Below are 144,179 nucleotides of genomic sequence, written 5' to 3'. Positions count from 1 at the left end.
GTCTACAACGCCTGTGTTGTGAGCACTCTCCTTTATGGCAGTGAAAGCTGGTCAACATACATGTACCAAGAGCACAGATTGAATAGTTTCCACTTGCGCTGCCTGAGACGCATAATGGGCATCTCTTGGAGGGACCATGTCTCCAATCAGGAAGTTTTAAGATTGGCCAATATGAACAGCATGTATGCTCTCCTGACACAAAGAAGATTACGCTGGCTCGGACATGTCACCCGCATGCCAGATGGTAGAATCCCGAAAGATATCTTATATGCTGAGCTTGTGGAAGGAGTCAGACCCAAGGGCCGCCCAAGACTAACATATAGAGATGTCTGCAAGCGAGACATGAGAGCCTCAGGCATCAGCGAAAGTATGTGGGAAAACATAGCCAAAGACCGGAGTGCATGGAGACAGACTGTGCGTGCTGGGACAACCCTTGCTGAGAACAAAAGAACTGAAGCGGCTTTAATCAAGAGGGATAAAAAGAAAGCTGCCCTGTCTGCTAGCCCTAAATCAGAGGCATACACATGTACGAATTGTGGCAAAGTCTGCCGTTCTAGAATTGGCTTGATTAGCCACACCAGATTCTGCCCCGTCTCAAGATTAAGCCAAAACCAGTGACTCATTTGGGCATCCATTGCCTTTCCAGACAAAAGGAGCCATATATATATATATATATATATATATATATATATATATATATATATATATATATATATATATATATATATATATATATATATATATATATATATTTATTTATTTATTTATTTATTTATATATATATATATATATATATAGACTAATGATTACATTTTTAAAAGATCTATTTTGTAATTTTTTATTACAATATAAATGAAATAAAGTTGAGATCTAAATTGCCCTACTATAAGTCTTATCTTATATCTGAACCTATTGATTGTTGTGCCAGTAACTGTTGGAGAAAAACGAAACACGAAGACAGACCCATAACATTTTATTAAGACATATCCCTTTTAATTCTTAAGAGTGAAGTACTAAAGACAAAAAAAAATCATTACAAAAAAAAGTTAGATCTAGAAATAATCTACATTTGCTCTATAATTTACACTAGAACATCACTAGATCTAGTAAATGTATGGATTTTTGAAATCAAAGAGATCTACATTTTCAAACGCAATCGAACTTTTTCAGAACTATATTTTATAGTTGGCAACAAAAGAAAACTCATTTTAATTTATTTTTTGGTTTCAGTGGTATATATCTAATTTATCAGTAACCAACCAAGCCAATCTGGCAACAGTTGCAGTTTGTAAATATTGACGCGCGGAAATCGCCCTCATTAAAGCCATCAACATGGCTGCCGGGTAAGCACCCTGGATGTGATGGTATCCCCCCAGATCTTCTGAAGCAGTGCAAAACTACACTAAGCCAACCTCTACATAAACTGCTCTGGAAATGTTGGCAAGAAGGTGTTGTACCACATGATCCGTGGAATGCTAAGAACATCACCTTGTTCAAGAACAAAGGTGACAGAAGCGGCTGCAACAATTACAGTGGAATCTCCATCCTAAGTATTGTAGTCTTTGCTCGAGTGATACTTCTTAGGCTACACAAACGTGCTGATCGGGTCTATCCAGAATGACAGTGCAGCTTTTGCTCAGAGAAATCCACAATTGACATGATTTTCTCCATCCGTTAACTTCAGGAAAAGTGCAGAGAGAAAAGAATGCCTTTGTACATTGCTTTCTTTGACCTGACAAAGGCCTTTGATCTAGTCAGAAGAGAAGTGCTTTTTAAAATCCTACAGATAATATGTTTTTGCACCCAAGCTCTAAATGTTTTTTCACCACAATATGATGGATATATATCTTGTTTGGTATTTTCTTTTGAGCACCATAAGGTTTTATTAGTTCTGTTCCTAAGGATGCGCTATATTAGTGTCATTGTTCTCTTGTTGTGCCTTGAAATGAGTCTCTTGGTATGTCTCTTGGTGTGCCTTGAGAATCAGTTATCTGTGTGGTGTATTGGGTAAGTTAGTTTATTTTACTATCTTCTACATGTCGTAGATCTAAAATCGTTTCTTTTATAATCGTGAGAATGGCGGTATCAAAGTAGTGTGCATTTTTCTTATCTAGGGACGCAGGCTTGGGACTCTGCTGGGAGTCGAGTATGAGTTGTAGGCTTGGTATTTGACTATTGCCCGTGGCGTTGGGTTGGGCGTTGGAAGCCCTGATTGACTATGGCACTGAGATTAAGGTGTGCTATAGTTCCTTTGAATGTAATTTCTAATTGCTTTGTAAATGCTATAGATATTCATTCGTAATGTATGCCTCATCATATCATTAACCCATTAAATCTTTGTTGTTATATGCAATATTGTTATTCACTAGTATACGTTAATATTTGGTTTATTCGTTCCTGGATATTTATTGCATAAATTGATTGCTAGACTGTTAGGGGTGCCCAGGCAGACGAGCCAAGCCTAAATTACAACCCCGGCATAAAGTTAATAAACCCTGTTCACGTGGGGAGCCCGGCGAAGTACATCATACCCTAGATGAGCCCGGGGAAGTACATCATACCATAGATGAGCCCGGGGACAAAACTCACCTGACACTGTGCAGTTCAACGGGGCCTGCTCCAAAGTTTCAGTATAAACAGCAGAGTCAAACAAGGATATATCCTGGCCCAAACACTTTTTAAAATATATTTTTTTAATGTTAATCCACCACGTGTTTTTTTAAATTTTATTTATAAAGCGATGTTAACAAACAAAATGTAGGCTCATGGCGCTGTAATAACATTACAAACACAAACACGAGAACTAAAATGACAAACTAATCTAAAAATGTTTTAAACAGGTAGGTCTTAATGTTCTTCTTAAAAGTAGTGTAGCATGCTGTCCATCTGAGATCAATGGGGAGTGAGTTCCCAACCTTTGGTCCGTGCACTGAAAAATCTCGCAGACCGTAGCTTTGAGGGAGAAACGTGGCACCACTAGAAGTGTTGAGTCCATTGAGCGAAGCGCTCTCTGGTGGACATATGGAGAGATCATTTAGCTAAGTTTTAAAGGCATCTCATTGTTATATATACACTGTTGACAAAGCGTGGCCAACTTGTAATCAACTCTCGCTTTAAACCAGGGGTTCTCAACCTGTGGGTCGCGACCCCCCTTTGGGGTCGATTGACGATTTTCCAGGGGTCGCCAAAGACCATCGAAAAAATGGATTGTTTTTGTCTATTCTTCTATTCCTGTGCGTATGTGCGGGGGGTGGGGTGGCGGCAGAGTGGGTGGTTGTAAGACGGGGTCGCCAAGCTTAAAAGGTTGAGAACCGCTGCTTTCAACGGAAACCAATGGAGCATGCGCAAGAGCGTAGTAACAGAATCTCGTCTTGTTTTTCTAAGGACTATTCGAACGATATCAATTACGCATAACTGCCTCTCCGAGTGGTAATATACAATGGACTGTTTTTCGAATGTCTAAATAGTCCTGGATTTATACCCTGTTTGCTGGAATAATGGTCGTCCTACTGCGGTTAAGTACAGTTAAAATACTTTCTTTGGATAGTTTCCTTTTAAAAGAGCTGAACTTCAAACTATTCAGCATGACTCCGCCTCCCCCTCCCCACCAAAAAGAAAAGATGAATAAAGTATAAACATATAGATACATTACCTTTTAGGTCAATGACAAGTGTTTTTTTAATTTCAATAGTTCTATTCATTTCATTGACGAATTCTAACATACAAATGAAATGATAGTTATTATGTTCTGGCATTGCTGTTGTTTTCAGAAATATGCCAAAAGAATGCTGATCCTCTTTCGAATCTTTGCCAAAAAATATACTGTTTCTCAAAGGGGACGTAAGATTCTGTCGAAAGAAATATAAAACATTCACATTATCATTTGTTAATTATTTAATATTAAGATCTCTTTTTATCCCTACGATCTTTTTTTCTAGATGTCTTTCATTAAGTTTTCCTATCTAGTTTTCTCTTTTTAATTTCCTAAATTACTCTCTATAATCTATCTCTCTTTCTCTCACTCCTCCCTCTTTACTAAATGCTTTTCTGGTTTTCTCGGTATCAGATCTTGTCAGTTTCTACAATCTAAATTTTTAATTTTTCATCTCTTTCCTGTCTTTTAAAGAATCTTTCTCGAATGCTTCTCTCTAGTTTATCTCTCTCATTGAATTCTCTCCTGCATATCTCTTTTGATAATATTCCATTATGGTTTATATCTATATCTAATATTTCTCCTTGCATCTCACAGATACATACACACACATAATTAATCTTTATTACATTCTTTTTTTTGGAAGACGTTAATTGTTCCCTAGAGATAAGGTTCTTCCTGGAATTAGTGTACAGGCTGTAGACATCCTGCCCTAGCCGGACAGGGTTCTTGGAAGCGCAAAGCTTTTTTTCCGGTATTTAAAACAAACAAAAAAATGCATACTTGGAGGTATCTACAGTGCATTATTCTGCTATTTTAAAAAATTAATTCAAAAACCAAATCTGCTATTTATCTGCATTTTAATACTGAGTGTGGCAAATATGTAGGTCACAGCTGGGGCTGCGCAGCCAGGGGAAATATTGCCTTCCTCATTAATCTTCGGACTCTAAGACATGTCTTATTATTAATACTGGTAGAAATGTGTAACCCATCTTGGAGGGTTTTATAAACTTTAAACCACCTTAGCTACGCTCATAGAATTTGGTGACTATTGTTTGCTTTAGAAAAATATTGAAAAACTCTCTGTAAAAGGGATTAAACTCAAAACCATTTAGAGGGGGTTCTAAACTTTAATCCAGAAACTCAAACTCATGAAACTACATGGTTAAAAGAACTGGGACATCACACATCAAAAGATATATGTTTGTATTGTCTTCCCTTGGCAATGTAACTTGTATAGACCCAGACAGTAGGAAAGTCTGAACTGAAAAAAACTTACTGACATTTTTTTTTAATAATGGGGGGGGGGGGGGGGAAATATGTTATAGGTTTAGAACGCGATTAGTTTCATCGGGAAATTTTTTTTAAGCGACGAGACTTTAAATTGCACTTTATTTGGACGGAAGTAGTTCTGGGATAGTAACGACAGTTGGAGACGCACTCTTTTAGCTTAGGCAAGACGTTGTTTTTACTAGGGACTGTTGACAGAGGACTGAGTCTCTTCTTTATGACTTAAAGGTATATTTAAAAATGAACAAACTTTATCAAGTTATTTTCTAAATATAGTATATGTTAGGTGAGTGTTAGCGAACCTCAAGGCCTGAGTGTGAGCTAATACTAGTTTCTACCTTTACAACATCTAATATTTCCACCACAAACAATACATTAACACTTTGATTTAAATCTACAGATACTTGAGCATCATCTATATTATAAAGTAGAATGTGTGGCGTATGTATATATGTATGTTACTTATAGACATCAAAACCGCTTGACCAATCTTGATAAAACTAGGCAGGAATGTTCCTTGGGTACCAACTTAGACCGTAGTGTATGTATTGTAGCCCTAAAACAAACTTAAGACCCTCAAAAAAAATAAAGTTGTCCGACTCTATTACAGCTATAGCATTTTATGGATCTAGGCCATGTCTACAATGTTGACATGAGAAAAGATAGAAAGGATTTAGACCTAGATCTAATTTTAAGAAATACACTTTGCGCAGATAGTTTTTTACTTTGACACATGAAAAGACAAAAGAAGATCCATTGATTTCATTATATAATAAAATTAACCTTCAATTTTGTGTTTCAAAAGCATTTTTTACATTAATTAGTTCCTTATATCTGTGATTACAGATTTCCTGACGAACATTCTTTCATTAGACAATTCCGTAATGAATCGCGTACTAAATATTAATTCGTTTAATTGTTTACTTTATAATCCCATCCCTAGATCTAAAACTCTAATTCAACTCTAAGATGATAAAACTTCTCTTCGCATAGATAGTTTTATACTTTAACACATAAACATATTAATTAAAGTCCATTCATTTCATATTTTGATCAAATAAACATTCAAATTTGGTTTTCTAAAGCTACACCCGCTCATGAAAGCTGCGAAGCCGAGTTGAGATAGGCCTAGATCTATATTCATTCATGAATCGCGTACTAAATATAATTTCATTTAATTGTTCACTTTATAATCCCATTCATTTAACAAAGCTATCGCTCTTTTCGTTTTTAATAGATAAGAATGTATCGACTTCGGGTAAACCCATTTTCGCAAACCTAATTTTATTTTCGTAGCGAAAGAGAAATAACGTGAAAGGATCATTAGCTAAGTTTAACATACATATAAATCCAATCCACTAGATTATTCAAAAGCATTTTTTACATAAATTAGTTCCTGATATCTACAGATTTCCTGGCGAACATTCTTTCATTAGACATTACCAAATGGTTACACATTAACACATCTCTCTTCTGAGGTCTGAGTCTATTCCTAGGCTAGGCCTAGGTCTAAAACTCTTACTGAACTCTAAGATGATAAAACTTCTTTTCGCAAAGATAGTTTTATGCTTTAACACATAAACATACTAATTATTGTCCATTCATTTGATATTTTAATCAAATTAACATTCAAATTTGTTTTTCTAAAGCATTTTTAATACATTCGTTCGCTGTTCGCTAAAGCTGCGTAGCCGTGTTGAAATAGGCCTATATTCATTCATGAAAAAAAGTTCACGCATGCGCAGCACAGAACTCTAGATTAGTGTAGATTTAGATCTACGTCTACCTCAAGATCTACTTTATACTTTATACACATGAACATACAAAATTTAGTCTATTCATCTCAAATTTTAATCAAATATATGTAGGCCTACAGCAAATGTTTTAATTTGAAAAAAAAAATGGATTTAATTAAGCCTATTAGCTATTTTGATTTGATAGCTTCATTCACACCATTTTTACATTGACACATTCGCTTTACTTATTACATTATTATTTCGTTTAATTGTTTACAAAACACTCTCAGTGACTATATCGAAAGTAATGCGCAAATAAAGACCCGCGGGTCGCGGGTAACATATGTCTAGTATATACATATAAGATAATTAGAATTAGTTTTAGATAAATAGGGCTAGATCAATGCGCTTAAAATGACATTGAATAATCGATATAAACCATTTTGATATAGAAATTTAGATCTACTTGGGAACTTTTCCAAATGACTTAATCTAAACTAAAAATTAAAAAAAAAAAAAGAAATGTTTAAAAAATGCAAGTAGACTACAAATAATATTATTTTTTAAATTTTCAAATTATAATAATACAAATAAAAAGTAATCATTCTTATTTTGTTACTGAAAAAATTAATAGACAAAAACAATGGTCAGTTTGGGGATGGTTGTTAAAGCTATGCAGCTATAAAGCCATACAAAAAGCAAAATTTTAACTCATTTAAAATTATTTTTGTTTACATCAATTTTTTTTTATCAACTTTTGACTATGAATGAAGTGTCACATAATAGAAGAAGAACAGTTTTTTTTTAAGGAATTGATGTAATTACTATAAGTATACATTTAAAAATCTCTTCGTAATTTGCTATTGCTGACTAGATAAAGAAAACTGTCAAAAAAATATAAAAAGATTTGGTTATACCATATGTTATCTCTTTTTTACCCTCTTCCTACCTGCCATATATTTATGTGGCATAGTTTTATTTCATGTGATGCCCTAGCTAAACTATTGTTATCATTGTACTTACCACTTGCATTTCTAGTTCATTGCTGACTCTGGCTAATATGTATAATTCAACGGTCTCTATCTGATAAAGCGTCAGTTGTAGCGGTTTGTTTCCAACATTCACCTCGGGAAACAGTGCCAGAGTACAATTTATTACATCACTTGTACACAAACTTTGAGTCACAACTAAAATATTTATAAAAAAAAAATAGATTTAAGTAACGAGGTTGTTTTTAAAATGCAGTTATTTTTAAAAGTATGCTAAAATGCATATATATGTTACTTTTTATTATGGACATATTTTTTTCTAGGCCTAATATTGTATTGTTATGTTTGAAACACCCGCTTTTTTTTTAGCGGCCCCCTAAAGGGGATAAGACGCTATTAGTTTGTGTGGACTGTCTGTCCGTATGTTCGTCTGTCCCGTTTAGATCTCAGAAACTAGAAGAGAAAATGAAAATAGGACATCACGATATTTTAGATCATTCAAAGTTCTGATGCAACGGCTACATGTTTTCTTTTCCGAAAGCGAACCAACTAATTTTTAAAATTACATATGCAAGCAGACTTTTCCAAAACTTACACCACTTTTAGGCTAAATGAAAAACTTAAGGGGCAATAAGTCTTATTAAAAAAGTTCAACGTTTTTTCATAAAAAAAAAATCAAGCTTCATTCATATATTCGCGCATTGGTACAAAAAAATTGCATCTAAGGTCAAGATGGAAAAAGTATCAATGCATCATTATAAAATATATTTTCCATTTATTAACTAACTCATGGAATAGAATAATGATTCAAATGTTGTTTTAAAAATAATTTTTATACGCTTCGTTTCAATTGAAACTTTAAAGAAAAAACAAACTACTTTTATAGCTCGCAGTTTCGCATATCGTCATTAGGCTATACACTTGACAACATTCTAAATTACAATAGATAGATCTAGAGTTAAATTTAATTGTAGTATATAATCCATTAAGGAAATAGTTAATCTTCTAATAGCTTAGGGGTGCAGATTTATTTATTATGTAAGCAGAAGTATCACATCAACAAGTGAAAATGATGCGAACAGCACCACTATAACTGCTATAACTAGTATAACCCAGTAGTTGGCCTCCTAATCCTGATCATAATATTGACCTAGATCTAGCTCTAATAGTTCTACATTCTATTTCTACAATTTCTAGATCAAGTCTAGATTTTAGTCTAGATAAGGCTTTAGATTTTGTTCTGGATCTTGATCTAGGGTCTATTTAGTCTAAATCTGCACCAAGTCAAACTTTAGACCTAGATTCTAAATCGACATCTAAATTTAGATCAAGAGTCGAGATCCAGATTTCATTTTTTCTACTTGCCCGTTCCCTTTAGAATTATATGCATTGGTTCTGCTTGTTGCTTTGCCTTTACCTCTGAGGAAAGATCGTAGCTCTTCAGACATGAAGGCTGATACCCGGTCAGAATGTAAATACGAGGGCGTGCCGAAAATGCTGAATAAGTTTGTGAAGCATCTAATTACTGTTTGAGTAGACATGTCAAGACATATGCAAAAGGAAACCTTGAGTACTCAACAATAATTGTCGATAAATATTTATTTTTAGTGGTAGAAGGGAGTGGTCCCTTAAAGTCAACATAAATCTCTCGATGGTGATGTAGCTTTTACCAAGCTGCCGTCAGATGGTGGATAGATGGGAGACTTCATAACCTAGTCATCTTATTCTGGTAATTCTAAATGAATTCACGGGGCAGCCATCTTTGTTACTATTTTGTTATTGTTTATGTTCCAAAGAAATCCCAAGATAAAGTCTTGAATAATACCAGGAATTGACATTACTTCCTTGATTTCCAAGCAATCCTATTTTGTTTTAATTTTTACTTGGTGTCAATACAATACCTTTTTTTGTTGTTGTTCTGTCTTCATTTTAATTGTTAAATATTGTGTATTCTGAGTTTTTTAACCACTATTTTCTTTTTTGTTTAAAAAAAATACGATTGATGTGTTATTTCTTTGCCTTTTCATCTTCCTTTATCTATGTCTTTTGAAATGATCCATTATATCTAAATATATAGATGTATAAATTTAGATCCATATAATTATTATGTATCATACTTGTAATCGTTCATTTAACCCTTTGAAATGTATAAATTTAAATGTTGTTAGCTTTGTTATTTTAAACAAATGTTTGTATTTTTAAATATTCATTTTTCTATGAAACTTGTTTTAAATGTTAAATCTAGGCCTATTGGAATTTTGCCTTGTGCTAATAAGATTGTAGGCCTACACCATAAATAAATAAATTACAAACTCCACAAATAAGAAAATCATTTTATTTTAAAAACATATTACGCAACAATGGTGAAATGAGCTGAAACACTTGTAAACTAACACATTAATAGACAGATACTTTAATTTAAGTAAGTGTTACTCTAATATTAAACTTGAATGCTTACAATAATGACGATGAAAACAAATTTTTTTTTTGATCCACTGTGAAAAAAGTTTATATATCTATGTACATTGCACAAATATAGTGATAATAAATTTTACTTTTTGTTTCAGGTATTCCTTAAGAAAGGACTAGTACTATTAAGGTACCTAAAATATTTTTACATTTCAATGTAAAAAATGAAATTAAAATAAAATTTGTATAGTGCCTGCAAAAAAATGTACTCAGTCAGAATTGCAAACATGTTTATTACCAGTATAGCTTTTTTTAAGGAGATGTGTTAAGCACACTTACAATCACTGGCGGATCCAGGAGGGGGGGCGGTAGGGGCGATCGCCCCCCCCCACTCGGCGAACCCGCCTCCGAAGGGGGCGGCGGACGATTTTTAGTATAGAATTCACACAATTTGTATACGAATGTATTACTTATGTTAAAAATATTTAATTATTATTAATATTTCAACCTATTTTTAGATTATTTCGCCCCCCCCTCTACTATGTTGGCCGATTTGGTTTGGTCGGGAGGGAGCGATGGCATAAATCCCGTCCCTCCCATAAACTTTAGAGTGGAGTGGGGCGGTCCAATTTTTTTTTGTAGAAATCACAGCTTGCTAACAGAATAAATTAAATATCAATATGATTGAAACTTGTTATTGATGTTTTGACCGATCTTTATATTATGTCGCTCCCCTTCTAGCATCTTGGCCGATTCGGTGGGGTAAGGGGGGGGGGAGGGCAATTGCATCTACTGCACTCCCAACTCTAGCCCTCTGAATGGGGGGGGGTGGTCCTATTTTTATAGAGAAATCGTAGTTTGTGAACAAAATTAGTTAAATATCTATATAATATGAGCTACGTATTGATATCTGAACCCATTTGTATATTATGTCGCACCACACAAAGGTGTACCAGGTTGGAGGCTTCGCCCCGAACATCACTGATAAATAATGAGATGTAGATGTCAGGATAATGCGTTTCTGCAGTGAAAAATGCAAGAAAACGCTTATATATATATATATATATATATATATATATATATATATATATATATATATATATATATATGTGCTGTACGCACGTTTATGCATAGGGTTAGGGTTTACTGGGCGTTAGGGTTAGGGTTTGGAAAAAAATCGCACCTCACCCCAAAGTTCTGGATCCGCTATCGCTTACAATTTTCCTATATCTAGTCATATAAACATTGAATACATATTATGCTGACAAATAATCTATATTATAAAGTAGAATGTGAGGGGTATGGATGTATGTTACTTATAGACATCAAAACCGCTTGACCAATCTTGATAAAACTAGGCAGGAATATTCCTTGGGTACCAACTTAGACCGTAGTGTATGTATTGTAGCCCTAAAACAAACTTAAGACCCTCAAAAAAAATAAAGTTGTCCGACTCTATTACAGCTATAGTATTTTATGGATCTAGGCCATGTCTACAATGTTGACATGAGAAAAGATAGAAAGGATTTAGACCTAGATCTTATTTTAAGAAATACACTTTGCGCAGATAGTTTTTTACTTTGACACATGAAAATACAAAAGAAGATCCATTGATTTCATTATATAATAAATTTAATCTTCAATTTTGTGTTTCAAAAGCATTTTTTACATTAATTAGTTCCTTATATCTGTGATTACAGATTTCCTGACGAACATTCTTTCATTAGACAATACCGTAATGAATCGCGTACTAAAAATTAATTCGTTTAATTGTTTACTTTATAATCCCATCCCTAGATCTAAAACTCTAATTCAACTCTAAGATGATAAAACTTCTCTTCGCACAGATAGTTTTTTACTTTAACACATAAACATATTAATTAAAGTCCATTCATTTCATATTTTGATCAAATAAACATTCAAATTTGGTTTTCTAAAGCTACATTCGTTTACGAAAGCTGCGAAGACGAGTTGAGATAGGCCTAGATCTATATTTATTCATGAATCGCGTACTAAAAATTATTTCGTTTAATTGTTCACTTTATTATCCCATTTATTTAACAAAGCTATCGCTCTTTTCGTTTTTAAAAGATAAGAATGTATCGACTTTGGGTAAACCATTTTCGCAAAACTAATTTTATTTTCGTAGCGAAACTGAAATAACGTGAAAGGATCATTAGCTACGTTTAACATACATCTAAATCCAATCCACTAGATTATTCAAAAGCAAATGTTTTAATAAAAAAAAATGGATTTAAGCCTATTAGCTATTTTGATTTGATAGCTTCATTCACACTATTTTTACATTGACACATTCGCTTTACTTATTACATTATTATTTCGTTTAATTGTTTACAAAACACTCTCAGTGACTATATCGACAGTAATGCGCAAATAAAGACCCGCGGGTCGCGGGTAACATATGTCTAGTGCTTTATAAATTGTAAATGCGGCTAATTTCATCGAGAAATAGTAAATACGCCAGAAATAGAACAATATAGACTACATCTTTCCCACAATTTGATGTTTGAATGATCGCATGATATGCACGCTGGATTGTCATTCCGTCATCTCGATGGCCAAAAGGTAATTACCTGCCTTCCGCTATCCCCCGAGGCCCTGCAGGGAATTTGGACTCCATGACTGTATAAAAATGTTAAGAACTGTGTTTTGTCCTTTAATAAAGAGAAAAAATCCATTAAAGTTTTGCAACATTTAGAACAAGATTCCGTGGGAAACTGTGTCGTCATGATTAAGAATTGACACCTTTTTTTACAAGTACCGAAATACAATAAATATTAAATATTGTATATTTCAAAACACTATTTCAAATTATTCTGATTGAGAACACAAAGCAAAGCCATGGCAAAGAGTATTTCTATATATGTGGGTACATTGTCACCTGATGAACATACCTTGTCGTGGTGTGACAGCTTGAGTGCCTTAATGACCCTCAGAGATATACCGGCGGGAGCTCATCACTCCTGGCAGGTACTACCAAGCCGGACAGGTCTGTTTGGAAAGAGGCAGACAAAAGGTGCATCCCCCTCACCGGGACACAGGGGTTGTGCGATAGGCTAACAAATTGTGTTATAGAAACCAGAGCAAAAACACAAACACTAAACATTGTCAAAGGCGAGAGCTCCACAAAGAAGACTTATGAAGCTGTGCAGGGGAAAATCGAACGAATCCTGTGAGGCCGTCCACTCTACTTAAACCAATGAAAAAGAAACACTTCTTTATCCAGTAGGCAGCATTTAACTTGGGAACATGGAATGTCCGTACTTTACTAAAACCAGGTAGATGTGCACAAGTTGACAAGGAAATGGCCAACTACAAACTACAGATCCTGGGAATGAGTGAAGTTCGATGGAACACATTCGGGGAAACAAGAGTGCAATCAGGGGAAACCCTTCTCTTCTCTGTAAAAAGGAAAAGGAAGATGACTTACATGAAAATGGTGTAGCACTACTACTAAACAAGGAAGCTTTCAAAAGTCTTTTAGAATGGGAACCAGTTTCAGAACGAATAATTAGAGCCAAATTTTTGTCTAAGTTCAAAAATGTTCACATCATTATGTGCTATACTCCCACCATTTTTGCAAATCCTTACTGACAAAAATACATTTTATGACCAACTGTAAAGTATAGTTGACAAAATATCTACAAGAGATGTTTTGATCGTCATGGGAAACAAATGCAAAAGTGAGAAGTGACAACAGAGAGAGAGAGAGAGAGAAAGGTATGGGCACCCATGGACTTGGCACCATAAATGAAAATGAAGAAATGTTTGCAGACTTCTGCACATATTAATGAATTGGTGATAGAAGGCAGCATTTTCTCCCACAAAAGGCCACAAGTTACATGGGTGTCACCAGACAATAAGACAGAGAATCAGATCGACCATATTACCATACGGCGGAACTGGAGATGCACAATACTTGATGTACGAAATAGAAGAGGAGCAGATATTGGCTGAGACCACCACTTAGTTGTTGCCAAACTAAAAATGAAGCTGGCCAGCAATAAAACAGAAAGAAAGAAAAGGAAAAGATTTGACCTAGACAAGCTCCCCAACACCCAGTTTAAAAAGGAGTTCCAACTATCCCTTCAAAATAGATTTGCTGTGCTTCAACTAGATGAGGCCGAACAAAGCGTTGATAAATCTTGGAAAAACTAAAAAATAAATTTATTACAATAACAAAGATGGCTGCCCCGTAAACTACCTCATAATTATCCTTATTCTTGAGGAAGCGTATGCACACTTTTTTTCATTAAGAGTTAGTCCATATTTTTTTATAGCCCCAAGAAATTTAAGCAAATTGTTATCATGCTCTTCTCTGTCCTTACCACAAATGGTGATGTTATCAGTATAAGCAGTGACTTTTGTTCTATGATCTTGTCGATTGTCCGTTGAAAACAGGCTACCCCGTTAGTTACTCCAAAGGGTATCCTACAGAATTGGTATAATTTTTCTCCAGCTTCAAAGGCAGTATAAGGGCGATGAGTCTGCCTTACAGGGATCTGATGGTAGGCACTGCGAAGATCAAGGGTACTAAATATTTCGTATTTAGCTATATGAGAGACCATATCATCAATTCGGGGTAAGGGATAAGCATCCCGAAGTGTGAACCGATTAACAGTTTGGCTGTAGTCCACTACCATTCTTCGTTTGTGTCGTTCGTTAGTTGTTATTAAGACTTGAGCCCGCCATGGAGATGACGAAGGCTCAATAATGCCATCTTTCACGAGTCTGTCAAGCTCTGAATTGATGAATAGAGTATCATTTGCAGAAAAACGTCTGGATTTTGTAGCGATATGTTGAAACTCTTTAAGCATATTTTGGAAAAGAAGAGCGGGCTTGACATTATCAGCTTTCATTCCATTTAAGACCATAGCTAGTTTAGAGTGATCTGTACACTCTCATGTTGTTCAAGGAAGTCGTGGCCTAAAATAACATCCTCACAGAGGTTGTCAAGTATGTGTAGCTTGAAGTATTTATTAGTGGAGCCTTTACTCTTAATGTCAGCATTAACATGGTGTAGACCATAGATATAGGTTTTGACGATGTGACGATACAAAACTTGCATGCAAAAGTTCATTTGAGTTTTTTCCCAGCAAATCGTGGGAAACTTTTATTTTCACTTAAAACAATTATTTTCTTGTCCACCCATAACTAAATTCTTATAGAATTTATCTCCCCTCGCACTGCTTCTCACGGGACGAATCTTGACGTAAAACATTAACTAGCTTCTCTAGGGCTAACTTTAATTTCTGACCGCTGTACAGGTGACCAGCACACAATGGTCGCGGCACCAGCGCTACACGCAGCGGCCTAATATCTTTTCACACCTACTCCCCCCCCCCCCGCAGGATACGCACCGCTCTAAGAGTAGCGTTGCACTCGGGCTGGACATACATATTTGTCTAATTTTCTTGCTCTCACGGTAGGCAACGAATATTGACTATAAATCTGACCTGACGTTTGACATCTCCAGTACATGGATACATGTGAGGAAATCACCTAGCTTTCTTCCTCACCCGTTAAACGAAAAGCCCCATCTATATATATAGAGAGATCAAAGCATTCTAAGTTAGGCCCGTTAGGATTCATAGTTTCCTTTTTAGGAAGTTTATTTGTGAGGTTTTATTAGGGACAAACGGGTGAGTGTAAATGTTTTACTATACTTATTATATCTTATAGGAATGTGTGAGTACACATTAGTACACAACCACGTTCCCCGTCATTACATTTTGACTTTATTATGTATGTACATTGTACTATGTTATGTTGATGCTATATCTCCATATAGCATTATTAATGCCGCTATGGTTGTCTACCTTTGAAACAATAGTTATTCTATATGATTTGTTATGTTTCATCCATTTATGTATTTTAGTGATTGATGTAAACAATAACCTTTCGCGAATCTAAGTACTGTCTAAGAACTTAGATCACAGTGCTCTAAACTTACAGAGCGCTTGGGAAACACATTGCTACTATATATCCCTCACACATATTATTATGTCTTATACCCTCGTGAACTCATTGTTCCTTGGATGAATATGATTTTGATTAATCTTATCCACCATTATTTCTGTAGCCACATCCCTAGTATTTTAATTTCATCTTATCCTTTAGAATATACTATGCTCATTCCCCATTTTGCTATAACTGATTACTTCTCGACGTAATCAAATTTAATGGATGAATCTTGACTAGTATCATCCCACATTGTATGATAACACATTTATTGTGGTTATTTTACTTTGTATCTTTTTGTTATTGAGTTGTATGTGTGCTTTAAGATTTTATACATGATTGATACCAGTGCCTGTATCTGAATGATTGCATGGCATATGGGAATCCCTACCCAATGCCTTTAGGAGGTTCCTAATTGTCTGTCTTATCCCCAGCCTGGTTGCTACCTCCGATTGCTACACACGATTGCTACACCCGATTGCTATAACTACCAGATCTCCACCCAAAGCTGTAACCGGAGCAGAGCACACCAGATACACCCCCCAATTATATACCTGTTAGCAAGAAGGCATTGCCTACTGTCCTTGGCATTAACATATTGCCCAGTGTCCACAGTGCCTTATACTGCCCAGTATCATCTGCCCAGTACCCGGCCCAAACTGTCCACTGCCCAATAGCTATTGCCTAATGCCGACAGATTAGAGCAACCTTCGCTGCAGAAAATAAACTGGAGTTAGCATGGCTCTCTACGAGTTAGAGATCACAGTTGAGAGATCGTCCCACTACAACTTAGTCTGCAGCACCAACCCTCTCTACTGCTAAAAAGGCAGCGGCCTCACCCTAGAGCCAGCTTGCCTACAGCATAGAGAATATCCCGAGCCGACGTCCAAAGACAGAGCCGGAGGACTCATCCTTCTGAGTGCCAGTCCTACGACCACCAGAAGACGACCCACGGGATAGCAGCTAAGAAAATAAGTAGCCAGACATAGGAACATTCTTCTCCTCCAATCACTCACCAATCAGCAATCTATGATGAGCAGTTATATTAGATATTAGCACCTTCATTTAATTTCTTAATTATAATTTTATTTTATCATTCATCTTTTGTAAACTTTCATTTTTTAAATTATATTCATCTATAAACTTATATTAATGGTCTGTTCTTGCTGTTAGTTGCGGTGTGCCTGTACAAAATCTTATATGTGAGCGGGATAAATTAATAAAATTTCCCCTAGACTTAAATAAACACGCCAATTATTATCTAATAAACATCTCGTCACAGACGAGTGAAAAGTTTTGAATCTATACTTTCTGATTGCCGATGCAGAAATGTAACTGTCCGAACTACCTGTATCGATGAGGGCATCAAAGGTAATGTTGTTATCTTGTATTTTTATTATAGCACGAGATAGAGAAAACGAAGAGTCAGCTGATATTGTATATGCTGCTGAATCATAGTTAGGTCTGTAAACTGCAGAAAGTTTTGCTTTGCATACCTTTTTGTAGTGGCCCTTTTACCGCATTTTATACAGATTGCATCTTTGGCGGGACATTTGCTACGACAGTTTATAGCACCTCCACAAATGTAGCACTTGACTTGGGCTGCAGCTATGGTAACTGGTGCCTAATTAATCTTGTCCTCTACAGCAGAGCAAAGCAGCATTGTTGTGCGTGTGGTGTTGGAAAATTAGTGGCTTGTTGCGAGTTATATGTCACAGACTGTGTCTGTGCCATCTCCAGAGATCTAGCTACCTCAAATGACTTTGCGAGGTCCAGAGAGGAGTACTCTAAAAGTCTCTGCCTAATTTCATGCCACTAATAAATGCGTCTCTGATGGCCTCGTTCTGATTTTCGAGAGCAGAGACTGCTCTGAAATGGCAGTCTTTAGCCAACAATTTCAATCTTTGAATATACCTGTCAACATTCTGTTCTGTTTCCTGTTGACTATTGGATAGGACATAGCTATCATAAACCTCATTGGTTTGTTTGACATAGAGTCCGTTTAGTGTAGTTACAGCAGTTTCAAAATAGATACAGACAGATATCATTCCATATGCTCCATGTGAGGTAAAGTTACTTAGTAGATCGAACTTCTCACCTTCTGGTACATCTAGTTTTAATGCGAATTTTTCAAATATGTGAAGCCAGTGCTTCCAGATCCTTTGAGCGTCCGGATCATTAGAATCCACCACCAATCTTTCAGGTTTTAGAAAACGATATATACTTGAAGTTTGATGCACAATATATCCACAAGATTCTTGTTTAATAAAGTGCAGTAACCTAATGAAACACAACTAGAAGGCATTTCTGGATCCTAGGCTTTATTGAACAAGAATGACAAAACAGTTAACAATGACACAGTACACACACAAGCTGACCTGGACACCATGACATTTTGATACACTAGTACAGATCAGTTCACAACACACAACAAGAAACATAAATGCACAACTTCAATGTCTACCATATTATTTTTACATTGCTCAATGGACCTCATTCACCAATCGTAAACAACATTAAGTCACATGATCATATAGATAAAACAATGAAAAAAACTGTCAGATGACAGCCATCTGAATTAAAAATTAGATCCTAAATTATATAGAAGAGATAGAGCACAACATGGCTAAGTGTTGTTTGTTTACGATTGGTGAATGAGGTCCATTGATCATTAACGAAACATTATATGTATCTGTACATTCTACATCGCTTCTCTTATCTCGACTGATCACCATGATTATCCTTCTAACGCGCTTAAGAGAGATTAGTAAATGATATCCTTGAACGGGCGCTCTCTAGATTCCATTGTTTATTGTTCTTGATTATGTTTACCTCCCCCCTTCCCGTATTATAATCATTCTGATCTGATATCATTGACCTGTATTGTTTGTGTTAGCTGAACAAAGTGATTCTCTGATTGACGGCTTAGGCCTGAGGAGAACACGATGCACTTTTATATATCTATATCTATATACATAAATCTCTTCATCCTCTAAGTTACAATATCTGAATTCCCAATTGCATCCTGGCTCAACACAACGACTACAGCAACTCCCGTTCCTCGCTTTTCATGTTGAATCCACCCTTAACTCCGTGGCTGGAGGAAATAATCTTACATCAGCGAACTTTGAATACAAAGTTCTACATTTGAAGTAAATACTCTGCACCCGCAGACAGCCTAACGATCGTTGATTTTGCCGCACCCCCCGATGTGTCACTCCCTTTTTAAGGACACATAACAGCGGCCGGGCAAGTCTTAATTCTACTACAGTATTTCACTTGAAGCTGGCACGTCCCAAGTTGGTGTTCATGTTATCAGGCTAAAACGATCTACATCTCCAAGGCAGAGGGATACGCTTCTGGGACAACGACCAAATCCAGGAACTTAAGAGCTAAGTCATACAAACAATAGGGCATTTACACATTTATACATTCAGCAGTCAATATGATGATTTAATTATCTCGTGTATCTTTACTTGTATATAAGTACTTTAGGATGTATATTTATACTCTTCATCTTTTGCAATCCCTCACCCCTTTCATTTTTAATTGCACTAAACATTTTTATCTTGTTAACAAAAAGGATTTTTCGCTCTATTGTATGCTGCCTGTGTGTTCTATTTCCGATCTGTAACTCATGCTGGTCTATGGTGGAGAAACCTCTAGACCTAACGTCACCAAAACTAAATCATTTCAATATTTAATAGATTTTAATTAAACACACCTCACAGAGTCGCATGACCATGGAAGTCTTTTCCCAGCTGCCTTCGACATAGAGTATAGAATATTTCTTAATATGATTTATCTTATCTTATATAATACAGACGTTACTTCAAAAAAGAAGATGATTACGTCCTACACTCCAGACTTAAATCTTAAATATAGACCTCTATACAATAGGCCTACATAGGCGAAGTAAGAAACGGCTAGACATTGTATTGATTCCTGCATTTTGCGCTTTGCCAGTAACAATATATATCTATATTAGACATATGTTACCCGCGACCCGCGGGTCTTTATTTGCGCATTAATGTCGATATAGTCACTGAGAGTGTTTTGTAAACAATTAAACGAAATAATAATGTAATAAGTAAAGCGAATGTGTCAATGTAAAAATAGTGTGAATGAAGCTATCAAATCAGAATAGCTAATTGGCTTAAATCCATTTTAAAAAAAATTAAAACATTTGCTTGTAGGCCTACATATATTTGATTAAAATTTGAGATGAATAGACTAAATTTTGTATGTTCATGTGTATAAAGTATAAAGTAGATCTTGAGGTAGACATAGATCTAAATCTACACTAATCTAGAGCTTTAATAGACTATTGAGTTCATTCTGTGCTGCGCATGCGTGAACTTTTTTTCATGAATGAATACAGGCCTATCTCAACACGGCTACGCAGCTTTAGCGAACAGCGAACGAATATATATAAAAGCTTTAGAAAAACAAATTTGAATGTTAATTTGATTAAAATATCAAATGAATGGACAATAATTAGTATGTTTATGTGTTAAAGCATAAAACTATCTTTGCGAAAAGAAGTTTTATCATCTTAGAGTTCGGTAAGAGTTTTAGACCTAGGCCTAGGAATAGACTCAGACCTCAGAAGAGAGATGTGTTAATGTGTAACCATTAGGTAATGTTTAATGAAATAATGTTCGCCAGGAAATCTGTAGTCACAGATATCAGGAACTAATTTATGTAAAAATGCTTTTGGGTTTAGATGTATGTTAAACGTAGCTAATGATCCTTTCACGTTATTTCTCTTTCGCTACGAAAATAAAATTAGTTTTGCGAAAATGGGTTTACCCGAAGTCGATACATTCTTATCTATTAAAAACGAAAAGAGCGATAGCTTTGTTAAATGAATGGGATTATAAAGTGAACAATTAAACGAAATAATTTTTAGTACGCGATTCATAAATGAATATAGATCTAGGCCTATCTCAACTCGGCTTCGCAGCTTTCGTAAACGAATGTAGCTTTAGAAAAACAAATTTGAATGTTAATTTGATCAAAATATGAAATGAATGGACTTTAATTAATATGTTTATGTGTTAAAGTATAAAACTATCTGTTCGAAGAGAAGTTTTATCATCTTAGAGTTGAATTAGAGTTTTAGATCTAGGGATGGGATTATAAAGTAAACAATTAAACGAATTAATATTTAGTACGCGATTCATTACGGAATTGTCTATTGAAAGAATGTTCGTCAGGAAATCTGTAATCACAGATATAAGGAACTAATTAATGTAAAAAATGCTTTTGAAACACAAAATTGAAGGTTAATTTTATTATATAATGAAATCAATGGATTTTCTTTTGTATTTTCATGTGTCAAAGTAAAAAACTATCTGCGCAAAGTGTATTTCTTAAAATTAGATCTAGGTCTAAATCCTTTCTATCTTTTCTCATGTCAACATTGTAGACATGGCCTAGATCCATAAAATACTATAGCTTTGATAGAGTCGGACAACTTTATTTTTTTTGAGGGTCTTAAGTTTGTTTTAGGGCTACAATACATACACTACGGTCTAAGTTGGTACCCAAGGAACATTCCTGCCTAGTTTTATCAAGATTGGTCAAGCGGTTTTGATGTCTATAAGTAACATACATCCCTACATACATACCCCTCACATTCTACTTTATAATCTACTAGACATATGTTACCCGCGACCCGCGGGTCTTTATTTGCGCATTACTGTCGATATAGTCACTGAGAGTGTTTTGTAAACAATTAAACGAAATAATAATGTAATAAGTAAAGCGAATGTGTCAATGTAAAAATGGTGTGAATGAAGCTATCAAATCAAAATAGCTAATAGGCTTAATTAAATCCATTTTTTTTTCAAATTAAAACATTTGCTTGTAGGCCTACATATATTTGAGATGAATAGACTAAATTTTGTATGTTCATGTGTATAAAGTATAAAGTAAATCTTGAGGTAGACGTAGATCTAAATCTACACTAATCTAGAGTTCTGTGCTGCGCATGCGTGAACTTTTTTTCATGAATGAATATAGGCCTATCTCAACACGGCTACGCAGCTTTAGCGAACAGCGAACGAATGTATTAAAAATGCTTTAGAAAAACAAATTTGAATGTTAATTTGATTAAAATATCAAATGAATGGACAATAATTAGTATGTTTATGTGTTAAAGCATAAAACTATCTTTGCGAAAAGAAGTTTTATCATCTTAGAGTTCGGTAAGAGTTTTAGACCTAGGCCTAGGAATAGACTCAGACCTCAGAAGAGAGATGTGTTAATGTGTAACCATTTGGTAATGTCTAATGAAAGAATGTTCGCCAGGAAATCTGTAGATATCAGGAACTAATTTATGTAAAAAATGCTTTTGAATAATCTAGTGGATTGGATTTAGATGTATGATAAACTTAGCTAATGATCCTTTCACGTTATTTCTCTTTCGCTACGAAAATAAAATTAGTTTTGCGAAAATGGGTTTACCCGAAGTCGATACATTCTTATCTATTAAAAACGAAAAGAGCGATAGCTTTGTCCAATGAATGGGATTATAAAGGGAACAATTAAACGAAATAATGTTTAGTACGCGATTCATGAATGAATATAGATCTAGGCCTATCTCAACTCGGCTTCGCAGCTTTCGTAAACGAATGTAGCTTTAAAAACCAAATTTGAATGTTTATTTGATCAAAATATGAAATGAATGGACTTTAATTAATATGTTTATGTGTTAAAGTATAAAACTATCTGTTCGAAGAGAAGTTTTATCATCTTAGAGTTGAATTAGAGTTTTAGATCTAGGGATGGGATTATAAAGTAAACAATTAAACGAATTAATATTTAGTACGCGATTCATTACGGAATTGTCTATTGAAAGAATGTTCGTCAGGAAATCTGTAATCACAGATATAAGGAACTAATTAATGTAAAAAATGCTTTTGAAACACAAAATTGAAGGTTAATTTTATTATATAATGAAATCAATGGATTTTCTTTTGTATTTTCATGTGTCAAAGTAAAAAACTATCTGCGCAAAGTGTATTTCTTAAAATTAGATCTAGGTCTAAATCCTTTCTATCTTTTCTCATGTCAACATTGTAGACATGGCCTAGATCCATAAAATACTATAGCTTTGATAGAGTCGGACAACTTTATTTTTTTTGAGGGTCTTAAGTTTGTTTTAGGGCTACAATACATTCACTAAGGTCTAAGTTGGTACCCAAGGAACATTCCTGCCTAGTTTTATCAAGATTGGTCAAGCGGTTTTGATGTCTATAAGTAACATACATACATACATACATACATACATACATACCCCTCACATTCTACTTTATAATATAGATATTATATTATCTCTTCGCACAGATAGTTTTATACTTTAACACATAAACATATTAATTAAAGTCCATTCATTTCATATTTTGATCAAATAAACATTCAAATTTAATTTTTTAAATCTACATTCGTTTACAAAAGCTGCGAAGCCGAGTTGAGATAGGCCTAGATCTATATTCATTCATGAATCGCGTACTAAAAATTATTTCGTTTAATTGTTCACTTTATAATCCCATTTATTTAACAAAGCTATAGCTCTTTTTGTTTTTAATAGATAAGAATGTATCGACTTCGGGTAAACCATTTTCGCAAAACTAATTTTATTTTCGTAGCGAAAGAGAAATAACGTGAAAGGATCATTAGTTACGTTTAACATACATCTAAATCCAATCCACTAGATTATTCAAAAGCAAATGTTTTAATTTAAAAAAAAAAGGATTTTCCCCTATTAGCTATTTTGATTTGATAGCTTCATTCACACTATTTTTACATTGACACATTCGCTTTACTTATTACATTATTATTTCGTTTAATTGTTTACAAAACACTCTCAGTGACTATATCAACAGTAATGCGCAAATAAAGACCCGCGGGTCGCGGGTAACATATGTCTAGTATATATATATATATATATATCATACTTACGTGAATAAAATAAATATAGTCCTAAAGAAATGAAATTGTTCAAATTCATTTTGTTTTTCAGATAATAATATTTCATAAAAGACAATGCTGCTAAGCTAAAATGATTATTGACTGAGAAGGCTTGAACAAAATGACTTATCCGTTTAGTTGATAATTATTTTGTTTTAGAGCGTTCATTTGTGTGTACGATCATGACAAATGTTTATACATTCCAATGTCACTCGTTGAAAAAAAAGTTTGATGGGCAAGCTTTGACATGAGTAATGTAACTATAGTTCAGTGGTTCACAAACGTGTAGATTTGAAGAATTTATTTTCAAATAGTAAATTCATTAGAGATGGATTAAATTAATGGTTTGAAAATATTTTGATCTTTGTGAATCTGAACCACGAAAGTCTCAAAATTGCAGTATTTTAATGAATAAGGAAATGTGTACAGATGGTTTAGACGTGCAGACTGAAATGGTTCTTATGACATAATAAAGTGGTTTGTCGTAGCTCAACTAATAAAAATAAAATATAAAAACACTTTTTTAAAGATATTTCCTTCTTTATAAATTGTATACACCTATTTATTTTCTTTTAATATTTAATGACTATTAGATTTTAAAAGAGAAACTTTTTTTTTTATCCCGCCCATTCCACTTGCCACTCTAAAGAAATAATCCAAGTGAAACAAATGTATAAATCTTATATAATTTATAATAGTTTGATAATATGCCTGTAGATCTAGACTTAGAAGGCTGTGGGAACAATGTTCTTGAAAATTAATTTATTAACATCTCAAATGAATAGGGCCTTCATGTGGGAAAACCTTATTAAGTAGTCTGTTTTAGATACAGATTTTCTAGCCAAATTTAAAGCAATGTCATTTTAGACTTTGAAAATACTATAGTTATTCCAATGTAGCCAGATGGCTAATAATTCTTTCCACAAAGATATATATTATTGATTTAATTTCAAAGCTGCTTTCGATATCAAATCCAGGTTTCGCTTATGAATGTGTAACATATAAAAATGAAATTGCAAAAAGGTTTGTGTTAGAGACAAAAGCTACAACAAACGAAAAACGTGAGACAGAAAAGATGTGTAGTTTTTACAGTTTTATTTTTCAGCTTTCTAATTCACCGGGTCCAAAAAAAATAACATAACAAGGGTCGAACGTGAACCTGGATCTCGAAAATGTCTCTAACGATTTGCGTAAAAATTTGACAGTTGATGAATATCTTTGAGAAAAAAAATACTATATAATTGACCACATGGGAGAAAACTCTACTTTGACCGTAATTATTTTTAAAGTATACTAAAATTCATTTAAAGTTTGCTTGATGTAAACACAAACTATATCGTTGGTAGTCATACATCAGCGGGTTTTCTTTCATATAAGCTCTATTCGTTAAATATTTAATTTAATTTAAAAAAAACAACAACGTTCAGGAACATTTTTCGAACTGTCGTCTAAATTTCAATATAAAGACCTATCATAAAAAATTATCTATAATATGAGAAAACTATTGTGAGCTTGCACTCCCTGAGATATTTTATATATTTTTTTTATTTTTCTACTTTTATAGGTCGGAGCTTTTTTTTTTAGATATTCTATTTTTATAGGCTAGTGCCAAAATGTGTCATTATGATTCCGCTTATTTTTATATGGGTTATGGTGGGGTAGTATAAATAGTTAAATCCATGCTTAAATCCTATACAGATGATTAGTGTACACTCGGAACAGTATCTCTGACTGTGTGACAGGTGATGATCTTTATGATCTGGAGTGTATTTATTTTATATATTTCTGTACCTGAGACTGCCTGTAAGTTTAGAAATATTTTTTTTATACTTATTGTGTGTAAATATATTTTATACTTAAATGTAGTTATTTACTTTTCTATTGGGAATAAATGTCAAATAGTTGACAGTTGTTTTTTTTTTCAACGTTGTATTACATTAATACACTGCTTACACAGGGGTTCTCAACCTGTGGATCGCGACCCCCTTGGGGGTCCAATGACAATTTGTCAGGGGTCGCTTACGTCAATCGAAATAATGTTTTTGTTTTCATTTAGCATGTAAAACTTGTCACATTTTAAGTTTTTCCATTGAAATTTATTAAATATATTGTTATTCAAGGATAGATATTGCAGATTGAAACTAAAGAACCGCTTTGAGGCTCTTGCAGATATACTGACCCTTGAAAAGACCTAATTTGCTATTCTTATTAACTTAGATCCTCCCGCGCCGTTCGGCTCATTTTGCGGAAAGCTGTTTCCACAAAAATCTGTCACTGGCAATGTCTGAAGACTCTTCCCACCTGCTCTGAGGACCTCCATGAAAGTTTGGCGTGAAGTTGTACTAGAATATCCCTGTTTGCGCTTTCCTTGTATTGGCCTCCATGTCATACTCTTTGTATGTGTAACTCATTTTGTCAGAAAACATGTCCCGCAACCCTCATTTCTACTCTCTGACACAACCTTACTAAGGAGACAACTCCCAGTTTGGCATAGGATTTCCTTGAGACCCGATCTCTATAACTGACTCCTAAAATTCGTCTTAGCAATCTTTGTTGAGCCACATTTAGTCTTTTTCAATTTTTTCGGAATATTCATTGTACTTTATTAGTGGAGCCCAGCCACTGTAACCTCTCTTGGCTACGCTCTTGGAATTAGGTAACTGTAGTTTGCTTTACATTTAATATCAAAAAGGAAAGTTTTACCGTCAAAATCCTCTGTTGAAGGGTTTTAAACTACAAATCTCTGAAGTGTTTTTTAACAAATTTAAAGCCCCATTTAGATATGCTCATAGAATTTGGTGAGTTTGGGTAGTTTGCTTTAGAATAATATTGAAGAGGGGGTTTTCAACCTCAAAACCCTCTGTAGTTTTTAAACTTTAAAAGAAAGCCATCTGGAGGATGGTGTAAAACTCAAAAATCCCATTAACTTAGCTACATCCAAAGAATTTTAGTGTAAAATTTACTTTATTTTTATATTGAAGAGGTATATTTTAGCTTCAAACTTCGCTGAAAGTGGGTTTAAACTCTAAACCCCTTTGGCGTCGCTCATAGCAATTTGAGTGCGTAATTTGCTTTTTTATATTAAAGAGGTATTTTATAGCTTCAAACCCCTCTGAAGGGGGGATTAAACTCAAAACCCCTTTGGCTACTCTCATTTTTGAGTGTGTAGGCCTACTTTACTTTTTTAATACTGAAGAGGGTGGGGGTATCGTCAATTTCAGAGGGATTTTAAAATAAAAATCAGTCTTAGCTATGCTCTTGGAATTTGGGGATTTTGTTTTATAGAAGAGGGGGTTTAACTTCAAAACCCCATGGTAGGGGGTTTTAAACTTATTACCCCCTTGGCTGCGCTGAGACAAGTGACGGTTTAGTATTAAAATAAACAAAATCAAATAAAACAAGGTTATAAAAGACAGTTTGTGTGGAAAATCGGCCCCCGAAGTGGTCCACCCAGGCAGGCTTCAATATTTTCAGAAAGAACGTCCAAATGAAATTATACCAAAGACAAATGAGAGATAAGAATGGAGAAAGAAGGTTAACAGATCTTGTGTAGTGCCCCAACGGTCCCGCAGCTCAAAGAATAGGTGAAAGTGAATGTAAAGTTAGATGTGAACCTGGCCTAACTAGTTCCCCTTATAGACCTTGTGGTCTATAGGGCAGATAATGTAAATTTCATCTGTTTTTGTGGCATACGGTTAACGAGGGTGTCATGTAGACAGCAAAACGACCAACCGCCTTTACTTTTCCAGAAGTAATGTCAGGTACCCATTAGAGTAGACTCCGAGGCGCCCAATGATTCCAAAGTTGAAAATCCCAGTCTTCACCAGGATTCGAACCCGGGACCCCCGGTTCGGAAGCCAAGCGTTTTCCGCTCAGCTACCGCGCCTCCCCTGGCCTTACTGATGTCTTATAATTGATCTAATTGTTTCGAAAAAGGCTCAATTTCCTGTTCGAATCCTCCAAAAAAATAAATTCCGCATAAAAAAAAGTTCAGAAAAATGAAGTTTACAAGATTACTATTCATTTAAAATTAGATCTAACTTATAATGCATACTAATTAGCTTTTTCTCTTTAAAAAAACTGCTTGCATAACTGATTTTAAAAATTAGATTTTTCGCTTTCAGAAAAAAAAAGTAGCCGTTGCATCAGAACTTTGAATGGTCTAAAATATTGTGATGTCGGATTTTCAATATCTTTTCTAGTTTACGAGATCGAAACGGGACGGACGGACAGACGGACAGACATTTCGCACAACACTAATAGCGTCTTTTCCCCTTTCGGGGGCCGCTAAAAATCAGTTAATTCATTCCGACTCCTTCCCTCGAGAAGGGATTTCATTTTGGAGCGGGGTTTGAACCCCAAGCCACCCCTCCTGGCTACGCCCATGGTCTCAGAAAAACGAATGACCTATAAATGTCACCGGACTTTGTAATGTAACAAAACAATTCAAAACAAAAATACAAGGCACTCTAGCCGTACGAGTGGAGAAAAAAAAACACAGTTGGGATAAAACAAAAGACACTTGTCTAAACTACGCGACAGTCAGCATTCTCTGGTGATGATTCACAAGGGCAGGCTTCGCTCGTCACGACTTTAAGCTTCCTGAACATATGTTGTCTCATACTGTTGTGTCCTGTTCTGAGTCAAAAAATTATGCGTTAATCGTGTCGAAATAGTTAATAATAGGCGTCTTTTTCTAGCAATTATTTTCATCATTTCTTCTGGGTAGAGAGGGATTTTAATTTGTTTGTTCATTCTTCCCACTTTGGCCAATATATCTGCTTTTTCATTGACTTCAAGCTCAATGTGTGCTGAGATCCATTGAAGAACAGTTGCTGTAGATGTTAAGGTTTACAAGGTGTCACGTACACTGTATCTATATTTAGCCAAGGTCTGCCGGCAAGGTCAACTAGTTCGGGGAAAACCAGGCATGTATTTACTTTCAGTTTCAGAATGAATGGGATTGGTTCTGAGGTGTTGTTCGTTGTACATTGTGCTGCATTTATTGGTTGGTCTTGCAGGGTAAAGTTGTTGATCACGTGATTACGCTCTAGAGCCCGGCAAGATGCTAGTTTGACGTCAGTCTTGTATGGTTCGTGTTAGGATTCAGATGTATATTTTATATTATTGTGTAGATCAGTTATTCTGTTCAAGTACATTTAACCATTGTAATTATTTGTGAATAGCTTTTTCAAGTTATGAATTAAAGTAATTGTTTTAGACGAAGAGAAGTTTCTTTATTGAATTTAGAAAGTACTTAGATCGTATTGTTATAAACCTGGTGGTAGCACAGATGGGGTAGTGGTGTGAGTGTAGTCAGCCGACGCAAATCGCCGACGAGCGGTCAACCGTGACGAGTTACGACGGTCAGCCGAGACAAGTGTCAACACGGCGGTTCAGGAAGGATCGACGGCGGTCCGGGAAGGATCGACGTCGTGAACAGAGCTCAGGAGCGTCACGAGAGTTGTAGTCATCTGACCACCTAGAAACGTCGAGCGGCATTCTGTCCGGTTCGAGAAGGCCAGTAGGGACCCTATATAAGAGCGGATGTGTCGCAGTCAAGACGGTTCAGAAAGCGGGTTCACGACAGGAGTTCAGAACACGGTCGACTACAGCACAGTTCAACGGTGTGGTTCTGTGCGGAGCATTACGACGGTTCAGTGCGGAGTACTGTCAAGTACAGTTGAGACGAACGGCGTCTTGATCTTGGTCTGTGATCGAGTCCGACACAACGAGCCCAAGTGTGTGAAGTCAGTCCCGAACCGTTGAACCCAGTTCAAGCCCGGAACGAGACGGAGAGGCCAGTGCAAGACTTGATACGGCGGAACGGTGTTATCGGAGAGATATTTGTTATCGCAAAGCTATTTGTACTGTTCTACGTGCTGCCAATTGTACAGTATTGGCTGTTATTTATGGACATTAAACCTTTACGTTATTTTGGAGCCCTGGTGGTGTATGGTGCAGTTTGCAAAGAGCCTGGATAGTAAGATTCGTAACAGTATTGTCAAATAGTAACTCCTAGATCTAGATGATCCTCTTATCAATTGGCGACATTCTGAATGATCGTATTATCAACATAGATCTAGCTATTTCTATACGATCATCTTATTGAAAGATTATTTCAAGATCCTCGGCAATCACGATCATTGATGGTGTGATACAGATCAAGATAATCTACAACGTGACATTCATCATAGCATTTTCATAGATCTTGACATCTGACGTCCACAATCAAGATTGAACGTGATATCTGACACCATCTTAGATTGTGACATCAGACACCATTGATGATTGTGACACAAGGGCTGTCCTGATTTGCTGTATATTGGAAGAATCCGAGTTTTCAGGCTTTGAAGGACTGTTTTGGCATCGATCAGTAAGACAATCTGCTCTTTGGTGTACATGGGTAGTTTATTATTGTGGTAGCTGCTATTTCAAGTGCCTTGCTGTTTTTTGTTTGCTGTATGGCTGTCTAAGAGATCGCCAGTTGCAATTGACTGCTAGTCTTTCTCCTTTGGACCATTCAATTAGTATGTCGGCTCCTCCATTTGTATTGAATTTTCGGAAGGATCTATCTGTGTAGAATCTGACACATTCGTTGTTGGGGTTAGGGGTTTTTAGAAAAGAGTACACTAATCCCTTGAGGTCTGTTTGGTTGTCATTTGGATATTTTGGTTATGCTTTTTATGCTGTCTCTTATAGTAGATAGATAACTCTATTTCCAGGGAAGAAAGGCATTATGCTGCTTATTCCTAAATGGTTTTTCTTTTTAGGTACTTTTCATGCCCGGGCCGATTTTGACACCCAGTCCGTCCCTTAACATACACATAATCATATACTAAATTTATAGGCCTGCGTGGATACATGTAGGACGTAATTATCATGTTAAAAAAGAACGTTTTTAATTTATAAGCACTTTTTTGGGGTTAGAAAATTAGAAGGATATTGCGCTGTCGACAAAAAAATAATAATACAGGTAGCAAGACATGCCTACCATTAAGACCCAGAATGATAAAAACTCATTTTGAAAATGAGGTATTTCAAAAGGTAATATAAGTATCATAATGTCCCATAAATGCTTGAAATCTAAATGATGAATTTTCAGTTTAACTGCCTTTATTAATAGTTTCAAAAAATCTTTTAAGTACACATCTATATCTGGATCTAACCATGGGTGCAAGCAGAATGTTTTGCAGGGGGGTGCAAGCTACCACCCATTTCTCAAAGTCGTTGTTAAAATATTAAAGAAAAGAACTGCCCCCCCTCCAATTCGAGCCATCATACCTACAAACATAAGCTACCTTGTTTCTTCACTATGTATGTATTCTTTGATAGTAACGTTAATGTTGACAGTGACAAATGTTGATAATCATTTTTCTGTTAAAGATGTAAGTGTTTACCACGGACGCACATTGTGGATATATGAGTATCTGGAATGATTCCTCTCGACCAAGGGAGTGAATGTTGGAATGTTATGTTTCGTGTGTGTTAACAAATACAGTGGGGTAACCTACTGCTGACAATACTCTGTAATCTGATCAATTATAGAGGGGTAACAAACTTTTGACACTTTTTTAAATGACAAAATGTAGTGGGTTAACAAAGTTTGTATCTTTGGAGGAAAAAATAACTGCAAACCATCTGCTCTGTTGCAGTGCTGTTCTTATATTTTTTGCCCATATTTTAAACTAAGAATGAATCAATGGTAACACAAGACAAAAAGTAGTACCATTTGTTAAAGAAAAGAAAAAAGTAGTTCCATTTGTTAAAGAAAAGAAAAAGTAGTACCATTTGTTAAAGAAAAGAAAAAAGTAGTTCCATTTGTTAAAGAAAAGAAAAAAGTAGTACCATTTGTTAAAGAAAAGAAAAAAGTAGTACCATTTGTTAAAGAAAAGAAAAAAGTAGTTCCATTTGTTAAAGAAAAGAAAAAGTAGTACCATTTGTTAAAGAAAAGAAAAAAGTAGTACCATTTGTTAAAGAAAAGAAAAAAGTAGTACAATTTGTTAAAGAAAAGAAAAAAGTAGTTTCATTTGTTAAAGAAAAGAAAAAAGTAGTACCATTTGTTAAAGAAAATAAAAAAAGTATTAACATTTGTTAAAGAAAATAAAAAAGTAGTACCATTTGTTACAAAAAAGAAAAAAGTAGTTCCATTTGTTAAAAAAAGAAAAAAGTAGTTCCATTTGTTAAAGAAAAGAAAAAAGTAGTTCCATTTGTTAAAAAAAAACAACGTTTCTATAAACTTGTGACTAGATCCAATGGATTCAAAGTGTTTCCTGCTGGTCACTAGATCAAAGAAAAACAACAACAAAAAACACATAGTAAAAAAAAAGGGTAAAGTTTTCAAAACAGTTCACTTCAATTTCAGTTTATCTTCAATCACAGGAACTCAAAAAGGTCTTTATACACACAGACAGCAAAGAGGTCAGTTAATAGTATTCTTTGTAACTCTCTCCTTGAGCGCGAAGAAGTAGTTTCCAAACCATAGTAGCGTCTCTACACATTTCACTTTAATTATCTTCCCTTTTTAAGTCCAGTTGTACCACCAGACCCCATCTTATTTCTGCTCCATCACATTTGCGACCACGTTATCATGCTTCTTAACTTTTCTCCCTTAACGCAGGTAAAAATAAACACTGTACTGCTTATTGCGCTGTAGACTACTCCGAATCAGAAACCCCATTGCTAGCGAACCATGCTGAGAATTACTCCCTTAGAGCACGTGAAAGGAAGCGAGCAGTGAGTTTTAATATCACATTGTTCCCGTACAAGGACAGCCCGCATATGTACCAGTTCTCTCTCTATCAAATCATTGTCCCTATCGTCTTTAATGCAGAACTTGGCATTCATACAGAGTGTGTTCTATTGTCTCTATTCCAAATCTAAAGTGACATAAGTGACATTGTTGGGAGGTACGTATCTGGGAGGCTTACGTGCTGTTTTAAGGACATCAGTTAACGCAGATCTGCTTTCAAAGGAGCTCTTATTCAAATCCTTTTGCTAGAAGAGTTAGAGAAGTCTTATTATTGATGATGCAATGTCCTATTTGCTTTTAAGTAAAAACAATAACACCAAACTATATTTTTTTACTTGAATGATAAAAATAAGCTTGAATATTCGTTGCACATTTGTGAATTTGATTGCGCTTCAGACATCAGTTAACGCAGATCTGCTTTCAAAGGAGCTCTTATTCAAATCCTTTTGCTAGAAGAGTTAGAGAAGTCTTATTATTGATGATGCAATGTCCTATTTGCTTTTAAGTAAAAACAATAACACCAAACTATATTTTTTTACTTGAATGATAAAAATAAGCTTGAATATTCGTTGCACATTTGTGAATTTGATTGCGCTTCAGAGTTTGTGTGATAACACAAAATAAAACTCTTTGTAATATTTAAGAATTTTAGAAAATTAGTTTGTTTGAAACATATCTCTAAAAAAAAACATGTTTTAAACATTTTTTTGGGAGACAGTATGCCGTAATATGGGTCAGAGAATAACTTTATTTTTAACAATGCTGTTTTTTTTTTAACTTGCCTAATTGCCTATGACGAGAATTCTTCTTACCTACTGAAGTTTTTCATTTCTTTTTCTTTTTTTTTTTTTTGTTTTTTCTCTCTTATTATTTAGGATCTGATTTTGTTCCTATAAAAGTGCTAAGTATTATTTACTGGTAACATGAAGTTATATTTGAAGATATGTTCTAGGTCCATCAAGTAAAGAAAACATTGATTTAAAATTATTAAATGGAGAGTGCTGATAAAAACATTTAAAGATCTAGGTTCCAGGTCAACATTTGCCGCTCCTGAAGTTGTTGAAGTCCCTGCTGTGGTAATGACGTTACTCAACTTGTCTTTAACTTCCTTACATGCTGTCGTTTTTTCCTTTCTACTTTTAGGCGTTAAACCTTAAGGAAAAAAAAACAAAGAAATAATTATGTTGAGACTTCTATGAATTTTGTGTTTTTGAGAATACTCATGGGTGCTTCATTTTACGGTAGGCGATGCTTGCCAGAAAAGACATACTATAATGAAAGGGTTTTTACATAATGGAAATCAAAGAAATACCCTATAAGACTTGTGTTGTTGTTTTTTTTGCATTTTAGCCAAGGATAAGACTTAATGGAGGCCTCAAAAGCCATTGCAATTGATAATAACGTAACGTTGAAAGGAAAATTTACATATTTAGCCAGGTCAAATATAGATTTCCACTCTTGAAGTCTTAGTCAAATGTTGAACTTATTTCTTATAAGTAGCCATAGCTTTAGAAGATGAAGGGAACTTTGTATGCACGCTCACTTGTTTTGTGCAAAAGCTAAAATATTCTACATCAATCAAGAAAGTTTCTTTTATAGTTTCCCGCTCACTTCATCCCCGGTCACTTCATCCCCGGTCACATCATCCCCTGTCACTTCAAACCCTTTTCACTTCATGCCCTAGTCATTTCATCCCCAGGTCATTTCATCCTCTAATCCATCAAATAATAATTTTTAAAAGCATAAAATGAACAATATTTCATATATTTATTTTTATCTAAAGGACAAAAAGAACAATAATAATTAAGAATAGAAAAAAAAATTATAAAAAATTAACATCTATAGATATAGAGCTAATGTAAAAATTGTTTTTGCTAGTTATCTACATTAATAAGATAATCTATTGATAGTAGGTACAGAAGAGGATTCTTTGATTCGTATTGCTGTACATCATGTGTTATTTCTTGGTTAGTTTTGCGTTTTCTAGAGCTTAGCGTTTATTAAAATAAATAAAATGTTATATCAGGGTTTGAAATGGCACACTCATATTTAAGAAAGAATGATTGACAAAGAAAGGGAAAGATGGCCTACAGGACATTTTTTTTCAGCGGCAAGATCGTTCTCATCTCTCAAAAGATTTCCACTACTTCTACCAGACATTGGTCTTTGATTATTACATCATGCAATATGCGCAAGAAAAATATTGACATCCCTACAACAAACTAATATATTGTTATAACCCTATTCGCGACGCAAAAGGGTTAGCTGTGTGTGATCAGCTGACATGTGACACAGGCCAGTAATACAGTTTAGCGTGCTATATTGAAAGGCAAGGGACAGTACTGGCATGAACTTTGCACGTGAATAGCGCCCGTGTTATGGTCATCTGATCATAAGCCTGCGCAGACCAGACACAGTGTGTAGGAAAGCGGAGTTCAAGACCGGAGAGCGTTGAGACCGGGACTTTTAGTCAGCCATGAAGTCGGTCCTGGTGCAGTCCTCCAGTGAAACGTATGAGTCCAGGAAGAGACGGTAGAGTTGATGAGTTTAGTACATTGATATACGGTCTAACGTTGTAGTAGTTGATTGTGTTGCCAATTGTGTCGTATTGGCTGTTTGATTTGACCATTATTAAAGGGAAACTCCGATGGTTTTGACAATTTTTGATGTGTTTTGATTTATAGATAATGAATATATTATTCTTTTTTTTTTATTTGCAAGAATAACTTAGTAATTGATGTTTTTGTGACATAATTTTTCTGCGCATCCAAAACAGTCAGATTTTCACTAAATTTCTGTGTGACGTCACGAGTGTGCACTCAAATCCTATTGATAGGGAGGCGAAAAAAAAAATTATCTTTGATAAAAAAAATGTTCGTTAGTACATCATTAAAATACTTTAAAAGAAATTTCTAATGGTGTATAAATTATGACTGTATGTTTGACAGTAAGAAAATTATGATTTTTTTTGTGCCGTTTTGACCTAACATTGGTTGACATGGAAAAAGTGATGAGAGAGCTTGACGCTGGCTCAGCCGGCGAGACACACCGCCAAGGTCAAAAGTTAAAAAGTTGGATTTGAGTTTCGTAGACGATAGATCTTTTATTAAATAAGAAATTTAATAGTAGATCTAGTATTCGTTGTAAATTTCTAGCTCACAAATCTGATTCATTTAAATTTATGAACTTCAGTTGTTTAAAATGTCTCAGTAGTATCATTAATTGAATTCTTTGGCCTGGAAATCCAATGTATTGTTGGTACTGCACCTGGTATTAACTTCAATTTTTTTCAAATCCTATTTCCACAGCAATGAAGTTGCTGAAACAGCTTCTCTCAAAATGGTTTGAGCATAAACAGCTTAGCTAATGCCTTTGTAAAATATTTGCTCTTCAGGCGAATAAATTTTCCCTTTAAAACTTCATCTCTTGGAAACAAATGAAAAGAGACACTAATTTTTGTATCAGCATACTTGCTGATTTTATCTTTGTGATTGGAACTACTGCAACAAGCTGAAGAACAATATTTAATTTTCTTCAAGTAGAAATAGAGGTTTAGATCTAGAATATTATTTATAAACAATGACCCATTATAAATCAACGTGGAGACTAGATCTAGCTGTGAAGCGTAACAATAAATGCGATCCGATAGGTCTAGATCTAGACTAGAGAGTTTATCGGTTATATAGGTCTAGATCTAAATTTAGCCAGCACCCTTGTGACGTCACGTTTTTAAAAACTAAAAATATCTCGCAGAACCCCGTTTTTTTGGGGGGGCGTGAAGAATTTTCTGTCTAATTTATTAAGTATAAATTTTTCCGAGCATTTAAATAAAAAATGATATAATGTTTACTATTACAACTTTATACGCAGAATTTAAATATGTCAATAACTAAAATTTGAATCGGAATTTCCCTTTAAAGTACCAGATTATTTGGAGCCTTGTTGTCAAGTTCTTGATGTGTTGATGTGTTGTGTTGTGTTTACAGAAGGCCTGAGTAGGAGAGAGAATTGTAACAATATTATTATTATTATTATAGCTTTTATATAGCGCTACTTTCATGCTTATAGCATGCTAAGAGCGCTTTTGGTCCAATCTCATTTGTGAGGGGGAGGGGGTATCTGTGCTGCCTTTAGGTGCTCAGTAAACACAACTCTGCCCGAGTCGGGTGTCGAACCTCGAGCCCTCTTCTAGGTAGCCAAGCCAAGTTCAAGCGCACTTTGCCTCTCGACCACGCTTCCCACCAATATAACTAAATACAAACTTCGTATATATTGTTGTGACTGAACTGTGATGCTGGTCAGTGTAGCCCTATGGGGAATCAACTGACACATACTACACAGGACTGTGTACTTAAAATGACTGATGTAAACATTTTCCGTCTGGGTCAACGCTGTTTTGGTTATCTGACAATGAACTATGTTTTGTTTATAAAATGGTTGGATCAAGTCTGTCAGACTCAGAGAGGAACAAGAATGTTAAGGAAAGAACGACATTCATTTTGACAAGTTGTGTATAGCTGTTCTATTCAGACATTGACTTCTGCCCATTTGTAAAGTATTTGTTTTCTCTTCATTATTTATTACACTCATTAAAGTGTCTCGTTATATCAGAACGAAAGTTGTCTGGTTCTTGACTTAGCCACATTGTTTTGTCAAAGGTTTATAGAGAATCGTAACAATGTCTACTTATTGAGATCTATTCTTTTATTTCTCAACAAGTATGAAGTCGGAAAGAAGGTAGGGGGAACACTCTATACACTATAATAACATGTCAAAAATTTCAAAAAGTATTTTAAATAAACATATTGATATATTAGACGAAATGATGGCTTAAAGGCAAAGCCTTAACAACACAATTACACAAGTAAAAAAAAAATTGTGAATGAAATGACCGGGAATAAAATGACCAGTCAGCGTCCAGCCAACTCTGATGGGTATTTGACTTTAGTTGAGGAAAGTAAAAGCGGTTGGATGAAATGGCAGGTCGCCCTTTTTATCTAACATTTGTACCAACATGTTTGGTGATATATAAAATCCTCACAGAAGTACAACTGAACATCCATAAAAACAAAATAATGTTAGTACTAGAAATATATACTGTAATAGAAAAAGAAATGTTGTAGGCAATTTTAAAATGGAGGCGCGGTGACTATGCGGTAAAGCGCTATGCTTCCGAATTGGGGTTCGAATCCTGTTGAAGATTGGGATTTTTTATTCAGGCATCTTGTGGCGCCTCTGAGACTAATAGGTACCTGACATTAGATGAGGAAAAGTAAAGTTAGTTGGTCCTTGTGCTGGCCCCAGAAAACCGTCGTTAACCATAGGCCACAAAAAAAAAAACAACAGATTACCTTTACATCAGCTCTAAGACTGAAAGGAAACTTTTTTATCAAGCCAAGCCACGTTCAAGCGTGCTTAGCCTCTTGAACACGCTTCCCACATGATACAAAATTAATTATCATCATCATCAAACACCATTTGAGAAAATAAACAGTCACATCAAAAATATTGTGCGACAATAAGACATAAGTCTTTAAACACGGCAGGATAATCGTGACGGTAATATTTCATTACAATGTAAGAATGAAGTTTCTAACAGTTGAAAACTTCAAGTAAACTATACTCGAAGAAATGTGTAACTTACGTACCTTTTAAGTCACTATTCTCTTCGTCTGGTGATATTACGTCGAATTCAACAGATGTCGTCATTTTCTTTTTGGCTTCACTCGTTAGAGCTTTAAAAAACACAAAAATAATTTCTGATTTGTAATTTTTTTTTGTCAAGGTTACTTTTTTTTTGTTCAAAAGATTAAGGCCCATTTCTTAATCTATATGCCGAAACGAATGTGTACAAATACTTCTTTATCCATAAAGCCATTTTAGCATGGAATGGTTTGCCTAAAACAATCAGGATAACATATGACTTAATAGGATTTAAGTCATTAATTAACGTGTATGACTAGAATGACCTAGGGACACGCGTAGGACGTAATCATCTTTTTTTTTTAAAGTAGCGTCTGTATTTGATAATATAAGATAACACTTGGGGAAAAAATGTGGAAAAGAAGAAATGGCAGAAATAATTCAATGGTAGCGTCATAACGGATGCCATGTTGATAAATAAAGTTATGTTTAGGTCTTTAGATTTATAGTTTTAATTTTACGAATGATCTGGTTAATAAAAATAAAAAAAAAACACTACCAATCACTACACTGTTTGTGTTAATTGATTTAAGTGATTCTCTGATTGACGTCTTATGCCCAAGGAGAATACGATGCCTATTTATGTATTGAATATATTTAGCTCGGTGTTTTATTTCAGCCTGATTGCGACTGGGGACACCGACTTTCTCCTGCTTACTGGAATCCACACTTACTGCTTAGTGGAATTTCTGCTTGTTACAGATTCCACACTTCCAATTACATGGAATTACAGCTTTCTACTTGATCAGAATCCTTAATCTTCCAGAACTTCTATTAATGTTGAACCCACGCTTAACTCCGTGGCTGGAGGAAGGAACCGTGGCATCAGCGAAAACTCAATACTAAGCTCTACATATGAAGTGAATTCTCAGCACCTGCAGTCTGCCTGATCATCATTGATTTTGCCCCACCCCGCCGTGTCACTCCCACTTTGAGGACACCGAACAACGGCCGGGCTACTCTCAATCCGATTACAGCATTCCAGCTGGAGCTGGCACCTCCCATGCTAGCAGACTGAAACGGTCTACAGCATCAAGGCAGAGGGATAAGCTCCTGAGACCAAGACCGAACCAAGGAACCTAACAGCTAAGATAATTAAGGCGTTCACACTTTTATCAAGTCAGCAGTCATTATGATGAATTAACCTTTTCATTTATCTATACTTACTTTGTATTTTACTTTAGGTTGTATGATTATACTCCTTACTATTTGCAATCCCCCCCCCTTTCATTTTAATTATTTTAAACTATTTTATCTTGTTGATAAAAAGGGATACTTTTATCAAGTGTATGCTACCTGTGTGTTTTGTTTCCATCTGTAACGCACGATGGTCTATGGTGGCGTTAGAAACATCGAGACCTAACATCTCCAAAACTATTTCAATAATTTATTGTTTTTAATTAAACACACCTCTCAGAGCCCCATGGCGATGAAAGCCTTTCCCAGCTGCGTGTGACAGTACTACAGATACTAGTAGTCTTATGTATCTGTACATATATTTGTACTACTGGCATTTCTATTGCATTGATTGCTATTTTAATCCTAGGCATGGTGAATAGTTGATGCTTGTTTATGTTTGTGTAATGTCGTAGAAATGTGTGTAAAGCATTGACTGAATGTGTTATTGTCAGAGTATCTTTTGTCAGTTCATGTGTCGTGCTACCTTAATGAAGCCTTGTTTTAGATTTTTTAACAGTTTATATTTAAGTCTTAAAAAAATAAATTAACTAGTAAAATATCATGTCGATGTCATCATTTTTCTATAAAATGAATTTAAAAATTTGTAAAAATGTATTTGTCAATGAATTAACTTTTTTCGTTAGTTAAATACAGAATTAAATGTATTTAAAATGAAAATTTAATTATTATATAACTATTTATTTTGTCTTGTTTGTGAATGTGAAGTGTATTACAATTTCAATTATTGAAAAAAAAATATGACAAAATTATTTCTTAAAAGAAAATATTTCAAAATGATTTCAAACATAGATACATTTAAAGACCTTTCAATTTCAAACAAATTGATATATAGCACAAAAAATACTGTAATTTATACCCTTAGTATCTGACAAATTTCTAGAAAAAAACAACTGCAGTCTGTTAAGAGTACGATCGTAAAATCATGAGATTAGAGTGATAATAGACGAACAGACTACGTAAAACTAATGTTGAGTTTGTCTCCTATAATTCTATACCAAAAGTAACATTTTCTGATTACAGAGAAAAAAAGTTATTGAAATTTAATTATAACAGGGTAGAATGTACAACTGTGAAAATTGAACAATTCTGTCAGAACATTGAAAACAAATACGGAGATAATCAGCTAAATGTTTTTTAACAATTTTTGTTTCTACTCACGCTTTCCAGTAATGTCTTTAGTAGCACATTGAGGGTCACTAGAATTACCTTTAAAAAACATTAATAAAAGATAAATTTCAAAAATACATTAAAAAAAACACAGCAACAACAAAGTTTATTTTTACGTGCAATTGTATCATTAGTTTTGATAAGTCATGTCGTTAAATTGCAATAAATCTAGACTAACATTCATACATCTGTGCGAAATAGAACTATTTTACCAAATTTTTAGTGTTATTTCAAGCTTTTAACTTTCTCAATGCTTTAGTAACATATCCCTTGTCTGGACCAATAAGGAAAGTGGCTGGGAAAAAAAAAGGGGGGCATCTTGAGAAGATAACTCTGATAGCTTTATAAATGCACTTTAAAAAAAAGAGTTCTACGACTTGAATTCCAACTCTAGGGAATACAATTACCACTGTGATTGTTAAAACATTAAGTTTCATTGAGATCTGTTGTTAGTTTCAAATGACCTAATTCTCTTAACACAAAAACAGCAAACATGCCACCTGTTGCCAATTAAAATAGAGGTTAAAATATTTACAATCATAATTCTTTTTTTGTGTGTAAAATATTAACTCACCACCCACTCCATAGTGGTAAAGATAAGAGGGTTGGCGTTATATATATACTTTCTACCCACTTAACCAAAGACCAAAATACCTATAAAAAAATTGGTACAAAAAAAATCAGCATATGTTATTAAGATAAGTAAATACCACCACCCCCTTTTGAATCTTCAAGTGATAGACAATAATAAATAATATTAGGATCGAAGTTTTAGTTCAGCCTCAACGTTTAAATGTTTAACCGCAACTGATCAAGAACATGGTCATCTAAAGACTCTGAATTCTTTCCAAGTTTCTCTGCACACACTGTTGTCAGCGACATGGATCTAATCGACAACACATTTCACGGAAATAAATGAAGGTAATCGACAAGACATTTCACGGAAATAAATGAAGGTAATCGACAAGACATTTCACGGAAATAAATGAAGGTAATCGACAACACATTTCACGGAAATAAATAAAGGTAATCGACAACACATTTCACGGAAATAAATGAAGGTAATCGACAACGATCTTGACGATTTGAACTTTTGAAAGCTCATGAGAGAATAATTCGAAAAATGATTTTAAACAGCATTAATATCATTTCGACTTCTAAAATGACTAACGGCGAGAGGAATCTTCACTAATAAAAGCCTTTTTAATTTTAAATACCTCTCAAAATGGCGTGGGTTAAAGGGATTTAGTTTATAATATGGCACATCACAAAGAAGTGGGTTGGAATCTTTTCTTATAACTATGGTTTTGATTTAATGATACATTATTAGGTATTATTTTCACAAAAAATATATGAAGTTAAATCTTTAAAAAAAATGCTACTTACGTTTTACTACGAGATTTGTTGAAACATTCTGGTCTTCTCTAGACTGGAGTTTCAAATTACATAAATACATCCCACCGTCTTCAAGCCTGACTTTTGCAATTTTGACGGTAATTTTAGCATCTATTATGCCAGGTGTATTACAAAGGTTAATGTCATAGCCTCCTGGCATTCCATACATTTTAATATCCCAGTCATTATCAACATCCTCAAAAAATAAAGTAAAAAAGAACAATTGATATTGTTATAAACCTGGTGGTGGCACAGATGGGGGTAGTGGTGTGAGTGTAGTCAGCCGACGCAAATCGCCCCAGGCCAGCGCTAGACGAGCGGTCAACCGTGACGAGTTACGATGGTCAGCCGAGTCGAGTGTCAACACGGCGGTTCGGGAAGGATCGACGGCGGTTCGTGAACAGAGCTCAGGAGCGTCACGAGAGTTTTAGTCATCTGACCACCTGGAAACGTCGAGCGGCGTTCTGTCCGGTTCGAGAAGGCCAGTAGGGACCCTATATAAGAGCGGAGGTATCGCAGTCAAGACGGAGCCAGAAAAGGGGCTCAATACAGCAAGGTTCACGAGAGACGGTTCACGGCAGGGGTTCAGAGCCCGGTTCACTACAGTCCGGTCGACTACAGCACAGTTCATCGGTGGGGTTCTGTACGGAGCATTACGACGGTTCAGTGCGGAGTACTGTCAAGTACAGTTGAGACGAACGGCGTCTTGATCTTGGTCTGTGATCGAGTCCGACACTACGAGCCCAAGTGTGTGAAGTCAGTCCCGAACCGTTAAACCCAGTGCAAGCCCGGAACGAGACGGAGAGGCCAGTGCAAGAGTTGATACGGCGGAACGGTGTTATCGGAGAGATATTTGTTATCGCAGAGCTATTTGTACAGTGTACGTGTTGCCAATTGTACAGTATTGGCTGTTATTTATTCAACTATTAAAGTGTTACGTTGCTTTGGAGCCATGAGTTGTCAAGTTCTTTAAGTTGGTGGTGTATGGTGCAGTTTGCAGAGAGCCTGGATAGTGAGATTCGTAACAATATATATAATTTGCATATAATTGATATAGTTACTTATATGGTGTATTAAAAACAATAAAAATAAAACAATATTGCAAAGAACGCACGTGTCGGATCCGCATATTCGCAAGGAATATTTAAGACCTTTTTTTTTTTGATTATCAAAAATTAATAAGGTTTTAAAGATTTATTTGGCGTCTTAATAAAAATAATTCTGTAAAATGTTGTATATGTTTCGGATGTACTTTTTAGGTTAAATATAATTTGCTTCCTTTACCTAACCTCACGACGGACTACTGGAGGTGGAAGCAAGTAGGGTATGAGCCCGGGACCGTCGAGATAATTAGTCAAGCACGCTAACCTTACGACCAGGCTTTGCTGTTATTTTAATAGTTAACAATCTATTATTGTTAAAGAGATATATTACACATTACGGCATGAAAACTACCGGAGCTTCTGGAATTTTCATTTAAAAGGAACTAGAATGAGGATGTAGATCTACCTAAACTAAATTTCTGATTTAATACTCTTCAGATCTATAGCTACTAGATCTACATAAACTAAATTTCTGATTTAATACTCTTCAGATCTATAGCTACTAGATCTACATAAACTAAATTTCTGATTTAATATACTTCAGATCTATAGCTACTAGATCTACATAAACTAAATTTCTGATTTAATACTCTTCAGATCTATAGCTACTAGATCTACATAAACTAAATTTCTGATTTAATACTCTTCAGATCTATAGCTACTAGATCTACATAAACTAAATTTCTGATTTAATACTCTTCAGATCTATAGCTACTAGATCTACATCTAAAATATAAATTCGGAAAAACGTAATGTAGATTAGATTTATGTAAAAAAAATAAAGCCTAGATAATCTATCAATAGACTTAATGCAAAGCAAATTAAAAATTTATGTAAAAAAAAGTCTAGATAATCTATCAATAGACTGAATGCAAATTAAAAATTTATGTAAAAAAAAAAGTCTAGATAATCTATCAATAGACTGAAAGCAAATTAAAAATTTATGTAAAAAAAAGTCTAGATAATCTATCAATAGACTAAAAGCAAATTAAAAATTTATGTAAAAAAAAGTCTAGATAATCTATCAATAGACTGAAAGCAAATTAAAAATTTATGTAAAAAAAAAAGGCTAGATAATCTATCAATAGACTAAAAGCAAATTAAAAATTTATGTTAAAAAAAAAGGCTAGATAATCTATCAATAGACTGAATGCAAATTAAAAATAGATTAGATTTAGTATTTTATAAAAATGCAATATTTATCTAGACATTTGTAAATAAAAATCTACACTTTAAGTGTAGAGATTGAAATTATAGATCTTAATCTAGTCAACACTTGTCTGCAGTATATTTTTAATGTCCATGTTTTGTCTCAATATCATATCCAGCTGGTGCTAGTGGCCAGACCTAGGATGCTCCCATGCGACATAATGCTGTGGTTTTGTTCTTAAGTATGTATTGGTAATGCAGAGCGTATGGTGTGTGCAGAATTCAAGCAGCCTTTGTCCGTTCTCATTCATCTTTCCGATTCCAAAAGACCCAAGGCAGTCTGGTCAGTTAGTGTGATCTTTGCACCGAATTTGAGAACAAATTACAGGAAACTTTTAAAAACTTCTCAATGAGTGAGGTAGGAAAAGCTGGACGTTTATGCGTGACACTATCTACTAAACATCATCTCTGATATTTGGAAACAAAACCAAGAAAGCGAGGACTGGTTTGAAGGTAGTCGACCAGAAATGAAAACTGCCACTATGATCAATGTGGTAACATAAGAAGACATGAAAAGTCTTTGGACCTCACACCAGTAAGTGTGCTCCACTTAAGTCAAACGATTGCTCAATCATCAGTAATCGTGCGATGCAAATGGAGCGATGGGTAGATCACTATGAAGAACTCTCCCAGATTGAAAACGCTTTCTCACCAAATGCTGTTTCCAACTTCCCATCACTTCCAGTTTTGAGGAAATTAGACTAAACGCCCTCAGTAAAGGAGCATAGCGTAGCTATTGACATACTTGCACACGGGAAAGAACCCGGAAGAGTAGTATTCCTGCTAAAGTCAATCAGGCTGGAAAACATGTCCTAATTAAACCACTCCGCAAACTTCTAAGCTTGTGATGGGAACAAGGAATGGGTGCCCAGTAAATAAAGACTTTAACATAGTTACAATTTCAAAAAATAAAGGCGACCTCTCGAGATTGTAACAATTATAGAGATATCTCACTACTTAGCATAGTTGGTTTTTGCTATAGTTATACTAAAGAGATTACAGATCTTAGTAGAACGTTTTTATCCAGAGTCGCAGTGTGGCTTTATGGCAGGGAGACAGCTACAGGAGAATAAAAGCAGCCCCTCTTCATAGCATTTATTGATTTAACCAAAGCTTTTGAACTTGTTATCAGAAGCGGTTTGTTTTCTGTACTAGAAAGAATCGACCGTGCAAATACGTAAAGGAAATTATTCACGGAAACATGCGGGGCACTGTACAGTTTGAAAGTTCCTCCTCCAGATCATTCTTCTTCAAGAGCAGTGTAAAACAAGAATGTGTACTGGTTTCAACACTGTATGGCTTCTTCTTCTCAGTCGTACTAACCAGCGCTTTTAAATCCATGAAAAACGGAATATATATCCTCATTAGTTCCATTGGAAGGCCTTATAACCTGCCACGTCTGTCTTCAAGCAAAAAAGAAAAGACGTCGTATCTTGAAAAAGAAGCTGCTGTTCGCTGAAGATCACTCGTAACTCATTCACATGTAGGTCTACAGAAGCTATTGAATGCCTTGGCAGCAACTTGTCCAGAGTTTAGCCTTACAATAGTCTCTCCAAGATTGAAATCCTTGCAGAAAGACGTCGCAGAAATATCTGTGATACATGTTGGGAACCACACCCTTACGGTGGTGCAGAAATTTACATAATTGTTCTCAACAATTGCTAGTAACCTAGATCTAGACATCGAGCTGACAAAAAGATTAGGAAAAGCTACTACGGCATTTGCAAAACTCTCCAAGCGCGTCTGGAAAAATGCCAAATTGACCACAGCAACCAAAATCCTAGTCTACAATGCCTGTTTTGTGAGCACTCTTCTTTATGGCAGTGAAAGGTGGTCGACACATGCATGTACTAAAAGCACAGATAGAATAGTTTCCACTTGAGTTGCCTGAGACGCATAATGCGCATTTTTGTAGGGACAATTAATCCAATTATAAAGTTTTGAGATTGGCCAATATGAACAGCATGTATGCTCTCCTGACACAAAGAAGGCTACGCTGACTTGGACATGTCACCCACATGTTAGAAGCTAAAATACCGAAAGATATACGATGAGCTTGTGGAGGGAGTCAGACCCAAGGGCTGCCAAAGACTAACAAGCGAGACATGAGAACTACAGACATTAACGAAAGTATGTGGGAAGAAATAGTCAAAGACAGGAGTGCATGGAGACAGACTGTGCGTGCTGAAACGATCCTCGCTGAGAGCAAAAGAAACAAAGCGGCCTTAATCAAGAGAGAAAAAAAAGAAAGCTACCCTGTCAGATAGCCCTAAATCAGATGTATACACACGCACGAATTGTGGCAACTTCTGCCGCTTTAGAATTGGTTAGATTAGCCCCGCCAGATTCTGCCCCGTTTCAAGACTAAAACAAAACCATTTACGCATCTTGGTTCATCAATTGCCTTTTGAGATAAAAAGGAGCCATATTATCCTGATCATAATATGGACCTAGCTCTAGATCTAGTAATTTTACAATGAAACTTGTAAAGTCATACGAAATCTAGTATGGTTAAATATATTTGTATATATTTAACTATTTTAGTTCTTGAGATATAAGTATAAAAGACAGACAGATTGACAGAAGATTGCATCTTTTTTGTTTACTGCAAATAATAAATATATATATTTATCGTTAAGTAACAGTTTTGGTTTATTTTTTTAAATTTAAGTTTATTAAACAAAACAAAATTATTTACATTAATTGTAAACCCAATGTTTTTATAATATTTTTTTTCAATAGTTTAGTTCTAGTAAGTAATTTGAATTTTCTTGTTTTTACGCAGTTCTAATGGGCTTGTTTGAAATTTCTGTTTCGTTTCTTTGATTGAAAGCTAGAAAAATAAATTTGTCTGGAAGTGACCTTTTTCCTAATATATCTTTTGCATTTTTCAGTTCTCTTTTTAAATTGAACTAACATTATTATGCTATAATTTTAAGTGTGCCTGATAGAGAAAAAAATTCTGCACAAAAGTACGGGTAGTTGGCATAAAACCCGATAGAGGTTATAAAAATAAAAGACGAGAAACTAGCTTTGGAAACTAAACATTTACAGTACCTTATTTGATGAGTCTTTTACCCAAGATCTGTGTATTTTTTTTGGATTAGCTTATTTCAAGTATCAGGCATTTTCCGATACACAGTTACACACAAAAAATATTGTAGAAATGAAAATTGTGATTTTAAAACTTGTAATAATTTTTTAAAAGGTGTTACTGTAATCAATTTTGAATATTCGTTTCTTATGAATCTCAATGTCTATTTTATTAATGTTTTTATTTCTTAATGTTTTCTTGAGTTAAGGTTTTTTTTTCCTCCTGACGTTTATAACTGATTTCTCTTATCAGTCGTTGTGAGACATTGGTCCAAAATAATACTAAGCTTAAACATATAAAAAAATCGCATGTGAATATATGAATAAACTTGTTTTAGATCAAGTCCATTAATTATAGTTACTTTGAAAAAGTGTCATAATAGTCATAGATCTATCAAATTTACGTGGAATTCCAATGGGCTATGTTGGACTAGTCCATTTCCTTTCTTTGATTAAAATGTTGAATCAGAAATAGGGCCGGAAGTGGGTTTTTTCCTTATATATCTTTGCATTTTTCAGTTCTCTTTTTAAATTAAACTGACATTATTATGCTATAATTTTAAGTGTGCCTGATAGAGAAAAAAATTCTGCACAAAAATACGGGTAGTTGGGATCAAACCGATAGAGGCTATAAAAAGAAAAGACCTGAAACTAGCGCGTGAAACTGCACATTTACAGTACTTTATTTGATGAGTATTTTACCCAAGATCCGTGTTGTTTTTTAGGACTAGCTTATTTCAAGTTCCCGGAAATTTTCCGATACATAATTTCATACACAAAATAATTGTGGAAAAAAATTGTAGTGATTTTAAACTTCAAATGATTAGTTAAAAAGGTGTTACTCTAATCAATTTTGAATTTTGTTATGAATGTCACTGTCTATTTTGTGTCTGTTCTAGTTACTTAAATTTTTCTTGAGTATAGGGGTCGTTTTCTCCTAATGGGTATACCTGATTTCTACAAGCAGCCTTTGTAAAATATTGGTCCTAAATAATGCTATGTTCATAAACGAAAAATCGCATGGCTGCATTATGATAAATGTACATGTTAGTTCAATATATTTTATATTACTAGGTAACTAAAAATATCTGTATAAAAAGACGTAAGTTTCATTTTTTTCTGTTACACAAAGTTATATGGCAAATTTTTGTTTATATCCTTATTCTAAAAAGGAATAATAATAGAATTATACAGTAAAAGTAATCACTTATTTTTAAAAAATAGTTTTGAAAGTCTAACTGATAAGATTACAAAAAGAGTTTGTGTTTTTTAAATGTACACAAGGTACACTATGTGTCATTCCATCTCTTCTAATTGTTTAGAAATAAGTGTAAAAATGTAGGCTTTGATATTTTTAGCTTGAATTTAAGAAGTTACAAAATTCAAACAACTAATATACTGCCTCTTCCATAAAACTTTGTATTTAAAAAATAAATTTATCCAATGCTCGAGATCATGCTTGTATACTTAGGCGATCCGGTATCAATGTATTAAGTAGCAATAACCCCGCAAAATAAAATTAAATGAAAGAAGATTGAGATATACATATATTTTTGTGACGGTACGAACCGGTACGGGGTACCGGCACCTTTTTTCAATGTCGTGAAAAATTATTACTTTTCTTGTATTTCAACGTTAATTGTTAATTTATTAGTAGTTGAAAGTTAGGCAATCTATCACTGAGTACCGGCACCTAATTTTTTTTTTTTAAATCACTTTATATATGTATACTTTGTATACAGCTTACTTTCAGCCGACATGCCGTATTATTAGTAACACCTATATGTGAAAGTATCAATCATCTAGAGTCTTAGACAGTCATTATTTTAGACTAGATTTAAGATCTAGTAGGCCTATTACTATAAAAATAAATACAACTAATCAGTCATTAGACATCATTAGCAATTTTATTATTAGGTCTAGGCATTGAAAAGTAAATCTATTAATAAACTATAATAGATCCAAGTCTAAGTACTAACTTATTAAATAAGTAGAAGTATTAGAATGAATATTGTATAGATCTAGATTGACTAGATTATAGATAGATCTATAGATACATCTCTGGTCTAGTAGATTAAGTATAGAGTATGGTAAATGTATTAAAATATTATTAGATCTACCTCCTATGTCTATATCTAATAATATGATAATTAATAAACTTGATACTTAAGTAATATCTAGACTTTGTTCTAATAAAAACTGACTATAGGCATAGCATAGGCTAGACTCGGCAATCTGGTCTCAAGATAGAATCTATACTATTACTAGATCTATTCGATTTTTATATAAAGACCTAGACTAGAATTTGATTATAGATTTAAATATACTAATGGAGAGATGATATGCAGTGTTAGATAATAGCGTTGCGCAAGAAACTAACCTGGGTTTTTGTAAACTCTAATACTTGGTATGAAGTAATAAAACAGCATTAACCTAGATAAATCGTAACTAGAAATCAAAAACCTATATTTGTTGTAGTATTTATAGGTCTGTAGTTGTATATTATATAGCCTTCGTAATTTCTTCTATAGAGAAATGACTTTTGTAAAATCTTGTACTGAAAAATTGGGCTATTCGCGTCTGACACATATATAATTTTTATGTGCAGCAACAAAGCTCATTAATATTACAGCAACTCCGACAAGGATGATTTTGCCCATATTGCGTAAATTAACTATTTTTATACATTTCTTTATTTACAACTTTGTTAGTCAAAACTTACTTAGACTTAGGTCCTCCCGCGCCATTCGGCGCATTGGGCGGCAAGCTGTCTCCATAAAGATCTGTCACTGGCAATGTCTGAAGCTTCCTCCCACCTGGTGTCCACTGTTCTGAGGTCCTCCATGAAGGTGTGTTGCCAAGTAATACGAGGACGTCCCTGTTTGCGCTTTCCTCGTTTTGGCTTCCATGTTATCGCAACACTTGGTGTGCGTAATTCATTTTGACGTAGAACATGTCCCGCAAACCTCATGCAACGCTCAGTCACAACCTCACTAAGTGTTCGACTCCCAGTTCGGCATAGGATTTCCTTGTTTGAGATCCGGTCTGTGTAACTGACTCCCAAAATCCGTCTCAGCCATCTCTGTTCAGCCACATTTAGTCTTTTCTCAATTTTGACAGATGACTTCCACGTCTCACATGCATATGTAGCAGTTGGAATGACGATTTTGTTGAGAAGGTGTATTTTTGTCTCGAGTCCAATGGCTTGGCTAGTCCAAATAGGCTGCAGCCTTTGGAAAATGCTCCCTACCTTTCCTATTCGGCACGCTAGATCATGGTAAGCATCTCCATCATTTGTTATGATGCTGCCAAGGTACGTGAACTTGTCCAGCTCTTCAAGCTTTGACTCGCTAAGTCTGACGGGAACACCCTTTGCCTTATATCCCACTCGCATAATTTTAGTCTTATCAAGGTTATGCGGAGGCCAATTTTGGGTGCCTCTCTGTCTAGGCTCTCCGTCATTTCTTGAATGCATTTATTTGTAGCCCCGAGTAGTGCAATATCATCAGCAAAGTCCAAGCCCGTCAGTTTATTTTTCAATAAAAGTTTAAAACAATAAACATTTGTTTATCTATCCAATATAACTTGTAGGGTCTAGTGGTCTCTGTATTTCTAGATGTTGAGGATTATTGATATTTTGGGTATTTTGGCACTTTGGCACAGTTTAGGTTATGTTGTGCCTAAAAAGCACAAAGGGGTACTTCCCTTTTATAGCTCAAGATCTAAATGTTATACAGCTAAAATGAATAGTAGCCTTTAGAAGTATATGCTACTGCAAAAATTTTGGCTATCGGTTATCAGGAAAAGAAGATAAATGAGTTTGTACTGTAAGAAGTTAACCCTCTGGCTGGCAAAAGGAGGAACTCCCCAATACTGTGAAAAGACAAAAGCTAAGCTGGTTTCCCATTTTGGAAGTCATGAACTACTGTCATCCTCAAGGTCCAGTGGAAGGAGCACCAAGAAATGTGTAGTCTGAAGAAAAGTTGCATGGACAATGTAGACGAATTGAACGGCTTATGTTTTGATATTCTTCTCAGAAAAGCTGCTGACAGGGGAAAAAAGAGGGCTTTAGTTACACAAACTGTCACAGCACCCCTAATACTAAATTCAAGGGACAAAGGGTAAACTCTATATAAAATGTATTGAAAAATAAATAAAAACAACTTAAGAACATCTATTAATAAATAAATAAACTATTTAAAAAATAGATCATTATGTATAGGTTCTAAATACTTTTAATACCTTTAGTATAAGCGGTTTCGTAAAGAGTTTAGTTGTCCCAGACGCACAGTCGCCAAGGCAAGTGAACGAATTCGTGACAAGTCAGTCAATCAATGTAAATATAATATAGATTTTTTAAAATTCTTTAACATTTCTCAATATACTTACAACAAATTTTTCAAAAGTTTTTTCATTTCTATATTCCATCAGGAAGATGAATTGTCCTGATTTTTTATCAAACTTATTAAGTGAAATAACTCTGGGGCATAATAGGGTGGCAGTCGAATTCTCAAAGTGTCTTGTACCACAAATGATTGTAACTGGGTCTCCTTCACAGGCGACTGATTTGGAAAGGAATAACTCCCTTGTGTTTTGAGCTTTAAAAATGTATAACATGTAATAAGTAATAATAGTTTTAGTCAGATATTTGCCATAAATAGAAAAAATATTTTAAAAATTCCCTTTCTTATAGTGCCAGGAACTACTTACACATGATTCGGTCGCTTTAGTTCTAAAGCTACAGAGACCAGAGCAAGGAAGAATTAGAAGCACTACAGAAATGGGAATCAAATGGAAGCATGTCTTTCCACCCAGAAATTAGCCAGTTATTAACTCTTTCTCTCCGTAATTGTTTTACTAGTTCAAATAGAATTAATTGTTTGGCTTATTTCTTTTTCACTATACTTTCGTGATTAAACTTCAATAACATTTTTGTTTTTATATCAGAAAATGTTGTAGTGGTATTGAATTATCGGAGAATGCATGTTTTTTGTTACAGAACACAAATTAAAGTTTCTAAATAAAAAATCAATTTAGTTTTATGTGATAACAAATCAACGTTAACATTGTCGATCAGGATAGAAAGAGTTAATAGCAACGCAAAAATTGAAACAAATGAAAACTACATATTTTATTCATGTTGAACTAGTCATGCAAACTCAAAATAACTAGGTGTAATAGAAGATGAAAAGTAATCATGGAATCATTTATTTAATAATATTTTTGAAAAATGAAGCAAAAAATTATGGTTTATTACGAAATGTCTGCAAATCAAACTAGAACCTAAAACTAAAATGCTATTTAAATTCAATCGAGCCAATATTAGAATTAGCATTCTTTGTTTTCTATCCCTCAAGAAAACATCAATAAAATATTTCAAATACAAAATAGAGCGGTGAGGTGTATCACAAAGGGATTTTCCAAGTTGATTAGAGTAACATCCTAAATAAAATCACTAAACTTAGAGACACTTAAGGACCAATAAAAAGAAAGTAAAGTAGCAATATTATATCAAACACTGAACCGTATTTTACAAATAGAAAAACAAAACCTAATGAAATACTTAAAAAGACACTAAGAGTTACATTTCTTAATAGATACGCTAGAAAAATTGTGCAAGTGTTCCTTCTTCCCTAGTAGCAGTTTCATACTGTACTAAAGAGACTTTTACAGTTTATTTTAGGACATCAATGACGATTTAAGAAAGTTTAAATATATTTTACAGCTTAGTAAATATTGTGACGTTTTTGATTATGCTGCATTGTTTTTGTGTTATTTGTAAAGGTTAGGTTGCTAGCGCGCCATAATAAGTTGTTAGTCGTTTACAGAGAACAATTTTACCGATAAACTTTAAAACAGACATCTAGATTCTACAAGGGAGGGCAACCTTTTTGTATTGAGGGCCACATTAAAAAAGGATTTTGAATGGCGGGCAGTTGAACAGTTACAACAAGAGTTAGCAATTTTTGAGAACAATTTTACGATTTTTTTAAAATTGCTATTGTCTTTTTATTTCACAATATTTCCACAAATATACAGTTGTACTTAATGTGCATTATTTTACTTTTTACACTCGTACATAATGTTCCGGAACTGTGAAACTATCTTACTAGTTGTTATCCCTATGAATGCTGTCAATTTACAGTGTCAACATTGACCAGTGATTATACTTGTTTAGTTTCCACCAAAAGAAAAAGCTTGCTCACTAAATGAGACAATATATGTTCCGGAAGATAAATGTCGAGACGATTAAAACCTGCCCTTGTGGAGCATCACCAGAGAATGCTGACCATGTTGTTTAATGGTACATACTAAATCAAGAGAGCCGATCAAGACTCTCCAAAGACTATTCGGAAAACTGCCTGATCTGGAAACCACTGCGCGGTTAATCTCAGATATAGGATTACTGATCTGAAACCTGCGACGTGTAAAATGATAGCGAAGAAGAAGAAGAACAAATGAATGTGTACCCAAATGTGTGAATAGCATTACATTTTCTTAAATTATGGAAATGCATCTTCTGGCACCCATAAGACTACCGTGGTAATACTGACTGGAATTTCTTTTGGCTTGGAACTATGTCCTCTGGAGCTGAATCAGTTTCAGCGATAAATGGTGAACCGATGGTATTGAAAACTGATTCTTGTCTTAAAATTTTCTTTTATAAATGGAACAAATAAGGAATCTTAATAAGTGTTGTACTTTTAATCATTTCAATAAAATTAGTTTCACCTTTCAGCAAATGAAAATGACAAAAATTATTTTCTTTTGCTTCCATGTAGAATTGGGAAAGCATTGTTTGAAAAGATCTAACTTGCATTTACGTTGCAAATGTAAGCAACCAATTGCAAACGCAACAATGAAAATAAAATGAAATCTGTCATCCACTCTTCATTAGAAATATTGGTAACAAGTCGCAGTCAATGTCTTTTAAGTAACATAACATTTTCTTCCATGAGATTATACGTTCTTCACATTTGCTTTGCCCATGCTGGGCTAGTGGATAAATCGGAACTACCCGAGGTTAACACCCCTAATTCTAATAGGTTTAATATGAGTGCGCGTTGTCCCATGCAGACATTTCATGCAGCTTTGTGCAAACTTTCCTGTTTAGAGTTTATGGTTGGGATATTTTTTATTAAAACAAAATAGTTTTCTCAGTCAAAGATCGAGCTCCTTTAGTTGTTACACTTGTTATCTTGTTCCAAGCCTACCCAACACTCAGAGATTGTGTTTTTAATTGAGTTTATAGCCTATAAGCATAATCTTCGTTTACTTAAAACTACTTATAATGAGACAGTTTTAATAATTTATAAGGATGTTATTTTTATATTTGCATTTTTATACGTATATACTGTGGGTACGCCTGATTTCTGAAGGTGTCGGCGGGCCCCATAAAACACTTCGGCGGGTCGCATGTGGCCTGCGGTCCGTAATTTGCCCACCCCTGATCTAGTTGATATATCAATTCACATGGAAACCATCATAATAAGAATTCAAAATAAGCAAAGGAGATGAGTTTGAGACTCAATGAAAATACGTGTCATCAACATGATAAGATTTGTTTATCAATACCAAGAAGTCATTCAAGATGCGATTATTTTCTTCAAAAATGTAATCTTAATAAAAATATTATAATAATTATTAGGCTAGCACTAACAAATGGAGGAGAATAATGCTGTAATAAATCGAAAGGTAGGAGGTAATAAAACACGATGTATTTATTGTATTTATTTACAGATATAAAAATATACTGAGACATGGACTTTAGCTATCAAGCCTCATGGAGTAATGTCTTAAGATCTACAAGTGCTACTTAACATTAGAACAGACCACCGACACACTCCCCAGTGTTGCTCCATGTCCTGCCAACAGTTCACTATTATCAAGCAGGACGGCACTTAGCCTCAGACAGTTCAGATTCTCATAGGTGCACATCCATTCAGCCGGATCTACAACAGTCATTCCTGTAGAGTCAACAAGTCTTCTACTGTTAGTTAGTCCCCTTTTTTTCTTGATATAAGTCCCTGTTAACTGTGTACAATTGCCACTTCCTCTTGAGTCTTTGAGCTGACCACTGTACATTATTGTGAACTAAATCTCCATAATGTTTATATAATAGTTTTGTTGTTCTGCTCTGACTGTGTTAATCAAGAGGAGTGTGTCAATTTATGGGAATGTATCTTCCACTAACGAGCTAAGTAGACTTTATTTATTTGTTGTTAATAAGTTGGTTGATGTGAATATTATGTCTACTTAGTCTCTTATCCTTTCCTGTATGTGTTTTTTTTATAAAGACCAGATTTGGGTCGTATAGTATGTAAAAGACAAACTTTTGTCTTGATAAGAGACAGCTATGTGTATCCTGGATGACGGTCATTTGACTGTTAGGACCTGTATTATATTATTTATTGTAATTCATTGTTTGTTTTGAACTGAGACACTATTGTGCCTCTGTAATGGCAGTTCTTTGATTATGTTGAACTGAACCGGCCCTACTATTTTGATTTTTTTTTATTATTTGACTTGCTTTTGTTGAAATTTATGCCCGTTTTCTTTTAATGATCTTTTTCTTTTGTTCCTTAATAAACTCTTTATTAGTTGTACTGAAGTTATTACTTGTATGTCTTAGTAAGTTATAGATCTAGAGGTTATAATTAATAGCCTGGGTAGTATAATTTGGGATCACAAAATATCCCTAGACTAACTTGCCAGTACAGCAGAAGTCACTGGTCTTATGACCTATCTTAATTCTAGGTCGCACCTACACTTGTTGAACTGTGCTCTGATGTGCACCATCATACAATAATGGAGCGGATAGATACCATCATTCAGTTGGTGAGCGGAAAAATACCATCATACGGTAAGGGAGAGGATAGATACCATCAATCAGTGGCGTAGCGGATAGATCACGTACACTTAAACTGTTTAATCATACGAAAGTCGGAGACTTTCAGAGTAACTCGCTTGGTTATGTTGCTTCAGGACTTTCAATTCGACGTGTAGCATAGCTAAGACTGGTTCAAGTCGACGTGTAGCATAGCTAAGACTGGTTCAAGTCGACGTGTAGCATAGCTAAGACTGGTTCAAGTCGACGTGTAGCATAGCTTAGACTGGTTCTATTCGACGTGTAGCATAGCTTAGACTGGTTCTATTCGACGTGTAGCATAGCTAAGACTGGTTCTATTCGACGTGTAGCATAGCTAAGACTGGTTCAAGTCGACGTGTAGCATAGCTAAGACTGGTTCTATTCGACGTGTAGCATAGCTAAGACTGGTTCAAGTCGACGTGTAGCATAGCTAAGACTGGTTCAAGTCGACGTGTAGCATAGCTTAGACTGGTTCTATTCGACGTGTAGCATAGCTTAGACTGGTTCTATTCGACGTGTAGCATAGCTAAGACTGGTTCTAGTCGACGTGTAGCATAGCTTAGACTGGTTCTATTCGACGTGTAGCATAGCTTAGACTGGTTCTATTCGACGTGTAGCATAGCTAAGACTGGTTCAAGTCGACGTGTAGCATAGCTAAGACTGGTTCAAGTCGACGTGTAGCATAGCTTAGACTGGTTCTATTCGACGTGTAGCATAGCTTAGACTGGTTCTATTCGACGTGTAGCATAGCTAAGACTGGTTCTATTCGACGTGTAGCATAGCTAAGACTGGTTCTATTCGACGTGTAGCATAGCTTAGACTGGTTCTATTTGACGTGTACCATAGCTAAGACTGGTTCTATTCGACGTGTAGCATAGCTTAGACTGGTTCTATTCGACGTGTAGCATAGCTTAGACTGGTTCTATTCGACGTGTAGCATAGCTAAGACTGGTTCAAGTCGACGTGTAGCATAGCTAAGACTGGTTCAAGTCGACGTGTAGAATAGCTAAGACTGGTTCAATTCGACGTGTAGCATAGCTAAGACTGGTTCAATTCGACGTGTAGCATAGCTAAGACTGGTTCAAGTCGACGTGTAGCATAGCTAAGACTGGTTCAAGTCGACGTATAGCATAGCTAAGACTGGTTCAAGTCGACGTGTAGCATAGCTAAGACTGGTTCAAGTCGACGTGTAGCATAGCTTAGACTGGTTCAAGTCGACGTATAGCATAGCTAAGACTGGTTCAAGTCGACGTGTAGCATAGCTAAGACTGGTTCAATTCGACGTGTAGCATAGCTAAGACTGGTTCAAGTCGACGTATAGCATAGCTAAGACTGGTTCAATTCGACGTGTAGCATAGCTAAGACTGGTTCAAGTCGACGTGTAGCATAGCTAAGACTGGTTCAAGTCGACGTGTAGCATAGCTAAGACTGGTTCAATTCGACGTGTAGCATAGCTAAGACTGGTTCAAGTCGACGTGTAGCATAGCTAAGACTGGTTCAAGTCGACGTATAGCATAGCTAAGACTGGTTCAATTCGACGTGTAGCATAGCTAAGACTGGTTCAATTCGACGTGTAGCATAGCTTAGACTGGTTCAATTCGACGTATAGCATAGCTAAGACTGGTTCAATTTGACGTGTAGCATAGCTAAGACTGGTTCAATTCGACGTGTAGCATAGCTAAGACTGGTTCAATTCGACGTGTAGCATAGCTAAGACTGGTTCAATTCGACGTGTAGCATAGCTAAGACTGGTTCAATTCGACGTATAGCATAGCTAAGACTGGTTCAAGTCGACGTGTAGCATAGCTTAGACTGGTTCAAGTCGACGTGTAGCATAGCTAAGACTGGTTCAATTCGACGTGTAGCATAGCTAAGACTGGTTCAAGTCGACGTGTAGCATAGCTAAGACTGGTTCAAGTCGACGTGTAGCATAGCTTAGACTGGGCTGTGCTTAGTCTTCCCTATGAAAGAAAATTCATCTTCCTCGTTAGATTTGGCGACTAGTGTTGCGTTTTTTTTTAAACTAACATAAAAATAATAATTTACAAAATTCTGTGAACAAAGCTTAAGGGGTTTAAGTTTAAATCGCCCACCTTAAAACCCCCTTCTAACCTTAAAATCTCCCATTGAATAAGACTAAAGCAAAACTGGGTGGACGGTGCCTAAGGATTCCGAAACAAAAATCCCAGTCTTCACTAAGGATCGAACCCGGGGCACTCGGTTTTGTAGCCAAGCGCTTTTCCGCTCAGTTTGGTAATGGCGGGCCGCATATATATATATATATCTTAGAAAGATAAGCTTGCTGTGTTGAATGTCTTTTAATTCATATTGTTATGACTCTACAATGCACGTTGTCATTAGGTGTGAGACTGCGCACCAGGAGACACGGGACAGAGACAGGAAATAAGTGTGGAAGTCAAAAAGATGGCTGATGTAAACAAGTGTTGTTATTATTCGAATGTGTAATTATTATCCGACTATTAGTCTATTATTAAATTGCTGTTTTTTTCTATCACTTTCGTTGAGGTTATTTAGGCTCGCTGTAGGCAAAGTTACAGCAATATATACACTGTATTAGGATATTTGATAAATTGCTGTTGTCTTTTTCTATCCCAATATCCCCACAACTCTACAGTTGTACTTAATGTGCAGTATTTTACTTCTTACACTCGTGCATAATGTTTCTTAACTGTGAAACTAGCTTTCTAGTTATTACCCATGTGTGTGAATGCTGTCAAATTACAGTCATTCAACATTGACCAGTGATTATACTTGTTTAGTTTCCACAAAAAATGCTTGCTCACTGAATGAGAAAATTTATGTTCCGAAAGTTAAACGTCGGGACGAGCTAAGCCTTCCCTTGTGGAGCATCACCAAAGAATGCTTACCATCTCCTTCAATGGTACATACCAAATCAAGGAACCCAAACAAGACTCTCCAAAGACTATTTGGAGAACTGCCTGATCTGGAAAACACTACGCGGTTCCTCTAAGATATAGGATTACGGATCTGAACCCTCGAACATGTAAAATGAGACCGAAGAAGAAGAACTGGTGTATGTGTACCCAAATAGTGTGAACAGCAGCAACATTTTTTAAAGTGTGGAAATACAGCCATAAGACGTGGTAGTTCTGACTGGAACTTCTCTTTGCTTAATCATTTCACTAAATATTGTTTTACCTTTCAGCAAAGAAAACTGACAAAAAACTATTTTTTTATTGCTTGCCTGTATAGATGGGTGGAGCTCGTATGAAAAGATTTAACATGCATTTACATTTCATATGTAAACAATCAATTGCAGTATAAGTTATTGAAAACATGAAATTTTGTCTTCCACTCTTCATTAGAAATATTGGTAACAAAGTCACAGTCAATGTCATTCAAGCAACATAACAATTTGATCCTTGAGATATTATATTCTTCTTCTTTGCCTTGCCCATCCTAGGGTAGCAGATACATTGCATTATTTATTCATAAATTCATGTCTCTCATGCATCTTATCGATGCCCTTGACTGAGGTGCATTCGTCAGATCGGTAAAATGCTTTTGAGCACAATGGGAAGATGATGACAAATGGGATTTGGAAAATAGATGGCTGATAGTAGCAATATTAAATGTACATAAAAGGGGAAATAATAATCTCAAATAAACAACACAAGTGGAAAGAGGAAAAAAGGCGGGGCGGACGCTGGTCAGCGACCATGACGCTATTGTTTACACATTGCCGTCGGCCATAAACAAAGGAGCGAGCTTGAATGGGGAGAGCGTCCGTTCAAGGGGCGCAACTCTCGTCAAATTAGAAGACTACAGGGGAGATAATTCATATATCTTTTCTAAGCGCAGTATTAGTGCTCTAGTAAAATTATCAAGGTGGTCAGCCGAGATAAAGGAAATAAAATAAGATGTACAAATATATATATGGTTGCATCAATAATCAATTAAGCAACGTAGCATTAATAAATTAATGCAATACATAAATATATACATATGCCATGTTTATGTTTTCTACTTACGACAGTGAGAAATACACAATGCACTAATAAAATATAAATGAAATAATAAAATACACATGATAATATCCAGTGAGAAATATGCACAAAGTAATTAAGTGGAACTGTGATTAAGTTTGGCTTACCACCAGGTATTCCTCTAAGAGTAACAGTAAATGAAATAGTCCAGACTCGATTGCCAGCGAGAGAGAAATGAGTGAGTGTATGTCCGCCTTATCCTACCTTATAAAGGTCTGGAAGAGATGGGCAGACACAGGAAATGTCTTAGGCTAAGGATTATCTCTCACGTGGGTGAATTTGACTCGAGATGGGAGTCGCACCTTGGAGTGTCGAGGTGCGTGTTGATCCGAGTGATTTCTTTGATCAAAGAGAGACATGGGAGAGGGGGGGGAGAAAGAGTGATTTCTATCCGTCAGACATCCGGCGGGTAAGACCAAAGAGACTGTTTATCTTTCCCCGGTCAAGGGAGATAAGTGAAAGCCTTGGCCTAGTTGTCGCCAAGGTGGTGGACTCAGTCTAGTGAGAAGAGGAAAAGGTGGGCCGGGGGATAAAATTGGGGATAGAACGCGGAAATAATTAAAATAAAATAAATATATTGTTATAAACTTGGTGGTGGCACAGAGAGGGGTAGTGGTGTGTGTGTAGTCAGCCGACGCAAATCGCCCCAGGCCAGCGTTAGACGAGCGGTCAATCGTGACGAGTTACGACGGTCAGCCGAGACGGGTATTCACATGAAGGTTCGAGTAGGATCGTCGTCGTGAACAGAGCTCAGGAGCGTCACGAGAGTTGTAGTCATCTGACCACCTAGAAACGTCGAGCGGCGTTCTGTCCGGTTCTAGAAGGCCTGTAGGGACCCTATATAAGGAGCGGAGGTGTCGCAGTCAAGACGGTTCAGAAAGCGGGTTCACAACCGGAGTTCAGAACACGGTCGACTACAGCACAGTTCAACGGTGTGGTTCTGTACGGAGCATTACGATGGTTCAGTGCGGAGTACTGTCAAGTACAGTTGAGACGAAAGGCGTCTTGATCTTGGTCTGTGATCGAGTCCGACACAACGAGCCCAAGTGTGTGAAGTCAGTCCCGAACTGTTGAACCCAGTGCAAGCCCGGAACGAGACGGAGAGGCCAGTGCAAGAGTTGATACGGCGGAACGGTGTTATCGGAGAGATATTTGTTATCGCAGAGCTATTTGTACTGTTCTACGTGCTGCCAATTGTACAGTATTGGCTGTTATTTATGAACATTAAACCTTTACGTTATTTTGGAGCCCTGACTTGTCAAGTTCTTTAAGTTGGTGGTGTATGGTGCAGTTTGCAGAGAGCCTGGATAGTGAGATTCGTAACAATATAATAAATAATAACAATTAAGGCTGTGATAAAATTGAGTGATTCTGACAGCAAGCTTTTGACTTGTCACACATACATTTCTGGACATTCAACTTTTCCAATCTGATTTTCAACTCAATCGTTCATTATCGTAATTACAAAAATATTTCCAAAATGACTTCAGGTATATATATATATATAAACAAATTATTCCTTCGAGCGAGGCCCGGTCACCTGGTACTTGTTAGAAATGACAGATTCACCCAATAATTGCCCAACTACCTTGTTCATTTGAAGCTTAGTTATCAAAATTTGTGGGACCTTATTCGAGCTCCAATTCCAATTTTGCTAAGCCATCAAGCTTGTATTGAAACCAAAAGTCACATTTTTTAACGACAAAACAAAACTTTTTGAATACACAGGACAATATTGTTAAACATATTTTCAACTATAAAGAACCAAGAAAGAAAAAATGTACAGATAAACTAGAATTGTTTCAAGTACCTGGAAAGAAGAAAGTTGCAAATCTAACAGGATTGTACAGCTGTTTCAAGATATATTATAATACATAAGTCTTGCAATTGTTTATTACTAAGTATATTTACATTAGTACTGTTTTTATAATAGTTTTGGAAATTAGTAGTTAAGCATAGTATTGTTTTTATTAAAAATGTTGGACAATAAGTTAATATTCAGATATTCTATGCAAGTAATATGATGAGATGACATCAATTTTTCAGTATTGTTAAATTTTATAATTTTGATATTTCTTGAGTCACAAAGTTGGAAAGTTTGTACTCAAATATCATACATTGACAAGTAATGTATGGAACTAACATGTATTTTTCGTAATAATAATTATATATGCTTAATGCGTACAATATTTTGAATTATGTAAATACAATGAAACAATTATTTGAATTATGAGTTCTGTACTTTAATGGACCAATTTTGTTTAGATTTTCTGTTTGCATATTGTTGTAAACTTGTTCTCCCCCCCCACCCCCGACTGACCATTTTTCCCCACGTGAGAACTTTTTGAATTTTGTTTATGTTTGGAGGCGAAACTGACCTGAGCGAGTGTGTTGAGATAGAAAAATAACTGGAGTTATGATCGTGGATTCTTGAACGGAGGATTGTTTTTCTTAAATCGGTTTTGTGAATAGTTGTATGTACATTTCGATTAGGAGGACTGTGGAATTATTTCGATTACTTGGATTATTGACTGTTCGTAGTAGATTGTGCTTCTGCAACCAGAAGGATATCGGCGACCTGACAATCGGTGAGTTAACTATCTTTAGCCTACTCCAAAGTCGTAACAACTGGTGTCACAAGTGGGACCCCGCCCACTCTACTTACAATGTCTACTTCTAAACGCCTTCACGAGCTCCAGATTAATGAAATCCGAAAGGTGCTAAAGAGGCGAGACATCGTAGCGTAAGGAAACAAAGAAGCCCTTGTTAGCCGTCTGAGAGAGGCCTTGAAAGAAGATGGGTTCGACCCGGACACTTACGAGTTCGAAGTGAAGACTGATCTCGGCGGAATATTGAGTGAAATGAAAAAAGAGCTTATAGGGTCAATGCAAACAATTGCGACTAGCCAGAAAACAGACATGGAGGAATTCAGAAGTAAGCTAAGGGATGAAATCGCTGCAGTGAAGTCGGAGCTCACAGTGCAGATGGAGCAAAAGATTCAAGTCCTTAGCGACGAGGTCCAGGTAGTCAGAGTTGAGCTGGGCAAGGTTAAAGGCTTAAAAGTAAATTTAGGGTCAGGCGAGGCAACTGGAAAAGTCAAGCCACCTATCTTTGATGGTATGGTTTCGTGGACAGTTTATAAAAGACAATTTGAGGCGGCTGCAAAAGTGAACAACTGGAGAACAAACGAAGAAAAAGCCACTGGATTAATGCTTGCGTTACGAGGAAAGGCCACTGAATTGCTCCAGATAGTAAGCGACCAGCAAGATTATGAGGCACTTGTTAGAACTATGAAATTGCGATTCGGGGACGAACACATGAAGGAGGTTTATAGGGTGCAATTGAAGACTCGGCAGCAAAAACCAGGAGAGACACTACAAGAGTTGATGGCAGACATCGAACGACTGGCACGCTTCGCTTATCCGACCCTGACCCAAGAGATCTTAGACGTTCTCGTCACGGACGCGTTTATCGATGGTGTTCATGACCCCGAATTGAAGAAGGCCATCCGATTGAGTGGGAAACGAGAGGCGAACGATGCTTTGATATACGCCTTATCTTTTGAGGCAGCTAAAGGCACAGCGAAAACGACCTATTTCAGTCGGGGGCTCCATGTGCAGGAGGAGGACCTCACGCATATTATCAGACAGGTGGTGGACACGATAGAGAACCGGCGGTCACAGCAGATGCCCAGGCAGAACAGGTCGGTTTTTCGCTGCTGGAATTGCGATGCCCCTGGCCATATTCAAAGGAACTGTACTCGAAGAAAGGCAGGCCGTCTGAGAGGAAGAGTTGGATTGGGTAACCAGCAAGCAGCCACCGCCCAATCTCAGAACCAGGAAAACTAGATTCTGCCGGTCTTGTGGGGCAGAGACAGGCAGCGAGATTCACAGGAAGCCCTAGACTTATCATCCCAGTGGCTGTGTTAGGTAAAAATAGAAGTCTGAGTGTACAATGGAAAGTAGGAGTTCGCGTCTGCAGATTTCTCTTAGATACTGGAGCATCAAGATCTATAATTCACCCTAGTCTCGTAAAAAACCACGTGATTCATTAAACAAGTGGCTATTCACTAAAAACAGCTAGTGGTGAACTGTTGCCAATTTTAGGACAAACCCTTGTAAATTTTGAGATAGCTAACCAACCTTTTAGTCACGAATTCTTGGTCGCCCATATCATGGATGAGTGTATTCTGGGACTAGACTTTATGCAATTATTTGGATTCACGTTGAACATTGGGGGTGGCACAGTACAATATGGGAATCTAGAAATTCCCTTGCTGGGGGACAACATGGAAGAAGAACAGATTAAGAGGGTGTTGGTAACAGAAGACACCATCATACCCCCACAGTCTGAAGCCATTATATGGGGAACAATAGAAGGCAACGATCCCATGTCTATCACAAGCCTCGTAGAGCAGTCAAAGGAAGCATACAGAAGGTTGCCAGTTGGGAGAATATTGGTTGTTAACAGAGAAGACAGGAGAGTACCTGTTCGCGTTATGAACGTTGACACTCAAGCTTGCAACCTACAAAAGAATAATGTTATCGCCACCTGTTGCCCAGTGGAGCTTATTGCAACGTGTGGTGCGGTGGCCCCTGTAGCTAGTGCATCGTTATGTGACTCTCGAGTTGATCTAATGCTTTGGGATGTGAGCGAGAATCTGTCAGAAGAAGAGTACAATAAAGCTAAACAACTGTTGCTAGAGTTTAAAGACATCATTCCCGACAGTGAAAATGAAGGTGGTCGGACTAATATGGTAACCCATAGGATAGATACAGGTAACACTAGACCAATCCGGCAAACACCACGGCGATTACTATTAGCAAAGCAACAAGAGGCCGCTCACATGTTGGAACAAATGAAGGAACAAGGAATTATAGAGCCGTCTAACAGCCCATGGTGCTCGCTTGTTGTTCTAGTTCAAAAAAAAGATGGCTCTCTGCGTTTTTGCGTTGACTACAGGGCTTTAAATAACGTCACACAAAAGACAGCTATCCACTGCCGCGTATCGATGACACATTAGACACTCTTTCTGGAGCTCATATATTTTCAACCCTAGATCTCAAAAGCGGCTACTGGCAAGTAGGTTTACACCCTGATGACAAACAGAAAATAGCGTTCTCCACGGGAAACGGACTATGGCAGTTTACGGTTATGCCTTTCGGGCTCTGTAATGCACGGGCAACTTTTGAGAGACTGATGGAACAAGTTTTGCGGGGCTTAAATTGGAATGCTTGCCTGGTCTACCTAGATGACATTATAGTCTTTGGAAAGACATTTGATGAACACATACATAACTTGAGGGAAGTGATGCAGCGTATTCGAAGTGCGGGAATGAAACTAAATCAGAAGAAGTGCTCATTCTTTCAGAGGGAAGTTAAATATCTGGGACATATTGTATCCAAAGATGGGGTAAGCACAGACCCAGAAAAAAACGGAAGTCGTCAAGCACTGGCCTACACCTACTAATCTTCATGAGCTCAGAAGCTTCTTGGGTCTTTGCAGCTATTACAGACGCTTTGTACCCAGTTTTTCCACTATCGCTAGAGCCCTTCACCAATTGACTGAGAGAAAGACGCAATTTCAATGGACGCCAGATTGTCAAGAAGCTTTTGAGAGATTGAAAGAGGCTCTCGTCTCATCGCCCATGTTGTCTTATCCCCTACCAGGTATTGTGTTTCAACTTGACACGGATGCTAGCAATTCAGGGATCGGTGCTGTTTTATCACAGGAAGTGAATGGTAGCGAGAGAGTGGTAGCCTACTTTAGCAGAAGTTTGTCAAAAGCTGAACGAAATTATTGTGTGACTAAACGTGAGCTGCTAGCTGTGGTGGACTCCATTAAACATTTCCACAAGTATCTGTATGGACAAAGATTTAATTTGAGAACAGACCATGGGGCCCTCCAATGGCTACTTTCCTTCAAGAATCCGGAAGGACAAGTAGCTAGATGGTTAGAAAGGTTACAAACTTATGATTTCGAAACACAACACAGGAAGGGACAAGCCCATTCGAATGCTGACGCTTTATCACGACGACCTTGTAAGCAGGAGTGCAAGCATTGCACAAAAAGTAGAAGGGAAAACAAATGCCCTGGATTGTATGCGGTTGGAGCTAAGTGCGTCAGCATCTTGGTCTGAGGAGACGATAAGCAGAGAACAAAAGGATGACAAAGATATTGCCCCAATTTTGCAATGGAAGGAAGTTGGACAACGCCCTGATTGGCACCAAATTTCTAGTACGGGAGAGATTACCAAGGCTTACTGGGCACAATGGGACTCTCTGGTGATAGACAACGACGTCCTAAAACGGATTTGGGAGTCCACCGATGGGACCTCGACACGAGTACAACTAGTTTTACCAAAGATTAGAATCCCAGAAGTGCTACATGAAATGCACAACAGCTCCACAGGTGGTCACTTAGGCGTTAACAAAACGTTAGAAAAAGTCAGGCAAAGGTTTTATTGGTGTCGGTACAAGGAAGACGTAGAAGATTGGTGCAGGAAATGTGACCGGTGTGCGGCAACTAAAGGCCCGCAACGTCGAACTAGAGGACCCTTGCAACAGTACAACGTAGGTGTCCCATTTGAGAGAATCGCACTGGACGTAGCTGGACCTTTTCCTGAGACTAACAAAGGGAACAAATACATTCTCGTGATAATGGACTATTTTAGTAAATGGCCAGAAGCTTTTGCGATGCCCAACCAGGAAACCACAACAATAGTCGATATTTTGGTTGGATATTGGATTAGTCGGTTTGGTGTCCCAATGGAATTACATTCAGATCAAGGACGCAACTTTGAATCTAATCTGTTTCAGGAGATTTGTAAAATCCTGAATATCGAGAAGACGCGAACCACACCACTACGCCCTCAATCAGATGGGATGGTAGAACGCTTCAATCGTACGCTGGTACAGCACCTGGCTAAAATGTCAGCAGAACAGCAAAATGATTGGGATGATTACATTTCCCTATTCCTTCTGTCTTATAGAGGAGCATGCAACTACAGGTTACACACCAGCCAAATTATTGTTTGGTCGAGAACCTAGGATGCCAGCGGTTCTCTTATTTGGACAGCCAGGAGACCAACCAACAACGGTAAGCGAATATGTAACAGGACTTTGAAGGAGACTAGAAGAGGTTCATGCAGTTGCAAGGAGTAGGATAAAAGACAGTAGCGACCTTATGAAGACCAGATACGATAGAAGAGCCAATTCTACGGGGTTTGAAAAACATGATCTTGTCTGGCTATACAACCCCAAGAGAAATAAGGGAAGATCGCCGAAATTACAGAAAGACTGGGAAGGCCCATATCAGATTGTGAAAAGGATCAACGACGTTGTGTACCGGATCCAGAAGGGCCCTCGAACCAAATGCAAAGTAGTGCACCTAGATCGGTTGTACCGTTATTGTGGAGATGATGGAGAGTCTGTTCGGGACGCACAGACCTAGGGAGGGGGCAGTGTTGTAAACTTGTTCTCCCCCCCCCCCGACTGACCATTTTTCCCCACGTGAGAAATTTTTGAATTTTGTTTATGTTTGGAGGCGAAACTGACCTGAGCGAGTGTGTTGAGGTAAAAAAATAACTGGAGTTATGATCGTGGATTCTTGAACGGAGGATTGTTTTTCTTAATTCGGTTTTGTGAATAGTTGTATGTACATTTCGATTAGGAGGACTGTGGAATTATTTCGATTACTTGGATTATTGACTGCTCGTAGTAGATTGTGCTTCTGCAACCAGAAGGATATCGGCGACCTGACAATCGGTGAGTTAACTATCTTTAGCCTACTCTAAAGTCGTAAAAGTAAAAATGCTATTATAAGCATTTTATATTGCATAAAAAATTCTAAAAAGGCAAGGGGGTAATGTCACGAGTCGAGTAATGACCTACTTCGACCAATTTCTAGAAGCGAAGTCAAACCAGTGCTGTTCAGCGTAAACAAGTATATTTTAGGTATCCAATCAAAGAAAGAGGTTAAGAGGAAAAATAGCAAACGTCAGCTTCTAGAAGGTCAGAGTTACTAAAGTAATTATTTGAGAAGTTTCCATAATTCTGAAATGTACGATTTAAAAAGTATAATCTAGGGGAAAGTCAGTTTGACGAGGTCCTCGTTTAGTAATGGTTTAATATAGTGGTAGGTCCTTGCTGAGTATTTGTTCAATAGAGTGTTAGGTCCTCGCTTAGTAATTGTTTGGTAGAGTTATAATTTTTGTAATATTAGCGTGTCCATTAAGTAGAGTTTTATTAATGGAAGTGATTTTTGTTGAAGTAATATTAGTTAAAGTTACATTAATTAAAGTTACAGTAGTTGAACCTATTATAAGTAAAGTTTTGTGAATCTTTAAGATTTGAATTGAGAAGTTATTTATATAAGAAAGATAAAGAAAAATTATTTTAAAAGTTTTAGAAAAACTACAGAGATGTTTCTTCATTAAAATATCAAGTTTGTTAATATAATCCCCAGCAGTGTGTATTCATCACAAAAGCATTGACTTAGTGTATTATTGTCAAAGTATCTTTTGCTAGATCAAGTGTCGCTCTAGCTAAGTAAACAGTTTTTATTTAACTCTTAAAAAACATACATTTCTAACTAGTAAAATATCATGTCGATGTCATCATTTTTCTATAAAATGATTTCGAAAATTTGTAAAAAAATATATTTGACTATGAATTAATTTCATGTTTGTCATTTATATACAGAATCAAATGTACTTTAATAAAAATGTAAATATCATTTATATATAACTATTTATTCTATACCAAAAGTAACATTTTCTGATTACAGAAAAAATGTTATTTAAGCTTAATTATAACAAGGTAGAATGTACAACTGTGAAAAATGAACAATTCTGTCAGAACATTGAAAATAACTACGGAGATAATGAACTCAATGTGTTTTAACATTTTTTTGTTTCTACTCACTCTTTTCAGTAATGTCTTTAGTAGCACATTGAGAGTCACTATGATTACCTTTAAAAAACATTAATAAAAGATACATTTCAAAAATACATAAAAAAACAGCAACAACAAAGTTTATTTTTAAGTGCTATTGTATCATTAGTTTGGATACATCATGTCATCAAATTGTAATAAATCTAGACTAACATTCATGAATCTGTGCGAAATTGAACTATTTTACCAAGCGTATGTGTTTAGTGTTATTTCAAGCTTTTAACTTTCTCAATGCTTTTGTATCCTATCCCTGGTCTGGACCAATAAGGAAAGTGGCTGGGAAAAAAAAGGGGGCATCTTGAGAAGATAACTCTGATAGCTTTATAAATGCACTTTAAAAAAAAGAGTTCTACGACTTGAATTCAAATTCTAGGGAATACAATTACCACTGTGATTGTTAAAACATTATGTGTGATTGCGATCCGTTGTTAGTTTCAAATGACCTAATTCTCTTAACAAAGTAGACGTGGGATCAATTAAACTTATACTGCCACATCTTTCAATTACATTTTTTCCCCTGTGCTATACCAAAGAATAGCTAATTGAGTATAATTAATTAGCTTACCATCAACACTCTTACATCAAATACAAAGGCTATATACAATATTGGTAGTGGCAAATATTAATTAAACTACTTTTGTTTAGAAACTGATTTCTGCATAGATATCGAACTGCACTCCCTAGCTTTAAAGGTAAGGGTATGTTGGACAGTAAATGTAATCGCTACCTTCAGCACTTAAAATCAGCAAACATGCCAGAGGGGTAGGAGATCGCATGTAACGCCCTTTCTACGGTCTCGCCTGTTGCCAATTAAAATTGAGGTTAAATATGTAAAAGCATGATTCTTTTTTTTTTTTTTGTTAAATATTAAATTACCACCAACTCCATAGTGGTAAGGCCAGGAGGGTGGCCGTTATATATACTTTCTACCCATTCAACCACAGGCCAACATACCTATACAGAAATTGGTACAAATAAATAATTAGCATATTGTTGTAACTCTCTAAGGCAGGCACTCAATGAAAGACAGGTCGGCAACAGTAAACGATGTATTTATTTATTATAACTAGTATAAGCATCAACAAATAGTAATAGTTACTAGTTAGACTTGGACGTCTGCTATAAAGTCACAGGGAGTAATATGTCTAAGCTCTAAGAGTCCTACTTTATACCAGAACACAGAACAGACCACCGACAGACTTCCCAGTGTCGCTCCAGGTCTCACACACAGTTTCCTAGTATCACACAGGACAGCACTCAGCACCAGACTGTTCAGACTCCCATGACTTCTAACCGGCTCACAACAGTCCTTCTTCCTGTCTCAATATGTCTTTCACTAGTCGTGTTCAGTAGTGCTCAGATGCGCACCATTAGTGTAGCGCGGGAGCGGGGTTACAACAATTTTATTATAAAGATAAGCAAATACCACCACACCCTTTTGGATCCTCCAATGATAGACAAATATGAATAATTTTAGTATTGAAGGTTTAGTTCAGTCTCAAAGTTTAAATTTTTAACCGCAACTGATCAAGAACATGGTCATCTAAAGACTCTGAATTCTTTCCAAGTTTCTTTGCACACACTGTTGTCAGCGACATGGATCTAATCGACAACACATTTCACGGAAATAAATGAAGGTAATCGACAACACATTTCACGGAAATAAATAAAGGTAATCGACAACACATTTCACGGAAATAAATGAAGGTAATCGACAACACATTTCACGGAAATAAATGAAGGTAATCGACAACACATTTCACGAAAATAAATGAAGGTAATCGACAACGATCTTGACGATTTGAACTTTTGAAAGCTCATGAAAGAATAATTCGAAAAATGATTTTAAACAGCATTAGTATCATTTCGACTTCTAAAATGACTAACGGCGAGAGGGATCTTCACTAATAAAAGCCTTTTTAATTTTAAATACCTCTTAAAATGGCGTGGGTTAAAGGGATTTAGTTTATAATATGGCACATCACAAAGAAGTGGGTTGGAATCTTTTCTTATAACTATGGTTTTGATTTAATGATACATTATTAGGTATTATTTTCACAAAAAATATATGAAGTTAAATCTTTTAAAAAAATGCTACTTACGATTTACTATGAGATTTGTTGAAACATTCTGGTCTTCTCTAGACTCGAGTTTCAAATTACATAAATATATTCCACCGTCTTCAAGCCTGACTTTTGCAATTTTGACGGTAATTTTAGCATCTATTATGCCAGGTGTATTACAAAGATTAATGTCAGAGCCTCCTGGCATTCCATACATTTTAATATCCCAGTCATTATCAACATCCTCAAAAAATAAAGTAAAAAAGAACAATTGATATATATAATTTGCATATAATTGATATAGTCACTGATATGGTGTATTAGAAACAATAAAAATAAAACAATATTGCAAAAAACGGCACCTGACGGATCCGCATATTCGCAAGGAATATTTAAGACCTGATATTTTGTTTGTTTTTTTTATTATTAAAAATTAATAACGTTTTAAAGATTTATTTGGCGTCTTTAAAAAAATAATTCTTTAAAATGTTTTACATGTTTCGGATGTACCTTTAAGGTTAAATATAATTTGCTTCCTTACCTAACCTCACGACGGACTACTGGAGGTGGAAGCAAGTAGGGTATGAGCCCGGGACCGTCGAGATAATCAGTCAATCACGCTAATCTTACGACCAGTCTTTGCTGTTATTTTAATAGTTAACAATCTATTATTGCTAAAGAGATATATTACACATTACGGCATGACAACTACCGGATATGTACCGTATGTCAAACAAGCGATTTTAGATAATTTTCTGATACTGTTTTGTAATTAGAAAAAAAAAAGAATAAAGAACAGGTATAGAGCTTGTACTTTGGCAACGTCTGCTCCATGTCCCAGCACAGTTTCCAACAGAGCTTCTGGAATTTTCATTTAAAAGGAACTAGAATTAGGATGTAGATCTACCTAAACTAAATTTCTGATTTAATACTCTTCAGATCTATAGCTACTAGATCTACATAAACTAAATTTCTGATTTAATACTCTTCAGATCTATAGCTACTAGATCTACATAAACTAAATTTCTGATTTAATATACTTCAGATCTATAGCTACTAGATCTACATAAACTAAATTTCTGATTTAATACTCTTCAGATCTATAGCTACTAGATCTACATAAACTAAATTTCTGATTTAATACTCTTCAGATCTATAGCTACTAGATCTACATAAACTAAATTTCTGATTTAATACTCTTCAGATCTATAGCTACTAGATCTACATAAACTAAATTTCTGATTTAATACTCTTCAGATCTATAGCTACTAGATCTACATCTAAAATATAAATTCGGAAAAACGTAATGTAGATTAGATTTATGTAAAAAAAAAGCCTAGATAATCTATCAATAGACTAAAAGCAAATTAAAAATTTATTTAAAAAACAGTCTAGATAATCTATCAATAGACTGAATGCAAATTAAAAATGTATGTAAAAAAAAAGCCTAGATAATCTATCAATAGACTGAAAGCAAATTAAAAATTTATGTAAAAAAAAGTCTAGATAATCTATCAATAGACTGAATCCAATTAAAAATTTATGTAAAAAACAGTCTAGATAATCTATCAATAGACTGAAAGCAAATTAAAAATTTATGTAAAAAAAAGTCTAGATAATCTATCAATAGACTGAATCCAATTAAAAATTTATGTAAAAAAAAGTCTAGATAATCTATCAATAGACTGAATGCAAATTAAAAATTTATGTTAAAAAAAAAGGCTAGATAATCTATCAATAGACTGAATGCAAATTAAAAATAGATTAGATTTAGTATTTTATAAAAATGCAATATTTATCTAGACATTTGTAAATAAAAATCTACACTTTAAGTGTAGAGATTGAAATTATAGATCTTAATCTAGTCAACACTTGTCTGCAGTATATTTTTAATGTTCATGTTTTTTCTCAATATAATATCCAGCTGGTGCTAGTGGCCAGATCTAGGATGCTCCCATGCGACATAATGCTGTGGTTTTGTTCTGAAGTATGTATTGGTAATGCAGAGCGTATGGTGTGTGCAGAATTCAAGCAGCCTTTGTCCGTTCTCATTCATCTTTCCGATTCCAAAAGACCCAAGGCAGTCTGGCCAGGTAGTGTGATCTTTGCACCGAATTTGATAACAAATTACAGGAAACTTTTAAAAACTTCTCAATGAGTGAGGTAGGAAAAGCTGGACGTTTATGCGTGATACTATCTACTAAACATCAAATCTGATCTTTGGAAACAAAACCAAGAAAGCGAGGACTGGTTTGAAGCTAGTCGACCAGAAATGAAAACTGCCACTAGAGAGGGGACTGTGGTAACATAAGAAGGCATGAAAAAGTCTTTGGACCTCACAACTGTAAGTGTGCCCACTTAAGTTAAACGATTGCTCAATCATCAGTAATCGTGAGATGCAAATGGAGCGATGGGTAGATCACTATGAAGAACTCTCCCAGATTGACGCTTTCTCACCAAATGCTGTTTCCAACGTCCCATCACTTCCAGTTTTGAGGAAATTAGACTAAACGCCCTCAGTAAAGGAGCATAGCGTAGCTATTGACATACTTGCACACGGGAAAGAACCCGGAAGAGTAGTATTCCTGCTAAAGTCAATCAGGCTGGAAAACATGTCCTAATTAAACCACTCCACAAACTTCTAAGCTTGTGCTGGGAACAAGGAATGGGTCCCCTGTAAATAAAGACTTTAACATAGTTACAATTTCAAAAAATAAAGGCGACCTCTCGAGATGGTAACAATCATAGCATTCTCTCATTACTTAGCATAGTTGGTTTTTGATATAGTTATACTAAAGAGATTACAGATCTTAGTAGAACGTTTTTATCCAGAGTCGCAGTGTGGCTTTATGGCAGGGAGACAGCTACAGGAGAATAGCAGAGAATAAAAGCAGCCCCTCTTCATAGCATTTATTGATTTAACCAAAGCTTTTGAACTTGTTAGCAGAAGCGGTTTGTTTTCTATACTAGAAAGAATCGACCGTCCAAAAACGTTAAGGAAATAAGTGTCATTTATTCACGGAAACATGCGCGGCACTGTACAGTTTGAAAGTTCCTCCTCCAGATCATTCTTCTTTAAGAGCAGTGTAAAACAAAAATGTGTACTGGCTTCAACACTGTATGGCTTCTTCTTCTCAGTCGTACTAACCAGCGCTTTTAAATCCATGAAAGACGGAATATATATCCTCATTAGATCCGATGGAAGGCTTTATAAACTGGCACGTCTTCAAGCAAAAAAGAAAAGACGTCGTATCTTGAAAAAGAAGCTGCTGTTCACCAAAGATCACTCGTAACTCATTCACATGGAGGTCTACAGAAGCTATTGAATGCCTTGGCAGCAGCTTGTCCAGAGTTTAGCCTTATAATAGTCTCTCCAAGATTGAAATCCTTGCAGAAAGACGTCGCAGAAATACCTGTGATACATATTGGGAACCACACCCTTACGGTGGTGCAGAAATTTACATAATTGTGTTCAACAATTGCTAGTAACCTAGATCTAGACATCGAGCTGACAAAAAGATTAGGAAAAGCTACTACGGCATTTGCAAAACTCTCCAAGCGCGTCTGGAAAAATGCCAAATTGACCACAGCAACCAAAATCCTAGTCTACAATGCCTGTTTTGTGAGCACTCTTCTTTATGGCAGTGAAAGGTGGTCGACACATGCATGTACTAAAAGCACAGATAGAATAGTTTCCACTTGAGTTGCCTGAGACGCATAATGCGCATTTTTGTAGGGACAATTAATCCAATTATAAAGTTTTGAGATTGGCCAATATGAACAGCATGTATGCTCTCCTGACACAAAGAAGGCTACGCTGACTTGGACATGTCACCCACATGTTAGAAGCTAAAATACCGAAAGATATAAGATGAGCTTGTGGAGGGAGTCAGACCCAAGGGCTGACAAAGACTAACAAGCGAGACATGAGAACTACAGACATCAACGAAAGTATGTGGGAAGAAATAGTCAAAGACCGGAGTGCATGGAGCGTGCTGGAACGATCCTCGCTGAGAGCAAAAGAAACAAAGCGGCCTTAATCAAGAGGGAAAAAAAAGAAAGCTGCCTTGTCAGATAGCCCTAAATCAGATGTATACACATGAACGAATTGTGGTGGCAAGCTCTGCCACTTTAGAATTGGTTAGATTAGCCCCGCCAGATTCTGCCCCGTTTCAAGACTAAAACAAAACCATTTACGCATCTTGGTGCATCCATTGCCTTTAGAGATATAAAGGAGCCATATTATCCTGATCATAATATGGACCTAGCTCTAGATCTAGTAATTTAAAATGAAACTTGTAAAGTCATACGATATCTAGTATGGTTAAATATATTTGTATATATTTAATTATTTTAGTTCTTGGGATATAAGTGTAAAAGACAGACAGATTGACAGAAGATTGCATCTTTTTTGTTTACTGCAAATAATAAAAATATATATTCATCGTTAATAAACAGTTTTGGTTTATTTTCTTTATTTAAGTTTATTGAATAAAACAAAATTAAACCCAATGTTTTAAAAAATTTTTTTTTCAATAGTTCTAGTTCTAGTAAGTAATTTGGATTTTCTTGTTTTTACGCAGTTCTAATGGGCTTTGTTTGAAATTTCTGTTTCATTTCTTTGATTGAAAGCTAGAATAATAAATTTGTCTGGATGTACCTTTTTCCTAATATATCTTTTGCATTTTTCAGTTCTCTTTTTAAATTTAACTGACATTATTATGCTATAAATTTAAGTGTGCCTGATATAAAAATATAATTCTGCACAAAAGTACGGGTAGTTGGTATAAAACCCGATAGAGGCTATAAAAATAAAAGACGTGAAACTAGCTTTTGAAACTAAACATTTACAGCGTGGTGTAGTTGTGTTAGGTTACATTTATTTTTCTTTTGGGTTTTGTATTGGCTACTGCTTTTATCTGAATGTATATTTTTATGATTTTATGGTCTGATAGACCAGGGATAATATCATAATCAACTACTAATCCAGGTCTGTTGGTTAAGAAGAGATCTAATGTGTTGTTTAATCTAGTTAGCTTTTTAATGATTTGATCTAAACTTAGGTTGTGTAAAGTTTCTATGAAAAGCTCATTTATTGTATTGTATATATCTAGATTAACTAGATTATAGATAGATCTATAGATACATCATACATCTCTAGTCTAGTAGATTGAGTATAGAGTATGGTAAATGTATTACAGTATTATTAGATCTATGTCCTATGTGTATATCTAATAATCTGATAATTAATACACTTAAGTCTTTAGTAATATCTAGACTTTATTCTAATAAAAACTGACTATAGGCATAGCATAAGCTAGACTCGGCAATCTTGTCTTAAAATAAAATCTATACTATTACTAGATTTATTCGATTTTTATATATAGATCTAGACTAGAATTTTGATTATAGATTTAAATATACTAATGGAGAGATGATATGCGGTGTTAGCTAATAGCGTTGCACAAGAAACTAACCTGGGTTTTTCTAAACTCTAATACTTGGTATGAAGTAGTAAAACAGCACCTACCTAAATAAATCGTAACTAGAAATCAAAAACCTATATTTATTGTAGTATTTATAGGTCTGTGGTTGTATATTATATAACTTTCGTAACTTCTTCTATAGAGAAACGACTTTTGTAATTTCTTACTGAAAAAATGGGCTATTCGCGTTTGACACATATATAATTTTTATGTTCAGCAACAAAACCCATGGTAACTATGGAATCTGTATAGATCTACTTCTAGAATATATATCTAGGATATAAATATAGTAGAAACAGAATCTAAGATAATTAGAATTTATTTGTACTCTAGGCAGTTTAGATCTAGAGTCTTAGACAAGCTTGATTTTAGACTAGATTTAAGTCTAGTACAATATATATATATATATATATATATATATATATATATATATATATATATATATATATATATATATATATATATATATATATATATATACGCTGCCTTCGTGGACCTAACCAACCCTTTTCGACATGGTCAATGGTTTATTGAGGATTTTGGCCAGGCTCGGATGCTCGACTACGCTCCTATCCATTCTCAAGCAGTTTCATGTGGCACTAAAAGGCATAATGGTGACATCTCGATAATTTCCCAATAGAAATGGCGTGAAGCAAGCTGTTAACTTGCTCCTACTCTATTCGCTATCTTTTTTGACCAATGCTGGGTCAAATGAGGCAGCGATTGTAAGAAGGCATCGACATCACGTTTCGTTCAGAATGTAATCTTTAAAAGTAATGGTCATAACAAAATTTCTCTATGCCTATGGGTGCGCCCTGCTAGCCCACAGTGAACATGATCTCCAGATGGCGGTCAACGAATTCGCATACGAATTCCAGAAGTGACCCAATAAAACCTACTCAGCCCTAAAGATCACCGTAAATGGACGTCCCCTTAACGTGGTAGACCACTTCACATATCTGGAAAGCATAGTATCGAATGACACATCGCTTTCAAGGAAGTTGATAACCATCTGGCCATGTCCAGTAGTGAGTAGGCGAAATAGATTGCTCCGGATGCCTACAAAACAAGTGTTTACCAAGCAGTGGTTCTCTCAACCCTTCTATATGGATCTAAAACATGGGTATTATACAGAAAACAACTAACACTACTTTAACGCTTTCATCAAAGATGCTTGAGTTTCATCATAAACATACGGTGTTCAGACCGCACTACAAACAGCGATGTCCTTGCGAACGCCTGTATGGACTAGTATAGAGGGACTTCTTATGGTCCGACAGTTACGCTGGGGTAGGGCACGTACCGCGTATGGGGGACACACGTATGCCAAAAGCAGTCATTTTTGGTGAGCAAGAAAGACAGCTGAAGATCACTCAAAAAGTGTATCGACGGGAAATATTGTTTTCGAGATCTTCATGAATTTTTGGACTCGATGACAAGAATCATTACTATTATATTGGCGTTGACCAAAGTAGATCTATAACTAGAAGTATCTATAGACAGTAGATCTACTGAGTCTGATCTAGACTAGCTACAGAATTTTTCTAGATCTAGATACAGACTGTATATAATATAATCTACATAGTAGATGTAGGCCTCTCCTAATTATTAGACTTTAGTCAGGTAGAGCTAGATCTAGACTAGTGACTATCTAGTTTCAAGATCTGTGGCATTTTACATCTTGAGAGACGATCTTTTCTATTTGCATTTTCTTGTGTGACTAAAGAGGCCAATCCTTGATACAGAGCTGCGATCGAAGGTTGGGCATAAGTAATCACCAGGTGCCGTTGCCTTTTCACCCTTCTTTCTGCTTCTGCTTCTGTTAAATATGGCATCTGCAATCCGAGACCCCTCCTTTATGTTCGCTCTCTATGTTAATCTATCCAGTGCCACCTCTTCCCAGCGGCTAGTGTCGATATTGAAGAGCTTCATATCGCGTTTGTATATATAGATTGAATCTAGATTTCTAAACTAGATTCGTTCTGAAATGAATTTCTAGATATAGAGTCTATTTAATGACAATGTCAGTGATTCCGAGGATTACTGATGAGTGCAGTGTTTACTATGTATTTTAATGTTTTTATTACATGTGTATATGTGGTGATATGACTACGCCTACATTATACGTAGAACTGTGAATGGCTTGAACTGTATACATATAAGCAGAACCTATTGCGACATGAAGTCTTTTGTAAATTTTCTGCTGTGCTGTACGAGATTTCAAAAATAAGTAGATTCTAAAGTTCTACAACAATAGATCTATTCCATATAATTTATAACATAAATCTACAAATCTCATTTATAATTAGTAGCTCTAGATCTACTATTTTACCAACGCATTTATACTTGGTGATACTTGGTGTTTAATAGTTAAACTGCAAGTACCAAAAATAAATTTTAAATAGAGAGCAAATGCCTATATTTATTGTAGTATATATAGATCTGTGTTTTATATTATATAACCTTCATAACGTCTTCTATAGAGAATTGAGTTTTATAATTTTTTTTACTGAAAAATTGGGCTATTCGCGTCTGACACATATAAATTTTATGTGCAGCAACAAAGCGCATTAATGATAGAGCATCTCCGAGAAAAATTATGTTGTCCATATTGCGTAAATTAACTATTTTTTAACATTTATTTATTTACAACTTTGTTAGTCAACACTTATTCAATTTATTTTTCAATAAAAATTTAAAACAATAAACATTTGTTTATCTATCCAATATAACTTGTAGGGTCTAGTGGTCTCTGTACTTCTAGATGTTGAGGATTATTGATATTTTGGGTATTTGGGCACTTCGGCACAGTTTAGGTTATGTTGAGCCCAAAAATAACAAAGGGGTACTTCCCTTTTATAGCTCAAAATCTAAATGTTATACGGCTAAAATGAATATAAGCCTTTAGAAGTATATACTACTCCAAAAATGTTGGCTATCGGTTATCAGGAAAAGAAGACAAATGAGTTTGTACTGTAAGAAGTCAACCCTCATGCTGGCAAAAAGGAGGAACTCTTCAATACTTTGAAAAGACAAAAGCTGAGCTGGTTGGTCATTTTGGAAGTCATAAACTACTGTCATCCTCAAGGTCCAGTGGAGGGAGCTGTGACAGGTGGGGAAATGTGACGTGTGTTTGGCACGTTTAATGTCTAGGGGATGATTATTTTTAATGCTATCACACCCCCACTTATCAGCATATGAATCGGGAGCAGACACGCAACGAGACAAAGCAATGAAAGATAGATACAAAAGTTAAAATAAAGAATATTTATTTACATAAATATACATATAAGAATAAAAAGGGGGAGGGTTTGCATCTATCTCTAGTATATTCTATGTTTAATCATCACTCTTGCACCTAATAAGAGAGTATGTCACTTTGTCCTCTGACTTAGCTGGTTGTCCTGTTGATGTCGCAGCTGGCTGTGTCCTGGCTTGAGGTTCTGCAGCTGGAGGTGGCGCTCTAGCGGATAGAGGGACGCCGGCGATATAGTTCTTGTGGAGTCTCAATCCCCAACATCTAATATCTGTAGTGGGCACAGTAGGGCGGGTGGCCGGCTACCGTGGGCACAAGGTTACTGCGGGCAGAGCGGATCTGCCGTGGGCAGCGTAGTTGACAGGATATGTCCAGTGAGTTGCAGAGGGTTGGCGTAGCTATGACGTCTCACACAGACCTGAGTCCATAGGGACGTCGCACCTAATAGCTTGACAGGTGGGCTGTCGAATAGGCGGGCAATGCCGATAGCGCCAAGTGGTAGAGTTGAGTAGATCTCAGTAGGCGAATGCAGCGCTGAATAGCACTAAACACATAGGCAGTAGTTGAGTGGCGTCGAGTAGACACTGAACAGCAAATACCAAATAAATAGACAGACACCTGAGGGAGGCACCAGGTATTCCTCTCGGAGAAAGAATGTATGAAGTAGTCCAGACTCAATAGCTCAACGAGAATGAGAAATAAGAGGGTCTGATTTGATTTGGATCTACTTTATATATGCCTGGAAAATGTGGGCGGGCACAGGAAATGTCCTGGGCTAAGATTTATCTTACACGTGGGTGGATTTGACTCGAGGTGGGAGCCGCACCTTGGAATATCACGCGGTGTGTTGACCAGGGTAATCTCTTAGATCAAAGAGAGACGTGAGAGAAGGGGGGGGGAGAAGGATTAGCTTGCATTCAAACCAAGGTGGGGTCAACCGCGACCGTCCTTCAGACATCCGGCGGGCAAGACAAAAGAGATTGTGTGTCTACCTTTCCCCGATCAAGGGCCGATAAATGAAAGGACGCGCCTTAGCTATCTCCAATGTGGTCAACTAAGTCTAGCTTGGAGCGGAAAAGGTGTGGCGGGTGAATAATTTAGGGGTAGGATGGGGAAATAATTAAAATAAAATAAATAAATAATGAAAAATAATAATTAATGCTGTGATAAATTAGAGTGACTCTGACAGCGAGTTTTTGACTTGTCACATACGCCGCCGCCAAGATGGATCTATCGCAGAAAGATCCATAAAGTGCGAGCAGACTGATGTCACTCTAACTTTAAGATCAGTTGTTATCACAGCATTAGAAAAAAAAAATCTGGAAAATAAAGGGGTATCCATGCCAGGAGGAGAGTCTGTCCAAGTCTGTCCGTGGTCTACTTTCCGTCCCTGAGTATGTAGTCACCTGGGTGAAACATTTGGGGTTGCTCGGGAGAGTAGATTGGGCGATTGGGTGAGTAATAATTCCTTCCTGGGGCGGATTGGGGAGGGTGATTGGGGCTTAGGCGGGGTGCCCAAGGCACGTGTGCTCGTTGGGGCTTACCTCCGAAGCCGCTGTGAGGCGCTTCTTTACGAGAGTAAGTAGTCAGCTTACCTCGGTATCGTCTGACACGATCAAGGTCAGGGAAAAGTGGCCTGATAAAGAATGTGGAGTTCTGCCGGAGAACGTCCCCACGAGTGCAATAATGTGGCTTACATCGTGGCTTCCTGACATGGTCAATGCCAGGGGAAGGTCGATATTGAATGGTGGCTGAGGAGCCATGGTGAGAAGTGTTTTCACGAGCGCGAGGGTTCGGCTTATCTCGTGACTTCCTGACACTATCAATGCCAGGGGGAGGTTGATTTGGAATGGTGGCTGAGGAGCCATGGGGAGAAGTGTTTTCACGGGCGCGAGGGTTCGGCTTACCTCGTGACTTCCTGACACTATCAATGCCAGGGAGAGGTTGATTCGGAGTAGTGACTGATGAGCCATGGAGAGGAGTGAGTCCACGAGAGCAAGGGTTAATCTTACCTCGGGGCATTCTGACATTGTCAATGTCAGAGGAATGTTGCTTAATTTTGGCTGAGTAGCCTGGGTCAAGTAGACCCTCACGAGTGCGCGGGCACACTTTAACTCGTGACTTTCTAGCAGTGTCAATGCCAGGGAAAAGTTGTTTGAGCTTCGCTGATGAGTCGGGACTAGGCGTGTCAGTGTGGCGACCAGGGCTTCCAACCGGCTGGTTGCTGCCACGTTTCTGCTTCGTCGATCTACCGACGGGCAGAGAAAAGTATGGCTTGTTGACTTCTCCAAGAGGGACATATTTGGAGCCTAGAATGAAGTCATATACTGGCGTGTCCATGACGGCTGCGTCAATGGTGCCATGTACGTACCTGCACTCTACGTGGACCCTAGCAATAGGAAGAACCTTTGGAGGAATCTCACGGTCAAGGGACTGAATCGTCACAGTTCTATCTGTGAGATCAGCCGGATCAACCAGTGCTTTGCAGATAACTGAACTTACCGCACAGCCTGTGTCAAATAGGGATCGGACGTACCGCCCGTTAACCAGAATGGTCTCTATCCCGGGAGAAGATGAGACAGGGTGAGGAAGTGCCGGTAGGACTTCCGTTTTCGTTGGACCAAAAGCAGTTTGTTCAGGGGCCACAGTCAGAGTTGATATGACGTATGGGTCGCCCTCTGTTCCATCAGTATGTGTTTGCTGACTAGTCACAGAGGGTTTGGGGACCGCGGTCATTACTGAAATGGTCTGTGGGGCCTGCTGCTTTTGGCGGTTAGATTTTTTGCTACGCGCGCTGTTGCTGCAGTCACGGTAGGCTCGGTTAGGTTTGTAGCCACGCGTGCTGTTGTTGCAGTCACGGTGGGCTCGGTTATTCTGGTCATGACGAGGCTTATGTGCTGGGTGGTTGCAGTTTTTGTGCGTGGCTGGTTGTTGAAATGGTGCCTTTTTAGTTTGGGGCTTGCTTGAGGGCATGGGCTGGAATGTGACATCGCAGAGACTATTAGACTGAGCAGGTGGGTTGGGCTGGGTAGACAGCGTGGTATTGTTGAGAGGAGGGGTATCAGTCATGAATGTTTCATCCTTAGTAGTAACTACTGTGTCCGTTTGGGCAGTGTACCCGGTTGGAATATGAGTCGTAGTTTTACTCTCCTCTGTTTCCTGGTCTTGTCTTGCCGGTGGGATGCTCAGCTCCAAACTCTGCGGGCTATAGCTCTGTCCGATTTCTGGTGTTTCCTGTTCATGGGCTTTGTCCAATTCTTCCATTTCTTGCTTGAATTTTCTTTCCTTGTCAATCCACCAGCGTACGATGTCTTCCACCTCGGGGTCTTTAAATCCAAGGAGTATCATAATCTCCTCAACTTCAGAATCTAATTCTGTTGAGTCCATGATAATAGAGGACGGATTTGAAAAAAAATGAAATGGAATAGAGGAAAGGGCCACTGGAGAGCAATTGCTCATGAGTTACAGGAAAAAGTGCAGAAGGAATGCGGTGTCTGCCTACGTTAATCACAAAGTTCCTGCAAGAAAATATTACACATGAAATGCAATAATAATAATAATAAATAAAATAAGACCGAAGTGACACTCTTGATAATGCGAAGTGATGATACTTATAAGTATTTTTAGAAAAAATATTGATATGGAATTTAGTTATTGCTGCCTGTTCGTGCCTGCTGTACTAATGGGTTAAATCCACGGACGGGCTCGCCAAAATGTGACAGGTGGGGAAATGTGACGTGTGTTTGGCGCGTTTAATGTCTAGGGGATGATTATTTTTAATGCTATCACACCCCCACTTATCAGCATATGAATCGGGAGCAGACACGCAACGAGACAAAGCAATGAAAGATAGATACACAAGTTAAAATAAAGAATATTTATTTACATAAATATACATATAAGAATAAAAAGGGGGAGGGTTTGCATCTATCTCTAGTATATTCTATGTTTAATCATCACTCTTGCACCTAATAAGAGAGTATGTCACTTTGTCCTCTGACTTAGCTGGTTGTCCTGTTGATGTCGCAGGTGGCTGTGTCCTGGCTTGAGGTTCTGCAGCTGGAGGTGGCGCTCTAGCGGATAGAGGGACGCCGGCGATATAGTTCTTGTGGAGTCTCAATCCCCAAAATCTAATATCTGTAGTGGGCACAGTAGGGCGGGTGACCGGCTACCGTGGGCACAAGGTTACTGCGGGCAGAGCGGATCTGCCGTGGGCAGCGTAGTTGACAGGATATGTCCAGTGAGTTGCAGAGGGTTGGCGTAGCTATGACGTCTCACACAGACCTGAGTCCATAGGGACGTCGCACCTAATAGCTTGACAGGTGGGCTGTCGAATAGGCGGGCAATGCCGATAGCGCCAAGTGGTAGAGTTGAGTAGATCTCAGTAGGCGAATGCAGCGCTGAATAGCACTAAACACATAGGCAGTAGTTGAGTGGCGTCGAGTAGACACTGAACAGCAAATACCAAATAAATAGACAGACACCTGAGGGAGGCACCAGGTATTCCTCTCGGAGAAAGAATGTATGAAGTAGTCCAGACTCAATAGCTCAACGAGAATGAGAAATAAGAGGGTCTGATTTGATTTGGATCTACTTTATATATGCCTGGAAAATGTGGGCGGGCACAGGAAATGTCCTGGGCTAAGATTTATCTTACACGTGGGTGGATTTGACTCGAGGAGGGAGCCGCACCTTGGAATATCACGCGGTGTGTTGACCAGGGTAATCTCTTAGATCAAAGAGAGACGTGAGAGAAGGGGGGGGGGGAGAAGGATTAGCTTGCATTCAAACCAAGGTGGGGTCAACCGCGACCGTCCTTCAGACATCCGGCGGGCAAGACAAAAGAGATTGTGTGTCTACCTTTCCCCGATCAAGGGCCGATAAATGAAAGCACACGCCTTAGCTATCTCCAATGTGGTCAACTAAGTCTAGCTTGGAGCGGAAAAGGTGTGGCGGGTGAATAATTTAGGGGTAGGATGGGGAAATAATTAAAATAAAATAAATAAATAATGAAAAATAATAATTAATGCTGTGATAAATTAGAGTGACTCTGACAGCGAGTTTTTGACTTGTCACAGGAGCACCAAGAATGTGTAGACTGAAGAAAAGTTGCTTGGACAATGTAGACGAATGAAACAGCTTATGTTTTGATATTCTTCTAAGAAAAGCTGCTGACCGTGGAAAACAGAGGGCTTTGTTTACACAAACTGTCACAGCACCCCTAATACTAAATTCAAGGGACAAAGGGTTAACTCTATATAAAATGTTTTGAAAAATAAACAAAAACAACTTAAGAATATCTATTAATAAATAAATAAAATAGTTAAAAAATAGATCATTATGTATAGGTTCAAAAAATACTTTTAATACCTTTAGTATATGCGGTTTCATAAAGAGTTTAGTTGTCCTAGACGCACAGTCGCCAAGGCAATTTAAAGAATTCGTGACAAGTCAGTCAATCAATGTAAATATAATATAGATTTTTTTAAATTCTTTAACATTTCTAAATATACTTACAATAAAAGTATTAAATATTTTTCTATTAGAATATTCCACCAGTAAGATGAATTCTCCTGATTTTTCATTAAGCTTTTTAAGTGAAATAGCTTTAGTACACAATAGGGTGGCAGACGGAGTGTAAAAGTGTCTTGTACCACAAATAATTGTAACTGGATCTCCTTCACAGACGACTGACTTGGAGAAGAAAACGTCCTTTGTGTTTTGAGCTTTAAAAATGTATAACATGTAATAAGTAATAATAGTAGTATTATAGCAGTAGTTTTAGTCAGATATCTACCATACATACAAAAAAAAATAATTTAAAATGTACCTCTAATGTTAATTTCTTATGAGAAAATCACTTTTTTTTAGTGCCAGGAACTACTTACACATGATTCTGTGGCTTTGGTTCTAAAACTACAGAGACTAGAGCAAGGAAGAATTAGAAGCATTACAGAAATGGGAATCAAATGGGAGCATGTTTTTCCACCCAGAAATCGGCCAGTTATTAACTTTTTTTCTCCGTATTTGTTTTACTTGTTCCGATAAAATTATTCGTTTCGTTTATTTGTTTTTCACTTTACTTTCGTGATTAAAATTTAGTAACTTTGTTGTTTTTTATCACAAAATGTTGTATTTGGTATTGAATTATAGGAAAATGAATTATTTTTTTTGCACAACACAAATTAATTTATAAATCAAAATTAATTTGTTTTTATCCCATTGTATTAAATAAATTTTTGTTTTTATAAACTTTAATTTGTGTTATATTGTTATAACACTATTCGCGACGCAAAAGGGTTAACTGTGTGTGATCAGCTGACATAGATGACACAGGCCAGTAATACAGTTTAGCGTGCTATATTGAAAGGCAAGGGACAGTACTGGCATGAACTTTACACGCAAATATGACCAATGTTATGGTCATGTGATCGGAAGCCTGCGTGGACCAGAGACACAGTGTGTAAGAAAGCGGCAGTTCAAGACCAGAGAGCGTTAAGACCGGGACTGTTAGTCTGCCATGAAGTCGGTCCTGGACTCCTGGTAGAGTCCTCCAGTGAATGTACGAGTCTAGGAAGAGATAGAGACAGTAGACTTTATTAGTTTAGTACGGTGATGTACAGTATAACATTTTTAGTGTTGATGTATTGCCAATTGTGTCATATTGGCTGTTTTAATTGACCATTATGAAAGCACCAGATTATTTGGAGCCTTGTCGTCAAGTTCTTGATGTGTTGATGTGTTGTGTTGTGTTCAGCAGTGTTTACAGAAAGCCTGATTAGGAAGAGATAGTAACAATATAAAAAGAGCATTCATTTTCCTATGTGACAAAAAGTAACATTTCATCGAAGATCAGGATAGAAAGAGTTAAGAGCAAAGCAAAAATTGAAACAAATAAAAACTACTTATTTTATTCATGAAGAACTAGTCATACAGACTCAAAATAACTAGGAGTTATAATAAATGAAAAGTTTTCATGGAATCCCCATATTGATTTAATAATATTTTTAAAAAATTAAGCAAAACATTATGGTTTATTAAAAGAAATGTCTGCAAATCAAACTAGAACCTAAAACTAAAATGCTATTTAAATGTAATCGAGCCAATATTAGAAATAGCATTCTTTGTTTTCTATCCCTCAAGAAAACATTAATAAAATATAGAAAAAAATAGAGTGGTGAGATGTATCACAAAGAGATATTCCAAGTTGATTAGAGTAACATCATAAATAAAATCACTAAACTTAGAGACACTTAAGGACCAATAAAAAGAAAGTAAAGTAGCAATATTATATCAAACACTGAACCGTATTTTACAAATAGAAAAACAAAACCTAATGAAATACTTAGAAAGACACTAAGAGTTACTTTCCTTATTCGATACTCTAGAAAAATCGTACAGGTGTTCTTTCTTCCCTAGTAGCAGTTTCATACTGTACTAAACAGACTTTTGAAGTTTATTTTAGGACAGAAAGACGATATTAAGAAAGTTCAAATATATTTTACTGCTTAGTAAATATTGTGACGTTTTTGTTTCTGCTGCATTGTTTTTGTGTTATTTGTAAAGGTTCGGTTGCTACCGCACCATAATGAGCTGTAAGACGGTTACAAAGGACAATTTAACAGCTAACCTTTATAACAGACATCTAGTTGATATATCAATTCACATGGAAACCATCATAATAAGAATTCAAAGTAAGCAAAGAAGATGAGTTTGAGACTCAATGAAAATACGTGTCATCAACATGATAAGATTTGTTTATCAATACCAAGAAGTCATTCAAGATGCGATTATTTTCTTCAAAAATGTAATCTTAATAAAAATATTATAATAATTATTAGGGCTAGCACTAACAAATGGAGGAGAATAATGCTGTAATAAATCAAAAGGTAGGAGGTAATAAAACACGATGTATTTATTTACAGATAAAAAATATACTGAGACATGGACTTCAGCTATCAAGCCTCAGGGAGTAATGTCTTAAGATCTACAAGCCCTACTTAACATTAGAATAGACCACCGACACACTCCCCAGTGTTGCTCCAGGTCCTCCAAACAGTTCAATGGTATCACGCAGGACGGCACTTAACCCTTCAGCCGGATCTACAACAGTCCTTTCTGTAGAGTCAACAAATCTTCTCCTACACTTGTTGAACTGTGCTCTGATGTGCATTATCATTCAGTAATGGAGCGGATAGATACCATCATTCAGATAGTGAGCGGATAAATACCATCATTCGGTGGGGGCACGGATAGATACCATCATTCAGTGGGGGAGCGGACAAATACCATCATTCAGTGGGGGAGCGGATCTATACCATCATTCAGTGGGGGTGCGGATAGATACCATCATTCAGTGGCGGAGCGGACGAATACCATCATTCAGTGGGGGAGCGGATCTATACCATCATTCAGTGGGGGTGCGGACAAATACTATCATTCAGTGGGGGTGCGGATAGATACCATCATTAAGTGGGGGAGCGGATAGAATCCATCATTCAGTTGGGGAGCGGACAGATAACATCATTCAGTGGGGGAGCGGATATATACCATAATTCAGTGGGGATGATGATAGATGCCATCATTCAGTGGTGGATTGGATAGATACCATCATTCAGTGGGGGTGATGATAGATGCCATCATTCAGTGTTGGATTGGATAGATACCATCATTCAGTGGGGGATAATTAATGCCATCATTCAGTGGTGGATTGGATAGATACCATCATTCAGTGGGGGTGATGATAGATGCCATCATTCAGTGGTGGATTGGATAGATACCATCATTCAGTGGTGGATTGGATAGATACCATCATTCAGTGGGGGTGATGATAGATGCCATCATTCAGTGGTGGATTGGATAGATACCATCATTCAGTGAGGAAGCGGATAGATCACGCACAGTTAAACTGCTTAAACATACGAAAGTCGGAAACTTCCAGGGTAACTCTAGGATTTTCAATTTGACGTGTAGCATATATAAGACTAGGCTGGGTTTAGTCTTCCCTTTGAAAGAAAATCCATTTTCCCTGTTAGATTTGGCGACTAGTGTTGCGTTCTTTATTAAATCTAACATAAGCAAAATAACTCACAAAATTCTGTGAACAAAGCTTAAGGGGTTTAAGTTTACATCGCCTTAAAACCCCCTTCTAACCTAGAAATCTCCCATTGAATAAGACTAAAGCAAAACTAGTCTCCATACTCATGTCAGAATTAACTGTGTAGGCGAGTCACTGTATGTACAACATTCAACAACGGAAGTTAATATATTTGACAATTTTCAACACGTAGCAACTACTGATTTACAGATTGTTGACAATCAGACGGATTTTTATAACCACTACCGAAATACTGATTAAACTGATACCCCCCCCAATAGCGGTTTTATTGATCAGCACAAATGATAACTGCTACAGCAACAATTCTATATTTCTTTGACTTCCGCCATACTGACTAACCAACCTGCCAAAAGAGAAACAACGCTTTACAGACGTACAGACGTTAGTTCTACATAAGTACATGGCCTCTCAACTAGGAGACATAACAATACACGCTTCTTGACTTCCAGTAATATATGTCTTTACGTCTTTTTAAAGGCTTGATGTTTCCAATTAGATCTTCCTTATGTCTTTAATTACCAAGATATGTAATTGTTTGTTTTTTTTTACATTGCCCAAGCAAATGCGCTGTGGTCCAAGCTCTTTAGTGGACTTGCAGGGTGATGGGGGGTATTTGGAATACGTTTTTCTCCCTGCCTTAATGCACCAAACTTAATTAAAGCTTGGATAAAGTGCTTAATAAGTCCAAGAAAAGAAAACAAAAATTCCAGATTATTCTCAAATAATTTAAGAAAGAGCCCACTTGCTGCTCAGAGATACACCTTTCTGTCCCCTCACATTAAGGGTCGGTAGAATGGGAGAAGCATAGAAATTATCGTCTTCATTAAGATACACCGTTCATATCGCCCGACTCTTTAGTTTCACATTAGGGTGTGCAAGGCGAGCAAGTTTGAACTCTAAATTAGATGACGGCTAGACTTTTTGTTCACGCTGAGATTCAGATTGACTATTTGTCAGCTGCGATCGCCAGCCATCTATACTGTAAAGGAAACTTCTAAAGCCGAATGATTTTTTTTTGACGAACTGAAAGGTAATTAGAAATGAAGATTCACCCAACGAGCTAATGTTTCGAAAACTTGCACTATAGACCATCAATCAGAAATTGTTTTCTGGTAGAGAAAAGCCTTACATTGGACCGTGGGATTCTTATTTTGAGAATTAAGGAAAAGTACTATCATAAGTCTATTATTGACCGAGAAAAGATAATTTCAATCAATCACCCGAAAACAACAGTTATTAGCTAACGGCTAGGTTAGCGTAGCCACGACAAGTCTGCACTCTATTTTATATTTCAACAAGACCCATTAGTATTGATTATTGTGATTATTTCTTCATTATTAAGTTAATGTATATTTGTTTAAACTAAAAGCACCATCAACTTTGCAATCATAGTGAGTTATGTGGCTATGTTTTATACACCACTTTTAAACTTCATCAGGATGCCTGTGCATCGAATATTGAAATAAGTAAAATCTAGATCTATATTACAAGACATTAGCATTAGATTTCGATATATTGTCTAGATCACCTTAACATCCAGCCTACCATTGATCTAGATTCTAGATCAACACCATATTTAGTCTAATTTAGTCTATGAAATACACAATTTACCTTTAGCCCATGTAAGGAAGAAAAGTAACATTATGAAATTATTCATCTTTGCTAGCGATATAAAGTCTTTTTGACAATTTTCTTTAATTAATTGTATATTAATTGTATTAATACTGTGCAAGTAGGGGTAAATAATTGAAGTGGAAATTACGTCATGATTTTATGAATAAAAATATTAAACACTATTAATTATGAAACAATATATATATATATATATACAGAAATGCCTACATGCAGAAATGGAAATGCGTATTCCCAGACCTGTAAATGCGTATTCAAATGCTTATTTTCCTAAATATCAAGAAATATACCCAGGAAAGACTAAAATTAAATCATTCAAGCACATAACATTCATGAAAGCATAAAGTTATATAAGACATTTTGTACATAAGTCAAAATATTTACACTTTAGTCTTAGTTTTAGACTTTTCTAGACTATGTTAGAATGATAACGTTCTTGTCACTTGGCAATGATCTTAGGATCATAATGTCTCTTGTGTCCTTCACATTCCAGAATAGCGGCAACAGAACATTTAGCTGGATCAGTGACATCTAGTTTTATAAAAGTAATTTTGTTTATAGGCAATTTCTTTACAAGGTATGCAGCCACTGGAAATATTTTTAACTCTCAGATTTTCTTCTTAAAGACCTTAGCAGAGTTAGATAAAGAAATCTTTGGCATCCTTTGGGATGGGAAGCGTGGTCGAGAGGCCATGTGCGCTTGGCTCGGCTGCCTAGAAGGGGGCTCGAGGTTCGACACCCGACTCGGGCAGAGTTGTGCTTACTGAGCGCCTAAAGGCAGCACGGAAAACCAACTCCTAGATACCCCCCTCCCCACCGGTCCACAAATGAGATTGGATCAAAGCGCTCTGAGCATGCTATAAGCATGAAATTAGCGCTATATAAAAGCTATAATAATAATAATCCTATACAATCACTAATAACAAATATTTTAAATATTTTTTTTTTGGCAGAAAATCCTAATTATTCATTGAAATTGTTTCTAATATATTGTTGTAACTCTCACGCAAATATGACCCATGTTGTGGTCATATGATCGAGAGCCTACACGGACTAGCGACAGTGTGTAACAATAGACAGTCGAGTCCAGAACAGCAAGGCATAAGGACTGTGGTACTTTGTGAGTCCTTGAAAATGTAGCTGTACGAGCTAGAGACACTAGTAATGTTTAGTTAGGCAGTTCTGCCTAAATTTCCGGGTGCCTAATTATCCGGGTGCCTAAATTTCCGGGTGCCTAAATATCCGGTAGCTTAAATTTCCGGGTGCCTAAATATCCGGTGCCTAAATATCCGGTGCCTAAATTTCCAGATACCATACTTTATGATGTGTTGAAGCGTATTTGGGCTCGCCTATTATTTCCAAGTCTATTTGCTCCTCTCCATTCTCTAATGTTGCCTGCTCCATCTGCTCGGTATTAACAGTTCTGAAAGAAAAAAATATATAATTATTTTAAAGCTTATATATTTGTGTAACATACTGACGACACAATAGGTTAACTGTGTACGATCAGCTTACTCACGTGACTAGCCAGTAATACAGTTTAGCGCAGGGGCGTAACTAGGGATTTGGGGGCCCGGGGGGATTGACCTCTTTGGGGGCCCCTTGCATTTTGACATTCGATATATGACATGAGATAATGTAAGAAAAAATATATAAGCCCCAAATCAAATTTGTTCAGTATATCAGTAAACTTAACAAAAAGTAATCATCAAGACTCTTTTAATGAATAATACCGTTGTTTATTAGTTAAATAATGCACAAGTGACAGATTTAAATTGATATCGCTTCACGTCGTGCATTCTGTGCAGCAAAGACATCTATAACATCAACTACTTCGATACTTTCTAGTATTTGTGAGCACACGTAATTCCCATATGAAGCTTGTTTCCTCATATGTCTATTGGTGATTGTATTACTGTTTGTTGATGAAAAGTGCTCGTGCATCAATGACATCATTGAAAAAGTGATTTTCCATTTATTTCATCATACAAACAGGAAAAGTAGCACAGTTTGTCACAAGCGTGTCTTCTAACAGGTGTCTTGGTTCAAGAAGAAACCCAAAGGTATCCATTTTCTTTCCAGCCTTAGGAATCTGCCCTTCATCTCCATATGAAATCTGTCCAGCAATTCTGTCGCAACACGTTTGAATTGCAGTTGTATTGACAGTCCTACATTAGAACTCAACTTCCCATCAAGTCTTTTCTTTCATATGGTTGTTTTGATTACAGGGAATCCATAGTATTCACTACCTTCTTTTGCTTTTTCGATGGATTGGGTTTTTGTCAGTTTCTCATCATTTTTCAGAAAGCATGAAAGGGTACTAATTTCTTTAGCAGATTCCCGTATATGCAGTCCAGACTTTTGTAGTTTCTTCTGAACTATATTAATTGGGCGCAGGAGCTTTGACCAGAATTCAAGATAGGCAAAAAATGCTTTATTTTCCAATGCATGAAGAAGATTCTGTGCTAATATTATATGGCATTACGTCATTGTTGGTTGTTTATGTTTTGTGCGAAAGTATACAAAAGTGGGAAAGATCCATATCTCGTTATGCTCGAGTATAGAAATACTCCGATAAGTGGACTGCCGTATTCACCATCACAACTGCTGACGAGTAGAAGACTCAAGGAATCATTCCAACTGATCCCAAACTATTGAAACCATCGGTAGCTGAAAATGCAGAGACATTACTCAACGAACGACAGATGAAAAGCAAAGTGAAATACGATGCAAAAGCAAGACTACCTAAAGATTTTTCTGTCGGAGAGTTCGTCTAGGTCAAACATGGCAGAAAGCAGTTGTCATAAAAAAATTCAGCACCCAGATCTTACATCATAAAGACAAACAATGGAAAAACATACAGAAGTTTCAAGTTTCGATGAAGACATCTCTGGGTACTATGATACCGATGAAGACAATGAATTGCAAACTGTTGCAACAAATGAAACAGACAGTTATAGACCAACGTCTAGAGAACTTGTTCAGTCAAGACAACCAGAAGTGGACGAATTGTTAAAGTTCCTAGTAGACAGGGCCGGTCGCAGTGGGCGCCGCGCTTTCATAGGCCCCGCGCTAATTCCAAGTGTACATTATTAAATTAAACAATTATAACGTATATAAAATAACAGGGTTTTCGCGACCTCCTGATTTTTCAGGGCCTCCAGGAAATCTCATGAAAAGGCAAAATATACGATAAAGTCCTGAACTTTTTTTGAATTTATTCAAATCTCCTGAAGAATAGACGAAATTGACATTTTGGGGTGCCAATAAATAAAAAGTGGCATTGCGAGCTTTCATTTGATAAAAATTTATTGCAAAGACGAAAGTAGGCCTATTTTCTAATTAAAAAAAAAATAATTTTGACATTATGCTTATCCCTACCCAGACTAAGCCCCGTGCGATCCGTTTCGCATAAGGCCCCGCAAATGCTAGGGCCGGCCCTGCCAGTAGATATCACTATTAAGAACTTTAAAAGGAAGGGTGTGATAATAACTTCAATAGGAAGGATGTATTAATATTATATGATATTACGTCATTATTTTTTGTTTATGTTTTGTGCGAAAGCAAAAGGATTAGATCATTAGATGTAAATAAAAAGAGAGAGTTTCCATTGGATTGAGGAAAGATAAATAAAGGGGTAATAACTCGAGTGTGAAGTTTAATTCTGAAATTATAGACTCCAAACCTGAATAATGGACAATTTTAGCATTGTTAAGAATAACTTTTAGTTATACTCGATTCTGTAAATTTTGCTTCAAGGTTAATTTGTGTAGCCATAAAATACTCGCCATTTAGATCTATTATTAGTAAAGGTAACAAGATACCTGGAATTCGCTGTATATCATGCAGTTTTATTCGTGGCAACAAAGTTTAAAATGGAAGACTAATATTATCTTAAAAAATTGATCTCTGCGGCAAAAATATTTTTAAAATATCTAGGTTTAGTCTTTGTGATAAATTTAATCCATAAATGTTGATAAAAAAAAGACACCCGTTGACACTATTTGTCAATCAAATATATTAATTTATGTATTTACAAATAAATTTCGGACACCCATTTGGGGGCCCCCCTAGGTGGGGGCCCGGGGGGATTTTAAAATTCTCCCCCCCCCTTAGTTACGCCACTGGTTTAGCGTGCTTTGTCGATGGACAAGAGACAGCACTTGTATGAGCTTTGCACGTAAAAAGACCCGTGTAATGATCATGTGATCAGAAGCCTTGGCGGACCAGAGACAGTTGAGTTCAGTACAGTATTGAGAGGAGACCCGAACTGTTAGTCAGTCTTGAAGTCGGTCCTAGTAGAGTCCTCGAGTGAAACGTACAAGTTTAGGATGAGATAAAGTAAAGTTTAGTACGGCAGTTCGGCGATGCACTGTGGTTAAAATGTTTCTTCTGAATGATCTTTGCTGTAAGTTGAGTCAACTATAAGAAACAAATGAATGAAAGCATTTTATCGCAAGTGAAAATCAATCCAGATTTAAAGTATGATCAGAGAAGGGAAATAATAAATGTGTTGGAGGATTTTAACGATATCATGTCTGACATACCAGAAAAAGAAAACGTGGAACAATTTAAGATACAACTGTTGGACACTAAGCCTATTGCACTAAATCCATGTACTTTACCAATGACTATAAAGGATAAAAAATCAAAAGGACAGAAACATATTGTAAACATTTGTTCCGATATACAAGGCCTAGCATTCTGAGAGAAAGAAAACACACACATTTAGTCACGTCTAGTTTGTCTCAGCAACAATGTAACACCCACATAATGCTCACATGTTTATTTCAGCACACTTCTACTCACTTTCCTTGACCTTTACCAGGAACTGTTTGATAAGAAACTATTTTTTCCCTTGCCTTCAGCGACTGGTGTCTTTGTTCAAGCGTACATTTGCTTATCTCTCTGTTACCATAGAGTTTTCTTATATAATTAAGTCCTTAACTCTTCTTGTGCTTTGACAAACAGTTGTCGCCCTTAGCACGTGTTGATAGAAAACATCCGGATGTCATGTCTATAAATATTTTTTAAAAAGCAACAAAGCCTTAAAAAAAAAAAAAAGATCTTTTAAAATGAAAACTTTGTTGTTTTGTGTGGCTTTCAGTCTATATTCACTTCAATTCGCTATTACAAGTAAGTTACAGATTCTTATTCTAGCTATCTCCATTCTGGAAATCAATACTTTATAGAATTTTTTAAAATAAGATAAGATAAGAGATAAGATAAGATAAGAGATAAGATACTTGTTTTTGGTCCAATCTCAGATAGTATTTGCAATAGGTTAACCTTGTACATGATGTATAACGTACGATTAGGTAAGTATCCTGTAGAGGAACTTCTAGCTCTGAACTCTAAAAGTGTCCATTTATGGCGTATTATTAAGCCGTTACAATACCTATATGCAGTGGCGTAGCATCCATGACGCGAAGGGGTTTAATGAACCCGGGACCACGACAATTTTGGGGCCCTCACTCGATGGTGAACAACATAAGCTCTAGCTCAGGGCCTCCATGAAATATTTAGTAGTTACATAAAATATCTGGACTCAAATAGCTTAAGGCCTTTTCAACTCTAAATAAGGCAGTGCATGGTATGTAGGGGTTTCATATCGCCTGGTACCATGACTAACGACCAATCGTGACATGCCCTACACTGCAATTTTGTAAAAATAAATGATTAAAAATGTTTTAAAGTTTTCTTAAAATATCCTAATTGTCATATCAAACTTTATATTAACTTCAAAACATGAGCCCGTGTTCTCAGCTAGAATCATTGTAAGGAACTGCTTTCATCAGATTTATTATAAGGTGATGACGGTGCAGTGGTGCTGACGTTTGGGTCCCATATTCCTAATCTTTCTTTTGTTTTTCCCTTTATAATAATTAGGCCCTTGATAGTATTAACTTTTTTTCAGCTTTTTTTTTTCTTTTTTCCATTACCAGAACTCTAGATTTAGACTTAAATAGCTATTAAACAAGCCAAAGAAACATCATATTCTGTTTGTCACTAAGGAAACCATTCAAGATGTTGACTTTTAGCTAATTACTTATTGTGACGGTATTGGGGAGGAGGTTTATAACAAAAAAAAAATGTTACAGAAATAGCGAATTTTACATTTATCTAGGCATAGTGTCTTTCACTTGAATGGCTGCTTTGTCATCTGGTATGTGCACTAAGTCGTTTAGATGGTCTCGATGGTCTCGATGGTCTCGATGGTCTCGGTGGTCTTGATGGTCTCGGTGGTCTCGATGGTCTCGGTGGTCTCGGTGGTCTTGATGGTCTTGATGGTCTCGATGGTCTTGATGGTCTCGATGGTCTCGGCGGTCTCGGCGGTCTCTGTGGTCTCGGTGGTCTCGATGGTCTCGATGGTCTCGGTGGTCTCGGTGGTCTCGATGGTCTCGGTGGTCTCGGTGGTCTCGATGGTCTCGATGGTCTCGATGGTCTCGGTGGTCTCGATGGTCTCGATGGTCTCGGTGGTCTCGATGGTCTCGGTGGTCTCGATGGTCTCGATGGTCTCGGTGGTCTTGATGGTCTCGGTGGTCTCGATGGTCTCGGTGGTCTCGATGGTCTCGGTGGTCTCGATGGTCTCGGTGGTCTCGATGGTCACGATGGTCTCGGTGGTCTCGGTGGTCTCGGTGGTCTCGATGGTCTCGGTGGTCTCGATGGTCTCGATGGTCTCGGTGGTCTCGGTGGTCTTGATGGTCTCGGTGGTCTCGATGGTCTCGGTGGTCTCGATGGTCTCGATGGTCTCGATGGTCTCGGTGGTCTCGGTGGTCTTGATGGTCTCGGTGGTCTCGGTGGTCTCGATGGTCTCGGTGGTTTCGATGGTCTCGGTGGTCTCGATGGTCTCGGTGGTCTCGATGGTCTCGGTGGTTTCGATGGTCTCGATGGTCTTGATGGTCTCGATGGTCTCGATGGTCTTGATGGTCTCGGTGGTCTCGGTGGTCTCGATGGTCTCGATGGTCTCGGTGGTCTCGATGGTCTCGGTGGTCTCGGGCTTACACCCTAAGACAGCACAAACGTTGTTGTTTTTCCAACCGAATCGTCCAAAACAAAATAATGAACAAATTTCTACTCATTACTTTTCATGAACACAGACACCATGAACGACTGAGAACGGTGGATGGTGTGAACAAGGAGCACATTGAAGAAGTTGACAATTAGTGAATGAAATTAATTCATGGCATAGTGAATGTTAGCTTTAGCGTTAGAATGCGACAACCTTTCATTTTGTGGTCATCCCGAAGAAGAGTATCGCTTTGGTGACACAAGTAACAACAACAATGTCTTGGCAGTACGACAATTTAAGAAAACAAAAAAACTGTACTTCAACCCACAGATTCAAAACGAGATACTAGACCTGTTGGGCAATGCAATTTTAGCAAAACACCTAAAGGAGATCCAACCTGCGGTATTGTTCTCTATCATGACAGCACTCATAAGAGTATTTACAATGTATTAAATTAGCATTATTTTCTAAAAATGTTTTACGAACTCCGAAGACGAACTGCCCAAAGAAATTTGTTATTTGTAGGTTTTCATATAATAAATAATCATCTTTCTTTAAATGACAAAAGATGCCAAGGCAATGATGGTTTTTCAATATGAGCGAACAGTACAATAGCCTCAGTGGCGTAGCTAAGGGTTTGGAGTTCCGGGAGGCTTGTAGGGCCCAATTCATTTTGACATTAAACATCCTGACAGTAGATAAAGGCGTACAATTTAATATCAAATGTTAAACAAATTTCGGACACTCATTTGAGGACTTTTGAAGTGGAGTCCAGGGGAAATTTTAAATTTGGGGTGGGGCATCAACATATTCTTAAACACAATCCTACGGGTACCTAGCTACACCACTGCCTGTATGTTCTGATAATTAACTATTTCATATGTGACTTTATCAATAATTATTACAACTACAAACTCTCACGTCTTCATTTATTCCATAATAAACAAGAAATTTTCCAACACAAATATTCATTCATATTACATTCATTCATGTTGAGTATATATATCACTCCTTGCCATCACAAAATACAGTTGTAATAACATGCATAGATATAGTCCATTGGTCTAACTAATGCTAAGATGTTAATTGATTCAATAATAAATTTCTCTACGAACAAAGATTTTCATGACCATCAAACTACCCAACGTCTATTCTGTATCTATCCGACAATACCTTATTTTTGAGACTCCCTGTAATCCCTGTATACAAACATGATGAACATACTAGTTAGCCTCGATGTTTTTTTTTTTTTCTTAACTTATTTGAGTTATGTCCCCTTGGTACATCTATAATTCAAAATTTAATACCAAAATATTATTGTCCACTACACTATGTGACTTATTTTTGTTTTCGTTCTCTTTGGGGTAAACCTACACACGAGAAATGTCAACTAATTGTCTTTGAAAATGATTTCATTGAGTTTTTTTTTTGGCAGCTGTAGAAGTTGCGTCCCATTTTGAGAGAGAAGGAGAGAGAGAGCGAGAGAGGGAGGGATGGAGGGAGGGAGAAAGAGAGAGAGTGTGTGTGTGTGTCTCTCTCTCTCTCTTTCTCCGCTATCAGCATCTGGCTGGTGTTGGGTTTCCGTTGTCGCTGGATGACGTAACGCAGACCACTGTACCGTAGACACCAATGAAATATTTTCTGTCACATAACAGTGACACACAGCCGTGCTTAGTGTCAACGAAAAGGCTTTGTTTTACACTCCGACAGTGCTTCGAGGCCGTGTCAATTCGCAAAACTATTGTCGTATCAAGCGGAACCTATCGAGACCAATCGTTATATAGAAGGCCTGAATACTGACCTGCAACGTCACAATCTGTGGGTAGTTTGGACCACTAGGTCTTTACCACGTCACAGGTCTGTGAGCACAACCAATCCGTAGAGTATCATCTTCATTTCTTTTTGTCTTTTGCCTTGATTAGAATCTGTTTAATTGCAAGCCCGTCTTTTGATGTTGTTATTGTTGCTGTCTTCCTATCGCTTTCTCTGTCTGCCTCTTCCTCTTTCTCATGGTACTGTTCTTTAAAGGAAGGTCTTTGTGAGCCCTGATGACCTTGTTGTATGGTCGAAAAATTGTAGTATTTTTTTCATTCATAACATTGGTCAATAGGTCATCTTGGATCCCAGGTGCCATTTCGATCAATTTAAAAAAAAAAATTCTGATAGTTATTTGTTTTACTAATATTAATTTAATTTCTTAATTCTTTCTTAGTACCCCAATTAGATTTCAATGCAAATTCTGTAGCCCCAAAGGAGCTGCTTCAAACATTAACTTTAAACTGTTCGGTAAGTTTAAGCTTGTATTTTAATTTGAATGAAGTCATTTGCCTTGAAGTTGTATATTTTATCAGTAATTTTTTTTTATACTTAAATATTATAGTGACTTTGTATAATTGTCCTTTTATTTTTTCAAAATTTCTTTTTTTTCTATTGATGTTTAGGTATCTAGCTCCAATACAAGTCAAAGTTCACACGTTCATTTTATGTACATACTTCACGGTAATGTTCTCAAATTCATATAAATTCTTCTTTGGTTTTTTTAAAAAACTTTTTAGTAACATTTCCTGGTTGTTCTATCTGATCTCTTGTGAAGTTAAAAATAAGAAATAAAGTCTCGCTATCTCCTACCCCAGGGATTCTCAACCTGTGGGTCGCGACCCCCTTGGGGGTCGATTGACAATTTGCCAGGGGTCGCCAAAGACCATTGAAAAAAATGGATTGTTTTTGTCTACTCCTCCATTGCTGTGTATGTATATGGGTGGGGGGGAGGGTCGCGTCAGACTGGGGGGATTGTAAAAAGGGGTCGCCGAGAATAAAAGGTTGAGAACCGCTGTGGACCTACCATATCCAGCTCCAAGTCTTTATTTAATAACTCACCTAATGAGGTCATTTAGAGGAGGGGAGTGAAGCATAGAGGGACATATAAAATGTATAATTAAATTGTAAAAATTTGCAAGTGATATTTGTTCAAGTTTACCGTTTCCAAATTGAGGCTAGAGTTCCATACAGGCAAAACTACAAGAAATACAAACTACTGATTTTATTCATGGTGAAACTATTAAACAGACTAAAAAAAAAATGAAAATATCTAAGTTTTATAATAAATTAAAAGTTATCATGAAATCCCCATGCTGAGGACATTATTAAAAAAACAAACAAAGCATTTTCTTTTTAATCAAACACTAACATAGATCTAAAATGCAATTTAACACTAGTAAGTAGTAAGTAGGCCAGTAGTAACATCTGATTTCTGGAATAGTTAAAAAAATAGTGCACTAAACTTAGAAAGCCTTCAGGAGAGAAGACTCATAAGTAATGTAACAATTATACATAAAACACTGAACCATAATCTTCAAATACAAAACAAAATCTAATAAAATACTCAGAAAGACTCAAAAAAAAAAAAAAAAAGAATGTCATTCCTTTTTCCTTATGCTAGGAGAATTTTTTTTTACAAATGCTCCTTCTGCAATAGTGCTATAAGAGCATGGAATGGGTTGCCTGAGCAAGTCAGGAAAACCAGTGACTTTGCAAAAGTCATTAGTTAACATGCATGACGAGATGTATGACGTAATCATCTTATTTTCATTATATAAGATAACAAGATAATTTAGTAGAAAAAATACCATTTTAGATTTATAACAAATTGATATTCAAATATGATTAGAGACACTTCAGTACAAAAGAATAAAAAATAAATAATCAATAATACATAAAACACTTTACTATAATTTACAGATAGAAAAACAAAACCTAATGAAATACTCAGAAAGACACAAAGATAGAGGTACATTTCTTATTCCATACGCTAGAACAAATTCGTACAAGTGCTCCTTCTTCCCTAGTTCCATTAGAGAAGAGAATGGGTTGCCTGAATTCGCTAGGAAAAATAAAGACTTAGTGGATTTTAAGTTACTGATTAACATGCATGACTAGATTGGCACAAACAATTTATATATGGAGATGGTCTCCTTTTTTGAAGTAACATTTGTTATGTATCAGATAAGATTTTTTGAAAAAAATTAACTCTATTTAATTTGAATAAAACGAATATATTGATACGTATTTATCACACAGAGACTACAGGAGTACTAGCTTCTATTTATAAGACTCAATATAACGCGGTTACTCAAGACAAAGGCTTAACTAGCGCACACGGAACACTCTCAAGTCAAGAAACAGAAGATTCCTATCTCCAATTAACATGGGCAAGCCCAAACGTGTCTCAGTCTGGGAAATATTTCTGTGGAGCGCACGGTGTGAATCGATCTGGAGCAGAAGAAACCATCAACGCTACAATTACAATAAACGTTGAGAAAATAACTTGGGAAGATTTGGTTCATAGTTTTCTAAATTTGCATAAAGATGTTAATGAAGTCAGACAAATACATACATCTCATAAGCCAGACGTAATTGTCTTGAAAGAATATATTGAAGACTCTATGGTCACCATTCATAAAAAAATAAACGAAGGTAGTTATGGATATTTTGTTGTATTTGCTCTGTCTGTCTGTCTATTACTCTGTCTATCTATCTGTCTGTATGTCTGTCTATCTTTCTTTCTCTCTCTCTTAGATATTATATTTATTGTCTGACAAATTAAAATGTTTTTAAAATAATGATAATAATAATATTATTTAGTAGCAATAATCTACCACATATTATCTATAATATATTGCTCAATTTGTTATTTAAGGTTAGTCTCTAATCAGGTCTTGCGATATATGGTACACGGGATGTGTATCTCATCTGTCTGTATGGGCCGTAGTTAACGTGGGTGACACGTGACCTGCCCAAAGACCAACCATTTTTACTTTTCTCCTATTTTGGCTACACTTCAGAGTTGGTTAGACTCAAGGGTCTAAAAAAATTTAAGTCTTTACCTTGCAATCGATCTCTTGGCTCATCAGTTCAAAGGCCGATCACAATACCTTATTGAGAAAAAAATAATACTAAGGATTGTTCTCGTGTCCGAAGATTAATGAAGAATGCAGTGTTTCCCGGGAAGACGCAGCCCCAGCGGTGACCTACATATTTACGAGAGCATAACCATTGTCCGCCAGTGGTCAATTTAATTGTTTTTTACGCCGTCTACGTCTGTCCGCAGCAGCAGATTTTTTTTGGGTCTCTATTTTCTAAATAAAAAAACAGACATAAAAATATATTACTAAGTAATTTTCTATTTGTATTACAAAAAAGGTTTAAGAACTATGAATATAAAACAAAAATGCTCAATGTTCATTGTATGTTTTCATCTCATGTAGTCAAAGAAAGTCAAGAAACAACTAAACAAGATATCACTCGGATCAAAGAAGACCTTAATATAACAATCGCATCTATTCATAGACAGATTAACGAGGGTAATTAACGAGAATATGTATATGTATAGAGTGTTTTTTTTTATATTTTTTGTAAAAAAAAAAACAAAAAAGGTGCCGGTTCTCAGTGATGGATTGCTTAACTTTTAATAACTAATAAATTAATAATAAACTTTAAAATGCAAGAAATGTAATACTTTTTTTCACCACATTGAAAAAGGCACCGTGACGGTGCGAACCGTCACAAAAAAAGCACTGGATAGATAGATAGATAGATAGATAGATAGAGAGAGAGAGAGAGAGAGAGAGAGATGTGTTGTAGGTTTTGATTATATATATAGATAAATAGATAGATAGATAGATAGATAGATAGATAGATAGATAGATAGATAGATAGATAGATTGAAAGATAGAGAGAGAGAGAGAGATGTGTTGTAGGTTTTGACTATTTATTGTATATGCATATAAAGCGGAAACAGGCAACTTGTTAACTATAAGGTCAATAACACTTGTGTAATTCATATCACTTTCAATATATAGTTTTTTAATGTAAATTAATGACAGTTCAACAATGGCCGTATACCAGTAATGATAAAATGTTCTAATTTCGATTGGCTAATGAAGGTGAAGAAAGACAAGGGATTATTCAGCAAGACATCATGAGATCAAACGCAATCTTGAACAGAACTCTAACAAGCATTCAAACCAATCTTGATGAAGGTAAGATTGTACTGGTAGAAGGTCTTTTTTTTTATCTTTTTATTTTTACCAAATGTTTTCGGGATGTTCCTGCATCTCGTGCAGCCGTTTTTTGTTTTCGAAGAAGAGAGAAGTCATTATGTTGTATATACTTTTTTTTTCTAGCCTATAAGGCTAAAATAATCCATAGTTGGCATTAATCTCTCTCATTTCTAGCTGCTTATAATATGCCATGGTACTTAGAAACTAATAGAGTACATTAAAGATTTCAAGAGACTCTGAAGACATATACAATGATCGTTAATGGTTTGGGCGTATACTTTTTTTAAATGTAGTTATAACTAGCACTCTGGATACTTAAGTTGCATAGCTAATCCATAGCCTTCAGTTATAAATGTATATCCGTCTATAACCAAAAATAATGTAATTGTCGTCTTTCATAACTAATCTAGTCATAAATAATATAACCGTCTTCATTCTTAAATATAGTCTAGTTGTCTACAGTCATAAATAATATAATCGTCTTCATTCTTAAATATAGTCTAGTTGTCTACAGTCATAAATAATATAACCGTCTTCATTCTTAAATATAGTCTAGTTGTCTACAGTCATAAATAATATAACCGTCTTCATTCTTAAATATAGTCTAGTTGTCTACAGTCATAAATAATATAACCGTCTTCATTCTTAAATATAGTCTAGTAGTCTACAGTCATAAATAATATAACCGTCTTCATTCTTAAATATAGTCTAGTTGTCTACAGTCATAAATAATATAACCGTCTTCATTCTTAAATATAGTCTAGTTGTCTACAGTCATAAATAATATAACCGTCTTCATTCTTAAATATAGTCTAGTTGTCTACAGTCATAAATAATATAACCGTCTTCATTCTTAAATATAGTCTAGTTGTCTACAGTCATAAATAATATAACCGTCTTCATTCTTAAATATAGTCTAGTTGTCTACAGTCATAAATAATATAACCGTCTTCATTCTTAAATATAGTCTAGTTGTCTACAGTCATAAATAATATAACCGTCTTCATTCTTAAATATAGTCTAGTTGTCTACAGTCATAAATAATATAACCGTCTTCATTCTTAAATATAGTCTAGTTGTCTACAGTCATAAATAATATAACCGTCTTCATTCTTAAATATAGTCTAGTTGTCTACAGTCATAAATAATATAACCGTCTTCATTCTTAAATATAGTCTAGTTTTCTACAGTCATAAATAATTTAGTTGTCTACAGTCATAAATAATTTAGTTGTCTACAGTCATAAATATAGTCTAGTTGTCTACAGTCATAAATATAATCTAGTTGTCTACAGTCATAAATAATATAACGGTCTTCATTCTTAAATATAGTCTAGTTGTCTACAGTCATAAATAATTTAGTTGTCTACAGTCATAAATAATTTAGTTGTCTACAGTCATAAATATAGTCTAGTTGTCTACAGTCATAAATAATTTAGTTGTCTACAGTCATAAATAATTTAGTTGTCTACAGTCATAAATAATTTAGTTGTCTACAGTCATAAATAATTTAGTTGTCTACAGTCATAAATATAATCTAGTTGTCTACAGTCATAAATATAGTCTAGTTGTCTACAGTCATAAATAATATAACCGTCTTCATTCTTAAATATAGTCTAGTTGTCTACAGTCATAAATAATTTAGTTGTCTACAGTCATAAATAATCTAGTTGTCTACAGTCATAAATATAGTCTAGTTGTCTACAGTCATAAATATAATCTAGTTGTCTACAGTCATAAATAATTTAATTGTATTCAGTCATAAATAATCTAGTTTTCGGTCATCAATATAATCAATATCATCAATATAATCTAGTTGTCTTCTATGGTAAACTTTTGTTTATAATTATTATTTTTATTAATTTTATGTTGCTCTGTGTGTCTACTAATTATCATCCTTCGTGGATCTATCTTTTCATTAGTAGCCTCCCCGTGAGAGGCTGTCCAGGCCTGAGGAAGCATGACAGGCCAATTTTCTGTTGACTCATATTTCTCAAGGCCCTGGCCAAATTTAGACTCACGGTGCCCCCACTGCGGGGAAGAAGAGGAAACCGTGTCTCATATTCTGCTTGACTGCCCCAGACTTGCTGATCTCCGTCTCGACAGGTCTGGGAAACCAAAAATTCTCGACCTGTATGGTGACCTGTATTTACTACGCAAAACAGCAGGGTTTCTATCCAGGGCTTTTGCAAGAGAGGAGTTGAGCCTCTCAAGCCCTCACTCAAATGAAGTTTGATTATGATGATGATCATTATACATGTTTATCGCGGATATTTCTCATTGTCCTTAGATTATTTAGAGTGGTTCTAAAATTAATCTTCACGTTTACCTCTTCAGTAATCACGAACATGACGCAACCAGAAACTTGTAATGACGTCAACAGCTCTGAAGACCGCGTAGTGGTGACATTGAAGTCCGGGTTAAAGGTCATGTGTGACACCAAGACAGACGGCGGTGGATGGATCATCTTTCAGAGAAGAATCAACGGAAAAGTAGATTTCTATAGAGGCTGGAAGGAGTATCGTGACGGCTTTGGAGATTACAACATTGGTGAATTTTATCTGGGAAATGAAAACATTTATAAGTTAACATCTAGAAGGCAACATGAACTAAGACTTGATTTGGAATTTCAATACAAAAATTATAACGCTAAATATGCGCTATTTAAATTGTTAGGTGAAAATGATAAGTATAAACTAAAAATAGAAGGCTTTTCTGGCAACTTAGATGATAGCTTATCATACCATAATAACCAACCATTTACGACATTTGATAAAGACAATGATAAATGGATGAATAAGAATTGTGCGGTGGAATGCTTAGGTGGCTGGTGGTACAATGAGTGCCATTATTCTAACCTTAACGGTAAGTGGGGTAGTAACCAATCTCACCAAGGTATTAACTGGTATAGTGTGACTAAATTTACTGCTAGTGCTTCCTTTGTTGAGATGAAAATGCGGGGACTGTAATTACCGTACTGAATATAATAAATGGGACCATATAAATCACTATTTAGTTTAAACAGTCTGCTAGCAGTAGTATTTGAAAAAAATACGTATTACGATACCATAAAAAAGTGTATTTCTAAATGTGGTAGAAATATACACTTTATGTTTAACATTTTCGTGCCTTGTCCTCTATTTTCTATTATATAATAATTAAAATACTAACCCATAATTGTTAATCCATGTATGGCTCCATGTATGAGATGTCTTTCATTGCTAAAATACCATATTTGCTTTTTTTATTAATTATCTTAAAAGAATTATCTTTGTATTAGAAGCCTGTTTATATAGCTTACTTCATCCGCAAAGCGATTTTAGATCATCTAAGCGTGATCAAGAAATTAAGTACGCTTGAACGTGGCTTATCTTGGTTTCCCATGAAAGGGGCTCAAGGTTCGACACCCGATTGAGCGCCTAAAGGCAGCACTGAAAACCTTCTCCAAGATACCCCCTCCCCCAACTGGTCCACACATGAGATAGGACCATAGCCCTCTGAGCATGCTCTAAGCATGAAAGTAGCGCTATATAAAAGCTATAATTATTTTTTTCATCCTATAAAAATAGAGATAAATGCATGGACAGAAATCTATGTAGTTGCAACGATGTTGCCCACAGAGCAGTAGTTGATGTATACAAAGGAATAACAACTGTAGATGGTGTCAGCGGCATCGCAGGATTTTGCCAAGATGTAGCACGGTGTGCTGCAAACTACCTAAGGCTCGCCGGCTCCTTTTTTTTCTTCAGGGTTGACTCCATGAAGCCTTTCCCATGTTTCTATATTCAGAGTTTCTCGTCAACTAGCTTTGTAACCAGCCAAGGCTAACGAGCCACTTCTGCACGAAGCTTACTGGATTAGGCGCCAGTTACTCGCCTTTGCCCACTCTCATGTTAATGAAAACAGTTAAATGGCTCCAACATCTGAGCCACATTTGACGGCTAGGTGTTGGACGGGTTGTCGGAGGCTATTTGAGACACATGCTATTGGTAGCATTGTATAGATATTTAAGTGCTTATATCCATTATCACTTCCGACATAACAACCTTAAGGAACCCTATTAATTAGTATTAATATACATCTTCAGACTCGCATCAATAAAGAATAAATATCTACACATCTTGTTATGAGCAACCTATTAATAAGAATACCAATATTTAAAAAAATTATAAATATGTAACTTGTTTATAAGTAATCTATTATTAAACATTTTTACTAGTAAATCCTACCTGTCCACTTTTCACTTTGCACGGCAGGAGCCGGTGGTAACATAATGTATATAGTTCATCCACCGTTGTTCAATCATGACCACTTTTGTCATCCAGGGGGCTTAAGTGCTTTGCATTGTGGTTTCGTGCCTCCTCATGTGGCTGGTGAGACCAATGTGAACAGAGAGCCAAGATGTTTTGAATAGAAACATTAAATATTTGTTTTCTAAATGTAGGGTTTCGTCCCCTTAGATAATTAAACTCGTTGTTTTTCCAACACCTATTCTCGGACAAAGTTAAGACTTTGAACAATTATTTATTGTGATTAGGGTGGCATTTTACGTCTCGAGAGAAGGATCTTTTCTCTTTGCAACTTCTTGTGTTACTAAAGAGGCCAATCCTTGATACACAGCTGCGATCGCAGGTTGGGCATATATAATCACCAGGCGCCGTTGCATTATCACCCTTCTTTCTGCTTCTGTTGTGTATGACATCTGCAATCCGTGACCCTTCCTTTATGCTCTCTCTCCATGTGGATCTATCCAGTGCCACCTCTTCCCAGCTGCTAGTGTCGATTTTGAAGAGCAATTGTACGTAACGAAACATTAATCGAGTAACAAAAATATTAACCTATTAGTAAATTATTATTGGTAATGGATTAATTGGTTTGGTAGCAAATAAGGGAAATAACTCTTACAGTATTGAGATTATAGTTTAAAGTTTTTTGTTGTTTTTTTTAGAAGGATTTTTTAGTTGTTATTTCGCTTGTTTATTATTCCAACCCCCCCCTCCCCCTATTTATAATCTCATGTTTTGTTTTTTCCTTTTTAATCTAACATTCATACATCATTACAAAAATAACAGATTATTACAATAGGACTTTGATGATTTTAAGGATTTGAACTGAAGAAGGCGACATGTTGGCATTTATGCATTGTCTTGCACTTACGAAATAATCTGAAGATGCCAAGCATCATACTGAAATAACTTAAGTGAGGCAAACTCAACGAGACATAGACGTTTATTTACACGACATCACAGGTACACAAAACAACATCTATCTTAGGCACAGTCTCTCCATATTGGCTCTCTCCTTGGGCGGAAATCGTTCTCTTTTTAATTTTAGGTCTAGTCTATCACAGTGCGCACATTCTAGCACTAGCCTGAATGGCGGTGCGCATTGCAGAGTTATAACAATACATATGAAACTTATTGATGTCAAAGAGAAATCAGTACTTTCAATCTGCTTCATAATGCAAACTTTAAGATCTATCAGTTCCATCAGAAAGATTTTTTGCACTGTTTGGGGTGTCATTCTTACAAATTGTAGAATTAACAAGAGAATATATTTTAATAAATTTCAATTAAAATAATTTAAAATAAATTATTAATAGTCTGAAATTATTATTTATAAGACGAAAAGAACTATAGATAGATAGAATTTGTACGTTGTCTGTCCACTATATAAAATGAAAAGTATAAACGAATTTGAAGCTAAATGTAGAAACATCAAATGATGTATAAACAAGGAAATAGAAAGAATTAAAATATTGAATTCTCCTTTTTGCAATCAAAAAGTAAATTGAATCTTAAATACGAAAATAAAAAGGAAATAAAAAAGAAAGGTTAGAACCATAGACTTATATACTATACTAGACTGGACATGGAGATGTTTTAACACTACAAACAATGTCGAGAAAATTTAGTAGAAAGTTGGATCAAGGCGTTGTTTTGTAAAGTAGTTAAAAGAAGTATAGTTTGTTTTTTTTTCACCCTAACCTATGTAACATATAATGTAATTTTTAGATCTAGATCTAGTGATTGAACATCAAAAATAAGGGTACTCTCGTCTCATAATTATTATTTTACAATTTTTAGATACATAATCCAGAAAGATCTAGGTAATCAATCTATTTAAATGTACATAAGATGATTTAAATCAACATGAATTATTTCGATCTAGGATTTTTGAAACATTATCTCAATGGAAACAAACAGTAAATTGCTTTGTTTCATATATTTGCGTCAATATCCGAGAAATGATTTTGCATTATTTCTAAACTTTGAAAAGTAAAGATCATTACTTTTTTAAGACAGAAAGGATTGATTGGGGCGACTCCCCTTAGAGCTTAAAAAAGAGTTTATAAAAATCTAAATATATATATAGGTCTGTGAATCGATCAGTCTCGGATAAGAATTTATTTCCGGTTTCCGGTCTAGGTATACATTAAAAGGAGATTATAATTTGTAAGCATCTTTTAAGCACTGCTGAATTATATTTCTTAGTCATTTGGCCAGGAAAAAAAAAGCAGCTGTTATGATTAATTCAATGACATCAATCCCAACGAGCTTAAGTAGGTGATCATTCATTGACATGAAATGATTGGTAAAATTTTTGTGTATTATACCAAAGTTTGTTCTCTATATAGTAATCAATGTCGTCTGGTTCTGTTTACAAAGTACAATGAGTAGGAGTTACCTATTAATTCTCAAAGGCATTTGTAACTTTATATTCTTTCACTCTGTACCCTTGAAGTTTATGTTATCAATTTTATTACTTATATAGTCTAAATAACTTTCGTTATAAAATTATGAAAAATGGAATATGAATGTTTTCTGTTATACTCTATTTCAGCGGTTCTCAACCTTTTAAGCTCGGCGACCCTTTTTTCCACCCCCCACTCTTCCGCGACCCCCACACACCCACACTTACACAGCAATAGAAGAATTGATAAAAACAATCCATTTCTCGATGGTCTTAGGCGACCCCTGGGAAATCGGTAATCGACCCCAAAAGGAATCGCCATCCACAGGTTGAGAACCCCTGCTATATTTGAAGATAAAATAGGTATTGATTTATATATTTTATTTTATGTATTATTTATATGCTTACTATCTATTTTTGAACGAAACAATGGTATAATAAAAGAAATAGCACATTAAAAATAATACCACATTAAAATATAAATTATTGTTGTAACCCCGCTCCCGCGGTACACTAATGGTGCGCATCTGAGCACTACTGAACACGACTAGTGAAAGACATATAGAGACAGGAAGAAGGACTGTTGTGAGCCGGCTAGAAGTCATGGGAGTTTGAACAGTCTGGTGCTGAGTACTGTCCTGTGTGATACTAGGAAACTGTGTGTGAGACCTGGAGCGACACTGGGAAGTGTGTCGGTGGTCTGTTCTGTGTTCTGGTATGAAGTAGGACTCTTAGAACTTAAGACATATTACTCCCTGTGACTTTATAGCAGACGTCCAAGTCTAACTAGTAACTATTACTATTTGTTGATGTTTATACTAGTTATAATAAATAAATACATCGTTTACTGTTGCCGACCTGTCTTAGAGAGTTACAACATTATTAATACATAACAATACGATAGTATAACATAACACAGTTGAACACATGATCAAACACTTTTATTTTTTTTTTATTTATTTAGTTAATTATTTAATTAACTTTTGTTCCGTACAGTCGCTATTTGTTACAAAGTAAGTGTGTTTCTATGGATAGGGTCTGAAAATGTTAGGTATTGTCGATAGAAGATGAACGGCATTGTCGTCAACGGTCTTAGGTAGGGGAGACGACTCCAGTAAGTTAGATTTTGCTAAGAATTCCATTTTATATTATTACCAAAGTTTCTTATATATTTATTATTAAATCTCAAGTTCAATTTGTTGAATTTGCAATACAAGTTCTATTTACTATTGCTCACAAGGAAGCTACAGAAGTTGAGTTGTCTACCAGCAGCTTGGTGCTACAATTTAACGACCACCTACAACAATCTTACAATAATATGACGTCCTGGTTGGAGATATTAAGCTATTAACTTATAGGTCATAAAATATGGACACTTAATAACCAGTTAATATGCACACAAAGATTGTGTAACATACTATCAAAAACTACAATTTAACCTTGCTTATTATATATATAAAATATTTATCTATCTATCTATCTATCTATCTATCTATCTATCTATATATATATATATATATATATATATATATATATATATATATATATATATATATATATATATATCACTGGCGGATCCAGGGGGGGGGGGGGGGCGAGGATTAATCGTTTTCATTTTACCGCCATTCCCCTTTCCAGAGAGAGTTTGTGTAATTTCACATGCATTTATCATAACTATTTTAAGAAAGACTTTGCTTTGGAAAAGTTATAATTCAAACGAAATTTTTCAATATAACAGTCACGGTTGAGATGAGTTCAAAAGCCAGATAATCTTTTCCTAGTCGACTTTTTCCAACCTTTACTCTATCTCATATTTGTCTAGTTAAATAAATTTAGGACTATAACTCACAATTGATGTTCGAATTTTATTGAATATTATTAATCGAATATTTTTTTTTTCGGCGGCGATCCTCAAAGCCTTAATCTAAATATGTGGTGTATCTTATCTTTTCAAATAACAAACCGGTTGTATTTGCAATGTATTAAGGGACTATAAATTCATATTTGAATATTTTTCCACATTATTAAAAAGGTCCTTTATAATAGAATGAATAATAAGCTGTAGATGTCAGCAGAATGCGTTTCAGCCGTGAAAAATTCAAGAAAACGCTTTTTGCGTCGGGGCGAAGCCCCGAACCCCACTGATAAGTAATGAGCTGTATATGTCAGGAGAATGCGTTTCAGCCGTAAAAAATGCAAGAAAACGCTTTTGGCGTCGGGGCGAAGCCCCGAACCCCACTAATAAGTAATGAGCTGTACATGTCAGGAGAATGCGTTTCAGCTGTGAAAAATGCAAGAAACCGCTTTTGGCGTCGGGGTTTCGCCCAGAACCCCACTGATAACATATGAGCTGTAGATGTCAGGAGAATGCGTTTCTGCAGTGAAAAATGCAACAAAACGCTTTTGGGTGTCGGGGCTTCGCCCCGAACCCCACTGAGTAAGCTTAAAGCGCTCTCCCAGACCCCCAAGTTTGCAAGAGAAAGGCCTCAACATGACTGTTTTTTTGTTCTTTTTTTTTTCGCCGAACATTGAGAAACAGTCTTATTTTATTCTCATATATTGAATATATATATATATATATATATATATATATATATATATATGCTGTTCGCACGTTTATGCATAGGGTTAGGGTTTACTGGGCGTTAGGGTTAGGTTTGGAAAAAAATCGCCCCCCCACTCCAAAGTTCTGGATCCGCCAGTGATATATATATATATATATATATATATATATATATATATATATATATATATATATATATATATATATATATATATATATATATATATAAAGAGAGAGAGAGAGAGAGTAAAAGATCAGAGAAATATATACAAATTTGTCCTCGCGTTTGTAATAACAAATGTTTCATTATATATGTAGGCCTATAATATAGTTATCATATTATAAGGTCTTCGGGGCTTGGAAACACCTTCCTTCAGGGAACAGAAAAAAAAAGAAAGATGCAGGCAGAGAAAGAGATGGGAAGACAACATAAAAGAATTAAGGGCCTGCCATTAAAGAGGTTCTATCCAAAGCAAAAAGAGAGGAATGGAGAAAGACCGTCGACAAATCTTGCGTAGTGCCCCGACTGTCCAACAGGTTAAATGATAGGTCAAGGTGAATGTAGTGCAAGCTATTAGGGGAAAAATAGTTTAAGAAATATCAACAAATATCATTTTTGTTTCAAAGTTAAGGTTTGCTTGTATTTATTTATATTCTCTTATTTTCATTTCAGTAAATGTGGCACTCTTCCACTCGGCCACGGTATCCCAGTAAACAGCACTTTGGTTATTATTTGCCCATTCACCGTTCAGATTTGAATCGGAACAGTCCTTGTACCACCATGCCCCTCTTCTCTTAATAGCACAGCTCCCACTGACAATGTCGTTGTCTCTGTCGAAAGTAGAGAAAAAAGAATTATTTTGTCTCTTCAAGCTATCGCCAGCTGTCCCAATGTAATTTCCTATATGTAGTTTGTATATGTCATTTTCACCTAGCAATTTAAAAGTGGAGAAGGTGGCAAAATATGTCGTGTTTTCATAGGCCAAATCAACTCTCATTTCATAATTTAGCTTTGATGTTAACATGGATATCTTTTCATTCCCCAAATAAAATTCTCCAATAATGTAATCTCCAAAGCCATCACGATACTCCTTCCAGCCTCTATAGAAATCTACTTTTCCGTTGATTCGTCTCTGAAAGATGATCCATCCACCGCCGTCTGTCTTGGTGTCACACATGACCTTTAACCCGGAAGCTAATGTCACCACTACGCGGTCTTCTGTACTATAGATGTCACGACATGATTTTGGTGGGGAAAATTGTGCTCCGAGAATTGCTGTAAAAATAAATGTATAGAGTTATTAGAAACAAATTACATATCAATGCCAACTATAAATATACTTCTAGCAAAGGCCTTGAATCCTCTTTGATTCTCGCGATGAAGCAGATTTTTATAAAATATTGTTCTCAAGAAAATAACCCAAAATCTGCTGTCATTTTTACGATCTACCTCGTCCTAAATATTTAAATCCTAATTAGTTGTTTAATAATACTACTAATTAACATAAATAAATTAAATTGTCCGAGGTTATAATTACTGATTTATGTAAGTTTGTTTTAATATTATTAAATTGAATTTAAGCTTTTTTTTATTGCTGTAGATAGACTAACCCAAAGGTTCAACAATTAATACTTGAATAAAGTAATCTTATCTTAATATTAATTACATTGGATAAATATAGATCATAGCATAGATATCTTTAAAAAAAAAAGGGATTCTATGATGATGTTAATCTCATACATTGCAATGTCCTAGAGTTAACGAGGGTACTGTGTGGCTAATTGAACGACCAACCACCATTACTTTACAGACGTGTTTCAGGTTTAGTGTCTGTTGTGCTACAAATCAAGACATTCAAAATCTCTATCCTGAGTAGCTTTCCAACTTGTTGAAGTTTTCTCTACGTCTACTGCGCAAGTCCTCTACAAGGACTTCCCTACGGAGCCTCAAATGTGTGTCCCACGGCCTACGTGAAAGCTCTCCATCTTCTGTCAGCTACTTTCCTCTATGCCAGTGATAGCAAAATGAGTTCATCTTTATAACGCTTACAGTGGGGGTGATCTTTATTATGCCATCCTCTTTAAAGCGCGACAAAATATTGATTTTCGGCGTGCGGTATTCATTCATTCGTGATGTGTCCAACCCAACGCAGCTGTCGAATGATGATTGGTGCTTCTACACTGTTTAAACCAACCTCCAACAGAACCTTTCTGTTTTTCCGAGGTTTCTTGCTAAATGAGAAGTTGTTGTAGAAAAAAACAGCATGGGCCGAAGGTTGAACACATTGCCATTGAAGCGAAACCTGACGTAGGTCCCTTTTCGAAGTGTCTGCATTGCGCCAAAGAATACAGCAAACAGGACTCTGGAAGATTATTTCAAAGTATGGATGTCCACAGATATTTATATCCATGGTAAGGCTATTTCATGATGGCATGAAGGCTCGTGTCCAAGAAAGTTGAGAACCATTAGAGCCCTTTGAAGTACCAAACGGGGTAAAACGAGGCTGTGTCCTAGCATCTACACTGTTCAGTATCATGTTCTCTGCTATGCTGAGAGCAACATTCACAAATAGAGAAAACAACGGGATAAATATAACATACATATTTGATGGTCGCCTATTCAACCCTAGGCGGCTCAAGCAAAATAAAAAATAAAATCAGCAGTAATCAGGGACTTGCAATTTGCTGACGACTGTGCCCTTAATGCTTTCTCTGAATGATCTGTAGAGCATCGTCAGTGACATCTTAAGAGCATGCTCAGACATTGGCCTTACCCCTAACACTAAAAGACTGAAGTGTTAAATTTGCCTCATCCTGGAAAAGCCTACTCGGATCTAAGCATCAAGATAAATGAACATTCTATAAATGCAATAAACAGATCTTGGCTGCACACTCTCCAAAAACGGAAAGACCGATAATGAAATCGACCTGAGTATCGCCAAGGCCAGTGCATCCTATGGCAGACTGTCTAAAAATGTCTGAAACAGACGAGGTATTACCACAAATACAAAGCTAGGGATCTATCGAGCTGTCATCCTCCCTACATTGCTCTATGCCTCAGAAAGGTCGACAGTCTACAAAAAACATGCAAAGAAACTGAACCACCTCCACATGACATGTCTAAGAAAAATACTGAATGTCAAATGCCAAAAAAATACCAGATACTGAAGTCCTTTAAAGAGCGGGTCTGCAAAGCATCCATACAATCCTGATTCTGTCCCAGCTGAGATGGGCAATACACGTCTGCAGAATGGAAGACCGCCGCATCCCTAAACGACTCCTGTATGGTCAATTAAGGGAAGGAAATCGCTCTCAAGACGGACAAAGAAAACGCTTCAGGGATATCCTCAAAGCTCTCTGAAGGCGTTCAGCACAAACCCAGCCACCTGGAAGACAGAAGCACATGATAGAGCATCACGCGTCGCGCTGTAAAAACTGGCGCACAGGATGCTGAGGAAAATAAAACAGCGCTGGCAGAAGAAAAGCGCCAGAGAAGAAAACCAAGGTCAATAATACTATCTCCAGCTGGAATAACGTACCCAGTGTGCAGTCCAACATTTCGGGCTAACATAGGTCTCAGCAGCCATATGAGGAGGCACAAAACCCCAGTGCAAAGCCCTTAGCTACAGAATGACAAAAGTGGTCATTATCGCACCACAATGGACGAACTATATGATGATTTTTTTTCTAACCAATTAACTTATATGCCAATTTGTTTGACTCTTCCTGATTTAAAAGTCCACTAAGATGCACTATTAACTAATTACCTTTGTCCAACCTTTTTTGATACAACGCTTGTGTGAAATTAACATTTAATATGAATATCTCTATGTTGTTTCTCATGTCCGATAGTTCTTAAAAAAAAAAAAAAAAAAAGAAAAATAAGAGCAGTGAAAAAAATTATTTCAGAATTTCTTTTGGCTGTTCGAAATGCGGAAAAAAATATGTAGATTCTAGCATTCTAGAACAATAGATCTGTTTAACTTAATATATTAGCATAAATCTACTAATCTCATCTATACTATGTAACTCTAGATCTGCTATAATATTATTACCAACGCATTCATAAAGCCTATATATAATATTTTATAGTGATTTTTTTTTCTGTTTATTGCATATGTCATTTAGGAAATCTCCGCTCAAACGGAACTATTTATTTTAGACACATTGGCCCAAGAGATATGAAAAATAAATGACTCTTACCTCGATCTATCTCATTCTGAAGAGAGGATTGTGCCGAAGACAATTTATCCAGATGTTTCTTTGCCTCGACTTTAATGCCATATACGTCTTGATAAAAATTGTAGTAAATTACCAAAAATAATATAAACAATATAGCAATAAATCACCTCAATGAACTTTTAATAATAATTTTAAAAAATTATCTTAGTGGATTTTTTTAAATTAATATTTAAATATTAGAATTATTGAAATAATTTTAAAATATATAAAATGATTTTCAATTCGATTTCAATTTATTTACAAAGCCTAAATGAGACACTGGTAATATAGAATGTCCTCTAATATTACTTTTGTTTTATATAAATACAATGAGCATAGTTCCTATTTTTCTTGCGTCTATTTCTTCATAGCATAAAGGTATAATATATTAGACAATTCAAACATCCGCAAACCAAAGACTTTAAGAATTTTAATACATAATATTAATGTTTTTTTAAGTTATCTTCTTTTTAAGGCATGTCTATAATTTATAAAAAAAAGATAAGATAATTTGCTTAATGAATCTCATCTTTTTACAATAAATAGTATTACCTTCATCAATCTTTTTGCGAAATGAAGATTGCTCAAGATAAAAATTTGCCAGCGCTTTTCTCAGGTCGTCTTTGATGTCAAATACTTCTAAAAGATGAAAAACACAGTACACACAAAATTATTCCCAAATGAAACAAAAATTTAAAAAATATATTTTGACATGCAGGAGTTGTTAAGATAAAGTATTTTTATAGTTCAATGTATGTCAAATAAATAGCTTCGATGAAAAATGTACCTATATTCTGCCACTATAATAGTTATGTATTGTAAAACATAAGTATAGTAGTTCCCCTTTCAGACTTTGCGATATTCAGAACAGATGATGTAAAAGTCAATCTGTTTCTAAGGTCGACGGTTTCATGTGAACAGCACGAAGACAAACCGATTTATTTTCCCAATCTAATGTCAGGTACCTATTATAGTTGGATGGACTCGGGGGTACCCTTAAAATCATGAAGTTAAAAATCCCGATATTTTCTCTTCACTAGGATTAAAACCCGGGACTTCTTGGTTTGAAACCTATGGCTTTGTCACTCGGCCACCAAGCAGCCAAAACATAGAATCATTGATAATTATGTTATGAGAGTGTGCGGAGGAGGTGCCCGCTGACGGTAGTCAGTGTAAGTTAATAAGATTTTTAAGAAAAAAAAAAGGTGTAAAAAGGGTAATTAATGAACCTTGATTAAAAAAATCTTCTACAATCTTCTTTTTAATTGATTAATATGCATGCAGTTTTTTATTTCAAAAATCTTTTCATCAACATACATTCCTAGATAAAATCTTTACAATAACATGTTTATTAGATGTTGTTCTACCTATCTTTTAATTTTTGTCCTATATTTTTCTACACATGGCTTATCTCCCATTTATCTTAGGACTAATATATCCCAACACAAAGTTTATCTCCCTTCAAACTACTGAGTTTTTTTTCCAAATATAATATAAATAAAAACAAAATGAATTAATTACCACTAAATGATTGGTCAATTTTTCGATTGATTCATGTTTCGATAGGACCAATGAATAATTGTATAATGTTTCATCTAACGTTATCAATGAAAAGGGAGAGAAATAACGGGAACGAAATTTGTAACAGGACAATATGATAAAAGCTTTGTAAAAATTTAAATCTGTGTAATATTGAATTTTAATAATAAAATGTTTCTCTTTAAGAAGATAACAAATAGTCGTTAAATCAGAACTTTTCACTATCTAAATATCACGACATCGGATTTTCATTATCTATTCTCAACACATGGATGGACAGTCAAACCATAAAAAACAAAGTGGGTCTTTTCCCTTTTGGGAGCATGTAATATTAATGATAGAAAAAAACGACATTACCATTATTAAACTTATTTTCAATTAGTGACTGATCAATCGTGAAATTATAAATAAATTTCTTTATGTCTGATGTGGACTTAATTAAATCTTGTTTATTCGTTTTCAGTTTGTCCTTGATGTCATCTACTTGAGGTAATAAGTCGCCGAGAATTCTAACCAAATCTTCGTAAGATGGTTTTTCAACAAGCACTGCAAGCGAAACATTAAGCGTATTATTCTTCCCTTCGTCATTGACTGCAAGAGCTTCACAGAAGTAATTCCCAGACTGAGCAACACTAGGATTCGTCCATGATGTTTGAAGGTAGGAGTCTACCCCTTCCTGATCAGATAATTTTCCCTGGACTTCACTCAAACGTATGTCTTCCAAAGTTTTGATGACTTGATCTTCAGAAATCGAAGCAATAACGCCTTGTGTCTCTGGAACAAAATACATGCCAATTTATGAAGGAATATTATGTTGAACTTAAGTAGACTAACTATCAGTAATCTTTTTAAAATAGATGAGAAGATGGTGATGGATAGACCGCACCCTTCTTAAGCCTGCATCCGGCATCACAAAACAAGCCCTCACCTCAAGCCCCTAAGGAAAGAGGAAGAGGGTCCAGGAGTACATGGTGCGCAGATGTCAAGGAGATGAGCAAGAAGAGTAGGCTTTTGGACCGTGATGCCTGGAGGAAGCTGGTTGGTGACCTATGACCATGACGGGACCGCAGATGATATGAATATGAATTAGATAATATATAAGAAAAGTAAAAACAAATAGACACCTGGTATATATATGGATGGTATGATGATGAATGCAATCATGCTATAGAAGAGAAAAACAATGTTTGGATGATAATGCTTAAGAGAGAAACCAGAAACACTAGACAGCAATACAATGAAACTAGAAGAAGGGCCACAAAAAGTTGTCAGAAAGGAAAAACAAGAATGGGAAAAAGCCAAGGTCATTCACATTGGGGATGTGCGAGGTTAGATCTAGATAAGTGATAACAAGTGCGAGAATAGAGATGGTTTGTCACAGAAAGCAGCAAGGTAATTGAGGATTTACTAAATACTTTGAGGAATTACTAAATGTTGTACTTAATATACCATGTTACATTCAAAGCTTTATCTCACTGAATGACAAACAACTACACACATATTAGAGTTCACAACACGGACTACGAAATACGGTCAGTGCACAGGCATACAAATGTAAACAAACACTAAGGGGCGACAATCCAAATTCACGACATTAAATAAAACTTAAGATGGATATATTGTAGAATATAAACTACCTCGGGATGGAACAGATCCCTTTGTAAACCAACTAACATTGAGTGAAACATAAGAGAGGAGTATATATCTCCAAAATGTAACGTACATAGTTCCAGAAGATAATTACTAAGAGACTTGAAAAGTATGCACAAGTAGTCCTAGGTAACTACCTTGTGGTTTTAGACATAATAGATCAACAACCGATGGCATTTTTAACACTAAAATATATACTAGAAAAAGACTATGAATACATTATACCAATACACTAACTCTATATAGACTACAAAATGGCTTATAACAGCATCCAAAGGAAATATCTATATCAAACACTACAGGATTTTGGAACACATGAATTATACATATGACTTATATATATATATATATATATATATATATATATATATATACATAACATTAAATAACTCCAAGAGTAAAGTCATAATACAGGTAGAACATTAACGGGAATACAGGATTAACGAGAACTAAGAGAAGGAGACTCACTCTAAAAAATGTCTCGTGCATGTTTTTCAATCTGACTCTAGAAAAAGTAATCAGGAGTATACAAATAAAAACAAGGGGAACAATTACTAACTACCTCAGAAAAGATAGCATAGTTGCTCAACCAACAGGAACAATATACTTCCAACCTCTACAAGATCTTACATCCTATTTAGATGCCATTACCTTATTGGTTAAAGACACCTCTGACATTAGTAGAGCTTTCACACTTCACACAACTGGAAGAAGAATCTCGACCAGCAGGACTTGAAATAAATGATAACAATACTAAGTACGTTCTAATGACAAGAGAAAAACAGAGAAATTCCAACAATGATGCCAGAAGTAAAGGAACGACTAGCGGCAGGCAACAGAGCTTTCTATAACACACAACACATAATTAAAAGCAAATTTATATCTAAGAAAACAAAGAAAACCATCTACAAAGCAATCATAAGACCAATAGTTATGTAGGCAAGTAAAACCTGAGCGCTGAAAAAACAACAACTGAAAATCTTCTAAATAATACTTTGGAAAAAAAATCCTCAGAAAAATGTATGATGCCATACATGAGGAAACAGGATGGAAGACTCGAACCAACCAAGAAATATACCAACTATATGAAGACCTCTCAATAGTGACAGAAATAAAAAGGATTACGTTGGGCAGGTCACCTAGTAAGAATGTCAGAGAACAGAGAGACGTAAAGCCCAGGATAGATCAGTATGGAAAGATGTGCTAGATCAGGCCAAGGCCCTCTATGGGCTGTAGTGCCTCTGGGATGGATGGATATATGGTTTTCGGTGGCTGTGCAGGCGTGTCAAGAGGCTTGATCGCTGGCCTCTTGAACATACCTGACATTAACTTATCGACAAAGCTATATTTTCTATTTGGCTGTCACTCATAGCACGCTCACACTCTTGAATACAAGAATGAAATCCTGTTTGTAGTCATTATATGTTGTATTATAATACCAAATTAAACTCATCCTATCAAAATCAAGTACAACACAAAATTGTTGCCGAAATGTTAAACAGATATTACATTTCCCTCCCCTCTTTGTGCGCTTTCTTAAAACCCATTTCTCAACAGCGAAATAATTTGGAGTCTCAGTTATAAAAGTCATTTTTTAAAACACAGTTTGTAGAAATTTCAGCCTTTAACTGGCAAGCTGGTATGGTTTAGTTTTTACCCTTAATACAGATAGTCAAGTAAAAGTCGTATATATTCAATTCAACTGCATGGCCACTTTATGATATATATATATATATATAGAGAGAGAGAGAGAGAGAGAAAGAGAGAGAGAGAGAGAGAGAGAGAAAAAGAGAGCGCAAGCATCTTTGGTGAAAATGCTCAAGAAGTCTTAGTTGTTTTTTATATAGTGTCCATGTCTCAAAGCCATATAGAAGGTTGAGAGAACCACCGCCTGGTAGACATTGATTTTTTTGTAAACGAAGGCCGCGGGATACACATTTGAGACCAAAAGAAAATCTGCTGCCGAGGACAAACGTAGACGACGAAAGGACAATCTGAATCGACCACCTGCGGACAATGGTTATGCTTGCCTTGGGTGTGGCAAAATATGTAGGTCACAGCTGGGGCTGCGCAGCCATGGGAAATACTGTATTCCTCACTAACCTTCGCATCGAAGACAAGCCTTATATAGATAGATAGATAGATAGATAGATAGATAGATAGATAGATAGATAGATAGATAGATAGATAGATAGATAGATAGATAGATAGATAGATAGATAGATAGATAGATAGATAGATAGATAGATAGATACATGATTCAAAGACCTACATCTTCAGCATATCTTTCAACAAAACTTGATATCATAAGATTGTTACGATTCTCTCTCTCCTTATCACCACTTCTGTAAAAACTGCTCAACACAAAACATGAACACAAGAACTTAACAAGAGTTCCGAATGATCTAGTACTTTAATAATGAGTAAATAAAACAGCCAATACGACACCATTGGCAACGCAATAAACTGACTGCAAATGTTACACTGTACATCACCGTACAGCCGAACTAAACTCTATTGTCTCTCTATTTTATCCTGGAATCATACTGCTTCACTAGAGGACTCATTCCGGCCAGGACTGTTTTCACGGTAGACTAACAGTCTTGGTCATGGGCGTAGCCAGAAAAGAGTTCGGGGTTCAACCCCTACCCCGGAATAAAATCTCCCCGCTGGAAGGAGGGAGTAAAGAATTTCGTTACCCTTTTTTTTTGTTTTAACTTTATTTATTGTAGAGGATATTTTAATATTAAACTATCACTTGTACCAGTGTAGACAAGGAGGCTTTGAGTAAAAAAATCCTCCTCTTGGGAGGGGTGAGGGGTTAAGGTTAAATCCCCTCTTCAATAAAAAAAACGGCAGTCACCAAATGCCATGAGCGTAGCCAAAAGGGTTTTTGGGTTTAACACCCTCTTCATCATAAAACTTAAGCAAACTACAGTCAACTAATTCTATGAGCGTTGCCAATTGAGGTTTTGAGTTCAAATCCCCTGCAGAGGGTTTTCGAGTTTAACACCCCCCAGAGAGTTTTGAGATTAAAAACCCTCTTCATTTTTAAACTAAAATAAAGTCACCAATTTCTACGAGCGTTGCCAAAGGAATTTTGATTTTTTAAAAACCCTCCATGTCTGTATCATTAATAATGTGCAGTGAATGACATATTTTACTCTAAAATTTCAATTGCACTTTAGGTACCTCAGAATATGAATTACTTTATTTTGAAATACTGGAAATTATATTTATTAAATATATTATATATGTATATATTGGTATCTCCTCAAACCCTCCCAGAGCAAAATCCTAGCTACGCCAATGGTTCCATTCTCCTCGCTGTCCTGTACTGAACTGCACTGCCCTACACACTCTCTGAACCACGAATGCTTATGATAACGTGACCATATCACGGGTCATATTTACGTGCAAAGTTCATGCCAGTACTGTCCCTTGTCCATCAAAATTACACGCTATATTGTATTACTGAATGTGTCACATGTGTCAGCTGATGGCTCACAGTTATCGCTTCGCCAATAGGGTTACGACAATATGTTATACTTCGTCTACTTAGATAATAATTACATTCTACCCATCTGGGTGTATTTTACAAGAAAAATAGGAGAATAGTCGTTAAAGATAAACAACTTTTTTTATGTCACTTCTTCACGATGCTAAAACTTGGAAGCCATTTCCGATAGTCACCATTAATAATAGAAAGCATGTAGGCCGTTAAGCAGTAGGCTGCACACAAAGGACACTCCTTGCTTTACTGTCAAATAAAACTGAGCAGTTTAAGACACAAGCTATAGGTTTGGTGGATGAAAATCAATGATATGATTTTCAAAAAATAGAAAACACATATTCATATGGATTGATTTGATTTTCTAGTTTTCATTTGCCATACGTATTCTAATATTCATTTTAAAAATGGTGTTTGCTTAGGCTTGGTCTGTAAATGTCAAAATAAATTTTACAATATTTAGAAATAGAAGATAACATGCCATATAATGAGTATTAATAATCAGTACTAAATATTTAGTAACGTACCTGGAATGAACATTTTAACGATAGAGGCTGGATATATTCTTTGACAATTTTTGAATTTCCACTAAAATTTAGTCTTGAGTCTAAATGTAAAAGAAAAAAGATATTTTATTTTACTACTGTTTTTTTTTCACTTTGATTTTCTAAAGTAACAAATTATTATCATCTGCAGCAAAGTCCATAAGAATGATAGATTGTTGTGCTAAAATCTTCTCTTCCAAAATCCATGAACAAACAAGGTTACAAAAGACAGTTTGTGTGGAAACACAAACTCAAAATCGGCCCCCGAAGTGGTCCACCCAGGCAGGCTTCAATATTTTCAGAAAGAACATCCGAATGAAATTATATCAAAGACAAATGAGAGATAAGAATGGAGAAAGAAGGTTAACAGATCTTGTGTAGTGCCCCAAAGGTCCCGCATATCAAAGGATAGGTGAAAGTGAATGTAAAGTTAGATGTTAACCTGGCCTAACTAGTTCCTTTTTCAGACATTGTGGTCTATAGGGCAGATGATGTAAAGTTCATCTGTTTTTGTGGCCTACGGTTAACGTGGCTGTCATGTAGCCAGCACAACGACCAACCGCCTTTACTTTTTCCCAACTAATGTCAGAGCTGAGTGAACTCAGAGGCGCCCAAAGTTGAAAATCCCAGTCTTCACCAGGATTCGAACCCGGGACCCCCGGTTCGGAAGCCAAGCGCTTTACCGCTCAGCCACCGCGCCTCCCCTGGCCTAACTGGCTCAATCGAATTCAAATCCTCAAAAAAAAAATATAAAAAAAATATAAAAAATTCCGCAATTAGAAAAATAGTTTAGGAAAATGAAATTTACAAGATTACTTTTAGTTTCTAATTAGGTCTTATAATGCATACTAATTAGCCTTTTCTCTTTAAAAACTGCTTGCATAACTGATTTTAAAAATTAGATTTTTCGCTTTCAGAAAAAAAAAAGTAGTCGTTGCATCAGAACTTTGAATGGTCTAAAATATTATGATGTCGGATTTTCAATATCTTTTCTAGTTTACGAGATCTAAACGGGACGGACGGACAGACGGAGAGACGGACAGACATTTCGCACAAAACTAATAGCGTCTTTTCCTTTTTCCGGGGCCGCTAAAAATCCTGAAATTGTGTACTTGTGTAGGTATATACAAGTCTTAAGCATGTGGCTTGCTGTTAAATTTCTGATCTGAAACAGTCAAAATAGTGTGAGAACACATTTTCCTCTTACCCTGGTTACCTCTGGCGCGTTCAGGTGAGTTCTAATCCCTCGACTAGTCTTCAATCTTGCTACCAATCTCGGGGCGAGAATACTTTCTCGGAATGTTCTTCATGGGCCGCTTAGATGATGATTATTGGCTTCTAAACTGACACTCAATGATTGTTTGTTTATAAAATGTTTTACATATTTCGGATATTCCTTCAGAGTTGAAGATAGTTTACTTCCTAGTCCAAACCTCCCGCAGGTCGACGGGGGATGAGAGCGGGAAGGGTTTGATCCCTGGACCATCGATAAATCCAAACGACAGTCCAGTGCGCAAGCCGCACGACCATGCAGCCATCCTGTACACAGTGAACATTGTCAAGGAGAATGACAAGACTTAGTCTAATTCACACAATTTTCTAGTTCATCCAGTCAATATCAAAGAAAAACAAGGTTACAAGGACAGTTTGTGTGGAAACACAAACTCAAAATCGGCCCCCGAAGTGGTCCACAAAGGCAGGCTTCAATATTTTCAGAAAGAACATCCGAATAAAATTATATCAAAGACAAATGACAAAGAATGGAGAAGGAAGGTTGACAGATCTTGTGTAATGCCCCAACGGTCCAGCAGATCAAGGGATAGGTGAAAGTGAATGTAAAGTTAGATGTAGCCAGAACAACGACCAACTAATGTCAGGTACCCATTAGAGCTGGGTGGACTCAGAGGTGCCCAAGGATTCCGCAGCTGAAAATCCCAGTCTTCACCAGAATTCGAATCCGGGACCCCGGTTCGGAAGCCAAGCGCTTTGCCGCTCAGCTACCCTGGTCTAAATGAAGTCTTATAATTGATGTAATTGTTTTAAAAGGGCTCAATGTCTAATTCCAATCCTCAAAAAAAAAATTGAAAAAAAAAATTCCTAAGTATTATGATGTCGGATTTTCAATATCTATTCTAGTTTACGAGATCTAAACGGGAAGGACGGACAGACGGACAGACATTTCACACAAAACTAATAGCGTCTTTTCCCCTTTCGGGGGCCGCTAAAAAAAAGTCGAACTGCTTCTCTAGATTTTTATAGCTAAATAAGAAACAAGTTTTACATTTTTTTTCAGTATTTTGTTTCAAATTTAGAAGTAAAAAGATAAAGGCATTTTATGTAAAAGGGTCTGGTGGCTGAGTAGTCTAATGCTAGAATCTATATAGATTGTAATTGTTTAATCTTTGGGATTTTAAGGGACGCTTTGAATAATGGATAGGGGTGGAAATAGAGGCAGTTGGAAGTTGTGTTGGTTTGTTAACTATCGGACTTAGAAACAGATTCGATTACATCATCTTCAGCTCGCAAGGTCTGAATGTGAACCTTTTCAGTTGTTGCAATCTGCCAAGTGCCCTTTTTAGGAAGCTTTAGAATAACTCCTTTTATCCAGAAGTTTGCCAACATAGATTTAAGAGATTCTGTTAACAATGCACTGTCTCCCGTGATTTAATATTTATGCTGATACCATGTCTATCCCATTTTAAGTCCAAACTACAAACTCCGAGCTTAACCTTCCATCCATAGCAATCTTTAATTGTAATGTTACAGGTTTACTTTATTTGGAATTTGACGAGACTATAAATAGACTATTTTAGACGGACATAGGAATTATGGGATATTAACTGAATAGAAATTATGGGATAGATTTTAACGGACGACAAGAACGACTCACTCGACATCTTTAGAAGCAAGACATTGATTTAGTAACTGTTGACATTTGGACTGTGCCCCTTCATGTGATTAAAGATTATTTTGTAAAGTATCTATCGTTTTCCTCAAGTATTTTATAGCATTTTATATATGTTGTTTGGTTGTAAAAAACGAACTCCAGGAGCTAGTAAATACTACTTCATCTAGACCTAGATCTACTTTACATCTGTTTACTAAACAACCACAACAGTAATGAGAGGAAATACATTTTAAAAACTTCCTATTAGGTTTATTAATACAAATTTGTAATATTTGATATTATAAATTTACTTATTTTAATGACTATGAATAGAGATACTTACTTTCTTGTTTAGAGTTATTCGTTTGCGAACATGTTTCTATACTTTTCATATTTATGAATTCTGTTTCTATTTTTCTTAGACGCTTCATCTCTTCTATATATGTGGTCAGATTATTTAATACCTTTACTTGACTCTTCTCTACAAATGATTGATTTTTCCCTAATGCATTTTGTCCGTCTACATCACACCTGTAGATTTCTGCATCATTCTGTGTAGGGTTGTGTAGGGTCAACGCTAGGAACTGACTACCAGAAGTAATCTCTGCCTCTTGTCGTTCTACAAAATGTTGGACAGACAACGTTCTAGTGTCCAGTGAAAGAACAGCATCAAACTCATGGTTCGTTACATTGTAACGCGATAGAGTTAAAGAGTTAATCACGGTGAGGTATGGAACGCTTTTGTGTGTTAGCGAACAGTTGATTGTAAGTTTTGGCGTTATACCTGGCAAGATTTCTTCTGGGTATAGATTAATAACCTCTGAAATTAGATCACTATAGCATGTTAGCATTTTACAAGAAGAGAGGTTTTAAATGTTTAATTTCAACCAATGAAATAAAAACTAAATTTAGCTAGCTAAGAGTTAACTTGATCTGTTTGTTTTAAATGTTCCTTTAAAATCTGATAATGAACAGTCATTGACTAGACACAACTAGAGAAGACATGACTAGACACGACTAGAAAAGACACGACTAGAAAAGGCATGAATAGACACGACTAGAAAAGACACGACTAGAAAAGGCATGAATAGACACGACTAGAAAAGACACAACTAGAGAAGACATGACTAGACACGACTAGAAAAGACACGACTAGAAAAGACATGACTAGACACGACTAGAAAAGACACAACTAGAAAAGACATGACTAGACACGACTAGAAAAGACATGAATAGACACGACTATAAAAAGAAACGACTAGACACGACTAGAAAAGACACGACTAGACACGACTAGAAAAGACACGACTAGACACAACAAGAAAAGACACGACTAGACACGACTAGACACGACTAGAAAAGACACGACTAGACACGACTAGAAAAGACACAACTAGAAAAGACATGACTAGACACGACTAGAAAAGACATGACTAGACACGACTAGAAAAGACATGACTAGACACGACTAGAAAAGACACGACTAGACACAACTAGAAAAGACACGACTAGACACGACTTGACACAACAAGACACAAAAAGACACGACTTGACACGACTTGACACAACAAGACACAAAAAGACACGACTAGACACGACTTGACACGACTTGACACAACAAGACACAAAAAGACACGACTTGACACAACAAGACACAGAAAGACACGACTAGACACGACTTGACACGACTAGACACGACTAGACACGACTAGAAAAGACACGACTAGAAAAGACAAGGCTAGACACAACTAGAAAAGACACAACTAGAAAAGACACGACTAGACACGACTAGAAAAGACACGACTAGAAAAGACAAGGCTAGAAAAGACATGACTAGAAAAGACACGACTAGACACAACTAGAAAAAACACAACTAGAAAAGACACGACTAGACACAACTAGAAAAGACACGACTAGACACGACTTGACACAACAAGACACAAAAAGACACGACTTGACACGACTTGACACAACAAGACACAAAAAGACACGACTAAACACGACTTGACACGACTTGACACAACAAGACACAAAAAGACACGACTTGACACAACAAGACACAGAAAGACACGACTAGACACGACTTGACACGACTAGACACGACTAGACACGACTAGAAAAGACACGACTAGAAAAGACACGGCTAGACACAACTAGAAAAGACACAACTAGAAAAGACACGACTAGACACGACTAGAAAAGACACGACTAGAAAAGACACGGCTAGAAAAGACATGACTAGAAAAGACACGACTAGACACAACTAGAAAAAACACAACTAGAAAAGACACGACTAGACACAACTAGAAAAGACACGACTAGACACGACTTGACACAACAAGACACAAAAAGACACGACTTGACACGACTTGACACAACAAGACACAAAAAGACACGACTTGACACGACTTGACACAACAAGACACAAAAAGACACGACTTGACACAACAAGACACAGAAAGACACGACTAGACATGACTTGACACGACTAGACACGACTAGACACGACTAGAAAAGACACGACTAGAAAAGACACGGCTAGACACAACTAGAAAAGACACAACTAGAAAAGACACGACTAGACACGACTAGAAAAGACATGACTAGAAAAGACACGGCTAGAAAAGACATGACTAGAAAAGACACGACTAGACACAACTAGAAAAAACACAACTAGAAAAGACACGACTAGACACAACTAGAAAAGACACGACTAGACACGACTTGACACAACAAGACACAAAAAGACACGACTTGACACAACAAGACACGACAAGACACAACTAGACCATAGGTAATCAATACCGCATTTAAAATTTTTAAACAAAAGAAAAATAAAAAAAAAACCAGTAGACAAAAATATTTTTGAAAGCAAATATGTAAGAATAAACCCGTAGTCAAAATGTAAACCAAACATTTTGAGTATCTTAAAGAAAGAGACACCTCTTACTTGAAACTACACATGGAAGCAGGCGGGGGGTTAAAATCAAAACCCTTTTGGCTACGCATATAGATTTTAGAATGAGTAATTTGCTTTTTTTTTATATTGAAGAGTTTCTTTTTTTAGCTTCAAACTCCACTGGAGGGGAGTTTAAACTCAAAAACCTTTTGAATACACTAATAACATTTTGAGTGTATAATTTGCTTTGTTTTTATTATCAAAGAGGTATTTTTTACCTTCAAACCCCGCTGAAGGGAAGTTAAAAATTCAAAACTGAGTCAAAACCCATTTAGCTACGCTCATAACATATAGAGACTGTAATTTGCTTTTTTATATTGAAAAGGTATTTTTTACCTTCAAACCCTACTGAAGGGGTGGGGATAAACTCAAAACCCCTTTGGCTACGCTCATAGAGTTTTGAGTGTGTAATTTGCCTTTTTTTATATTGAAGAGGGGGTTTATCGTAAATTTTGGAGGGGGTTTTAGAATAAAAAATCTTCCTTAACTGTGCTCTTGGAATTTGGGGATTGTCGTTTGCATTTTTGTTTTGTTTTATAGAAGAGGAAATTTAACTGCAAAAACCCCTGGTAGGAGTTATAAACTCAAACCCCCCTGGTAGGGTCTTTTAAACTCGAATCTCCTGGTAGGGGGTTTTAAACTCGAACCCCCTGGTAGGGAGTTTTAAACTCAAAACCCCCTGGTAGGGGGTTTTAAACTCAAAACCCACTTGGTTGTGCTGGGGCAAGTGATGGTTTAGTATTAAGATCTCACCTAAATTAAACAAAATCAAAGAAAAAATCAGTCATTAAATTTCGATCCCCCCCCTGCGGGGGGGGGATTTCATTTCGTTGGGGGGGGGGTTGAACCCCCAAACCCCCCCCCTTGCTACGTCCATGATTCAGTCAAAGCACTAAATATTTCCTAAAATAAATCTGATTGTTTAATTATGCTTTTGTCATTGGGAATTTTCCATTTGATAAATAATAAAATAAATAATTTATATACTGGCTGTACAGACTTTCTTTTTAACTTAAGTATTTCTTTCTTTTGTGTGCCCACAAGGATGAACAATTAAGGATGTGACCCACTTCGGGCTCATGTCCATATCATGTCCATGTCATGTTCAATATAAAAAAAAGCAAATTACAGTCTCTATATGTTATGAGCGTAGCTAAATGGGTTTTGACTCAGTTTTGAATTTTTAACTTCCCTTCAGCGGGGTTTGAAGGTAAAAAATACCTCTTTGATAATAAAAACAAAGCAAATTATACACTCAAAATGTTATTAGTGTATTCAAAAGGTTTTTGAGTTTAAACTCCCCTCCAGTGGAGTTTGAAGCTAAAAAAAGAAACTCTTCAATATAAAAAAAAGCAAATTACTCATTCTAAAATCTATATGCGTAGCCAAAAGGGTTTTGATTTTAACCCCCCGCCAGCGGGGTTTGAAGCTAAAAAATACATCTTCAGTGTAAGAAAAAAAGCAAATTACGCACTCAAAATGCTATGCTTCAGAGGGGTTCGATGCTAAAAAATACCTTTTCAATATAAAAAAAAGCAAATTACACACTAAAATTATTTGAGCGTAGCCAATCCAATTGGGGGGTTTGAGTTTAAACCCCTCTCCTACAGATGGCTATTTTAAAAAGTTTTAAACCCCTCCAGATGGTTTTGAGTTTAAAATCCCCTTACAGAGCCTTTTGAGGTGGAAAACCTCTGCTCTTCACTATTATTCTAAAGCAAACTACAGTTACTAAATTATATTACCTAGCTAAATGGAGTTTTGAATTTAAAAAAAAAAAAAAAAAAATTTTAAATGAATAAACATAAGAAGAGTTGCGATGACATCCTAGTTCAACTTGGCGCCACACATTCATGGAGGTTCTAAGAGCAGGTGGGAAGAGGCTTCAGACATTACCAGTGACAGATTTTCGTGGAATCAGCTTGACGGCAAATGCGCCGAACGGCGCGGGAGGGTCTAAATCAGTAAGAATATCATATTAGGGTTTTGTTTTGAAACTTTTTAAGAGCAGGAAAAAGCACTGTAGATACCTCAGAATATGCATGTTGTTGGCTTTCAATACCGGAAATAGTGCCGCGGGGGGGGGGGGGAGAGGTTCGGGGGGGGGGAATTCCCCCCCCCCAGGAAAAAAATCCTGGCTACGCCCATGGGCTGAGTGGTAAAGCGCAATGTATCCGTGCTAGGAGTCCTGAGTGTGAATCCTGGCAAAGACTGGGATTTTTGTTAATTTTGGATCTCTAGGGCGCCTTTTGTCCTACTCAGCTCTAATGAATACATGACATTAGTTGGGGAAAAAATAAAAAGGCAGATGGTCGTTTTGCTAGCCACATGACACCCTCGTTAACATTTGATCGCAGAAACAGATGACCTTAACATCATCTGTGTGAAAAGGGAGAAAACATCAAATACTTTACAATCGTTTTATAATAGAAAGCACAAATACACACTAATTCTTTTTTATTTTAGATAGCCAAAAGTGATTACATTATTAAAAAATTATTATTGGCATTATTAGAATGTCTGTAATATTTTCCAGACCAAGCTTATGTTGGCATGTTAGATAGATCATCATACAGAATTTACAGTGGGTTTTTAGTAAAATATTCTCAGAAAAGGACTACTAAATGTAATATTAATTTAAAGTAAGTAGCTCTAGCCCAATTTATAATGAACAATTATAACATAAAGATAAATTGTATTAAACGCTAACATTGCAAAAATGAACAGTTTGAAAAAATAATTTATAAGATAAAATGTAGAGCTTAGAGCTTTGATTATCTAAAATATCACGGTATCGGAATTTCTATATATTTTCTCATTTTTGCCATCAAAACTTGACAGAAAGACAGACGGATGGACAGGAGGACCACACAAAAACAATTATGACCTTTCCCCTCAGAAAACTAAGCTCTATATATAATTTTCTTCTTCCCTAAACAGTTTGGACCAGCAAGAAGTAAAGGAAAGATCACTCACTTATTTCTGCGGATAGTCACCCCACGAAAAAGTCAGTCAGACAGATAGATAGATAGATAGATAGATAGATAGATAGATAGATAGATAGATAGATAGATATAGATAGATAGATAGATAGATAGATAGATAGATAGATAGATAGATAGATAGATAGATAGATAGATAGATAGATAGATAGATAGATAAGGTTTTATATATGGCACCATCTGCCTCAAAAGACAATGGATGCGCCCAGATGGTTTAGTCTTTAGACGGTGCAGAATCTAGAGTGACTCATCAAGCTAATTCTGGTGCGGCAGATTTTGCCACGGTTCGTGAATGTGAATGCATCTGTTTTAGGGCTAGCTGACAGGATAGATTTCTTTTCCTTCCCCTTGACTCTTGACCTATTTAGCTTTGTTTCTTTTGCACTCGGCAGGGTTCGTACCAGTACACATAGTCTGTCTCCATGCTATCCGATCTAGGCCTCTCTCTTGCCACATACTTTCGTTGATGCCTGTGGTTCTCATGCCTCACTTGCAGATATCTCCTTAGGTTAATCTTGGGTGGGCCTTAGGTCCCTCCGCAAGTTCAGCTTAAAGGTGTCTTTAGGGTTTCTTCCATCTGATATGCTGGTGACATGGTTAAATTTAGAAATAGCTAAGGCTATAATAATGAAATGGTCGTCTTAAGTTGCAAATTGACCCATGGTGTGGGAAGCGTAGTCAAGAGGCTAAGTACGCTTGAACTTGGCTACCGATTAAGAGGGCTCAAGGTTCGACACCTGACACGAGCAGAGTTGAGTTTACTGAGCGCCTAAAGGCAGCACGAAAAACCTTATCCCCCCACTGGTCCACAAATGAGATTAGACCATAGCGCTCTGAGCACGCTATAACCATGAAAATAGCGCTTTATAAAAGCTATAATTAATTTATTAATGGTCATCTCGTACAGCATTTCTATTAGTCTCTTTTCAAACTGTAGTGTGCGTGCCGCTGGTGCGTCTCTAAGCTTTGTCCTGTTTTAACTGTTTTACAGCGTGAAGGCCCTTCAAGATGGAGAAGTCCGTCATCAGCAATAGGCCAACACATGCACTAGAATCGCAAAGCGGCGGCTGAAACAGAGACGTTTCTGGAAGAACCATCAAAGATGATAATTAAGACAACTAATGGAAATCGCAAGAGTAATGAAACTTATTTTCAGCTTCATGTGTGCGTTATCTGCATTATTGTAGTGTCACAGCGGTATAGAAAATCACCATTACGTCAAAGAATTGAGCGTACGAAATTTCAGAAGCATAATAAGTTTTATTTTTATTGATTATATAATATTTTGATTCTTATTAGTTCAATATGAATTTCACGTTTTAGTTATAATAATAACAATAACCTTTTTTTTAAAGTCTACGATCAAAAACTAATTTTCCTTTTACAGTGGTACTTTTTTTTTACTGCTACTCGACAAGTTGTTCATGTTGAAACAAATGTTTGATAAGGTTTTTCTTTACATGATAATTTTGCTTTTTAGGCCGGATTTGTTTATATCTTTAGAAGCCTTGTAAACAAAATTCAAAAAGAACCAGCTCACGAAAGTGACAAAGTTAAGCGGATTTCTATGTTCCTTGTAAAAGATGTTTCGCAGAAACAGTATGAATTAAAAACCAAATTATCAGGTGTTTTTTTTTTCCTGTTACTAGGATGTAACTTTTTTTGTGTCAGAAAAAAAATTATATTAGTCCAAACATGATAGACACATTAAATATAGCATTGTAATTGCCTTGACATAGTTTTTGTTTCCCTTTCAGACCTTGCGATCCATGGGGAAGATGATTAAAGGTCATCTGTTAACGAGGGCGTCATGTAGCCAGTACAACGATCAACCGCCTCCTTTATATAAAGAAAGGGTTTATATTTTTCTGTCAACTTTTTAAGTTAGCACTTTTTTTCCACGTTGCTTAAAAATGTGTAAAGTAATATATTTAAATATTTTTTTTGAAAGTTCTCTAGAAAAAGAAGAGAAAGTTCATTTGAGAAATGTGGTAACAATATAATGAAACCTAACAATCAATCAATGGCTGTGTAGTGAGAACTCTACTTTATGGTCAACATACACTAATCAAGAGCATAGATTAAATAGTTTTCCCTTGCCCTGCCTAGGAGGCATATAGTACATCTCCTCAAATTAGGACGTTTTAAAATTAGCCAATATGCACAGTATCTATCCTATGCTGACACAAAGTAGTCTATGTAACCTTGGACATGTCACCAGCATGAAAAATGGAAGAGTTACAAAAGAAATCCACAATGCTGAGATTGCGGAATGAGTTAGGACCAAATGCCGCCCATAATGAGCCTGCAAAGATGTCTGTAAGCGAGATGAGAGCTTTATGCATCAACGAAATTATGTGAGAGGAAATAGCCCAATACCGGACATCACGGTGCGTGCTGGTGCGAACCTCAACGAGGGCAAAAGAAAGTTAAGAGACAGAGAGAGAGAGAGAGAGAAATAAAGCTAATAAAAGTGAAGAATGGATTGATGCCGTAGTGTGAGAGACATTCTTCTTCTTCTTAAACTGTAAGGTAGAGTTGAGCAATCGGCTCTTGGAACTTTAGGCCAGCAAAAGTGAACAAGAGCTCCCTCTCACCGGCCTGAATGAGAACAATGTACACTGTTCTGTCTGTTAAGAGACCGCATACACTAAGACCCCCGCCATTTTACTTTTCTATACCAGGATAACTGTGCGGGAAACACCATTTATGTAACGGCCCCATGAGGAACAGCGCCTGGATTGCGACAAGGTTGTGGGAGCTTTTTTACAACTCCGCGCAGTGCAATGAGGATGCTCTCGCACCCCCTTAGGCACCCCCACGGGAGTCTTGTTTTGCTACTCTTTAGCCTAATCATTTCCTCTTACGATCGTTTCCACCCGGGCGTCACTATGAGGCAGTGTAGCAAAAACCGTAGCATGCCCGGGTGAGAGACATTCAGTCGCAGATCAACACTTGTTTGTTAAGGACGTAGTCGTCAGATCGTTATGTTTAGAAAGAAGTCTATTGTACTTGGCAATATTATTTTGGTAAAAAGCCTCAATTGAGAGATGGCACATTACTCAGAAGAAATTTTGCCTGCCTTTTGAAAGTAAACACTGGATTCAATTATCCAAATACGTATTAAAATGTCTTCTTTAATAGAAGGTTGAAATCAACCTTCCTGCAGACACTTAGTCTGAGACTCTGAGTACTGTATTAAGGGTCCTTTTTAGGAGGTAATTTAATTTAAAATTAATTTAATTGCTTAAACATTTGTAATAATATTGTTTTTACTTTATACTCAAATACTACAATTACTACAATATCATTGAAAAAAAAAACACGACTTCAAACTTTCATTATCAGCACGTCGCGTGCTTTATAATTTGAGAACTAACGTCTTAAATGTATAAATAGTAATAAATGTTTTGATCGAAAAAAAAACGATTTTATTTTTTATCCACATTGACTTACTGTAATCAACACAGCGGCACAATGATTAGATCAGAAATAATGTCGAAGTCTCCTCTATAACTAAAAATAGCATACCTGTTGCTTATATGACAGATCATGAAACGAAATAAGCAGCTATGTGAAAAAAAAACTTGTTATTAAAAAAAAATTACCAATCTAAAAAATAATAATTTTCAGAAAATGTCGTTTGTCTTCGAAACTTAATAGCGCCCCTCAGAGGCGCCCAAGGCATGAAGTACACAGTGCCCACGTTAGCTACGCCTCTGCTGTATGGCAGACTACGCTTCGGCCTTTGATATCGTGCAGTCTCTCACACAATTGTTATTTCAAACTAATAATATTAAATTAAAACATGTGACCCACTTCATCCGCATCACTTAATAGTTGGCATTGTTTTTATAGTGTTTACTAGGCCTAGTACTTTTTAGAATGGACATTCTTGTTATTTCTATCCATACTAGAGCATTCTCCTGGGCGTAGCCTAGTCTTTTTTTTCAACATTCAAACTTGTAATATATATATTCTGAGATATCTACAATGCATTATCCTGCTATTCTTATACTAAAAAAGTGTAGGTCAAAAACCAAATCTGCTATATAGTGCGCTTTATTAATTAACTCTTTCTCTCCTAACTAACGATACCAACGTTGATTTCACCAGAATGTGGAAAATAATTACGGAGAGAAAGAGTTAATTGGGCCCAGCGACTGGTAGACAATAGTAACTATAGTTTAACCTTAGTTTTTTTTTTTTTTTTGTGTTGTTTGTTTTGGAAAGGGAGGTTGACCAAAAATACTCTTAAGCTACGCTAGTAGAATTGTGTAATTGTACATTTGCTTTTCCTTTTGTTTGAAAAAAAAGAGGAGAGGGGAGATCTAAACTCAAAATCTTGGCTAATTTCCTGGGATACGGTCATTGTAGTTAGCTTTAGATTTTTTTTTAATCCAAAGGGGAATTTTATTGTTAAAACCATATGTTGGGGAGGAGGGGGGGTTAACCTTGAAACCCTCTGGAGGGGATTCAAACTAAAACCACACTTGGCTACGCCAAGTTTAGTGATAGTATTTTGCTTTAGTTTTATATTGAAGAGGAGTTTTTTAACAAAGCCCTCTGAAGTTGTTTTTTTAACTTAAAACCCTCTGGAGAGAGTTTTTTTTTACTCAAACCCTCTCTTGGATACTCTCATAGAGTTTTGTGACCTGATTGCTTAAGTTTTATATAGAAGCGGGGTCTTTAATGTAAAAAAAAAAAAAAAAAAAACTCTTGAGGGGGTTGTAACTCCACTACCTTTGCTACACTACATTCATTGAACTTTGTGACTGTCGTTTGCCTTTTGTTTATTGAGAAATGGGGTTTTAATCTCAAAATCCCCTGGGGTGATTTTAAAATCAAAGCCCCCCCCCCCCCGGTTGCACTGAAGCAAGTGAGGATTTAACACCTGTAATAAATAACTTTAAAGAAAAAAAAAAATTCCAAGCCATCCCTGTGAGAGGGGGGGGGTGGGAGTTGAACCAAGATTTCCCCTCTCCGGCTACGCTAATGCTCATTCTAGACTACATAAATGAAAGGTGGCGTACATTTACTTTTTCCCGTAATGTTGTAACGAGTTACATTTATTCTCTAAGTATTATCTTATCTTATCATATTTATATAGCCATTACTCCAATAAAAAAGATGACTACCTCCTATCCTATTACAATTCCTAGCAAACTCTGAATGGGTGTGTTGCGACTTACTTCAAAAACGGCTCAAAACATTTTCCTTAAAAATTAGACAAATTATGTATATAATAATTATTGCTTCTATATAGCACTACTTTCATGCTTATAGCATGCTCAGAGCGCTATGGTCCAATCTCATTTATAAACCGTGGGGGAGGGGGTATCTGGGAGTAGGTTTTCCGTGCTGCCTTTAGGAAAGAAAAAAATAGTCCGAGAGAGAGAGAGAGAGAGAGAGAGAGAGAGAGAAAGAATTGAAGTCCTATATTGCTTTCAATCATATTTGGTTTACACGTTGACTAATTAGTTTTACCACAGAGACGGACCAAATCACAAGCTGTATCAAAACAAATATTTTCATCTCGGAAACATCTCGTTCTGTTGCACTAGGGAAGTGTGATAGTCATTATGAGTTCAAAGGTTATTATTTAGATTACATAAAGAGATACTCAATGCTAGAACAAATCTAAGTGCTAGTATTTTATCCCTGTAATGACATTATTTGTTTACTTCTATATGAAAGAAATAGGAATATAATATTGTATTTTGAACATTGGGAAGCGAAACATGGTATGTAGGTATGCATGCATGCATGTTTGTATGTAAGTGGTACGTGTGTATGTTTGCATGTATGTATGTATTCATGTTTTATGTATTTATTGTATGTGTATATGTATGTATGTATGTATGTAAGTCTGTATATATGTATGTATGAATGTATGTATATATGTGTGTATGTATTTTTGCATGAATGTATGTAGGTAGGCTTATGAAGGTATGTTTATATGTTCGCATGTGTGTTATTGGTAGAAATCCACACCGTTTTATCGATTATAATAATTATTAAGGTAGATATTTATTAGACCTTGCACACCATAGGGTAATGTAGCTAAATAAAACGTTTGATAAATATAAAAAAAATTGTCTCGAAGCAATCTAAAAAGTTTTACATTTTTAGTGTTTCTCATTAGAATAAATTGTACCAGGTGACCAAGCCTCGTTCGTTTGAAACATTTGTTGAAGAAATCTATTGACTTATTTTTGATCGGGTAAAAACTCCCAATTGGAAAAGTTGCTTACGTGTTCTTGTAGTTCTAAATGTCAATATGTATGGTGATTACAAAGTAAGGTCTCTTAATTCCCCATACAGAACACGTCGGTGTGGACAGTACAGACGGACTTCTTACGGTCCGACAGTTACGCTGGTGAAAGCACTATCCCGAATGGGGGGACGAGCGTTTGCCTTTTTATTTTTCGAAAAAATGATTATACATTATTTTATTTTTTAAAAAAAATTTTTTTGTTTGCTTCATTTCGTTTGTTTTAGGGTCGCGCTGGCATAATATTCCCTAACAGCGCCGCTGAATCTAAAGAAAAAAAAAAGAGTACTAAAATGAAAAGAGGACTAGAGTTTGAAATAAATAAACAAGCAGAACAATCTGAAGAAAAACATTTTAAAATCAACGAAATAATTCAAATTCCTTTATGCTACTGGGATTGCACAATAACTTTATACTGTCGTTTTTTTTTAAGTAGCTAGCTTATCAACATTCTCAATACCAGATACACCAAGATATTCTTAACGATGGATTTGCTTCCAAGCGTGTAACTCTCTAAATGATTCACTATATGGCTCAAGTTTTAAAGTATGACAAGATGTTAATAAAACATTATCAGTTTCTTACCCAATATGTCAATGCCACCTAATAATAATAATAATAATAATAATAATCTTTATTATCCGTATGGAAATTTGTCTTACAATTTGTGCATTACACCAAACAAAAAACATTATAACTATAAGAAACCAAAGTGTACATTCACACCAGACTCACTCATAGTTTACATGTGACAAAGTGTATACCAGACTGTTCTTATTTAATGATTTGATTGCCAGGGGAACAAAAGAGTGTTTGTGTCTGTTTGTCTTTGCTATCGGTGTCTTGTATCTCTTTTGTGATGGTAAAATCACAAAATCCTGACACAAAGGGTGATTCTTTATTTCGAGGATCTTGTTAGCTTTTTTATAGATGTTTGTCTCAAACATCTGCCCAAATGGGGTTTGTTTTTTGCCAATGATGTTCCTTTCCACATTCACAATGATGTACGAGCCCACTAATCAATATCCATGCCGTATGATAATCTATGTATAAGACGTGCTTGAAATTTAAATTAAACTTAATTTCAATGTTACAAAATATTGGGAGGAGAGTCATAATTAATAACTATGTATAAAAATGATACATTATTCTTTTATTATGTAGCAATCAAGATGTTACTGAAGTCCCATTTCTATTTCTACTGGTTGACAATGCTACTTCTAGGTAAATATCATTCTGCATACCAATAGCGGTGTCACTTATTTTATTCAGAGAGGAAAAGAGAACAATCTCATATTCTTTTCAACTCCTCGAGACTTGCTGCTTTGTGTCCCGACAGGTTTGGGAATTCACAAGTTCTTGATCTGTATTGTGACATATGTGCCTTCCGCCCAACAGAAGGGTTGCTCAAGAGAAGATCTGAGCCTCTCAGGTCGTCACTCAACTTTTATTAGAGCACGAAACTTCATTTTTTTTTACAAAGCGTATATCAACTCACTTTGTCTGTCTGTTTGTCTGTCTGGTAAAAAGTTTGTACACTTTCTTTCTCCCACAAGCATTCTCGGATCAAGTTAAAATTTTGCACATTGACATGAATCAATAAAAAATGTATACAATTAGTCAAGTATTTACTGGTAATTAATTATTTTGTTTCATTACGACTAGTGAAATTAATCCTTCAGTATTCACAGATGTGTTTAAATATGTAGGATACGTTTCTCCTATATAATTGTTCACTTTTTTCTTCCATACCCATTCTCGGATGAACTTTAACATTTGTATTGTATCTGACAAAGCATGAATCAATTTAAAAATTTACCAATTAATTAAATTAATTAATTAACGGAAATTGATTATTTTGTTCGATATCCGAAAAAGAAAATAACCTACTTTTATTGAGAGATATAGTTGTAAATGTGGAGTTCTTCCTCTAAGATAAGTTTTGTTTTTTTTTAAATGATTTTTTATATTTTGCTTGTTTTACACACAAAAAAAACGCTCACTACTTCTTTTATTATTATTATAATTATCATTAATTTTTCATGGCCCATTATTTGTCTTATAGCCCAGACCTCTTTGATGTTTAATGTATAAGGTTTCCGTGCTGCCAACTCGTGCCCATTGATAATTAGCCTCGTGGTTTATGCCACTAACCAACCCTCCCATCTTTACAATGCTTCTTTTTTTTTTAATCTTTAAACTATTTTTTTTTTCAGTTCACTGCTTACATCTTGACATCTTCCCGCCCAAGATTGATCCAGGAGTGACTGATAGCTTGCTCATCAACTGTTCTCTGCCTTCCACAAAATTATCTGGCATGATGACACTATCGTCTCTGACATTGTTCAAATCATTTGATAACGATTCTCAATTAATCGAACTTTGCTCAGTTAGCTCAAATACCGGCTACAAGGATCATAACGCAGGGGATGGTACAGGTAATGGAGTCATCAACAGTAAGGATGGATCCTATTTAAGCCTAATATGGTTATTTCCTAACCAACACATGATTGGTCATTATAAATGCCAAGCTGATGGTATAAGTCCTGCATGGAAAAAGATAACTGTAACATCAAGGGCTTCAGTGTCTGGACATGACATGTCTGTAAGTAATTTGAGTGACCAACTTAGATTGGTGCAGCTTGAAAATGTAAGAAACAAAAATCTGATTGAGCAATTCATAGAAAGTATAACCAAACATGAAACAATACTTGAGGAAATAAAAAGTAACTTAACGGATTTACAAACACGACATGTTAATATGAATAGAGAACTTAAGAATTTTCAAAATGATAGATTAGAATCACTTGAAACTTTGTTTTATAAGTCAAGTCCTTATGAAGGACGACACTATTACTTAACTAAAGAGTTGGTGACCTTTACTGCAACATCAGCTCAAGCGACGTGTCAGTTGTATGGAGGTTACCTGGCAGAGATAGACAGCAGTGAAGAGTTAAATTTTGTTAGGACTTTTGTGAACAGATACAACAACTTAAATACAGTCTGGATATCCGGCTCTGATGAGGACATTGAAGGTCTCTGGATTCATCCTCGCACTAAAGCAACAATTAAATATTTCAACTGGCCTCCGTCTGAACCTGATGGGGGAAGAAGCCAAAATTGCCTTTGTCTACAACGCAGTTACAACTGGTTAATATCGTCTGGAGGTTGTATTGCTCAAGATCTGGGCTTAAGTTTAGCTTATCTCTGTGAGGTTTATGAAAAAAATGTTGATCAATTAAAACACCAATTGATAACAAAAACATTATTTTTGCCTTTTATTGTTTTCTGTTATATATATATATATATATATATATATATATTGTTATAAACCTGGTGGTGGCACAGAGGGGGGTAGTGGTGTGTGTGTAGTCAGCCGACGCAAATCGCCCCAGGCCAGCGCTAGACGAGCGGTCAACCGTGACGAGTTAAGACGGTCAGCCGACGGTTCAGTGCGGAGTACTGTCAAGTACAGTTGAGACGACTGGCGTCTTGATCTTGGTCTGCGATCGAGTCCGACACAAGGAGCCTAGTGTGTGAAGTCAGTCCTGAACTGTTGAACTAAGTGCAAGCCCGGAACGAGACGTAGAGGCCAGTGCAAGAGTTGATACGGCGGTACGGTGTTATCGGAGAGATATTTGTACGGTCTTGTGTTACGTGCTGCCAATTGTACAGTATTGCCTGTTATTTCTTCAACTATTAAAGTGTTACGTTACTTTGAAGCCCTGAGTTGTCAAGTTCTTTAAGTTGGTGGTGTATGGTGCAGTTGCAGAGAGCCTGGATAGTGAAATTCGTAACAATATATATATATGTGTGTGTGTGTTTGTTTGTTTGTCTGTGTGTGTGTGTTTGTGTGTGTTTGTTTGTGTGTGTGTGTTTGTTTGTGTGTGTGTTTGTTTGTGTGTGTGTTTGTGTGTGTGTTTGTTTGTGTGTGTGTGTTTGTGTGTGTGTGTGTTTGTTTGTGTGTGTGTTTGTTTGTGTGTGTGTGTTTGTGTGTGTGTGTTTGTGTGTGTGTGTGTGTGATATGTAATTGCACTAAAGTCGTATAAGTTCAATGCAGCTTTGAAAAAAATAATTGCTGGTCTTTAGTTTTATTCATTGTAAAATTAATTATTAAATATATTAGTTGGATGTTTCGCAATGTGGCATTGACTGCTAGTCTATCAATCAAACGGGCTAAGTTCCACTAAAGTCATTGGACC

The 144,179-nt window shown here is 36.0% G+C and overlaps 5 protein-coding genes across 9 annotated transcripts; 2 read left to right on the top strand and 3 right to left on the bottom strand.

The window, feature by feature from the left end:
- Positions 1-31,129: 31,129 nt before the first annotated feature.
- On the bottom strand, positions 31,130-91,183 carry LOC106076609 (uncharacterized). The gene is made up of 9 exons (XM_056008856.1): positions 91,043-91,183; positions 85,831-86,039; positions 71,611-71,815; positions 69,479-69,526; positions 52,047-52,255; positions 42,244-42,448; positions 40,849-40,896; positions 38,436-38,522; positions 31,130-33,939 (listed from the first exon to the last, which is right to left on the bottom strand). Exons 1-9 carry the CDS (start codon positions 91,086-91,088, stop codon positions 33,689-33,691), a joined length of 1,308 nt encoding a protein of 435 aa, XP_055864831.1. The 5' UTR covers positions 91,089-91,183; the 3' UTR covers positions 31,130-33,688.
- Positions 91,184-95,945: 4,762 nt separating this feature from the next.
- LOC106053630 (ficolin-2-like) lies at positions 95,946-107,257 on the top strand. Of its 3 annotated transcripts, none has more exons than XM_056008044.1 (7): positions 95,946-96,199; positions 100,288-100,361; positions 100,517-100,574; positions 102,153-102,548; positions 103,340-103,435; positions 104,018-104,113; positions 106,471-107,257. In XM_056008044.1, the coding sequence occupies exons 1-7, from the start codon at positions 96,139-96,141 to the stop codon at positions 107,100-107,102; spliced, it is 1,413 nt and encodes a 470-aa protein (XP_055864019.1). In that variant the 5' UTR covers positions 95,946-96,138; the 3' UTR covers positions 107,103-107,257. The 3 variants fall into 3 exon arrangements, with proteins under 3 accessions (XP_055864019.1, XP_055864021.1, XP_055864020.1); XM_056008045.1 differs by lacking the exon at positions 95,946-96,199 and adding an exon at positions 99,914-99,932; XM_056008046.1 differs by lacking the exon at positions 102,153-102,548.
- Positions 107,258-111,745: 4,488 nt separating this feature from the next.
- On the bottom strand, positions 111,746-123,356 carry LOC106066902 (ficolin-2-like). 2 transcript variants are annotated; one of them, XM_013226006.2, is made up of 6 exons: positions 123,072-123,354; positions 119,507-119,923; positions 118,163-118,249; positions 117,593-117,679; positions 117,157-117,243; positions 111,746-114,665 (listed from the first exon to the last, which is right to left on the bottom strand). In XM_013226006.2, exons 5-6 carry the CDS (start codon positions 117,230-117,232, stop codon positions 114,034-114,036), a joined length of 708 nt encoding a protein of 235 aa, XP_013081460.2. In that variant the 5' UTR covers positions 117,233-117,243; positions 117,593-117,679; positions 118,163-118,249; positions 119,507-119,923; positions 123,072-123,354; the 3' UTR covers positions 111,746-114,033. The 2 variants fall into 2 exon arrangements, with proteins under 2 accessions (XP_013081460.2, XP_055864023.1); XM_056008048.1 differs by lacking the exon at positions 117,593-117,679 and having other exon boundaries at positions 123,072-123,356.
- Positions 123,357-124,706: 1,350 nt separating this feature from the next.
- LOC106066904 (uncharacterized) lies at positions 124,707-134,186 on the bottom strand. The gene is made up of 5 exons (XM_056009194.1): positions 134,162-134,186; positions 130,693-130,743; positions 128,086-128,562; positions 124,838-124,917; positions 124,707-124,739 (listed from the first exon to the last, which is right to left on the bottom strand). Exons 1-5 carry the CDS (start codon positions 134,184-134,186, stop codon positions 124,707-124,709), a joined length of 666 nt encoding a protein of 221 aa, XP_055865169.1.
- A 4,992-nt stretch (positions 134,187-139,178) lies between these two features.
- LOC106066901 (C-type lectin domain family 3 member A-like) lies at positions 139,179-143,648 on the top strand. Of its 2 annotated transcripts, XM_013226004.2 has the most exons (3): positions 139,180-139,447; positions 141,142-141,201; positions 142,194-143,647. In XM_013226004.2, the coding sequence occupies exons 2-3, from the start codon at positions 141,150-141,152 to the stop codon at positions 143,306-143,308; spliced, it is 1,167 nt and encodes a 388-aa protein (XP_013081458.2). In that variant the 5' UTR covers positions 139,180-139,447; positions 141,142-141,149; the 3' UTR covers positions 143,309-143,647. The 2 variants fall into 2 exon arrangements, with proteins under 2 accessions (XP_013081459.2, XP_013081458.2); XM_013226005.2 differs by lacking the exon at positions 141,142-141,201 and having other exon boundaries at positions 139,179-139,447; positions 142,194-143,648.
- The last annotated feature ends 531 nt before the right edge of the window (positions 143,649-144,179 follow it).

This window comes from Biomphalaria glabrata, chromosome 13 (assembly GCF_947242115.1).
Source record: "Biomphalaria glabrata chromosome 13, xgBioGlab47.1, whole genome shotgun sequence".
NCBI lineage: Eukaryota > Metazoa > Mollusca > Gastropoda > Planorbidae > Biomphalaria > Biomphalaria glabrata.
The sequence above is the reverse complement of the archived record's forward strand: the minus strand, read 5'-3'. Positions and strand labels throughout refer to the sequence as shown.

What these genes read in the sequence shown, in the direction of transcription:
- LOC106076609 (XM_056008856.1), bottom strand. Translation starts at nt 91,088, where the DNA reads ATGAATAATTTCATAATGTTACTTTTCTTCCTTACATGGGCTAAAG. An exon ending in AAATATTTAATACTTTTATT is followed by an intron (nt 71,816 to 85,830) that starts GTAAGTATATTT and finishes TTATTTTTTGAG; the next exon opens with GATGTTGATAATGACTGGGA. An exon ending in AGAGAATAGTGACTTAAAAG is followed by an intron (nt 33,940 to 38,435) that starts GTACGTAAGTTA and finishes TTTTTCCTTAAG; the next exon opens with GTTTAACGCCTAAAAGTAGA.
- LOC106053630 (XM_056008044.1), top strand. Translation starts at nt 96,139, where the DNA reads ATGAAAACTTTGTTGTTTTGTGTGGCTTTCAGTCTATATTCACTTCAA. An exon ending in ACTTCAATTCGCTATTACAA is followed by an intron (nt 96,200 to 100,287) that starts GTAAGTTACAGA and finishes ATTCTTTCTTAG; the next exon opens with TACCCCAATTAGATTTCAAT. An exon ending in TCAAACCAATCTTGATGAAG is followed by an intron (nt 104,114 to 106,470) that starts GTAAGATTGTAC and finishes TTACCTCTTCAG; the next exon opens with TAATCACGAACATGACGCAA.
- LOC106066902 (XM_056008048.1), bottom strand. Translation starts at nt 117,232, where the DNA reads ATGAGAAACAACATAGAGATATTCATATTAAATGTTAATTTCACACAA. An exon ending in TCAAAAAAGGTTGGACAAAG is followed by an intron (nt 114,666 to 117,156) that starts GTAATTAGTTAA and finishes TTATTTTTACAG; the next exon opens with CAATTCTCGGAGCACAATTT.
- LOC106066904 (XM_056009194.1), bottom strand. Translation starts at nt 134,186, where the DNA reads ATGAGAACCACAGGCATCAACGAAA. An exon ending in GCTTCCATGTGTAGTTTCAA is followed by an intron (nt 128,563 to 130,692) that starts GTAAGAGGTGTC and finishes ATCTAATTTCAG; the next exon opens with AGGTTATTAATCTATACCCA. An exon ending in GAATAACTCTAAACAAGAAA is followed by an intron (nt 124,918 to 128,085) that starts GTAAGTATCTCT and finishes TTTTACATTTAG; the next exon opens with ACTCAAGACTAAATTTTAGT.
- LOC106066901 (XM_013226004.2), top strand. Translation starts at nt 141,150, where the DNA reads ATGTTACTGAAGTCCCATTTCTATTTCTACTGGTTGACAATGCTACTT. An exon ending in GTTGACAATGCTACTTCTAG is followed by an intron (nt 141,202 to 142,193) that starts GTAAATATCATT and finishes TTTTTTTTTCAG; the next exon opens with TTCACTGCTTACATCTTGAC.